Here is a 144179-nt window from a genome sequence, read left to right on the forward strand (position 1 = left end):
TTGGCACCTGCAATAATTTAATTTGATAAATAAGTTAAATAAACAAAGGTTTCATTAGCATAGTGAGGAATGATAGGGTTGCTCTATCGATTAACAGAATGAAAGTTCTGTCCAAAATAACAATATGATTTATTAAGACTAAACACAGAATAGTAAAAGAAACACAGGAAATATAATACATCAAATTGGCTCAAATTTGGAGATTCATACAAACACTGTAAAGGTGAAGTTGTCCCTAAACTAGATCGGGAGGATTAAGACAAGGTGGTATGTGGAGCCAATTCCTTGCCACTCAAATCTCAAGAGAGACACACAGCTAACCCAACAGTAATTGCTGCTTCTCAAGACAGAACAAAGTTAGAAAAAGACGAACAGGCGCGCTCTGCTGAGCTCTGATTATCACCTAGGAAAATCCCTGTCTGCCGGTGCTGCGGACATACATTACCAAACTGTCTTCTTGACTGCCAGGACACGATCTGGCGTACCGGAGCCGTTGGCTGGTTGCTTCGACGTCCTCGACCGAAAGGCGACTCGCCGACTCCTCACAAGAGCACCCGTACAGGCCGAACACAGAACATTTCCGCCCCCACGACAGTGGCCGAGGTTAAACGTTCCAATCAGCAACTCGAAAACCGGCGGAAATTCCACTCCATTGCCGGAGCACTACCATTCCACCAATGGAGATTCTTGGCGCCAATTTCTGTGCTGATTTTGCTACGTCACGGCGCTATGCCCTGAGCAAACCAATCACCGTTACTATTTTGCAGAAAGTGCGGGAATTTTCCCGCCACAACTGCCAGGGTACACAAGTCATTCCCACGCCTCGCTGGTAGCCCGCCAGAAAGTGTTTTCGCTAAGTTTCTCCGAAGTAACGGAACCTCTAGCCCAGCCGCTACTTCACACCCCAGCGGGCGTGTCTCTTGACAATGTCGGCGTCTGCAAAGCATTCACTCGACTGCCTCACACACGTCGGCTTAACCCGTCTGTCACCGGACCACCCGGGTGACGAGAGAAAAAAATGGTTCAAATGGCTCTGAGCACTATGGGACTCAACTGCTGTGGTCATTAGTCCCCTAGAACTTAGAACTACTTAAACCTAACTAACCTAAGGACATCACACACATCCATGCCCGAGGCAGGATTCGAACCTGCGACCGTAGCAGTCGCACGGTTCCGGACTGCGCGCCTAGAACCGCGAGACCACCGCGGCCGGCGTGACGAGAGACGCTGCGTGGGAAGTCCGCGTGTGAAGGAATAGCAGCCCTCCACCGCATGCAAATAGAGAGGAGAGTCGTAAGATAGAAATATGAGAGGGGGCTCATGCCACCTCTCAAGTTGAGGTATTCGTGGCGGGCCGCATCAAACCAGTCAGAAGACTGATGACCGAAAAAAAAAGTGTGGAAGAGGCGGGGATCAACTCTTCATGGCAAGAACACTCCAGTTCTCGGATGGGTCAAGGAAGACACTGTAAAAGAAACTGGAGAAAAATTCTCTGTATTTTGGATTGCGGACAACAGCACAATGGCGATAAGTAAGGAACTGCCGAAAGTCAAGGATACTTTTCTCGTCATCAGCAAGCAACAAATCCACTTCACAGAGTTCGTTTTCGGCTGCGGGAAGTATCGCGCGTTCGGAAAGAGGCCCAGTTGAGTAGGTATCTGATGAGGAGTCGTACCGGTAATTAGAGACAACATCTGTCACCCCAAGAACCAGACATCTCTCGCCGATCTGCACACCAAGCTGTACTTGTGTGTTTCCACAACATCGCAATCGACACACAACGAGGTACCTGCGAGGTGAATCCTGTGAAGGCGTGACCGGCATTCTTGCTTCCCATTGACAGTAAGATACCGTGCAGACTGGACGTCAGTATCAATGTAAGGGAGTACACAATGATCGCCAAACGGGAGGCCAGCCTACCACATTCGGTGACCTATGCTGCTGAAGGTGACCGTGGATCGCCTTCGTGGATGTCAATTGCGCTGGTAGTATCACAGTATGTACGTAGCTCAGTTCTAGGAAAAAGTGGCGGAAGTAAAAGAAGCGCGGCGGGACTTCCGAAAGCTGGATTGGTGCTGAGAGAGAGAGAGAGTATGGTGCAAGGGCTTCCAGCAATAGGCTAGTAAGGCACGTAAGACTATGGCGCCACAACGTCGTGTGAGAGACAATGAAAAGAGCTATCGCTCTGTCAGGCACATGACGCAGACCTCAACCGCCCCTGCACCGCGCGAGAGTGAGGGTCTCTTACCTTATCTTGAACAGCAAGCCGTGGCGAACAAACGAAACCCAATGCAGACAGCATGCGGCGTGCCATGGATGACAGAACAGGAAGTGTCTGAGACACGTGGGGGATACGTGACACCAAATATACATCTACGTATTGTGTCCGTTGCAGAACATCGAGTGCTCGTAAACGGTGATCTAATAACCGAGCTCTTAGTTGGGCAACTAGACGTGGGCAGTAGAGGGCAATTGTCCACAGCAGATCTCTTGCGAAATCAAAGAGTCCTAAGCATCGGAGAGTATCACCTGCACGCAAAGGAGTAGCACTGTTCGCACGAAGTCCCGCACCTACAGCCACGGCACTAGATTTGCGGACGTTAAGGCCGCTACGAGAATCTTCGCTGTAGATGGTAACCCATGCCAGTGACCCCTAACTTCACCACCGCTACGAAGAAAGATGACGAGATCGTCTGCATAAGCAGTGCAGCTGAATACATGGTCACAGAGAGACATCACATAGAGGCGTTGACGGAGGCCGCATAGCGACGGTTTCATGCCGAATGCATACAACAGTGCAGAGAGGGGACATCCTTGACGCACTGATCGACGGATCGAGATGGGAGGAGTAAGGAGGCCATTGTAGAGTACACGAGACGTAGATCCACCAAGGAGACGCATTACGACGTCGATGGTAGTATCAGGGTAACCCATATTATTGAGCACCCTTCTAGGCCTGGCATACGACGAGTGCGAGCATCAGCGATTATGTCCCGATAGCGGCAGAGGACACTGCGGATGTTATTGGCACCTCCCAAAGAAGTTTAGTCGGGGGAAACCACGTACTGGGCTGTCCGTTTAAGCCGCACAGCCAACAGCCGGTAAAGATCTTTGTATCGCTGTTGCGTAATGTCAAGGAGCGGTAATCGCATATCCGTGAGGTACGCCGAAGCTTGTGGATAGTAATGAGGAAACTATAGAGGAAACTGTCTAGAGTCGGCACGAAAGGTGACATAAGGTCCTGACAAATTTCCATCCGCACTCGCGTCAGAAGGGACGAAGTGTCCGATAAAACACCAGTGGGAGGCCGTCAGGGCCACGCGACCTGTTCGTAGAACTCGCCTGGAGAGCGATACAACGTAACACGATGTGCATGGAGGGCAGACCCGATATCCTGTTGGGTATCAAAACGTTTCCCATCATTGTTAATCATATTCCTCCAATTGTGGTCTCTTTCGCTATGACATCATATATAGATGGACGCTCTTGCAATGACCATAGCTCCTGCAAGGTGGCGTTGAGAGAGGGATGTAATCTGTGCCTTGGCACGATTCGCCATCGCCCGGCGCTCTGGCGAATACTGTATCAGAGCAGATACCCGAAGAATGGTGAAACAGAATTCCTGAGTGCGTCGCGCCACGCTGCAACCTTCCTTGCGTAACCAATGAAGCCCTTGCGGAGGGCAGGCTTTGCATAGAGGACTCACCATGACAGGGCAGACTGACAGGCATCACTGCGTCGACGACAAGCTGCCCACGTGGTCTCGATGGGATGCCGGCAGTCGGCTGAAGTAAGGTGTATCGTGTTCAGTTTCCATGGTCCACGGCCGCACCACACCCTTTGGCAGCAGTGATTGATGGCGCAGGTATATGCGTCATGGTCAGAGGACACAATGGGCCAGACTTCAGCAGCCTGCACCCCACTGACATTATCGCAGGAGATTTAAACACGATCGAGTCGGCTGGAAGAAAGGCTAGTGAAATGTGTAAACCCCGGACGATCGCCATGAACATGCTCCCAAGAATCCACTACGCTGACGTGCTGGAGAACTGCTGCTAGCACCGCGCACGGAGAGTGACGTGGCAGTTGGTCTTTGGGTGCCTCGGTGCAGTTGACATCGCCTCCCACGATAAAGGCATCCTACCGACCCAGGAAGAGAGGCGTGACTGTCTCTGAGAAGAAGGTGGAGACTCGAAACAGATGACTCATAAACACTGACGACCCTGACGCCACTGAACGTGAGAGCCATACCTCTGGCAGAGGCGGCTCCTTTATAGGTTTGCAAGTTCGTGAACTGTACAGCAGAGGCGAATGTCTGCATCCCTGTCTTACATCTTTTTAATCCGAACGCTTTATATTGTCCCCTGATGGTTGTGCATATTGCACATTACCTATCATTCCCTGTAGGTTACTCCCATTTTACTCAGAATCCCTGTCTAAAACCCTTTTTAATCGCATCACTTCGTTCTTGATCGTCCGCTCTTATTGTTCCCTCTTGGCTCTTTTACATATAGTATATTTCCTGCGTCACCCTATAGCTTACCCCCATTATCCTCAGAGCTTCGAACATCTTGCACCATTCTACATTGTCGAAAGTTTTTTCCAGGTCGTCAGATACAATGAACGTCTTTTAATTTTTCTTCAGTCTCTTCCATTATCAGGTGGAACAACAGGACTACCTCGCTATCTCCTTTACCTTTCACAAAGCCAAACTGATCGTCATAGAACAGATTCTCAATTTTATTTTCCATAAAGTCACAGTTCTTATCAACAAATTTGCCGGCTTAGCAACATGAGTTGCCAAGTTTTATATAAGTACGCCAGCCAAAATAATTAGCCATCCTAAGAGCCATTACACTAATACCTTACAAATTTCTTCAGGTAAGCCGTGTACTGCTGAAGTTTTTCACTGATTAGTAGATGCCGTAGAACTACCAGATTGTGGGTGGGAAGGAATGGTGTGAGGGGGCGGGAGGAGGGGGTAAGAAACACCAGTCTTCTACTGTGGTATGGGTGACTGCGTAGAGAGTGAAGGAGGGAGGAAGAGATGGCCATACAGAGAGGAGGAGGAGAAAATGGGCACACGGTGAGTTGGAAGGAGGACATTGATGCAGTGCATGGCAGGAGATGGACACAGTGACGCGAGGGAAGGGTGGAAAGGACGTAGAAAGCGAAGAGGAGGTGAAGGATAGAGAGAGGGGCTGGAGGAAATGGACAGAGGAAGGAAAGAGGGGAAAGTGGGGATGGTCTGAAAGAGGAAGAGATAAGCAGAGAGTTGAGGAGGAGGAAATAAACAGAGAAAGGGGAAATATGGCCGATAGAGAAAGAGGGGAGGAGGAAGTTAACAGAGAGGGGGAAGAGGAGATGGACAGAGACAAGGGGAGAAGGAGATGAACAGAGGGCTGGGAGAGGAGGAGGTAAAGAGATTGAGGAGGAGGTAAAAGGAGACAAGAAGACTGGCATAGGTAGAAGGAGCAAATTGACAGAAGAGGGAAGGACAAGATGGATAGAGAGAAGGGGGAGGAGCAGATGGGCAGAGAGAGTGGGAGTAGCAGATGAGCAGATGGACAGAGAGAGGAACTTTTTTTTGGGAGAAACGTGTTTGTTCGGCTTGTAAAATGTTTCTCGTCAGAGTCTGAAATAACCACGCGCTGCTGGATGCCCGGACAGTGTCACCAGCACACCCAGTGTATTTTTAGTGCTCTTTACTTTACCAAGCCAAGCGATTTTGCACACGTGCAAAAAATATGGGTCGTGATTGGAAATCAGACGGTAACGTTAGAAGACTTACCGCGAGCGCATATAATTTTTGACGGCAAGCCATTCTATTGAGGCAGGTGATTTGCCCGTCTCGTGGAGCTAGGCTGTCCGTCGTAAGACGTTTATGCCACTCACGTAGAGAGAGCGCACGCGTGTCAGTTGGTAATGTGTGTTTTCCTAGGTGCTCTATGTGGAGCATATTTTGGGGGAGTAGGTTTTTGTTTAGGTAGAACTATGGAGGGCGTTTGTTCAGGGATGCCGATCTGGAGAGTTGGTCCTAGGAGTGCGTGGAGAGAGGATCGAAGTAGTACCTGTCGCACGGGGCGTGACGAACGTGGGGGAGTGCATCGTTCGAGTACGTTGAGGGGCGTGCTAGTGGCACAAGTCCATATTAGCGGCGGCGAGCACTGGGCTACTCACGATACGCAGCTGTGTATACTAAGCATCTTTGCAGACCAGCAAGTTGGGAATCTTCCAGGTGTTTTGTCACCTTTCACTCGATGTTCTTCGATATGCAGTGGAAGAATTTTTGTTAAGGCATGTACCATATTCTTACAATTTAGTGGTTCGCACTTATTGTTGTTCAATACAGAAACAATCTGATAGCGTTAATACTGATACTAAAAAAAGGGAAGGCGTCGTGCAAAAAGTTCCATCCGTTCATGCCAGCTTGGTAAACATCATTAGTACTTAAATGATTTTGATATATACAGGTATTTCAACTCCATATATACTTTTTTGTTTATATGATTAAATGTCAAATTACATCCACTATTTACTCAGTAAAGTCGTTGTCATAACGAGTAACCTGTCATTTCCTAAAAATTAGTATAGCTTGATCACTTAACAAACTGTAGTCTTTTCTTGTGGAATATTTCATGTTATTTACTGTTTTATCACAAATTTGCCAAGTTTATTAATTCGCATTTATATAGTCTATTGTGCACAGATTACAGTAGTATTTCTCAGCGTGGTTCTGTGTAGAGTGTCATAGGTAATTATTACCATACCACTGGGCATCTTGTAACATCTAGTGGTCGTTTGCTGCAGAGCAACGTGTTCAACAGTGTGAACTAAAACGTGTGCTCCAAAACACTTGTGCCTTCAGTATCATTGTACTCAGCCACACGTCGCTACCTGATTTACAGAACTGAAAAGTCTCTGAAATCCACGTTATGGGATGAGGTTTGGAAGTCCAAAAGCTGGAGTGCTGCTTATGATTTCGCCGTTCTTCACTTCCGACAGATTGGAAGGTCAGTAGCATGCGAACAGGCTACTAGCTTCGCCGTTTCCGAGATGCTCATTCCTAGATGCTGGGCCGCAACAGTCTACCCTTTATCAAAGTCGCTTATGTGGATAAATTTCCTCATTTTATAGCTGTATCGTCGGTATAACGATGTGCAATTCGCCTCTGCTCCGTTTATTTATAAGAGGTGATCAAAAAGTTTCAGTTTGGTGATCACGAACATTGCAATGAGCATTGAGGCAACCATCCCGTCTTCAGATCAGGTTGAAGCCACCCGTTTAGTGAAACACCGTGCCCTACTACGTGAAGAAGTCCGTAACTACCTGTTACACATCCTCGTTCGACAGGAACCGTCGACCCTGCTAGGCCTTTTCTTAAGGAACTGAAGGAGTGATAATCGCATGGGGAAAGATCATAGTTATAGGCAGGTGTCGAGCGTCTTCAATTTGAGTTGGTTTAACTCCTAGTTATGAAATTTGCGCTATGGAGGCATGCGTTATCGTGAAACAGCAGCACCCCTTGAAGCACGATTCCACGACCATGATTATCGACAGATATCTTGGCTCATACATATTATTCAGTTTCCGATGGGTGTCTACCGTTGTTTGTCCTTCAGCAGCCAAGAAAATAATAACAGAACGTTATTCCTGTTTGGACACATTTGATAATAAACATAAACTTTCTGCAATTGCCGCAAACGAAGTGGAGCTAATGGCATATATGCTGCAACAACGTCCTCAACCGGAAGCTTTTTGATCGCCCCTTATATGTCCCTTACTATTTCACGTGCCCGCAGTACTGCCAGGATAGCTTTTAGAGTTGTCCTTATGAGTGGTCATATTGCTTTGGATCAACATGAGATTTGATCTCATCTGGAGGTTTAATAACAACGCCCCGGACGCCATCTCTGGGGGCAATAACATTTTGGTTAAATATTCCTCCTCTCATGCTGTACCCGTTTCCCTTCTAACCAATAGTACGAGCCCACAAATAGCAGCAGGAGGAATTTTTTCAGTAACTCTTCTCCAGTACAAGTGCAGGAAAAAATTCCTTTCTAAGCAATAGCGTTGGACCATCAACGATTGCCCGAGGTGTACATCTACATCTACATCTACATTTACACTCCGCAAGCCACCCAACGGTGTGTGGCGGAGGGCACTTTACGTGCCACTGTCATTACCTCCCTTTCCTGTTCCAGTCGCGTATGGTTCGCGGAAAGAACGACTACCGGAAAGCCTCCGTGCGCGCTCAAATCTCTCTAATTTTACATTCGTGATCTCCTCGGGAGGTTTAAGTAGGGGGAAGCAATATATTCGATACCTCATCCAGAAACGCACCCTCGCGAAACCTGGCGAGCAAGCTACACTGCGATGCAGAGCGCTTCTCTTGTAGAGTCTGCCACTTGAATTTGCTAAACATCTCCGTAACGCTATCACGCTTACCAAATAACCCTGTGACGAAACGCGCCGCTCTTCTTTGGATCTTCTCTATCTCATCTGTCAACCTGACCTGGTACGGATCCCACACTGATGAGCAATACTCAAGTATAGGTCGAACGAGTATTTTGTGAGCCACCTCCTTTGTTGATGGACTTCATTTTCTAAGGACTCTCCCAATTAATCTCAACCTGGCACCCGCCTTACCAACAATTAATTTTATATGATCATTCCACTTCAAATCGTTCCGCACGCATACTCCCAGATATTTTACAGAAGTAACTGCTACCAGTGTTTGTTCCGCTATCATATAATCATTCAATAAAGGATCCTTCTTTCTATGTATTCGCAGTACATTACATCTGTCTATGTTAAGGGTCAGTTGCCCCTCCCTGCACCAAGTGTCTATCCGCTGCAGATCTTCCTGCATTTCGCTGCAATTTTCTAATGCTGCAACTTCTCTGTATACTACAGCATCATCCGCGAAAAGCCGCCTGGAACTTCTGACGCTATCTACTAAGTCATTTATATATATTGTGAAAAGCAATGGCCCCATAACACTCCCCTGTGGCACGCCAGAGGTTACTTTAACGTCTGTAGACGTTTCTCCATTGAGAACAACATGCTGTGTTCTGTTTGCTAAAAACTCTTCAATCCAGCCACACAGCTGGTCTGATATTCCGTAGGCTCTTACTTTGTTTATCAGGCGACAGTGCGGAAATGTATCGAACACCTTCCGGAAGTCAAGGAAATTGCATCTACCTAGGAGCCTGTATCTAATATTTTCTGGGTCTCATGAACAAATAAAGCGAGTTGGGTCTCACGCGATCGCTGTTTCCGGAATCCATGTTGATTCCTACAGAGTAGATTCTGGGTTTCCAGAAATTACATGATACGCGAGCAAAAAACATGTTCTAAAATTCTACAACAGATCTATGTCAGAGATATAGGTCTATAGTTTAGCGCATCTGCTCGACGAGCCTTCTTGAAGACTGAGACTACCTGTGCTCTTTCCCAATCATTTGGAACCTTCCGGTCCTGTAGAGACTCTTTTTCGCGTACTCTGTGTAGAATCGAATTGGTATCCCGTCAGGTCCAGTGGACTCTCCTCTGTTGAGTGATTTCAGTTGCTTTTCTATTCCTTGGACAGTTATTTCGATGTCAGCCATTTTTTTCGTTTGTGCGAGGATTTAGAGAAGGAACTGCAGTGCGGTCTTCCTCTGTGAAACAGCTTTGGAAAAAGGTGTTTAGTATTTCAGCTTTACGCGTGTCATCCTCTGTTTCAATGCCATCATCATTCCAGAGTGTCTGGATATGCTGTTTCGAGCCACTTACTGATTTAACGTAAGACCAGAACTTCCTAGGATTTTCTGTCAAGTCCGTACATAGAATTTTACTTTCGAATTCACTGAACGCTTCACGCATAGCCCTGCTTACGATAACTTTGACATCGTTTAACTTCTGTTTGTCTGAGAGGTTTTGGCTGCGTTTAAACTTGCAGTGAATCTCTCTTTGCTTTCGCAGTAGTTTCCTAACTTTGTTGTTGGACCACGGTGGCTTTTTCCCGTCCCTCACAGTTTTACTCGGCACGTACCTGTCTAAAACGCATTTTACGATTGCCTTGAACTTTTTCCATAAACATAGCAGCCAATAACGCCCTTCTTCGGCATTAGCATGGGAAAACTGCTCTTACTATTCAATAATGATGGCCACCAATTGTAGCCCAAGATTTTTTTACTAATAATCCCACTTCTCCACCGAGCGAGGTGGCGCAGTGGTTAGCACACTGGACTCGCATTCGGGAGGACGACGGTTCAATCCCGTCTCCGGCCATCCTGATTTAGGTTTTCCGTGATTTCCCTAAATCGTCTCAGGCAAATGCCGGGATGGTTCCTTTGAAAGGGCACGGCCGATTTCCTTCCCAATCCTTCCCTAACCCGAGCTTGCGCTCCGTCTCTAATGACCTCGTTGTCGACGGGACGTTAAACACTAACCACCACCACCACCCACTTCTCCAGCACGAGCGTGGGAAAACTCCCATAGGCGACACTCGTCTCTAATAGTGCCCAATCTACAGTGGACACAACCAAATTCTGAAAAAGATCCCAACAGAGGGGTCGAAACGTCGATTCTGTGAAGAAATATGACGTGGCCTAACAACTCAGTGGATTTTAGCTTCAGTTACCAACAATCGCGCTTCTCGTACACCATTTGCGACAGGGACAGGAAAGTGCAGAAGTGACAGTGGAGGGCAAACATCCACAACAAGTATACCATAAGGTAACTTGTGGAGTATAGACGCAGATGCAGACATGGGCGAAGTGTTTCCTTCCTAAAGATCCGAACATTCATATCTTGCCAAAGGTCCCACCACTGAAGATGTTTATTCCTCTAGTTGTGAATATGCATTTTGGGGAAGAAATTTTAAATAATAATAATGCCTAAAATCTCGACAATGGGCAGGCACAGCGCGCTGGTATCGCGTCGGCGACTCATTGCCACCGGTTTTTTTGGGCGAGGACCGGGCAGCCACTGTGCTGCGTGGGAAGCGCCGAGGCAGCCCTGAAACAATATAGCACAGGCGGGCAAGCGGGCAGGCGAGCGGCAGACAGGGCCCAGCCGGCCGGCCCCATGAGAAACTGGCCGCAGCTGGCGCTGGCGCGGGCCGAGTGGCGACACTCCAACTTGATGCCCGGCCGCCGCCATAAATTACGAACACGAATTATTCGTGGTGGCTGCCGACCCTGGCAGCCAACAAGGCTCGTATTTTAAACGGCCGAATTCCAGCTTCGAATTTGTATAAAGGCCCGGCATTGTTTGTCCGGACAGCGCCGTCGTGTAGTCGGCCGCCGGCGCGCGGCTACACCCGCAGTGGGACAGCGCGCAAAGTGCGCGGCGAGCGCGCTGCCGGCGATTCAGCGGCGGCTGGCGGGGCGTACGCGAGAGGAAGGTTGGGAGGAGCGTGCACACAGGGCGGGAAGTCGAAAATACTTGATCGGCACAAGCCGGCGCGTCTAAGGCGTGCTGGAAGACATGGACAGAAAATCAAGCTATTTTAGTAGAGCACAATATAGGTCTTTTAATGGCATCCGTCCATCCTTGAAGGATGATGGTGTAACATGCTTGGTTCAGAGTCTGCAGCGTCTGCTGTGGCTAAAACGTCCCACTCGATAGCGGCAGTCCCTACTGCAGTTTGGGCAGGTGAAATTTGAGGGACTTCGAACAGAAGCCGCTCTGTCTCTTCGCTTTGTCCTCTTCCTGATTTGTTCCTGTGTGCGTTCGTCCTATGAGAGCTTGACGCCGTTGCGCACAGTTACTCGCCACTTGACACGGTCATCTGCAATGCTTTCCCAGCGACTTGGATTGATTCTGGTCTTGGTCTTGATCAGGTCTAGACGTTCTTGAAACGAAGATACGGTCGTCCCACTGGCCTCACACCCTTGGTCTACTTGTACACAAATAAGAACAAATGAAAAATCGAGACGGTAAACGGTTAAGCAATTGCAGTCTAGAATTTGAGAACCGATAACGGTATTAATCTTGCTTTAGGCCCTACTATTGAGTAAATTTGTACGGAATGGTCAGTGTCCCGAAAGGTGTGTACAATATGAACGTCAACAAAAGCAAAACAGGACTAATGGAATGTAGTCGAATTAAATCAGGTGTTGCTGCGGGAATTAATTAGGAAATTAGGAAACGAAACACGTAAATTAGTAAAAGAGTTTTTGCTATTTGGGCAGTAAAATAGCTCATGACGGCAGAAATAGAGAGGATATAAAATGTAGACTCGCAATGGCAACAGAAGCGTTTCCGAAGAAAAGAAATTTGCTAACATCGAATATAGTTTTATTGTATGTATGTGTTGTATGTTAACCGGGGACCTAGAAACGACGGAGAGGCTCCGTCCCCGCCACAGCCGCAGTGGTCCACAGCCCCACGACGACTACCGCAGTCCACTTCACCCCTCCGCCGCCCTACTCCGAACCCAGGGTTATAGTGCCGTTCGCCCCCCCCCCCCCCCCCCCCCAAGGAACGTCTCACACCAGACGAGTGTAACCCCTATGTTTGCGTGGTAGAGTAATGGTGGTGTACGCGTACGTAGAGAACTTGTTTGCGCAGCAATCGCCGACGTAGTGGAACTGAGGCGGAATAAGGGGGACCAGCCATCATTCGCCGAGGGAGATGGAAAACCGCCTAAAAACCATCCACAGACTGGCCGGTTCACCGGACCTCGACACAAATCCGCCGGGCGGATTCGTGCCGGGGGACCAGGCGCTCCTTCCCGCCCGGAAAGCCGTGCTTTAGACCGCACGGCCAACCGGGCGGGCGAATATAGTTTGAAGTGTTAGTACGTCGTTTATGAAATTATTTGTATGGGGTGTAACCATGTATGTAGTCGAAACATGGACGATAAACAGTTTAGACAACAACAAGATAGAAGCTTTTGAAAAGTGGTACTACATAAGAATGCTGAAGATTAGATGGATAGATCACATAAGTAATAAGGGGGTGCTGAACAGAATTGGGGAGAAAAGAAAGTTGTGGCACAACCTGATTAGTTCAAATGGTTCAAATGGCTCTAAGCACAATGGGACTTAACATCTGAGGTCATCAGTCCCCTAGACTTAGAACTACTTAAACCTAACTTAACCTAAGGACATCACACACATCTGTGCCCGAGGCAGGATTCGAACCTGCTACCGTAGCAGCAGCGCGGTTCCGGACTGAAGCGCCTAGAACCGCTCGGCCACAGCGACCGGCCAACCTGATTGGAGGAAGTGATTAGTTCCTAAGACACATTCTGAGACATCAAAGGTTCACCAGTTCAGCATTGAAGAAAAAAATCGTAGAGGGAGACCAAGAGATAAATACAGTAAGCCGATTCAGAAGAATGCAAGTTGCAGCTGTTATTCGGAGAGGCTTGCACATGAATAGAGTAGCACGGAGAGCTGCATCAAGCCGGCCAGAGTGGCCGAGCGGTTCTAGGCGCTACAGTCTGGAACCGCGCGACCGCTACGGTCGCAGGTTCGAATCCTGCCTCGGACATGGGTGTGTGTGATGTCCTTAGGTTAGTTAGGTTTAAGTAGTTCTAAGTTCTAGGGGACTGATGACCACAGCAGTTAAGTCCCATAGGAAAATTTTGGCGAAGGAAGAGGGTGAGGTTCCAGGCCGCAAGAAGGGAGGGATTAGGACGGGAGAGGAGGTAGCGGTAGGAGGAGGGGGTGGAGGAGGAGGAGGGGGCAGGGACAGGCGGGGAGACATCCATGGCATCATGGGCTGGGGAAGGGGGACGAGGCGGAGCCTTTTTGGGAGTAGAGGAGGCACGGGTGCCACTGGGGCGCTTGAACCAAGCTGCATCAAACCAGTCTTTGGACTGAAGACCATAACAACTACAAAACTGAGTACATTGTTTTCTCGCCGTGAATCATTACTTCGGTGTAAACACGGAATTCCAAACACACATATGAACGCCTGTAAAATTTTCTAGTTCCTCGTTACACATCTTAAATATGTTTTTTGCTGTCCACAAAAATGATATAGTTAACGAATCGTCTGGTGCCCAGATACAGGCAATACTCCTGACTTGGATGTAAGCAATGACAAACATACACTAAATTTTATTTATTTAGTTTTCAGCTTTCTTTCTCCACTGAAAAATCCTGCCCATTATAAACAGCCCAGCCACATTAATGTGACCACCGCCTGTGTATGACTTCGACGTGTAATAAGACGGCAGGAAGCAGTACTATCAAGTGGAGGATATGCAAAATATCCCGCGGGCTCGGGAAACTGTGCAGTCAGTGTCGTAATGCGGAAACGGAACGATTTATTTGGTGTCCAAAGGAGGATGAACATCGGCGTTTAGAACAAAGATGGAAGATTTTCTGAAATGGCTAAGTGTGTAAACTGTCGCGAGCCACTGTAGATGAAGTATACCGTGCATGGCAAAATGCTATACAAAATCGACTCGGAGGCAACTGTGGTGCACGTCGAGCGGTAGATGACAGAGGTGAATGACGGCTGGCGGTGGTGTGTATGGGTGGGCTGACGTTGGTGTGTAAGGGTGAATACACATGCAACTGTCGAGCATATGGCTGCCCAGATAAACCAAGGGACTACCAATGGTGCCTCCTCAACGACTGCTCAGCCAACGTTGCAGTATATGGGCCTCCGTAGCAGGCGCCTGATTTATGCAACCATGCTGACTGCTGTTGAGCGGCGATGAAGGCTGCAATTTGCTTGCCAATACCACAACTGGACGTCCACTGAGAGGCGACAGGTAGCTTTCTCATACGCATGAAGTTTTACAGTCCATGTGACAGATGGCCGTAGCCGTGTACGTCCCTGCAAGGTTCCAGTCCGGAGGAGGGAGCGTTATGGTCAGACGAGGATTTTATTGGCATTCCCTGGGTGATCTCATCATTATGGAAGGCACAGTGAATCAACACATGTATGCATCTATCCTTGGACACTTCTGCATGCTATTTGTTTTTCCTCTAGACGACGGTGTCTACACTACTGGCCATTAAAATTGCTACACCACGAAGATGACGTGCTACAGACGCGAAATTTAACCGACAGGAGGAAGATGCTGTGACATGCAAATGATTAGCTTTTCAGAGCATTCACACAAGGTTGGCGCCGGTGGCGACACCGACAACGTGCTGACATGAGGAAAGTTTCCAATCGATTTCTCATACACCAACAGGAGTTGACCGGCGTTGCCTGGTGAAACGTTGTCGTGAAGCCTCGTGTAAGGAGGAAACATGCGTACCATCACGTTTCCGACTTTGATAAAGGTCGGATTGTAGCCTATCGAGATGGCGGTTTATCGTATCGCGACATTGCTGCTCGCGTTGGTCGAGATCCAGTGACTGTTAGCAGAATATGGAATCGGTGGGTTCAGGAGGGTAATACGGAACGCCGTACTGGATGCCAACGGCCTCGTATCACTAGCAGTCGAGATAACAGGCATCTTATCCGCATGGCTGTAACGGATCGTGCAACAACGTCTCGATCCCTGAGTGAACAGATGAGGACATTTGCAAGACAACAACCATCTGCACGAACAGTTCGACGACGTTTGCAGCAGCATGGACTATCAGCTCGGACACCGTGGCTGCGGTTACCCTTGACGCTGCATCACAGACAGGAGCGCCTGCAATGGTGTACTCAACGACGAACCTGGGTGCACGAATGGCAAAAATTTAGTTTTTCTGTTGAATCCAGGTTCTGTTTACAGCATCATGATGGTCACATCCGTGTTTGGCGACGTCGCGATGAATGCACATTGGAAGCGTGTATTCGTCATCGCCATATTGGTGTATCACACGGCGTGATGATATGGGGTGCCGTTGGTTACACGTCTCGGTCACCTCTTGTTCGCATTGAAGGCACTTTAAACAGTGGACTTTACATTTCAGATGTGTTACGACCCTTGGCCCTACCCTTCATTCGATCCCTGCGAAAGCCTACATTTCAGCAGGATAATGCACGACTTCATGTTGCAGGTCCAGTACGGGCTTTTCTGGATACGGAAAATGTTCGACTGCTGCCCTGGCCAGCACATTCTCCAGATGTGTCACCAATTGAAATCGTCTGGTCAATGGTGGCCGAGCAACTGGCTCGTCACAATACGCCAGTCACTACTCTTGATGAACTGTGGTATCGCGTTGACGTTGCATGGGCAGCTGTACTTGTACACGCCATCCAAGCTCTGTTTGACTCAATGCCCAGACGTATCAAGGCCGTTATTCCGGCCAGAGGTGGTTGTTCTAGGTACTGATTTCTCCGGATCTATGCATCCAAATTGCCTGAAAATGTAATCACATGTCAGTTCTAGTATAAAATATTTGTCCAGTAAATACCAGTTTATCATCTGCATTTCTTCTTGGTGTAGCAATTTTAATGGCCAGTAGTGTAACACCAGGGCAATACAACGTGTCAACCACCTCACACTGTACGTGCGTGGTTCGAAGAGCATCAGGCACCCTGGCCCTAAACTCGCCGGATTTTAACCCAATCAAGATTTTTTGGGACCATCTCACTCGGGCTGGTCGCCTCATGGATACTCAACCGGGAAACCTAGAGTAGCTGGCTACGGCAGTGCAGTCGACATGGACCCACATCCCTGTTGATATCTTCAAAAACCTCATTGACTCCCTTCGTGCACATCCGCGCTGTAAAAGGTGCTAATTCGGGATTCTGACAGGTAGTCACATTAATGTTACAGTATTGTATACAGTCGAGATTCTGTCAGCCGATTGCCGGGCAAACTGGTTGTGGGGCAGAGGCCTTCCTGGTTGGCAGAAGACACGGATAAGAACAATAAAAACATCCCAAAAACCTTGGTCGGAATTTATTTGTGGGGCAATATTCCCCATTTTTGTTTTCTTTTTTAAAATCCCGATTAGGAATGTTGGATACAGGCATTATTTTCGTTTGAATTCTGGGACTAAATGTCTCAAACAAAAAATATGGAACCTAGCGTATGTGATGTGTATCTGCTTACGTGCCCACAGAGTAAAATCGATGACTTGCTCCACATGCCAAGTGTACTTACATCGATGAAGTGTTTGTGCTACGGACCAGAATGTAAATAGAACAACTATTCAAGAGACACCGTCTTTGAGAGTTGTTCAGGGATTTGTTTCATTAAATATGTCAAGGAAGTATTTAACCCGTGTATTGGTTCAAAATATTAATTCTTGTTACACCATTAATGTACACGTAACTCAGTTTATTTTTGATTCACTTCTGTTGTTTATATTTTCAGTGATCAAAGACGTATGCAAGAAAGTTGCACCTACATCGTGACGTATGGAGATGACGAATGACGTTGCAGTTTCTGATTCTCTTCCTTTAATGGTACGAAATACGTCGTTAAAATTATTGATGAAACTAAGTGACTGATGGATCGCTGTAACATTAAGTTTCTGGAAATAGAATACGTGTTCAACAGTTTATGATGTGATGCTCGGACGGGACGGGGATTCAGTGATGAGAGACACCATTCACACTCGGAAAATCGCACATGCTGTTTATATTTAAGCAATTGGACGATATTTTATTGCTTGTTAACCAAAAGGGATTAGCCGTACTATGCCCTTGTACTGCCAATACCTATATATTCTTCCTTCCAAAATACTTTTTGTGTAAAGAATCTTTCAAACCATAATAATGTTTCTCTGAATATGTGAAGCACTCTATGAAAGTATTTTGTAAGTTTTACTTTTAAACATCACAACCCGACCTTCAGTTGTCTGCATTTACTTTACCAACAGATAATTTATTAATGACCTATACTACAATTTTTTGTACCTCTCTCACGAACCGAACCACTGATCTGTCCAACAAACTACGTTACAAATTTCCTTAGACACGACTCAACTTTTTGGGCTCACTTAACATCACATTCCACACCAAAAATTAATTCTTAGTGCCATTTACTGTAACTTTTCAAGCCTCTCGTACATCTTGCCATCAATCAGGTCAACAAACGCCATTCCCTTATCAGTTGCCCCGTAACTGTCTCCGTCTCCCTGTTCCTCTGGTTTTACATTAATTTTAATTTCTCTGGGAATACTACATAGTGAGACTGGTAGGTAGTGGCAGAAAATATGGAATACGGTTGCAACACAGATGAGAACTTACTCATGTAATATTCAGCATTCTTCTACAGCATCGCATTTCGAAAGCTTCTATTCTATTCTATTCTATTCTTGTCTGATCTATTCATCGTCCACTTCACTTTCGCAAAGGCTACTCGCCAGACAGGGAAGCCTAACACTATGCGTGTTAATAGTTTTCTCGTTTTCAGAAACGCTTTTCTTGATATTGACTCTCTACTCCGACCATCATCAGTTACTGTACCACCCAAATAACAATAATTCTCTACTGCTATCAATGTCTCATTATCTAATCTAATCCATAAGAATAGGCCGATATTATTCGACTACATTCCGTTGCACTCTTTCACTTTTGTTGATATTCGTCTCATAACTTATTTTCAAGACACTATCCATTCCATACAACTAATCTCGCAAGATCTTTGCCGCCCCTGGGAAAATTACAATGCCAGCTGCAAACCTCATACTTTTTATTTTCCTCCCCTTGAACTTTATTTCCCTTTCCAAATTTCCCCTTGGTTTCCTTTAGTGTTTCTCAAAAGACAGACTGAATAGCATCATATGTGATGTATTTAGTAAAAAGACGCCGAATTACCACAGACACTTGTGAATCTGTAAAAATCAGCATCTTCGAACTTGCCAACAGGCATGATGCCGTAGTGAAGGGCAGGAGCTGTGAATGAGGATCCGAGGAACCAACTCAGTATACGCTCAGGGAGAATACGAATCTAAGTAGTCCCTATACCTAGCAGAGAAGCAGTAAATCATTGTATCAGGTGGGAGAAAGACAAGACATCTAATAACGACGTGCATCGGGAAGTGACGATGAGTTGCTATGAGGAACTGGGACTACTTCCTGAGTCCCTGAAGGTCAGCTCCAACCACTTCCTAAAGTGCTGTAAGGGGGAAGATGATTGAAAATGCCAGAATGAAGGACATGGACAACGACAACACAGTTCCTGTAATTCCTGAGCAATGCTTAAGTGATCCAAGGACTAACAAACCGAAGCAACTGTTATAACAGGCGAAACCCTCAAATATTTAGCTTGTAGCTACAGACACAATTTGTAGTTTATTGTAGCATACAGTTGTGTTTACGAAATCTGTGTTGTACCAATAGGACACAGCGCAAGAGCAAGTAATGTGTTCTGAGTACCGGATGTGCATAGAACTACATGCCACAGTGCTTGATAAGCATATAAATCTCTTTTCTTAATACGTAATTTCATAAATAACTTTTCTTAATTCGTAATTTCACATTTTTCCCTGTTATTATTTCCTGTTTCACTTTCTATTTCGCTACTAGGAGAACAGCAGTATACTGAAAGATTCTAATACACTTTAAAATTTATGTAAATGTATCGATTTTACAATCAATGTACGATAGGTTTAGGATGTAGATAACTGAACAAAGAAAGTGAGTGATCAGAAGTAACGGGAAGGGTTGCTGCATTTCAAGAAGTGACATGTATAGTTACGAACGGATGTTGTGGATGACGCCGCGTGTTAATTACTTTCTTCCCCATAACTTATACCTATTTTGCTAAGAATTTCTAACATCTTGAACCACTTTACATTGTCGAATGCTTTTTCTAGGTCAAAAAATCCTATGAACTTATCTTGAGCTCCCTTAATTCTTGGTTCCATTATCAAGTGCAACGACAGAACTTCCTCTCTGGTGTCTTAACCGTTCCTGAAGCATAGCTGATCTTCAACTGAGACTTCCTTTTCCGTTCTTGTGCATATTATTGTTGTCAGGAACTTGGCTGCTTGAGCTATTAAGATGATTGTGCGATGGTTTTCGCAGTTATCTGCCCTTTCTGTCTCCGGAATTGTGTGCATTATATTTTTCCGAAAGTGCGATGGCATGTCTCCAGTTTCATAAATTCCAAACTTGAGTAGTCGTTTGATTGTCACTTCCCCCAATGATTTTAGAAATTCAAAATGACTGCTATCTGCCCCTTCTGTCTTACTTAATCGCAAGTCTACTAAAGCTCGTTTCAACTCTATTATTGGGTGCCCTATGTCTTCGATATTGACTCCCATTACTTATTTTCTGTCGTCGACAAGTATAAATATTTACCGAGCGAGGTGGCGCAGTGGTTAGCACACTGGACTCGCATTGGGGAGGACGACGGTTCAATCCCGCGTCCGGCCATCCTGATTTAGGTTTTCCGTGATTTCCCTAAATCGGTCCAGGCCAATGCTGGGATGGTTCCTTTGAAAGGGCACGGCCGACTTCCTTTCCCATCCTTCCCTAATCCGATGAGACCGATGGCCTCGCTGTTTGGTCTCTTCCCCAACCAACCCCAAGTATAAATATTTGTTCTGTTGGCAACGTTTTCTTCGCAGTTACATTTCTTGACCAATATTTGTCAGTCCAACTTCTACAAGTACGCTTTTTAGACAGCTCATTTTTATGCAATTGAACTTTCTACCGTGGTACTCGTTATCGTGTTGTCTACAGCCTCAGATGTCTTCAAACGCACATCATTAGTCCTCCGTACTTAAATATTTAACTGCTTCCTGTATTGATTCTCCCTGACGATTCGCTTGTCCCTTTGAGTCCCAACAACAACAACAAAATATTATTTTTGAAGTTATTCACAAAATTAACCTTTATTTCACACGAGCAGGAAGCAACGAACTAAAGAAAAAACTGGCAAAAAACAAACAATGGACTGTTGTACGGAGGTGTTTTCATTCTGGAACATAATTTAAATTTTTTTTCGTGGAATTAAGACTTTTTGTCATAGTAGGCAACCAATATAGGAAGAAAAAGGCAAAAAATAAAAATCAGTTGTTTTAACCACGAGGCGTTCAGTTTTCATCCACTCATCACTCATGTGGTATATTTAGAAGCAGTTTCACATTTTTGGCAGACGCAATTCCTAATCTAGAAACTTACTTGAACTTATAACGGGTAAAATAAATTAGAATTCTAAATAAAAAAACGGGCATAAAATTCAAGAAATTTATATCAAAGATACGTACTGCCCCAGTGCCCAGTACTTTCGCTGTTAATGGTCTCCACACTATGATCACAAGAAAGATCACAATCTCCTACAATCACCCAGCATAATCTTCGTACCGATAATTGATTTGAGCGCCGTAAAAGCTACACTCTACAGTGTACTACATTCATAGAAGTACAGTACTTAGGTGTACCGCTAAATATCATTGGCTGTCAAGAGCTTTGATGGTTTCATGAGAAAGACACTGGTACTTCAGAGCAGTGCAATTGTCCTTCGAGGCAGAAAACACTATTGTTCAAAGGTTTAAACTTCAGATTACTCTTCATCATTACTAAAATGCGGTCTGAATCTATATCTGCTCCTCGGTAGGCTTTACAATGCAGTGTGTGATTTCTGAATCTCTGCCTTATCATGATGTAATCAAGCTGGAATCATCCTGCGCCTCCAGACCTCTCCCAAGTGTAACTCCTCCTTTTGTGATTTTTGAACAGTATGTTCGTTTTTACCAACTAAAGATCACTGCCGAACTTTATTACTCTATCTCCTCTCATTCCTACTACGAAACTCATATTCCGCCGTAACATCATCTAACTTCTTTCCCTTACTATCGCGAGTATAGACACGCTTATGAGCAGTCAGTTGCACTCAGATATATACACTACTGGCCAATAAAATTGCTACACCACGAAGATGACGTGCTACAGACGCGAAATTTAACCGACAGGAATAAGATGTTGTGATATGCAAATGATTAGCTTTTCAGAGCATTCACACAAGGTTGGCGCCGGTGGCGACACCTACAACGTGCTGACATGAGGAAAGTTTCCAACCGATTTCTCATACACAAACAGCAGTTGACCGGCGTTGCCTGGTGAAACGTTGTTGTGATGCCTCGTGTAAGGAGAATAAATGCGTACCATCACATTTCCGACTTTGATAAAGTCGGATTTTAGCCTATCGCGATTGCGGTTTATCGTATCGCGACATTGCTGTTCGCGTTGGTCGAGATCCAGTGACTGTTAGCAGAATATGGAATCGGTGGGTTCAGGAGGGTAATACGGAACGCCGTACTGGATACCAACGGCCTCGTATCACTAGCAGTCGAGATGACAGGCATCTTATCCGCATGGCTGTAACGGATCGTCAGCCACGTCGCGATCCCTGAGTCATCAGATGGGGACGTTTGCAAGACAACAACCATCTGCACGAACAGTTCGACGACGTTTGCAGCAGCATGGACTATCAGCTCGGAGACCATGGCTGTGGTTACCCTTGACGCTGCATCACAGACAGGAGCGCCTGCGATGGTGTACTCAACGACGAACCTGGGTGCACGAATGGCAAAACGTCATTTTTTCGGGTGAATCCAGGTTCTGTTTACAGCATCATGATGGTCGCATTCGTGTTTGGCGACATCGCGGTGAACGCACATTGGAAGCGTGTATTCGTCATCGCCATACTGGCGTATCACTCAGCGTGATGGTATGCAGTGCCATTGGTTACACGTCTCGGTCACCTCTTGTTCGCATTGAAGGCACTTTGAACAGTGGACGTTACATTTCAGATGTGTTACGACCCGTGGCCCTACCCATCATTCGATCCCTGCGAAAGCCTACATTTCAGCAGGATAATGCACGACCGCATGTTGCATGTCCTGTACGGGCCTTTCTCGATACAGAAAATGTTCGACTGCTGCCCTGAGCAGCACATTCTCCAGATCTGTCACCAATTGAAATCGTCTGGTCAATGGTGGCCGAGCAACTGGCTCGTCACAATACGCCAGTCACTACTCTTGATGAAATGTGGTATCGTATTGAAGCTGCATGGGCAGCTGTACCTGTAAACGCCATCCAAGCTCTGTTTGACTCAATGCCCAGACGTATCAAGGCCGTTATTACGGCCAGAGGTGGTTGTTCTGGGTACTGATTTATCAGGCTCTGTGCACCCAAACTGCGTGAAAATGTAATCACATGTCAGTTCTAGTATAATATATTTGTCCAATGAATACGCGTTTATCATCTGCATTTCTTCTTGGTGTATCAATTGTAATGACCAGTGGTGTAGTTAACATGGCAAGACATCACAAGTTGAATGCTGGATCAGAATCCGTGGATGATGCGTGTGTCATAGCGTGTCGAAGATCACACAAGAATAGAATTCTTAGATCAAGAGCATCCATGATGGACCTTCAATATTTCGACGCAATACATCTTCAGACGGAAACTTCTGCACTGGACGACCAGAAGTGTGAAACGAAGGGGCACCTCCGCTGGCCGTATGGGGCAAGGGACTACCTATTGTGAGTCGGAAATTTGAATGTGTGTCGTCCCCTCGAAACTGGTAACGATGGTATTTGTTCTTAATAAATGGTTCAAATGGCTCTGAGCACTATGGGACTTAACATCTGAGGTCATCAGTCCCCTAGAGCTTAGAATTACTTAAACCTAACTAACCTAAGGACATCACACACATCCATGTCAAAGGCAGGATTCGAACCTGCGACCGTAGCGGTCGCGTGGTTCCAGACTGAAGCGCCTAGAACCACTCGGCCACACCGGCCGGCTGTTCTTAGTAAATGACATTATTAATAGAGGCTGGATGGTGTTTTTTCTGTAGGAATTAATTTGTAAATCTATCACTATCCTGCAATATAGAAAGGCAGCAACTGATTCCTCGAGACGCTGCAGAGGGGCCTAGGTTAACGGCGAAGGCACAGGAGGCCGAGACAGACGCCGTGGCCGGCCGTCGCCTGTAAAGGAAGAAGGCGCACCGCGCTAGACAGGCGCCGCTCTCATTTCCGTGGCGGCTTCTGCGCACGCGTAATGAGATCACGTGTTCCGAGAGCATTGCGTCTGCGCCAGCGCTGCCGTATACATATATACGCGATACGGGCGGAGGGAAATTTACTGCGCTCGCTGCTCGGAAACAGCTTGCGAGCACGAGGTGGCCACGAGACGTGGCTTTATGGCGCGCCGATGGCGACGGCGACCGCGACTCTCATTGACTGCCTAGGCCTACCGCAGTCGTCAGTGGTCTCCCAAGAGTCCAGTGAAATGGTGATTCTTAGAGGAAAGTTTTGTAGAACTTTCTTGACAAGTTTTCTATATGTTTTCGAGGGTGATGAACCCGAATTTTCAAAGGCGCACCTAAATTCCGGCCAGAAATAGGTCGAAAATTAAAAAAAAGACAAAAAACGATACTTTTTCGTTTTTCCGCTTACAACTCGGAAACGACGTAAATTTCGGCAAAGTTGACTTTTTCTGAAAATAAAGAGAAAAACATTTCCCACAAAACAGAATGCCTGTCTTTTATTGTCGGGCCAGCCGTATAGAGCGTAGCGCATGTTGAGATTAGTGTAATTTCAGGTGCCTCCATTAAAACCCAACTCCTTGTCTTTCAATAGGCTATGATATTTCCGCAATGAAATTATCACGCTGCAGCGGAATGTTCGCTGATATGAAACTTCCTGGCAGATTAAAACTGTGTGCCGGGCCGAGACTCGAAATCGGGATCTTTTCTTTTCGCGGGCAAGTGCTCTATCATATGAGCCATCCAAGCACGACTCACGACCCCTCCTCACACATTTAATTTTTAACGTCCACTAAGCCATATCTTTTTTCCTATTTCAATCAAAGATCATCTTAAATTTAGAAACCGTATATAATGCTAAGTGGCTTCAAGTCCTTAGCACACATTTCAGTACATCAACTAACCCTTTTTACTTCTTTCAAAACATTCATGGAGTGCAGAAACTGCTGGTCAAATTTACAAATGTGTCATAACATACTCGAGGCTCCCAAATTAGTTCTTAGTAACTTTTTCCACAATTTGCTTTGCGAGATACCTAACGATTTATCTGAAGGCGCCTCATAGCAGATGATAACTCTGCGCCTGCTGGACGTGCGCTCTGTTTAGTGACTGGCATATATTCTCCAGTATTCAGTTTTTCCTCAGTCTCCTTTAAGTTTGGTTTGTTCATTTGCTGCTGTCGCCAGTATGATAAATGAGCAGCAGTGAAACTACTTAAGCAAAGATATGCCTGGATAACTACGATGGATAGATAGTGCAATGTGTTATCAGGGGCATCGCGTAGAAAGTGTCCAGTGAAGCTTGCCATTACCCCTATTCTGTATCGTCCGTACCATTTGATTCTGTAGATTAGCCACACTAGGGCCGTCGTTTTCGGTTCGGTAGCCAAAGCTGATATTCTGTATGCTACTGAGGCCTTCATTTAATTATCATTTCATTCTAAGAAAGCTGCATGGTCATCGATGGTATCTGTTCTTTCGGACATCTTCAAAGAGTCAAGGCTAACCGGCCATTGACCTTTCTCTTCTGTGCTGGATGCACACGCATTGCCCGTACTCTTACGGGACTCGGTAAGATTGTCTGCCACGAGTAATGAGCGTAATGGTCAGGGGCACTACGAATGTAGTGTGTGGACATTAAGTTGGGAATGTGTGTCTCACGGGAAGCGTGCAAGGGATAAATCCCTGCAGTCGCACTATTCTCTGTGCCCTCGGTGGCTCAGATGGATAGAGCGTCTGCTTCTGTAAGCATGAGATCCCCGGTTCGAGTCCCGATCGGGGCACACATTTTCAACTGTCCCCGTTGATATATATCAACGCCTGTCGACAGCTTAGGGTCTTAATTTAATTATAACTTCATTCTAAGAAAGCTGCATTGTCATCGATGGTATCTGTTCTTTTGCATGTCCGAAAGAACAGATACCATCTTCATATAAATCTAAGTGAATTCATAAATGTTAAAATGCGTGCATTTCAGCTGTGAATCATGGAAATAAGACATGGTGTGCTTGGTACTGTTAAGGAGAAGGCAAGAGCAACGAAGGCCGGCAAGCAGCTCGAGGAAATGCAGCACCATGCGATTTGCCAAGAAATCTGCAGGACGAGACGAAATCTTTTGAAATGACCGAGAAGAACTTTGTGGCAAGGTGTGGACTGAGCAGGAAGGAGGCCGGTAATTTTGTTGAGCAACTGTGGCCATACATGAGAGCCCACCAAAAAGTTACAGCCACCCCTTTTTACCTGAATGTACTAACTTTTCATTTTCTTCCACCGCTCCCATTGGTATCTTATATGATCAATACTATTCACTGTAAAAATACTTTTCGAAAATAATGATGGGAATAGCGTATGTGGTAGCTGTGTCGGCTGGCCGCATAGTCTATGGAGCGCTTTGAGCCCTGCAGTGTTCTGTGCCACGTGAGCAGTCGGTGGGTGTGCATGCCCGCAACTGTGGTCACTTATTGACTGGCGCGAGCGCGAAGAGAGAGATAGCAACATGGCACGGGCTCACCTCGGTAGCTCGGGAGCTGTACCTACTCGCTACCGAACGGCTTACGGAATTGGAAGGAGTCTCGGTTGTGGTAATTCTACAGCTCGGTGCGCCCACCTACCGAACCGCTCGGCAAAACACCGAACGATACAGAATAGGGCTGCTGGAAAGTGGAAACCCAAGTTGGTCTATTTTATTCACTATGCTTCAGTACACATTTACTCTTCCGTTTCTGTTGCGGCGTGTTGATCCGCTGTCCTGATTGCAGAGGAGACAGAAGCAGGCAGCGCTGGAAGGAGAATTTGTACGGCTCTGGGAATTAAGCGTCTCGCAGCTACAGTGGTGAATCACGCGCCCTGCGAGAGTAGTTCGGCTACCCGAGGCTCTGCACGTGAGCAGTGGCTGGTGTTAAACGGCGCAGTGGCAGGCGGGCTTTCCTCTGCTCTTACAACCGCTACCCTTCAATCGTTTTCGACCACTTCTATCTCCTGATGGACCATGTTAATGAGTAATCTTACCCAGACGCATGGATAACATCACAGCCTGCATCCTGTGACGTCTGATTCAAAAACTAACATGTTTACGGAGGTGACAGTATAACTTTTGGTTTGGTCACCACGTTGGTGTGGGCGTGGAGGGGCCCCATCCTTGTATAAAGGCGGGCAGTCGTGGGTGTCGGGGCGAGGCGAGGTGAGTCGAGGCTAGGTGGTCAGCCCGTCCCACCCCACCTCGTGCCAGGCGGCATGAGCGATGTCCCGGCTGCCCGCTGGCTGCGCCGCCGCCGCCGCCGGCTTGTAAATGAGCGCCCCGCTAATGAACGGCCCGCTGCGGCGGCCGCAGCTGCCGTCGTTACGGCGCAGGCGTCATCGCCGAGCCGCCGGCCGCTACTGCCCGGCTACTGCGCTTCGTTTACATACGTTGCGGAATCAGGAAGTCAAATGCAGAGAGGGATGACTCCAGAAATTCCTCTTCTCAGTAAAGTGTTCTCTCACGCGCGTGACCGGACTATGCAACACACCGATTTAGACGAGCTCGGGGATACTAGTCGCGAGGCAACTCGAAGGTCTGCTCCTGTGTTTAGGTTTCTACGTTTCCACTACCGAAAGGAAAGCCAATGTCAAAGATCATCTGTCGGAGCCAGCGGAATCATTCGAATACTTCATAGCCAAGTAATTTTTATTTGTACATACGGAAACCTTAAGCTAACACCACGACGGAAATGAAAAGTGAAACACCGTAAATAAGTTGTCAAATATTTATCGAACTTTGTGGGGACGCACATGACATGTTGTTGTTGTTGTGGTCTTCAGTTCTGAGACTGGTTTGATGCAGCTCTCCATGCTACTCTATCCTGTGCAAGCTTCTTCATCTCCCAGTACCTACTGCAACCTACATCCTTCTGAATCTGTTTAGCGTATTTATCTCTTGGTCTCCCTCTACGATTTTTACCCCCCACGCTGCACTCCAATACTAAATTGGTGATCCATTGATGCCTCAGAATATGTCCTACCAAGCAGTCCCTTCTTCTAGTCAAGTTGTGCCAAAAATTTCTCTTCTCCCCAATTCTATTCAATACCTCCTCATTAGTTATGTGATCCCCCCATCTAATCTTCAGCATTCTTCTGTAGTACCACATTTCGAAAGCTTCTATTCTCTTCTTCTCTAAACTATTTATCGTCCATGTTTCACTTCCATACATGTTTACGCTCCATACAAATACTTTCAGAAACGACTTCCTGACACTTAAGTCTATACTCGATGTTAACAAATTTCTTCTCTTCTTCAAAAACGCTTTCCTTGCCATTGCCAGTCTACATTTTATATCCTCCCTACTTCGACCATCATGAGTGACTTTGCTCCTCAAATAGCAAAACTCCTTTACTACTTTAAGTGTCTCATTTCCTAATCAAATTCCCGCAGCACCACCCGATTTAATTCGACTACATTCCATTATCCTCGTTTTGCTTTTGTTGATGTTCATCTTATATCCTCCTTTCAAGACACTGTCCATTCCGTTCAACTGCTCTTCCAAGTCCTTTTCTGTCTCTGACAGAATTACGTCATCGGCGTACCTCGACGTTTTTATTTCTGCTCCATGGACTTTAATACCTACTCTGAATTTTTCTTTTGTTTCCTTTACTGCTTGCTCAATATACAGATTGAATAACATCGGGGACAGGCTACAACCCTGTCTCAATCCCTTCCCAACAGTTCAGATACATTACTAGATATGCGCGAGGCTGCTTTTTACCTTATACAATAATACTCAGGCTCCGGACTCGCGACCAGAGCAGACTCCAGACAAGCGCAGACAACCTCAGACTAGCGACTAGCGACAACTAACTGCTACAGTTACACAGTTCGTACTGCAGTCAACACTGCTCTCTGGTCAGCGATTCTCATATTGCAGACAGCGCATACCTCTTACAAGCTGTGACTTATTAAACTGATAGTTCGGTAATTTTCACATCTGTCAGCACCTGCTTTCTTTGGGATTGGAATTAATATATTCTTCTTGAAGTCTGAGGGTGTTTCGCCTGTCTCATACATCTTGCTCACCAGATGGTAGAGTTTTGTCAGGGCTGGCTCTCCCATGGCTATCAGTAGTTCTAATGGATTGTTGTCTACTCCCGGGGCCTTGTGTCGACTTAGGTCTTTCAGTGCTCTGTCAAACTCTTCACGCAGTATCATATCTCCCATTTCATGTTCTTCTACCTCCTCTTCCATTTCCATAATATTGTCCTCAGGAACATCACCCTTGTATAGACCCTCTATATACTCCTTCCACCTTTCTGCTTTCCCTTCTTTGCTTATAACTGGGTTATAAGAGCTCCATCTGAGTTCTTGATATTCATGCGAGTGGTTCTTTTTTCTCCAAAGGTCTCCTTAATTTTCCAGTAGGCAGTATCTATCTTACCCCTAGTGATACATGCTTCTACATCCTTACATTTGTTCTCTAGCCAACCCTGCTTAGCCATTTTGCACTTCGCACATGAGATAGTAAGTATTATATGACGAAAATGTATGACTTTCATCATCATTAAAATGAGTTGAGAAACTCACAAACTCGAATAGAAGTAGCGTGGAAGCGAACGGCCTCCGAATGTTAGCTAGAGGAATTTCCTGCCATGCCAGGTGGTGTATAATGGATTGACACCACCCCACTGACGTCTCACAGTTGGAATCGGAAACGCAAGTTTCCGGCAGACGCCAATAGCGGTAGTGCAGGATCCAGCGGACCCAATGGAGCACGTCCACTGAGCCACCCACAATGCACCACGTCTCCAGTGTCTCAATACCACGAGCGCTGTCTGCTGCAGCAATCTAGGATGGTCGGCGGCAGCACCACAGCCGACTCGCACTTGGAGCCACTTCACTACCTGACGATACACAGATGCCAGCTAGTCACATTCCCAAGACACTCGTTCTTGTTTAGTTCAGAGAGCATCATCTTTGTTGCTATTGTGTTTGCTGCGCTTTATTTCTTGCTGCATTATCCATAATGAGTCCTCGTATGCATGAAGAAATACAAGATAAGTAATCTTCTGTTTACTGTGTTAACTTTTTCGCTGATAGTTTCTGCTCCTGTCTAGCTTTCGTACGATGACGGTTGCCGCACCACTCTGTAGCCCATCGCTCGTTACTACTGTGTGTGAAGCAGTACATAACACCAGAATATTTCTGGCTGGGGGAGATTGTTGAGGTATACACCTTCACAGTGCATACCAGATATGGTGTGTGGGTGACAAACTGGGGGACTGGGTGGACCAGTCAAGAGTCAGTACGTTCCCCAAAGTGTCTATGCTCTGAACTGTAGTGTGTGATCTTGTATTATCCTCCTGAGATGTTCCATTTGGTACCTTGCTGATGAAGGAATAATATTTACCATTTTTTTCGCATACCACTGAGCATTCAACGTACTCTCAACAATTACCAAATCAGTTCTACTGCCGTATCCACTACCTCCCATCACCACAATTCCACAACTTAGACGGATATGGGTCTCGAGGGCACCGACTTACTGTAACTTTTCATCAGTCATCCACAGACACATTGGTGCCAATCTGACCATCATAAGTAAAACTGAGACTCCTTCGTGAATACCACAGAATGATTCAATGTCCCAGGTAACACTGACTCTGCACAACGCAAGTCTGTCTTATCTGAGGTATGGCGTCAGTGATAAACGACGCATAACAACTCGCGATCTGAACCCAAGTTCAAGAAACATGTTAACGATGCTTCGTGGTGACACTTCGTCTGTAAGCGCTGTCAGAATTTCAGCGAATGTTATCCGTCCCTTCTTCTGAACTAGTCTACTCTTCTTGTCACACTGTTGTCCTGAGTCAATCTCGTCATCATTCGTTTTGAAGTAATTGCACTCAAGGAATTGTCTATGTGATCTGTCGGTATGATGCTCCCAAATTCCTTACGGCTTTCTGAAAGATAGACCGGCCGGTGTGGCCGAGCGGTTCTAGGCGCTTCAGTCTGGAACCGCGAGACCGCTTCGGTCGCAGGTTCGAATCCTGCCTCGGGCATTTTTGTGTGTGAAGTCCTTAGGTTAGTTAGGTTTAACTAGTTCTAAGTTCTATGGGACTGATGACCTCAGATGTTAAGTCTCATAGTGCTCAGAGCCATTTGAACCAATCTGAAAGATAACAAGCAGCATATTTGCGTCCGCTGGGTATGCTACACTGTCCAGTCAGACTGATGTGACCACATGTGAAAGGCCCGAATAATCACCTTTTGCTTTGCGGACCACTACAAGACACGCAGGATGAGTGTCACTGCGTCACTGGAAGGTAGAGACAGGAACGTGGAACCATGCTGACTCCATTGCTGTGGCCAGTTACACTAGGTTTTTCGGTTGAGGATCATTGGCACTAAACAGACCAATCAAGATGATCCCATGGATTCTTTACTAAGTGTAAACCTAGGCAGTTTGCCGTCAAGAGGAGCACGCTAAATTCATGCTGGTGCTAGTAATCTTCGTCTACCTAAGCGTTCATAAATATTATTTGACAACCAAAATAAACCAGAAGAACATAAACCATGACCAACCATTAAAGAAAGCTAACGACGCATGTAGACTGTGAGCGGTATGATGCATTGCATTGTCCTACTGGTAGATGCCATTGTGTAGATCAAAAACAAACTGCATGCAGGCTTTGACACGGTCCCCCAAGAATAATGCATACTCGTGTTGTTCTATTATGCCTCCAAAATGACGAGATCACCCAGGGAATGTCGCGAAGAAAGTTTTTGGAGGAACTTGTTCTGAAATAGTGGCTTGTTTCTCCACTAGGCAGTGCCACAAGTTCCTCCAAAAAATCGTAACACAACACACACACAAATGTCATACTAACTAATGTAAATCCACCCGATGATGGAGGTTTAAACCTTTGAAACGCGTCGTGGAAATAAATAAAAACGGGTGCATGTTTATTCGCACGTACACACCTCCACAACCGTCATTCACCCCTTGGTGCACCAGAGCTGCTTTGGCGCCGTTTTTGGATAGCACCATTTTTAAATGTACGGTATGTATTTTAACCACGCGAACAGTTCACAGACTTAGGCATTTCGGAAATACTTCCACTCTTGGTCTGAAGGCCAATGATCATGCGCTTTAGGACGTAAGATAAATCGCTTCGTTTCCGCATTGCGACAAAGACTGCACTGTTTCTCGCGTCTCCCTTTCCACCCCACCCCCTACCCCCTAACCAACCTCCCCCCAGACGTGCTTAACACACTCTTCACTGACAGTGCTTCAACCTGCTGTCTGTGAGTGGTTATTGGATTTTGACGTCGAAGATAGGAGCTGGTCACATTAAAGTGACTCGACAGCGTGTGTTGCGATATGCGTCTGAAAATTTCAAGTAACGTTAAACACACCCATAAGCCATGATTTGCTAACACATTCTTCGTCTGTAGAAATCGCTTTTTTGTCTGTAATGAAAATAAGCTGGCATAAGGATGAAATTTTCCAGAGGCATGAGAATACTGGGGTACCAGTTTGGTAGTGTTTAGTCAAGGTGTTCATGACGTAACAATTTTCCATTTCCATTAGTTTAGTTTTCCAGAAATTGAAGATTTAATAATTCAGATTCGTTCAGGAGAACAGCCTGTGGCTAAGGGAGCTATTCTAACAGGACGGTGCCACTCGCCCCTGATACAACTGACAAACTCCATCCCAGTCACGTAGGCGGCTGTTTCCACTACCCAAACAAAATAGTTATATTTGGATAGCTGGGCGTCGAACGCACTACGGCCAACAGAACGTCAACGTGTCGGTGCAACATTTTACATTTTCTTAAGCAATGAACGCTGAGAAATAAACTTGTGTCCAAAATTAAAGCAACAAACCACTATTTCCCCGTACTGTGACTAATTCACGATATAGTCATTCAAACTGTCAGCTGGTGTTCGTACGATTGTTTCCTGCACGGAAGATGGCATTCTCGTCAACCGACAACCACGCCACCGATGACGTCAGGGCACCTATCAAACGGGTTGGTGTTTTCCGGGTAGTCCAACATCCACAATCGCAGACGGTGCAGTATGGATGGCACAGAGAAGACACCTACCAGGCTCTCTGCGTTGGAGGGTCATGAGAAGAATGGAATTAGGACAGTCAGAAACTGATGTGGCCCGATGTCTTAATTTGATTTTTTTTTTCGCATTCAGCCACAGTTTATAGAGATCTAAACTGTATCCCGAAGACCAGGGCGGGGCAGACCACGTGTAACATCAGAAAGGGAGAAACGTTCTTTGGCTGTAAGGGCACGACGGTACCGCCTTAATATTGCACGATAACTGACATCCGACCTAGCAGCATCCAATGGACGTGTTGTATCGAGGCAAACTGTGTACAAAAGGCTTCGGCAGAGCGGCATTTATTGTCGGACACCTGCTGTATGTGTACCTCTGACTTGTCTTCACAAAAGGCAGCGTCTAGAGTGGAGCAGTCAACATGCCACCTGGACAGTCGAAAAGTGGGTCAATGTTCTTTTCATAGATAAATCCCGATTTGGTATGGACAGTGATTCTCAACGGATTCGCACCTGGAGGAAACGTGGAACACGATTTCGGGACCCAACCATTGCGGAAAGAGACTGGTATCGAGTATGATCGCTAATGGCGTGGGCAGGGATTGTGCTGATCACTCGAACACCTATTCATGAAACTGTACGGCAAAATCGGGAATGTTTAATTGATGTCAGGTACCGTGATGAGATCTTGGGGCCTCATCCGCAGTTGCTGGGAGGTGCTGTACGCCCAGACTTCGTATTGCTGGACGATAACGCTCGACCTCATAGAGCACGCTTGGTTGATGTTTTCTTGAAAACGGAAGATACAGCACGCATGGCGTGCCCTGCTCGCTCTCCTGATATGAATCTCATAGAGCACGTCTGGGATACACTAAGGAGACGGATTGCATCAAGTCAACATCCACCAACCAGTCTTCAAGACTTGGAGCAGCACTGCGGGAAGAACGGGCGTTGTTGCCTCAACATGATGACAGGTGGCATGAGCCCCCTCTCATATTTCTATCTTACGATTTTCCTCTCTAATTGCATGCGGTGAAAAGTCGCTATTCCTTCACACGCGGACTTCCCACACAGCGTCTCTCGTCACCTGGGTGGTCCGGTGACAGGCGGGCTCTGCTGATCTTGAAAGGGTTAAGCCGACGGGTGTGAGGGAGTCGAGTGAATGCTTTCCAGACGCCGACATTGTCAAAAGACACGCCTGCAGGGGCCTGAAGTAGCGGCTGGGCTAGAGGTTCCGTTACTTCGCAGAAACTTAGCGAAAACATTTTCTGGCGGGCTACCAGCGAGGCGTGGGAATGACTTGTGTACCCAGGCAGTTGTGGCGGGAAAATTCCCGCGCTTTCTGCAAAATAGTAACTGTGATTGGCTCCGTGACGTTGCAAAATCAGCACAGAAATTGGCGCCAAGAATCTCCATGGTGGAATGGTAGTGCTCCGGCAATAGAGTGGAATTTTCCGCCGGTTTTCGAGTTGCTGATTGGAACATTTAACCACGGCCACTGTCGTGGGGGCGGGAATGTTCTGTGGTCGGCCTGTACGGGTGCTCTAGAGGAGTCGGCTCTCGCCTTTCAGTCGGAGTACGTTACAAGACTGAGCTCTCGCTGCTCTGGTCAGCCTGCCTTCCGTTGGCTGTCTAATATACTTTTATTTAATTGTAACTGTTTGACGAAGTTGCTGAAGTTTCGACTTCAACGTAACTTTCCGAGTACAGTTGGCAATTGAGCGTTCTGCGTACAAGCGGCCTATGTTGTCTGTCTTGAGCAGTTTTGGCTGAAGTTGACTGTATCGGAGTTACTGTGTGACTTCGCTTGTTAAAATCAATCACTGTACCGTCAGTGATTGTGTGGCGATCCTTCTTCGTCTCCCTCAGAGACGCATTTGTATTGCTAGGAAGTCTTTAGTCTGGAACAACCAGACCAGGATAATTAGTTTCGGGCTATACTCGCGACATTATCATCACCACGACGGGACGTCGAAGCAACCAGCCATCGCCTCCGGTACGCGAGATCGTGTTCTTGTAGTTAAGAAGACAGTTTGGTAATGTATATCCGCAGCACCGGCAGATAGGGATTTTGCTCGGGGATAATCAGAGCTAAGCAGAGCGCGCCTGTTCGTCTTTTTCTAACTTTGTTCTGTCTTGGGTGTTCATTGTCTGAATTCTCACTACTGTAGCAGCAATTAATGTTGGGTTGGCTGTGTGTTTCTCTTAAGATTTGAGTTGCAAGGAATTGGCTCCACATACCACTTCGTCATAAATGTCACAATCTAGTTTAGGGACAACTTCACCTTCACAGCATTTATTTGAGTATCCAGTTTGAGCCAATTTGATGTATTGTAAAATGTTTTATGTGTTTTGTTTATTATTTTGATTTTAGTCATAATAAATCATGTTGTTATTTTGGACAGAACTTTCATTCTGTTAATCGGTAGAGCAACCCTTTCATTTCTCACTACGTTAATGAAACTTTCCTTTATTTAACTTATTTATCAAATTAAATTATTGCAGGTGCCAAACTCTTTTCTACTCTACTTGCAGGGTCGATTAGAGTCAGTTCGCGACTCTTTTTTAATCCATGTGCAACAGCAAAAGTCAGAGTTAGAATAGGGGGGCTTAGGGCATCCTTTATATATGAAGATTCCCGAAGAATTTAGTGTTAAATACACTGCTAGCCCCGGCACCTCGCAATGAGACTGATGACATCATTCACAGCATGTCCCGTCGTTTGTCAGGCCTGTACTGCTGCCAGAGGTGGTCACACTCCATACTGAGCGCATTAACCACTTGTCGGAATGTGTATGTAAATCCGTTTTGAGTTAAAAAAATAAAGAACATTTTTGTCTACCGTTATGCATATTGCAGTTGGTTACGTTCTGTATTCTATACGTTGTTTCTACTTTGCTGTCACTTCATAAAAAAATACAGTTTTGTGGCAAAATGAGCGCGAATTTGCAAAATTTCGGTTTGTTGCTTTAATTTTGGACACAAGTGTAAAACAATACTTAATCAGGAAAACGCAGAATATTTTAAAAAGTACTTATCCATCTCCCTCTTCACCATATAAAGTATACGAAATAACCGATTGAAAAAGGCGGTGTCGGAACATGATGATACGTGCCTAAACATTAACAATGAGGTATATTCTCCTTTCTTATGTGCTCGACAAACGAAACAAATTAAAGAACTTGAGCTTTGATAAAAGCAACAAACTTCTTTCGTTAAACTGATCGCTTTTTTTAAAAGTCACACAAGAATGTTCATTTTAAACAATCAAGTGATACGAGTATATACACTGAAGCGACAAAGAAACTGGTGCAGGCATGCTTATTCATACAGAGTTACGTAAACATGTAGAATATGGCGCTGCGGTCGGAAACGCCTATACAGGGTGGTCCATTGATACTGACCGGGCCAAATATCTCACGAAATAAGCATAACTACAAAGAACGAAACTCGTCTGGCTTCAAGGGGGAAACCAGATGGCGCTAAGGTTGGCCCGCTAAATGGCGCTGCCATAGGTCAACTGCGTTTTTTAAAAATAGGAATCCCCATTATTACTACATATTCGTGTAGTACGTAAAGAAATATGAATGTTTTAGTTGGACCACTTTTTCGCTTTCGGATAGATGGCTCTGTAGTTGTCACAAGCGTATAGGTACGTGGTATCACGTAACATTCCGCCAGTGCAGACGGTATTTGTTTCGTGATACATTACCCGTGTTAAAATGGACCTTTTAGCAATTCCGGAAACGGTCTATATCGTGTTGATGTATGGCAATTGTGATCAAAATGTCCAACGGGCGTGTGCTATGTATGCTGCTCGGTATCCTGGACGACATCATCCAAGTGTTCGGGCTGTTCGTCGGATAGTTACGTTATTTAAGGAAACAGGAAGTGTTCAGCCACATGTGAAATGTCAACTACGACCTACAACAAATGATGATGCCCAAGTAGGTGTTTTAGCTGCTGTCGCGGCAAATCCGCACATCAGTAGCAGACAAATTGTGCGAGAATCAGGAATTTCAAAAACGTCGGTGCTGAGAATTCTGCATCAACATCTATTGCACCCGTACCATATTTCTGTCCACCAGGAATTGCATGGGGACGGCTTTGAACGTTGTGTACAGTTCTGCCACTGGGCACAAGAGAAATTACGGGACGATGGCAGATTTTTTGCACGCGTTCTATTTAGCGACGAAGTGTCATTCACCAACAGCGGTAACGTAAACCGGCATAATATGCACTATTGGGCAACGGAAAATCCACGATGGCTGCGACAAGTGGAACATCAGCGACCTTGGCGGGTGCGGCATTATGGTCCCCATTTTATCGATGGCAATCTAAATGGTGCAATGTATGCTGGTTTCGTACATAATGTTCTACCGATGTTACTACAAGATGTTTCACTGCTTGACAGAATGGCGATGTACTTCCAACATCATGGATGTCCGGCACATAGCTCGCGTGCGGTTGAAGCGGTATTGAATAGTATATTTCGTGGCAGGTGGATTGGTCGTCGAAGCACCATACCATGGGCCACACGTTCACAGGATCTGACGTCCCCGAATTCCTTTCTGTCGGGAAAGTTGAAGGATATTTGCTATCGTGATCCACCGACAACGCCTGATAACATGCCTCAGCGCATTGTCAATGCATGTGCGAACATTACGGAAGGCGAACTATTCGCTTCTGAGAGGAATGTCGCTACACGTATTGCCAAATGTATTGAGGTTGACGGACATCATTTTGAGCATTTATTGCATTAATGTGGTATTTACAGGTAATCACGCTGTAACAGCATGCGTTCTCAGAAATGATAAATTCACAAAGGCACATGCATCACATTGGAACAACCGAAATAAAATGTTCAAACGTACCTACGTTCTGTATTTTAATTTAAAAATCCTACCTGTTACCAACTGTTCGTCTAAAATTGTGAACCATATGTTTGTGACTATTTCAGCGCCATCTATCATAAAGCGAAAAAAGTGGTCCAACTAAAACATTCATATTTCTTTACGTACTACACGAGTATGTAATAAAAAATGGGGGTTCCTATTTTAAAGAAACGCAGTTGATATCCGTTTGACCTATGGCAGCGCCATCTAGCGGTCCAACCATAGCGCCATCTGGTTTCCCCCCTTGAAGCTAGTTAAGTTTCGTCTTTCTAGTTTTTTCGTTTGAGGCTTAGTTTTTATGATTTATGACTAATTCACATAGGCAAGGCCTTCGATGGGATTTCACGCTTCATCACGTCCGCTACTAGATGTAAAATCTTCACAAGAAGCAATGTATTTTACTTTAATACCAACGGCGATGATGATTTATGGCAAGCGCAAGGTGCACTATAACGGGAGGAAAAAATGTGTTGAAATCCTGCACTCGGACCTGTTATCTTCCGCTAGTGTGGGTTCCGAGCAGCAACCTTTTTTACTCTGTACGCATAGCATGAAAGGTGTTGCAAATTTTGTATCTTGATTTTTTAATTAAATAAATTTTATTGTGAACATGAGTATAAATGATCACCACACATACCTTCAAACTATCACGACACATGCTTGATCCTAGGTGCAGACTGTATGTTTCTTGTGCATTTTGTGTTTTTTTCTCATAAAGTATCCTTCCTCAGGAAATGTTAAGATGGGAAAGCCGACTTCCTTAAGCGTTATGCATATGAATCTAGTATCTCTCTCTGTCTCTTTATGTCGTTTTCGATGATTCTTTCTGTGGTCGTTAGCTTTCTCAGAATGGCTGCTGATTTTCATTACTGAAACAAGGAAACCAGTGAAATTCTGTATGCTAAGAACAAGAGATAAAAGCTATTTCGCTGCACGGAGATATTTCGCACCATATACGCGTTGACACACAAATTTTATTTAATTTTACGAAGACACTTCTCTTGGCTGCTAAATTCGACAGATAGCATGCATATGATAATATAGTGTGTAATATTTGGTATGGCGACTTATGTCGTTGAAGACTATGAACGTTTATGTAAAAATATTGTAACAAGTGCTTTTTAATGTACTTGCATGAAAGCTGATTTTGACCTTTACTCTGGTCTTGTACTTCATGTCCAATGCCCCTGTCGCAAAGGCTTTGCTCAAGTATACCTGCAATGAATCGAAATCAGATATTCTTCTATGTCTGAGAAACCGTTATGTCACAGCCCTGGAGCAAATAAATAATACTTCCTTATATCGGAGTGTCCTACGGATCCAGTATGATACCAAACACATCCTGCGTCATGACATTCCACTGCAACTGTTTTCTAAATGGACGCTTCCTGCTCTGAACCCTTTCATTGGAACTACTTTCGAGTCCCCGTGGTGAACCTCGTTGGAACTGATTGGTCGCAGATGCTGCCCTCTCCTTGTAAGCCACCAAATTTGTAATTGGGGCAATACATGTCGAATTAATGAAGGGAGAATATTGTTTAACGTCCAGCCGAAACGAGATCATTAGAGACGAAGGGCACATTTTGTTTCGGAAGGGTGGGGAAGGAAGCAGGCCGTGTCCTTAAGCCACGTGGTATCCAAATATGAAGAACTGGTAAGGATCTGAAGTATCGTCGTCCAATATGCGAGTCCAGTGCCTTGACCATTGCGCTTACTCGTTTGGTGAACGCCGCAAGTTAGATTGTCTATAGAAGTCATTTCACCTGTCCCTCGGACAGCACGTCAAGGCCGATGTTGTTGACTGTATATTCGGTAAGTCGTATGATATTTCCAAACAGTGTTGGCATTTAAACAGTGCGCAATGAAAATACTGATAAAAAAGGAAGCTACTGTGTTAACTTTTACCACAAGGAGCCAACAGGCCTGTGAGAAAGTATTAAAGGTACCCAGATCAAATTAATTTCGTAAATGAGGGCAACACTGAATTGAAGTTCCAGTATCCAGTATAACATCGTAATTCACAACCAACTGTTTCATCTCAATCTGAACATATAGCTTACTATGGTAAGTAAATTACTCTGTCAACAGTTATGTAGTACTGTTACAGCTAAATTATTATAAAAAACTTGGCTTAAACACATATTTGAGAAACTATTGTCCACGTTAAACTGTAGGTGCTTCTGAGACTAAATGGTTGTCAATTCAAAAGGCGGTGTAAGGCAATGGTGTACCTTCTGCAGTGGACTCATACGTATTTTACTGTCATAGGTGAGTATGTGCCATTTTATTTTGTGTTTAGATTTATCTTCTGCTGTATCCTGAGTGTCAAATGTTTCTGTATTGTTGTATATGTATAGCATGTTCATCCCATGTCTGCTTTCATAGGTCACTATCAGGTATCTCTATCATGTGGCTGTAACAGTCCATTAAAACAGGCTGCATAAACTGAAGTTTTAGACGTACATACACTCAGTGGCGTCTCAAATATATTCTGTACAATCGACGTTAAGTGACATGGGGGGTGGGGGGGGGTGGAAAGAGAGTAGGAGGGGAAGGTGTACATCCAGGCAGTCTCGAACCCCTGTGGTCCACCAACAAGCTACGAGCGTCCAATGACGATACTCACGTGTCCGTTACGTGTGGTGAAATAATGTGTTTGTGAGTTGTGGGTGTATGAGGGGGTTTGGCTTCTGTAGACGTGTTTATGGAAGTCTTCTTGTGTCTGTTGTTCTTGACACATAATGCACACTTATCGTACACATGTAGCGTTCAACACCTGGGAGGTCGTGCGCCAACCAACGCAAGCCTCGTTTACGAGGTCTTTGTTTGGCTGAGTGCTCTCAATTCATAGCTGATTTCTTCTGCAACCTGATCATCTCTGAAATAACGTCACTAAATTACTTGCCATTGGCCGCAGACTGCCATACATGTGCGACATTATTTAATTATTTAATAATTTTTAAAACATTTTAACCCTGTCTTGACGGCTCTTTAATAATGTCACAAAGGAACCACCCAAGGAGTGGAAAGACGTAAGTGTATAAAACTGCTGTTAATAAATATATTATAATATGCGCATGACACTTCGTAATCACCGTGTGATCGTAACTGACCAATAATAACGAAAACAGCAAGTCATTTAAATGAAATGCACTCTTAGTGGTGCATTGATGTCACTGAACGAAAATAGAAATTTGAATTTTTTTCCTTCACTTGACAGGAAGTGGATTTTTTCATTGCGCGACCTAAGCTACAACGGCTGGTTTTCACCCGTTGATTTCAGTGTGGTATTCAGGAAATGGTGGTGAATAATGAAGTCTTTCTAAAGACTGCAGCTAGCCTTTACATTAAATTGCTGTGAATTACGTTTAATTGTAGTGGAAGTGCAGAATGGTAAATGTAGTAGTTGCTTATCCAGTGATGGATTTGGACACTAGAAGGAACTTGTTAGAGAAGTTATGTATTTATCTTCCTCAGCTCTGTAAAGCAGTATCCTGATAATCCAAACAAATGTTCCATTTTGATGTCTTTCATGCAAAAGTAACATTAACATATATGAATCTCACATAAAAGAAGGGATTTGAGGTCATTCATATGACACTCTCTTTGTCTATTGAAAAAGCACAGATATTATGTTGGTGTATATATTAAAAATCTGAATAAATGTCACAATAAAAATGAAATGTGTTTCAAATTTGGATGTATTTTGCTTGTGCAGTCATATTTTGAAACTAGTAACTATTTGGGAAAACTCTACTAAAATATGTGAACATAAAAATTTATGGAATTCTTATTAGGTATTTAATAATATATGTTATTTTTCATGAGCTGGTACTTCATGATAAATGTGGAAAGATAAAGTTAGTACAGTAACTGAATAACAGAGAAATACACAAATAGTAAATTGGAATGTAATAAATTTTTTTATACTTTTTAGCTGATTCTATCTGTTAACCTTTAATTTTAAGATTTTTCTATCCTCTGGAGTAGTTAGCTCTATACATTCCCCCAATTTCAATGTGTAGATATGCTGACCTCGAAAAAAAACTTATATGAGCATTAAGTCCTTCTCCTCTAAAAGGAACTTCTGCTAAGTGATGCAGTTATGTAAACGTATGTGACTCTGCTTAATCCCTCACATGTGATAAGAGGAAACTGAAGTAATCATTCCAAAATATATTTGTATGGCAAGTGAGCTATTTTACAGTAGTTTTAATGTTCTTGTTCTGTGGATGTTGGACTCATTGCTTGATAAAATTGTTTACAATATTATTTTCACTTAGAAGACTTAGTTGTTTCTGAGAATATTGCTTACACTTTTCATTGGTTGTGAATACCTTTTTTCCCATATCTCTCGCACCTCTGGAACCAAATCCTTGACAGTAGTTTTTGACAGTATTTCGACAAATGGTTGAGAATTTTTATTTTGGCATGTGAAATTAAGTCATGTTACGACAGAAATGCACTAAAATCAGATCAGTTAACCAACACTTAAAGAAAAGGCATAATTACTACCTGTAGGATATTCTACAAAATGATTGGAGACATTTATTCCAGGTATACAAATATAGTGTTACTATCAGATGTCAGAAAGACATTCAGAAAGAAATGTCACATACTTTTCTCTCTGTGTGGTGGGCTGTGAAGATGGTGGCTGAGATTATGTTCTCCACTACGGGTTGTAATATAACCCTGGGTTCGGTGTGGGCAGTGGTGATTTGGGTGGACTGCTGTGACCTGTTGTGGGGTTATGAACCACTGAGGGCTACGACGGGTCGAAGCCTCTCCGTCGTTTCTAGGTCCCCGGTTCAATGCAAAATACACACACAGGTTGTAATGGCCTTGAGTGGTTATTAACAAGGTGACAGGTTCATGGAGCCAGTGATTATCTGACAGTAAGTCATAGAAAAAGCACTTACAAAGATTTGTTTACTCCATGCAAAATGTATGGCAATAGTAGCATTGCCGGGCAGCAGTCAGCATCTCTAGATGTAGGCTGGTCCCAGTCAGGAAAAGGTTCGTAGCACAGCAGGTGGCCTCATGTAACGGCAAGCCCACGGTATGACACTGTTGTGCAGCTGCCAGCTAAGGCGAAGTTACGTTGTCACCACACTGGCAATGTAGCGCAGTGTCAGCACTCCAATACGAAAGACTCAACAGAAGTCGGTAAGTTGTCTGGTGCAGATGCAAGTCTTATTGTGGGAAGCACTCGAGTGCACAGAGTTGAGTCACTGTCCCTAACATAGGGTGCAGTGTCAGTGGCATGCAGGGGCAAATCTAGAGCAGTAGTGCGTGCCTGCACAAGGCAGGTGGCGGTTCGGCAGCTAATCTGGCCCGGAGAGAATCATGGACTCCCATGTACGCACCCTGAAGTCAATAGGAGTGAATCAGCTTGTGCGTCACCCCCCCCCCCCCCCCATCTTCCGCTCCCACCCTTCCTCCCTGGGTGCCATCAATTCGACTCCTGGCGGCATCAGGAACAACCAGTGGTTCTTTAGCTAGCAATGGTGATGTGCAGTAGTACCCGCTATACGACTCATCTCAGGTCGCTAGTTGGCCTGGAATACCTCTCGCAGCTGGATGCAAATGGTGACAGACATTGCATAGCTGAAATAAGAAGTATTTATGGTGATACTACTCACCATTGTTTTGTCAAGCCGTAACTCATTACGTAGTACAAGGATATGGCCTAGAGTCAGGTCTGGATGTGTGGTAATCCATCTCCCTGTTGTTACCGTCTTCAGCGTTGCAGCCCCAGCAGCGTTGTCGAAGTTAGATATGTGGCAACTTGTCAAAGTGTGCGGCATAGTCAGTGATTCCCGTTGAGTGAGCGGAGTCCGCCCGTAAACTTTTGAGGAACTATGCCCTGCTAGCTTCTGTCTGTCTCCATTCTCTGAGGTTCCTTGCATCAGCCTGAGGCGACAATTTCTGCAATTTGGTGACGGATTTTATCTGCCAATAGAAAGAAGCAGTGGTGCACCATGGCTCCCCTCTTTGCAAAGCCTGGTCCACTGGATTGGTTTCAACCACAGTATACATTGGCTGTAAACTTAGTTACGAACTGCTTACTAATTACGACCCACTCGGTCAATATTTGGTATACAGGGAATTCAAGTGAATGGACAGTTCTCCACCTTAAATATGCGCGAGTTGCGCAACAAGAATCAAGACCAATATCATAAAAGAGACTGACACGTGTAATGCCACGACTCTGGTGGTGATCACTGTGACACTGCTGCATATGCTAAAACATTTGGTCTGCAGTAATACGTCCTACATGTGTTGCTATTAACTCATCAAGAAAATTAAAAAGGATGGGTTCTCAGATACCATTGAATCTGGTAATGTTTTTGGCTGGGAATACATCTAGATGTTTGTGTGGTAAGCACAACAAAAGATATGTTAATACTTGCAATTGCACCTCCTGTTATTGTAGCTGGAAAATGAAAGTTGGTCCTAAGATGTCACAAGTAGGGCCATTTATTAACATGTCGCTGCCTTGCACCTTCTACCATCCTGCACCCTTAGGTAGACGCCGCTCATAACATACCGTGATGACTGCTGCTAGATTGTAAATGGATTGTATCCAGTGCATTCCCGTACGTTGTAAGTAGGGCTGCAATGCAAAGATGTCCTGTTGGCATGCTTCCGCTTTTGCCCCACTTAAGAATAACTGTGCCCTGCATGCTCCTGTAGCTAATGGATCACTTAACTCGGATATTGCACAAAACATTCACTTCCACATTCTCCAAAATGTTACTATAATTACGTTACGTCCATCCTATACGATTATTTATTGCCAAACAAGGCTCTTCTCGGGTATACTGCTCAGATAACAAGACAAACAATCCGCAATTCCCTACACGGATAATAACCGATAAAAGGTACATTAAACAAAATACAACTGACACCAATGTCATCACTTAGAAATCGTCAAAATGCTGAAAAACGTATACCGGGTGATCAAAAAGTCAGTATAAATTGGAAAACTGAATAAATGACGGAATAATGTAGATAGAGAGGTACAAATTGACACACATGCTTGAAATGACATGGGGTTTTAATAGAACCAAAAAAATACAACAGTTCAAAAAATAACCAACAGATGGCGCTTCATCTGATCAGAATAGCAATAATTAGCATAACAAAGTAAGACAAAGCAAAGCTGATGTTCTTTACAGGAAATTCTCAATATGTCCACCATCATTCCTCAACAATAGCTGTAGTCGAGGAATAATGTTGTGAACAGCACTGTAAAGCATATCCGGAGTTATGGTGAGGCATTGGCGTCTGATGTTGTCTTTTAGCATCCCTAGAGATGTCGGTCGATCACGATACACTTGCGACTTTAGGTAACCCCAAAGCCAATAGTCGCACGGACTGAGGTCTGGGGAGCTGGGAGGCCAAGCATGACGAAAGTGGCGGCTGAGCACACGATCATCACCAAACGACGCGCACAAGAGATCTTTCACGCGTCTAGCAATGTGGGGTGGTGCGCCATCCTGCATAAACATCGTACGTTCCAGCAGGTGTTTATCAGCCAGGCTGGGGATGATGCGATTCTGTAACATATCGACGTACCTCTCACCCGTCACGGTAGTGGTTTTGCTGTCCAGCGCCATCTGTCGGACATTTTGTAAAGTTTTTTTCGGTTCTAATAAAACCCCATCTAGTTCCAAGTATGTGTGTCAATTTTTACCTCTCTATCGACATTATTCCGTGGTTTATTAAGTTTTTAAATTTATACTCATTTTTTGATCACCTGGTAAATTCCTTACTGACTAAGACAAAAATTGCTTAAAGGCACTAACTCATGAAGTTCCTATGTTCCTACCACTGCAAGATAAAATCACTTAGACACCAAAGGTATCCATTAAACATTTCATCTGTGGGTTAGGAAACCATACTCCTATAATCAGTCGTAACAAATGAACACCTGAAACACAGTAAAGAACCCTGAAATAGACATCTTAATCAAGACCTGTATACATGAAAAATGAAAGGTATGCAAGCAGTACCCTACACAATGACTGCACGTAATATTTCTCCTTTGGCAGAGACCATAGTGTACAAATAACACGCGGTTATTTTATCCCCTAAGATATATTTAGAGTATTTCGAAATTACACTTCGAGAGGATGTAGAAGGTACCTTGAAGGACACAATGAGAACAGGAAACTATGTCTGGAAAATGTCATCCAAGGACGTTGCAGAGCGTCGAAGTTGTAAGCGCCAGCACCTGTGTAGGTATGAGAAAACAGGGTGACTCCGTGGTGATGTTACAAACTTTCAGGGCTAATGGACAAGGATAAATGTATCAACTTGATGTGAAGGGCCTTGGTCTGGAAACGAACGTGTCGAAAGTTACAAGTGAAATTCATTCTGATACCTCTGACAATGGAAGAAATATAAAGGTACTGTTACTGCTAGGGTAGGCAACTTTCAGAGGTGGTAGTATTGATTAAAACAAGAAAAAAAAGTCCGTTACACATAGGTTCTAAAATGCATACCTGAGGAGCTAAGAGCAATTGTTCATCTTCGCTGCTGTGAAACACTTCTCCAATATTGAACAAGTCTTGCTCTTAATGCTCTTAAAGCATTTTAGAGCCCATATTAACTGGACTTTTTTTGTTGTCTTGGTCCTTACAACATATCTGAAAGTTGCCAACCCTATAATCTTAGCAACAACATTACCAGTACTTTCTACTGTCAAAGGTATCCGAAACATTTTCGCTTATAACCTCCAACTCGTTCATTTCCAGACCAGGCACCCTTACCTCAAATTGATACATTCATCCTTGTCCATCATCCCTGAAAGTTTGTATCGTCATCACAGAATCATCCTGTAAATATATGGGCGCCGTCTCCTATAACTTCGACGCTCTATGACGTCATTGGATGACGTTACCAGATTTGGGTTTCTGTCCTCATTTTGTTCCTCGTGGCACCGTCTACACCCCCTCGAAGTTTATTGGTGTAGCATTAAAACAGCCTGTTTGTAAGAAACTCTGTTACTATCATCTCACATTCCTTACTACCGTGACATCATAAAAACACATAAACTAAAGCATTTCAGGTTACTGCTTCACCTTTCTCAATCTCAGCGCTTACGAAATCGTGTGTGCAGTTTGCGCAAGTGCGTCTGATTTCCTCTTTCTTTTCACATCTCCTTCCTATTCCTGAGAAGTGACAGCTACTTGATACTGGATGAAAAAAGTTTCATTTTACATTTAATGGTATAGGGGCTCGTTAGCATCACCCACTGCCTTACACAATGTTCTCGTAACTTAGCATTGCAATGACCCAATCTTTCTTGATGCTCTAATACCCTGACATTAGGTTATATCCATCTCCCTTTTTTGCTGCCTTTGGCTTGATTACCTGAAATGTCGACAGCATTTTTCGAGCATAAACCACATCAGTGACAGGCCTATGCTCTCGTGGTATATTGAATAATAAGCTGCCACCACGTGCAGCAAGAAAGTATCCCATCGTCTGAAGGCTATCCATGTAGTAGCTTAACATCTTACCATCGTCAAATGTATTCATTCTGTCCTTTTGTTAGCCTTCGCATGTAATGGGCGTGTTCTTAGTTCGTGAATAAGTAACAAGCGACATAACTACGCCATTAATTGTAACGTAAAGTTGGTGCTCTGATCTGTGAGTACAGTCTCCAGAACACCAAACTTGAGCAACCCTTTTTTTATCATCGTACGTGCTACCGCTACCGCATCAGCTTCTTGGTTCGGAATAGTGATCAAAATACTCTATAATAGTCAGAACATTGAGGTTTCCTACTGGTGTGTGTCTAAATACCCCGAAATATTCATTCCAGTCGTGTCGAACTGCTTACTAGCCATTGGCACCTTCTATAATGCCACACAATGATGACTTAAACCTGCATTTTGTTCACATGGCACACACTTTTTCACATAGTGTTCTGTGTTATTCACATGTTCTCTTCCAATAACACTGAGCTACTCCTCTGGTCTGTGGTTTTACGTTCTTGATGACCGGATAAAATGTGATCGTGCACTTCCTTTAACATTTCTTCCCATAGCGTAGCAGACACTAGTAAGTAAGGTCCAAGTCTTGTCTTACACAATACCACATCATGAACGGCAAACTGTGGCTGTGTTTTGAATAGCTTGCACTCCCTGCCACTGTGCAAGGCCATGGCCTAGTATCTGCACTACACCAATTTTCTTGCTAAGATTATCTCCATTGCCATGTTTCTTACTGGGCTTGTGAATTACTCTGAAGTCAAATCATTAAATTTTTCCCCATGTAATTAGCAATAGCAGTACATCAAACCTTATATTAAACTTAACGTCTCTTTTTTTCAGTACAAAAAATTTTGTAGCTTTGTTCAATTGCCATCGTGTGTAATAAACTCAGTGTTCCTTACTCTGCACTTGCCAACTTAAAACAGCTACTGCATAGAGGCTAGCATCACATGAAAAATTGAATTCCGTTTTGTAACCTGGGAATACCAACAGGAGACTAGTTGTTAATTATCCTTTTTAATTTTTCAAATGCACTTTCACACTCTCATGTCCACCAGAACACAACTTTTATAACAAATGTGTGAGTGGTTGTGATACATCTGTAAATTCTATTGTGAATATCCTATAACAACTGGTCAGTTACACAAACGACTGTAATTCCTGGCTCATCTCAGTATATTTCATATTGGATATGTGCTTGTAAACTTACGTGTACTGAGATTTCTGTAACTGTAGCAGAATCGGTAAGTCTTCATCCTGTCTGAAGATTTCTTTGACACCATCACAACAGGTGTACCTCACAGTCAAGCATTTTCCTCTATGACACTATCAATTAACCGCTGGTCAATGAATTCTTCCATTACCTGTTGTAGGTGATGACGCACTCCATATGGCTTACGGTACACTTCTGACTGATTCCCAGCAGGAATTCTATGCTACCTTACTGCAGTTACTGGCAGAAGGCCGTAAGGATTAAGTAGGCTCTCAAATTGTAACAGTGATTCCTCCATTACTACTTTTTCTGCTCCTTCTAAATGTTCCAGTTTCGTAAATACATGTCTGTTGGTGATTTGCTCATGGCTAGGTTTCAAATCAGTCATATCTAGATCAGTCTTGTCTAGACTGGCAATCAATAGTCCCTTCAACACACTTACTTAATGAGCGCCAAAATTATCTGCACCAGTGGGTACCACTAATTCTCCCTCCATTTTCTGTATGCATACTATACTTCTGCACACAAAACATTACATCTAATTCATCATTTTCTTTTAGTATTTTTACCACACACAATACTTTTACGAGTAGTTCTGTTACAACATTCGCCCAAAGTAATTTTGCTGTACCTTGTAGCACTTTATCACACAAATTGAACCTTAGTGACCTTGTATGTTGTTTAACCAGTTTGTCCTGCGTAAGAGATGAGATTATGGCAGCACATGCTTGGTAACAATCTGCCCCAGATGGAACAACGTTCCCCTAAGTTCTACCATGCACTGCCCAAGGTCAACTTTAGTATGATGCTTATACAGGAATTCTAACCCTAGAATTGTTCAGTACTCTACACCTAAATGAGGCAAAACTTCCATTCTTTCCTGAAATCGCTTTGCACCAAACTGAAGACGTAACATAATTGAGCCTAGTGATCATACATCATTATCCCCACTCCACATAACCTATAAAGCTAGAGTTTCCCCCCTCTCTTCACCAAGCCCTCCAGACTGGCCACAGACGTGTGAGAAACCATGTCTAATAAAAATGTAAGTTTCCTGTTGTCTACAACGCCCAATCAAGCTACAATCCACCTCTGAATTCTCATCTGTAGCATGAAACGGCATTGGGAGCACTGTTCACTGGTTTTGGAGCTAATGAACTGGCCAACAAAAAATAATTTTTGAACGTTTGGAGCACTTCATGAGGCAATTCCTACTAGTTTTGGGTTGAGAAAAACAAATATGACAATGAAAAATTTTTCTTAGCTCTAGTTTCTATGATGTACACAAGGTGGAAGTATTACATATTAACGGATTGAGAAAAAAGGATACATTTTAATTACATACATGCCAACAACAATGAAAGTGCATTTGGTTTTTTAAACTGGTAATTACATGCTAAGAGTTCTAAATTGCTGGAAAAATACTTCGCAGATGGTCGTGTCTGAAGAGAATCATGTGGTGGTCTATTGACTTCAACGTCTTGTAGCCTGCCTCTTGTAATGGAGTTCCGCAGAATCCCTACACGAAGACCAACAGTAATCCGCAAGTATTACTTCATTCCAACGGCCCTGAACAGAACAGAAATGTTCAGATGGAATCTCTCACCATGTTCATCAGTAACAGCTCCACAACTAGGAGGGAAAAAGTCTAGGTGGGAGTGGAGAAAATGGATCTTAACGGACATGATGCATCCAAGGTTACGGTATTTTTGCAGGAGCACTGTCACCAAATGCTTGCAGTTGTCATCTCTTTTGTTGCCTAAAAATCCGTGAACGACGCCCTTGAAGGCTTCCCAAGCTTCCTTTTCTTTCCCCTCCCAGACTTGGTCAAATTCACGATCCTTTACAAGTTCTCTTATTTGTGGTCCGACAAAAATGCCTTCCTTAACTTTTGCATCACTTAATTTCGAAAATTTCACTCCTGTGTACTTAAAGGCCCGTCTTTCTCGGTTATAACTTTGTCAAAGTTTTTCATCAAACCCAGCTTGATACGCAGGGGTGGAAGAAGAACGTCTTTTGGGTCCACAAGAGGCTTGGCAACGGCATTTTTCTCGCTAGGCTGAAGATTTCTTGCATGCCAGTCTTCTTTAATATAATGCAATTTCCTATCTCTACTCTCCCACATACATAAGAAGCAGCAATGCTTTGTGTAACCCAGTTGCATTCCTAAGAGTATGGCAATGACTTTTAGATTACCACAGATTTTCCATTTGTGTTCATGATATTTAATTGAGTCCAAGAGAGCTGTCATATTTGCATATGTCTCCTTCATGTGAACAGCGTGACCAACAGGAATAGATGAAAGAAGGAAGGTTCCCGTTGTGAAGTAACACAGCTTTCAAACTAACCTTGGAGGAGTCAATCAGTAGCCTCCATTCAGTTGGATCATGGTTCAAATTCAAAGATTTCATCAAACCATTAATGTCGCAGCAAACAACAAGATTGTTTTTCTTCTCAAAAAAAAGGGAAGCAGTTCCATATGACGTTTTCTGTACTGTGAGATTCTCACATCACTTTGGAGAAGATTCCATTGTTGTAGTCTGCATTCTTCTTTGACAGGCCAAGGTCTCTAACGAGATCACTCAATTCCACTTGACTCAGTCTGTGCGGTTTATCATCTTTTCCCTCAAAATCAAGTTCATGGGATGTGGAAGGCTTGTTTGGTTATTCTTGTTCAAACACACACTTTTCGGGTGGAGTAGGAACTGGTAAACTCTCCGAATGTGGAATGGGTCGAATACCAGATGGAATATTCGGGTACTGAACTGTTCTTCTTTTCTTCATAGACAATCCTGCCTTTATAGGTCGAATCAGGCAGAAATAGCAGTCATCTGTATGGTTTGTAGGCTCCCGCCAATTCAAGGCACAGCGAAAGCAATGGACCGTTTCTTCTTTTTAGCCATTCTCGCAGTGTAACTGAACATGCGTTGCAACATATATGTGGAGCCCAAGACTTATCCTGGTCCCCTTCTTTCATACCGAAATAATACTGATAGGCCGTCTTTACAAGAGACGTCAGATTGCGTTTCTGTGAGGAAAATGTTATTTCACCACAAATATAACAAAAGTTATTCACCATATTTACACATTTTCGTGGCATTTTTACAAATTTTACACTAAAAAAGCACTCGTGAACCAGAAATTACGCATTAATTTGAGTAGAAACTACATGTAATTCACTGTCACAGCAACAGTATCTATATTTATGACTTACAAACAGCTGAAGAGCAATTGTGTTTTGTTATTTGACAGGTGTGCCAACTCCCAAAAAAAGAAATTCCTCAAATTTAAAATCTTCACTCTAAAAAATGAAATGTCACTTTATCTTCAAAACAAGAGCTAATATGTCATTTTAATGGTGATATTTGAATTTAGCAGATGGAAATACATGTAAATTTACTATTTTGAAGCCCTAAACATATACATTGTTGCCCAGTGTTATTTATCTTCTGGCTTTCTACATTACACCCCTTACTTCTGCAGTCTCCAAGTCCCCCCCCCCCTTTTTTTTTCTGCTGTAGTTGGCGACACTTAGAACGTGTCTGTTTTGGTGAAGAGCATTTGGGGTAGCTCTACCGAACTTCTGTCCCAGAATATCCTATGGCACAAAACCACCATTGAGTTATACTGTTGTAGAATGTTACACAAATGGAAAGTTTGCACATAAATGATTGACTGTGGCCTCCTGGCTGACGCATTCATCAGTCATTTAGAAAAGAAATATTTTCTAGGGGAAAATAAACCTGGTGAAAAAATTGGTTAATTGTGTATTACAGAAGATATGTGGATGACACCCTACTCCTATTTGGTGGCATAAAAGCTGAACTTGATGAGTTTCTTACACTGACAGTTCACTTCACAATAAAATAAAGTTCACAACTGAACATGAGACAGATCAATCCATAAATTTCTTAGACCACTTAATTGTTAACGAATAACAAGAAAATAATTTTTATACTTGCAGGAAACCAACCTACACTGACATCAGAATACTTGAATCTTCACACCATTCGAACACACAAAAGTGTGGTGCATTTAGATCTACGTTGAACAGAGCACATACATTACGTTTGAAACCCAAAGCATTAACAGAAAAAAGTGATATGATCAGAGCAATTGCAGGAAATAATGGGTATTCAGAAAAATCAATTGACGAGCTATCCAACAAAATACTGTAAGAGAAGCACTACCAGAATAACAACTGATACAATACATTTCTTTACAGACATTACCTATTTAGGCACAGAATCACAAAAATTACTAACTCATTTAGAAAGACCAATATTACAATATCATTCTCCGCAAACCACAAACTTGGACACCACTTACCTCACACAGTAAACACAAACACCCCAACAACACAACATAGTGGAGTATGTCAATAGCAATGTAATAGCTGTCTTGCGTTTCACATAGGCAATACAAGAAGAACTTTCCAAACAGTACAGTGAACAAACTGATGCCTTTAGACTTAACCACTTCGACAATTGCACACTAGCCAACCACATGTAACTTAACAGACACAGACTAAGTGACATCTGCAACTGCCTAAATGTACTCGATACAGGAAACCACGACAAAAAACTTGATCAGTTCGAAATAACGTTACACAAAGTAAAATCCTCAGGAAGCATGTTGAATGAACAATTTAGCAGTCAGTTTTTTCATTAATTGTAGAAGTTTATTTTTTCCAAAGGAAACGAATATTTAAGAGTGCAACCATTTGGTTAGATAATCCTCAGTTGACATATTTACAAATATTTGTTTTGTGAGTGATATCCTATGTAACTAATAATACGAGTATAGTGGTTTTCTATCTCCTTTAAAATAATAACACATGTGTATTTGTAGAAATGCAGCATCTATTCATTTGAAATTAGTTTACTTGTTTTGACTTGTGTTTACAAAATATGCTGTTGAACGAAAAGTGTAAATATGTACATCAACATGTTTACTCATACTATGCTTCAAAAACCACGTATCAGCCACTGGAAACAATAAGTTATTTTTCTAACTGTATTAGTTTTGTAAACTTACATTCAGAAAGTGCCCACTTTGTAATATACAATTGTACCAGGACCAGAATTAATCTAAGTCTGGAGTAATCGGTGTAGACTGTCAAAATGCCTGAAGATGATCCCCCAGACCTTTAATAACGAATCTACAGGCGAAATGAACTATTTCGCAGGAGTTATGAAATCGCAGGAATGATATGGGCTTATTTCATTTCCTCTTCTTACCCTAAAGTGGTAAAGGGTACGTCAGTTTGCAGGAGTACTTTGAAGATGAGACAAGTGACTTGTAGTGAGGTTCGGTGAAATGAGCCATTAGAACCGTGGTCCCGTGTGCTTTCGCAAAACTGTAGGGAGGAGAGGAGCAGGTATAGCTGCCTCGCAATGTCGGGGGTGAAAGTCGCATTGCAGAACGGAGAGGAGGCGGAGAGGCTATCGGGCTGTTGGTAGCAATGTCTGCAGGATGGCCGAGGTAAAACTTTTATTCCAGAGGATGGAACCCTCAGAGCAGGTGGCAGGCGCTAGTAGCATGTTAAAAGAAATACATCAGCAGATAAACGTCTTCCTCCTTTCCTAAACTAACTTTTACTTTTAAGCACTGCTCCACTGTCTAGCAGTTGCCCTGTACTCCCATCCGTTAGCTTTCACCATCATGGCAGACTTCTCTTCCTCACCATTGTAATTACTCCCGCTCTTGGCTGTCCACGCTTCCTCCTTCTCGAAGGCGACCACTACAGGGTTGGTTTTGGCCATCATTCTCGCTCCATTTGCCGGACATGGTCACACCATTTGGACAGCTCTAGTCTCAGTTCTTTGCACGACTAGTTGTTCCATATCCACCATCTCCCTAATTTCCTCATTTCTTCTCCGCTTTGTTCTGGATAGTTTGGCTCCCTCCTTATTACACTATCTCTACTCCTTCGGCTTTACTTCTCTGCCGCTCCTCCAGGGACCATCCTTCAGCAACGAATGTTGGTATACTTTCCGCTACTATTTGCAAAATCCTCATCTTTGTCTTCTTTTATATTGCCCAGATCACCAGACCTCTACTTACCATTTTAGTTACTCCTCTTGGCCGGCCGTTGTGGCAGAGCGCTTCTAGGCGCTTCAGTCTGGACTCGTGCGACCGCTACGGTCGCAGGTTCGAATCTTGCCTAGGGCATGGATGTGTGTGATGTCCTTAGGCTAGTTAGGTTTAAGTAGTCCTATGTTCCAGGGGACTGATGACCTCAGATGTTGAGTCCCATAGTGCTGAGAGCCATTTGAACTTTTTTTTTTATCTTCAAGTTACCCGTCTTGCCTGACGGATCCTGCATATCAATTTTCAGGAGTGTTGTGAGTATGACAAAAGCAGTTCTCAGCAAGACCCGGTGAACTGAGTCAAACGGAGCCGTGAGACTTTCGGCTTTCACAGAACTATGGGGAGAAGAAAAGGTGGTATGTGAGGGGTGAAAGTCGCTTTGCTGAACAATGAACAGGCAGAGAGGCTAGAGACACTTTGTAGCAAGGGCTGCAGGATGGCCGAGATAAGAGCTTTTGTGCCAAAGGATGGAATTCTGTTAGCAGATGCTAGATGCTGGGAGCGTCTTTCCAAAATCTTAAAAAATTGCTCTGTCCTACTTAAAGTTCATAAGTTGCAACGAAGTTGGCGACAGTGTTTTAACAATGTATGAGTACTGACTGTTGTGACAAAAGTGACGTCAGGAGGATGTGACAGCGTGAAGTTTTCTAGAGAATAGGAGAGGAAATTCAGCCTACTGGCTTGTTGACATTTCGCCTTTTGTTGGCGGAATATTTTCTCAGTGAAATAATTACGCCATTCGGTTCTAGGCGCTCAGTCCGGCACCGCGCGACTGCTACGGTCGCAGGTTCGAATCCTGCCTCGGGCATGGATGTGTGTGATGTCCTTAGGCTAGTTAGGTTTAAGTAGTTCTATGTTCTAGGGGACTGATGACCGCAGATGTTAAGTCCCATAGTGCTCAGAGCCATTTGAACCATTTGATTTACGCCATTGGGGTGAGCAGATCGGTGCTCTGCAGATTCAGTCCTCTCCTGGCGGACTCGTCTGGGGTTCGGTATTCGAGTCCTCAGCTGCGCTATCATAGCGCTGCACTTCGTACCAAAGATGTGTGATGTCTTCAATCTTGCAATATTACGAGGGTTGCCCACTACCTAATGCACCGCATTTTGTTCCTTCAACAATTCCTTATTGAACATAATGAAAATTACACACACGAAAGAATGGTGTTTTATCTACATACCTTATTTTTCTACTTAATCTCCACCCGTTCTCTGGCCTTCCTCCAGTGCGAAACAAGGGCGTGTATGCCCCGTCGGTACCAGTCCTTGTCCTGGCGTCGGAGCCAGTGCTTCACTGAGTGAATCACCTCCTCATCGTCCTCAAAATGTCTTCCACAAATGGCATCCTTTAATATCATCGCGAATGACAACAGCAGCTCGCTGCAACGTGTCACGTGTGACAGCCGTGGGTGGTCTGCTGCAAATCGTGGAGCTCCGCCGAACAGCCTTGTGGTGACCTCACCCTCCGTGCCCAGCAACAAAGCGTACTTCTATCGACAGTAGATGCTCCACAGACTTCACACAAGCGTTTGTGAATATTTGCTGAAGTTTCTTCCTGGCAACTATTTATTTACAGCTCGTACAAAATAGATGCGTGTTTAAGAGTTTTAATGACCTTCAAAGTGTAAGTAGACTGTTTAGGTTTTTATGTTGATAACGCCACGTAGAGCTCTGTATGAAAATCACTGACTGCGCTGTGTGCAGTCTGTGGCTGGTTGGACTCATTATTGGAATATTCGATATTGTAGTGTTTGGCAGTTGGATGTGAACAGCGCGTAGCGTTGTACAGTTGGAGGTGAGCCGCCAGTAGTGGTGTATCGAGAAAAAGGAAATTTGTAAAGATAGATATCATGAATTGATATATTTTTATCGCTTGAGCCTTGTCCCGCAGTTACACAGGGTCAGCCATCGTTAATCGGATTTGGCATGTTAATGGTTAAGGGGTGGCCGGATGCCCTTCCTGCCGCCACCCCGTACACCCTGGGACGGAGTTAGTGTACCCCAACTGTCTGCGTCTAGTGTAAGCCATGGAATACTGCGAATGTGTTCAGATGTCTGCGAGCCGTGTAACTGAGGCGGAACATGGGGACCAGCCCGGTACAGAGCGAGGTGGCGCAGTAGTTAGCACACTGGACTCGCATTCGGGAGGACGACGGTTCAATCCCGTCTCCGGCCATCCTGATTTAGGTTTTCCGTGATTTCCCTAAATCGTTTCAGGCAAATGCCGGGATGGTTCCTTTGAAAGGGCACGGCCGATTTCCTTCCCAATCCTTCCCTAACCCGAGCCTGCGCTCCAATGACCTCGTTGTCGACGGGACGTTAAACACTAACCACCACCACCAGCCCGGTATTCACCTAGCAGGATGTGGAAAACCGCCTAAAAACCTCATCCAGGCTGGCCAGCACATCGGCCCTCGTCGTTAATCCGCTGGGCAGATTCTATCCGGGGCCGGCGCGCCTACCCGAGTCCAGGAAGCAGCGCGTTAGCGCTCTCGGCTACCCTGGTTGGTACCTTCATATATATGATGACTTTAGAACGTTATTAAGGTAAATACATTGTTTGTTCTCCATCAAAACCTTTCATTTGCTAACTATGCCTATCAGTAGTTAGTGCCTTCAGTACTTAGAATCTTTTACAGTATTTAGCTGGCAGTACTGACGCTCGCTGTACGAGGCAGTAGTTCGAGTAACAAAATTTTTTTTGTGAGATAAGTGATTCATGAAAGGTATAGTTTATTGTTAGTCAGGGCCATTCTTTTGTAGGGATTATTGAAAGTCAGACTGCGTTGCGCTAAAAATATTGTGTGTCAGTTTAGTGATGATGAGAATAAGAAAAGAGAAAACTGTTCGAGTACGTTTAGTTTTGCTCAGCTGTTTGAAAATCAAATAACGTAAAAGTTTACTAGCACGGTCATTCATCGGCCATCCTGATTTAGGTTTTCCGTGACTTCCCTAAATCGCTCCAGGCAAATGCCGGGATGGTTCCTTTCAAAGGGCACGGCCGACTTCCTTCCCCGTCCTTCCCTAATCCGATGAGACCGATGACCTCGCTGTCTGGTCTCCTTCCCCAAACCAACCAACCAACCACAGTCATTCATAATTTTTCCAATGGGACGTTACAATGTACAGACAAACAAATCATCACAAGTCTAGTAAAATTGGAAGATTTATTCAAGAGAAAAAGATTCGCTAATTGCGGAAGTCAGTAAAGCACTGGTCCGCCTCTAGCCCTTACGGAAGAAGTTATTCTGTTGGGTTTTGATAGAGTAGTTGGATCTCCCGAGGGATGTCGTGCCAAATTCTGTCCAATTGGCGCGTTAGATCATCAAAATCCTGTGATGGTTGGAGAGCCCTGCCCACGATGCTCCAAATGTTCTCAATTACGGATAGATACGTCGATCTTGTTGGCCAAGGCTGGATTTGGCAAGCACGAAAACAAACAGTAAAAACTCTCGCAGTGTGCGGGTGGGCTTTATGTTGCTGAAACGCAAGCCCAGGATGGCTTGCAATGAAGGGCAACAAAACAGGGCATGGAATGTGGTCGACGTACCACTGTGCTTTAAAGGCGCCGCAAATGACAACCAAAGGGGTTGTGACCCCAGACCGCCACTCTTGGTTGTTAGTCAGTATGGCGGGTGACGTTCAGATGGTATCCTACAGGCATCTGGGGCGTCTCCAGATGTGTCGTCGGCCTTCCTCCGACCTCTGAACAGGCTTACGCAGACGCTTATAGAGGAACTTAAACGTGAACTTCACACCTCGACGTAGTTCAGCACTTTTCACATTAACAAACATAGCAACAGATGAAAGAAGTCACAAGTAACAAATAAGGCTTTACCCTTTATCAAACTTCTGAAGATGACAGCTTAATCTGTTGAAACTTAGAAAGTGAAATTAAAAAGTTTTGTGTAGTTGACAACTGGTTTCCATTTTGGTGATAAGAATGCCTTAGGACTGACAGCGAATCGAACCCTAGTCCATTGGGTCCGTGTTTTGAACAGCATCATGCCAAAAATATGCTAAAAATTCCTTTACGATTCTTTTTAGGGTAGAAGATTTTTATTGGCTTCAGACTGTAGATGACATATCGATAAAGTTACCACATACCTTCTTTTTTTAACGTATATTCGTGAGTAGATTATAAGCGAATGTGCGTTATCAACTAGGTGATTTGAGACGACATTCCAATTGGAGATACAATTTCGAAGATTTCTTCCTTCAAGAGATTCCTGCAAAAGACTTCCACCAACGAAGGAAGACTTTCGCAAATGAAGCCACAAAACAGAAAGAAATCGCCTAGTGACTGTGCTTGTACGGCTCACACTTCCCTCCTCGCCTACCATTTCTGCCGCGGCCAGTGTTTTCACATGCCTGAGCGGTCGTTCGTGAAATTCATGAGGCGCATGCCTCGGCCCGTGGTCTTACCTGAGCCCTGGAATTCCAGTCACTCGGCAGGAATGTCCCTGCCTGAGACACAAGGAGGGGTCCGCTCGTGGGACAGTTTTAACTGAGGGAAGGAACGCGTTTCTTTGCTGCGTCGGCAGGGGAGAGCCTTCCCTTACACGCTCGTTACTACTTCGTCCAGTGATCATCAGACTGTAGCTGTAGACACAACGACCAAGTCTGAAGAAACAATTAAGTACATTTATAACTTTATTTATAACAACACTAATGCACTGTTTCCCACTTTTTTTGGCACTGGCGCGCTCGTATTTAGTTCTCCTAGTAACAAATTGAATTGATTACTTGTTTCTAAGAGTATTCACTGGCCTGTGTTCCAGAATGCGACTTGTAACTGAAAGGCTAATAGTCGAGTATAAACAAACAATATAACAGTAGAATAAATCACACTGCTTACGAAGGTACGGACGCGACGTTCACGGGCAATATCACGTTTAAAACATGGGTAAATATGTTGTTATGTATAGATTCCTGCGATGTTATGGACAATATAACCTAATACCAACTACGTGAAAATTTCTGAGTTTTTGTCCCTTGGAGCTTACTAACAAGGCCTGTAAGAAAACTATGAGAGAAACTGTAATTTTTCCGGAACAATTAATCAAGCATCAGAATTAAAGTGGCTAGTGTTTTATTCCAACGGAAAGAGTATTCATACACATTTCATTGTGACCAAACGATCCGGAAGAGTGTGAGGAGATATGCCAAATGAATGTGGCGGTCAGTGTTCCATTTCTTTTTTTTACTATGCATGTAATTTTTGTCAAGTCGTGTAACAGCGCTCCACGTGTAAAATTAGTATACTGGAGTGTATGGCATTCAGGTATCTCCTCCTCCTTTTTCTCGATTATAGGCGTGACACTGATGCCACCTCTCCTTAGGCCGTAATTTAGCTTTGACGACTAATAAATAGCAGTAGGAAAATAATATGAAAATTTTGGCTTAGTAAAAAGGAGACACGAGACAAGATAAGTTTGATGACTACGGTAAAAAATTTTGCGCGCCCTAGTGCAAAACTGGTAGCTTATTTAGCCCGTCATCGTGGCCGCAGTTCCAGCACTAAGAAGAGTGTTTTCGCGATATCCAACGAAAATATCAAACACAGACAATGAAAATGTGGCGGCATCAGAAATCTCAGGAACTTGAAACAATCAGTGCCTTCTCTGCGCGATAGCAATGGAGATACTATCGAAGACAGTGCTGCCAAAGCAGAGTTACTAAACACAGCCTTCCTAAATGCCGTCACAAAAAAAAACCGAAGTAAATAATCCAGAATTCGAATGAAGAACAGCTGCCAACATGAGTAACGTAGAAGTAAATATCGTCGGAGTAGTGAAGCAACTTAGACAACTTAATAAAAGCAAGTCTTCATGTCCAGGCTATATACGAATTACGTTCCTTTCAGAGTATGCTGATACATTAGCTCCGTACTTACAATCATATACAACCGTTTAACAATCATATACAACCGTTCGCTTGACGAAAGATCCGTACCCAAAGACTGGAAAGTTGCACAGGTCACACCAATATTCAAGTAAGGTAGTAGGAGTAATCCACTTAATTACAGGTCCATATCATTGATGTCGATATGCAGCAGGATTTTGGAACATATATTGTGTTCGAACATTATGAATTACCTTTAAGAAAACGATCAATTGACACATAGTCAACAAGGATTTAGAAAACATCGTTCTTGTGAAACACAACTAGCTCCTTATTCGCATGAATTGTTGAGATTTATTGACAAAGGATTCCAGATGAGATATCGTCTCAGTTATGTGACTGGATTTGTGATTCCCTGTTAGAGAGGTCACAGTTCGTAGTAATTGAGGGAAAGTCATCGAGTAAAACAGAAGTGACTTCTGGCGTTCCCCAAGGTAGTGTTATAAGCCTTTGCTTCTCCTTATCTATATAAACGATTTGGGAGACAACCTGAGCAGCCGTCTTAGTTTGTTTGCAGATGGCGCTGTCCTTTATGGACTAATAAAGTCATCAGAAGAACAAAACATATTGCAAAACCATTAAAAAGATATCTGAATGGTGCGAAAATTTGCAGTTTACCTTACCTTAATAACGAAAAGTGTGAGGTCATCCACATGAGTGCTAAAAGGAATCTGTTAAACGTTGGTTACACACTAAATCAGTCAAATCTAAAGGCCGTAAATTCAACTGAATACCTAGGAATTTCAATTATGAACAACTTAAATTGGAAGGAACACAAAGAAAATGTTATGGGGAATACTAACCAAAGACTGCATTTTATTGGCAGGACACTTAGAAAATGTAGCAGATCTACTAAGGAGACTGCCTACATTACGGTTGTCCGTTCTCTTTTAGAATACTGCTGCGCGGTGTGGGATCCTTACCAGATAGGATTGACAGATTTGTACATCGAAAAAGTTCAAGGAAGGGCAGCACGTTTTGTATTACCGTATCGCGAAATATGGGAGAGAGCGTCACTGAAGTGGTACAGGATTTGGGGTGGACATCATTAAGAGATAGTCGTTTTTCGTTGCGACGAATCTTCTCACGAAATTCCAATCACCAACTTTCTCCTGCGAATGCGAAAATATTTTGTTGACACCTACCTACATAAAGAGAAACGATCGCCACGATAAAATAAGGGAAATCATAGCTTATACGGAGAGATATAGGCGTTCGTGATTTCTGCGCGCTATACGAGATTGGAATAATAGAGAATTGTGAAGGTAGTTTGTTGAACCCTCTGCCAGGCACTTAAACGTGATTTTCAGACTATCCATGTATATGTAGTTGTAGATGTAGAAGACTGTATGATGTTAAATACGTACGGATCTTTTACGCTGAATATAAGAAGTGTTTGTTCCAGCCTGTTGTTCATTCATGATATGAAAGGAACCTGACAATTCTACTATCCTCGTAAATGTGCGAGTGTTGTCCTGACTCTTTTAAGTACATTAATATATAAATTGCAAATACAAATCAAAAGAAACACTAACAATAATCGTAATACCGCTACAGATGCAACTAGAAAAATTTCTCGGCAATGAATGAAACAAAGGGGAGAAACATACAAAATAATGTATGGACAGCTCACTCACCTAACTATCACATGAAATATTACTGTGCACATTCCTCATCTGTCACTCACTGCATACTTCTTCATCAATAGTAGCATACAAAAGAAAGCCCTGTACATATTCCTCACTTTATATGTGACGTTCACACAGAGAAAATTACACATGACAAATAACTCATTCCTATATAACATCCTAACGCAAGAGCAGTAATAACAAATGGAATATAAGAAAAGTTGCATTGTCAGACAAGAGAACTATTAACTAATACAGGAACTAAACACTGAATATTTCGTACTGGACATTGTAATGCTAGAAAATGAGCTACATCCAACATTTTCACACTGAGTTCTGTTCCTTCTTCAGTCAGCACAGTGTGAATCTTCACCCAAATTTCTTACAGTTGGGTTCCACCTATCTTACGTGTAGCACTAGATGAACTGAAACACGAAGCAGTACTACAGTATGTGCTGACAACATTTTGCCTTAAACCTGCCAACTAACGGACACATCGGAAATCCAGTGTTCTCAGTAACAGCACAACACTCTCTCACACCCATCTGACAACAGACACAAACATATCGTACTCTTCAGAAAGGACAAGGCCTCCTCAGAAACTTTAGACCTTGCTGCTACTATACTATCAAAGTTACGTCCCTTATTTCCAAACAATTGTAGTCCAGCTCACACATTGTATTCTCTTGACTGTTTCACATACATTGTTATAATAGCAATGGAAAACAGAAGAAACACAAACAATAATCATAACACTACTAGTACAACTTCTCACCGACCAACACGCTTTCCATCATTCATTCAAAGCAATATTGTAATCTCCGATACAGCAATGTTATTTACTTATATATATGAATTTAGAAGTTTCGTTTAACCTTTAAACGGTAACGCGATGAATTTCGCGGAAACAACATTTTAGGCGGAGTATCGAAGAATCTGACATTTCCCCCTTCTCGAGAGTAAACAATGTGATACAGAGGTTAACAACTAAATAATAGTGTCATGTTTTGTATTTTTCGATAATGATTGCGTCTAACGATTTGCAGTAAAATGTGTTGAATTTTTCTTCAGTCTAATGGAAGGAAAATCAACAGTTCTGTTTACATTACATCTAACAAAACTATGTGTGGGACTAGACTGTTGTACTGGAATATAACTTGTTCTTGGAAATAGTTCCAGCGCAAAACCTGTAATTTAGAAAACAAAATCATTCAACCAACAACGTAAGTAGGTTGTCACATCTTCCACTTTTGTAGTCCTGTCTTCTTTAGCTGCGTGTAATATTACAGTATACTGTTGATTTTTACTTGTTGGCAGTCTAACTGCAAATGAACGAACACAATTTTCGTATCATATGCGTTTCACCTTTATTCTCTGCAAGACATATTCAGTAGCATATAATATGCTTTACATTTTGGGATCTTTATAGGTTATAAACAATTCTGTTTAAAACCTATATATACATTGTCCCAAAATGTAGTTAGACGGTCAACAAGTAAAAAAGGTTGTCACATATTTTCGACAAATGACTGCTATCGATAATGATAAGCTCTTATTGTTTCGCAAGACTAAACGGCAGTGGAACTCAAGGAGTACTTTCGGCCTTTACTATATTCTAAAGGAATACAAATCTTTCAGCACTGAACTAAAAAACTTTACGTGTGACTGTTGGCGTCAAATACCTGCAGTCTCTAATCGTCAGTGTCCTGTTACGGTGCTGAAGGCTGTCTTCACTGTTCAAACAAAGTGAGTGATTATTTTCCCCAGTACAGTCGCGTGTAGATAAATCAACAGCATAATATATCGGATATTAGAACTGATGTGTATGTTGTTAGTCGATAAACTTTCAGCAATGTTCAGCTGAAGAGCAATCTTAATCTTGAATTACTTAATTGTCAGACAATTTTGTTTTCTTCGTTTGTAATATACTCTGTAGCGTCTAAATATAATATTCAACCGAGGTACATTTGTCTTTTCAGCATAACCATGAAAAACAAATGCCACAAATAGCAAAAAGGAACGACAGACTTTCAGAAAATAGCTTCAGTCTATGCCGTAGTTAGCACCAACATTGCCGACGATTTTTCCCTGTCCCTAACTATAAAGGTGTACTCTAGTCTACTTCCCACTTACGCTGTTGGACGCCCGCACCTCGTGCAGTGTTTGTCTCCAACACATTTCAGTCGCACAGTGGAGACCAGGAGACTATGAAACACCAACGGAGCGGCTTATGATCTGATCTGATTTCAACGTATGCCTGGTTAGTGTGAAGCACATTTTGTTGTGTTTTGCGTGTACCCATCTTACACTCGCTTCCTCTCCATAACTGTACTTTTATTTTTTGCTCTTTCATTATCTTGCTGAAACAAGTAATTTTTTTTCTTTGTTCTCTCCGTAGCTCCTTGCTTTACTCTCAGTTCCGAACTTGCTCAGCACCAGCAAAGTTGCAAAAGACTAGGAGGTAAACCAAGCCATGCTGATCTCAGGTGCAAGTAAGATGCACTTTTGCGTTGCTACTATTTCTTCCGAGTACTTAGTTTTAAAATATTTACTATCTTTTTTCAGATTTTCCTATCTTTCCTCGTGCTGTGCTTCGAGCGGTACTGTGTGCGGCGAAACATAACAGGAATCACAACAGGAACGTCACAACACACACTCAGGTTTCAAATGGCTCTGAGCACTATGGGACTTAACATCTGAGGTCATCAGTCGCCTAGAACTTAGAACTACTTAAACCTAACTAACCTAAGGACATCACACACACCCATACCCGAGACAGGATTCGAACCTGCGACCGTAGCGGTCGCGTGGTTCCAGACTGAAGTGCCTAGAACCGCTCGGCCACAACGGTCGGCACACTCAGGGACTTACACAAATGGAACAAGTAAATCAGCTAACAGACTACATCTCCAGGACAGGACGAGAACGACAGGCTATGTTAATTCAGATGAAGACTCGAATATTACGGACTCTAACACCTACATAGGGAACATAACGCACGAAGAAAAATATCGAGACACCCAAATAAAGGAAAAATGAAACACAAATCAAACGAGAGAGAGACACATGTTATCATACAATCGTGGCCGATTATTGAACCAAGCTTCGCGTTAAACCTGTTACTATAATGACATAAATTTTTAATACATACTGTGACTTACAATAAGAGTAAACACGCGAAGAAGCTACATAAAATAAACAACACATATCAACAGTAAAGATTTATCACATAGTATACAGAGATGATGTAGAATGTATAACTTAATATGGCCGGTTATTGTACCAGGTGCCACAGTAAACCTGTAAAATACTAACCTAGAATTAAGTAGAGTAGCATACGAACGTGCCTTAATAAGTAAACTTGGTAGGCACTGCACAAGGGTGTTTCGAGACCTCCTCCCTAGACAGCTACTATTCAGTCTGCACTGAGGAGCCAAAACATTACGACCATCTGCTTAATAGCTTGTTTGTCCGTATTTGGTACGAAATACTTCACTGGTTCTGCAAATCAGAGATCCGATAGTTTGTTGGTAGGTTTGTGGAGGTATGTGGCGTTAGATGTCTGCGCACAGATCATGCAGTCCGCGTAAATAATGGGCCGCTGATTTGCGTACTCGGTGATGGCGCCCGATAGCGACCCAGATGCGTTATATAGAATTCACATCAGTTGAATCTGGTCAGCGAGACATCAACGTGAGTTCACTATAATGCTCCCCACTGTAGCACGGTTCTGGCTGCGAGAGACATGATTTACTGTTGAAAGATGGCATCGCCGCCGAGGGAGACATCAGGCATGAAGGGATGCAGGTGTTTCGCAGCTGTCAGCGTGTCTTCGATTACTACCACGCGCCCCACGCAAGTCCAGGAGAATGTCTCTCATACCATAATACTGCTCCCACCAACCTGCGTCCGTGGTGTGTTGCACGTTTCGAGCCGCCGTTCACCTCGATGACGGTGTTTGTTGAGACGACCATCGACCAAGTGTATCTAAAATGAGATTCACCCGAAGAGCCGACAGGTTTCCATTGATCGGCGGTCGAATCCCGATGGTGCCGTACCCCCTGCAGTCGTAATTGACGATGTCGTTGAGTCAACATGTGAACGTGTAGGGATGGTCTGTTGCAGAGCTTCATGTTCAACAGTGAACGATGAACGGTGTGCTCCTGATCACTTGTGCGTGTGCCGGCATTTTTTTTTTTTCATGCTGCATCTGGACTACTAGGACCCGCTGTCTAATGAATTTTGTGTGGCTCCTAGCGTTCCACGAACTTGTCAGTCCAATTAGCCGGGACCAGAGGCTCTCAATCTGAGGCCGCGAGCCCCGCTGCCCACGCAGCACCACGTGGAGGTGGGGCCTCGTGGAGATCTTCTGTCCTCTTTCTTTGTGTAAATAGTAGTTCTACTGTACCTGTAAAACTGTTATACATCATATTGGAAATGATAAAACAAATTTTGATTTAAGAAGGCCGATAAAAGAGGATAGGATGCACTGATAAGCCAAAAAACTATAACCACTGTTCACTGCAACGTAGGATGCCGCCTGGTGGCGGGTACGTGACGCGATAACAGAAGTGCCTCGGCGGAGCAGACACGGACGGGGTGTCAATCTAGCGAAGGATAGGCTGTAAATGGGGAAGTCCAATGTGATAAGCGACTTTAAGAAAGGACACATTATTATTACGCAGAGCCTGTGAACGAGTATCTCGAAAACGACGAAGCTGGTCGAATGTTCACGTACCACTGTCGGGAGCATCTACGGCATGGCCGCCCAGAAATTCTGCACGCGTGCGGTGCTCCTGCACATGTGCAACTTCCGGGTCACAGCGTGCACGCCGCAGCCGTCAGCGTTCATGTAGTGCATGTTTCTATGCACAGATGTCGCTTTATCCACTTGCTGGGATACTCTGTACCGGCGCATTCTAGTGCTCTTTCCACAGCTTGCAAGCCAACCATGGGAAGGTATTTCGCGTATTAAACATTTAAAATACTGTCACAGTCTACTCACTGAGACGTCTACTTTTATGTTAACAGTTTAACCCAGTAAGGCAAATAATACAGTTAACAACCGTGGGTTTTTATTAAGGCAGCTTGACTGACGCACGTAAATACGAGTAATGTTTTTGATCTAGTATTTAAGAAAGAAAGCACTTAGCGACTTCCATCTCCGGCGGTAATCCGGAAGGATACCGCCCTTCGATTGGCCTTTCGGTTCTAATCGAAGTGTTAAGTATATTGCAGGTGCCAGCCACCCTGCAGCGGTCCAGCCAGCAGCCAGCAGCCAGCAGCCAGCAGCCAGCAGCGGTCCCAGCCAGCAGCGGTTCCTGCCTGCAGCCAGCAGCCAGCAGCGGTTCCTGCCAGCATCCAGCAGCTAACCCAGCCAGCAGCCAGCAGCGGTTCCTGCGAACAGCCAGCGTCCAGCAGAGGTCCCAGCCAGCGTCCAGCAGCCAGCAGCGTCCAACAGCCAGCAGCGTCCAGCAGCGTCCAGCAGCGCCCAGCAGCCAGCAACGTCCAGCAGCAGCAACAGCAGCAGCAGCAATAGCGTCCCCACCGGCCGGCCAGCCAGGTCGCCTCCCCCGCCAGCAGCAGCAGAGTGGGGCTTCGGCCCCAGTCTCCTTCATAGTTTCTCCATCCCTTTTACTCTGTCTTTCTCATCGCCTTGTCCATCCCTCGTTTGCTTCTTTGTCCTGTCCTGTGTTTTTCCCCTTCTCGTAATGTCGACCCCCACCACCACCACTAGTGCTACCAACACTGCCATCATATACACATCCCCTTCCGCCGCCGCCACCACTATCACGTGGTGTGCCGCATCACTCCCCCCTCAGTCCATCCCCCCACTCCTCACTCTCCCATCTCCCTCACTATTTGTCACCCCATCCTTGGCTCCTCCCTCCCGCGCCTCCTCTGATCCCTTCCCTCCACTCCCACCCTCTCCTCCTTCCGTTTCTGCGGCCCCCTCTAGGGTGGTCACCCGGCGGGCTACGGCCCACACTCTACTCTCCCCTACGCCTTCATCATCATCGTCTTCACCGTCGCCTTCGCCATCGCCCTCACCATCTCCGGCACCGACTCCGGCACTGGGACCTGCCACTCCCCACCACATTCCAGTCGCTCCCATCCCCCACACCTCCTCTGCCGCCGTCAAGCGCCCCAGTGGCACCCCTGCCTCCTCTACTCCCAAAAAGGCTCCGCCTCGTCCCCCTTCCCCAGCCCATGATGCCATGGATGTCTCCCCGCCTGTCCCTGTCATCTCCTCCTCCTCCTCCCCCCTCCTCCTACCGCTACCTCCTCTCCCGTCCTGATCCCTCCCTTCTTGAGGCCCGGAATCTCACCCTCTTCCTTCGCCAGAATTTTCCTGGTGCCTTCATCTCCCTCCTCACTCCTCGCCGTGATTCGGTGCTCATCTCCTCCCCCAGCCCTGCCCTCCACACAGATCTCCTTTACCGCATCCCTGTCACCCGCTTTGGCCCTAATGCCTCCCTCACCCCTGCTCCTTCCCCACCTCCCTCCCACCAACCCCAACCCCCGTGTCGCCCGGCGACCCTCACCACCATGATCACTTGGCTTAGTCCAGCGATCACGGAGGAGGAGGTGTTGGCAGAGCTCAAGGCGCATCCCCATCTGGAGGTGCATGCGGTTCGCCGCATCCTTAACTCAGCCGGCCCCACCCGCCCTATGCGGGTCTTTTCCGAACACGCCCCCTCCATCGACCGTCTCCTGAAGGAGTGTGCCTTTGTCTTTCACCAACGCTACCAAGTTGACCCCTCCCGTTCCCCTCCTCAATCCCTCCGCTGCCAAAGGTGCTTGCGGTATAGTGCACACCCAACATCTGAGTGCTGCGAGGCCCCCACCTGCACGCACTGTAGGAAAGCCCACTTTTTACGGCAGTGCCCCAATCTCCAGTCCCTCCCTCCTGTAATATCTGTAACCTCCCTCATCCTACTTACTCCCAGATATGTAAGGCCCAACCCCCTCCTACCACTCCTGAACTCACCGTTCCTGTCCTCCCTCTGGACGCCCCCACCCCTCCCGGCCATTCCCTTCGCCCACCCAATACCGCTGAGGACATCATCAGATTCCTCACCATCGTCCTTCAGAATGTTCATCCTTTTCAGCGCCCCCACACCCTCCAACAGATATCCCTCGCCGCCCGTTCCGTTTTCCAACTAAAAATGTACGCCACCTACTCCAACAACCAGGCCCATTTCACCTTCTCCCGTCTTGACACCCTCGTCTAAATCCCTGTCATGGTGCGACAGCACCATATCCTTTTCAACAATATCCGCTCCCTTCCCGCCAACAAGAACCTCTTCCTGCACACCCTTGCCACCCACCGCGTGGATGCCTTCCTCCTCAATGAAACCTTCCTCCAATCCCACCACACTGTCCACACTTCGCCCTACCTCCTTCACCACTCCGATAAACCCCTCCCGATTGCGCGTGGCGGAGTTGCCATTGGTCACCACCGCCAGATCCCCGTTCGGCTCCAACCTCTCCTTCCCGACCCCACCGAACACCTGATCCTTAGTCTCTTCTTCCCCGGCCTTACCGTTACCTGCGCCACCATCTATGTCCGCCCTAACGCCCCTATTCCCTTCGACTTCCTCTCCCACATTGACCATACCTTCTCCTCCTACGTGATCACCACCGACCTCAACATCCATAGTCGTTCCGCCACCCAGTTACGGCGGTGGCATCGGTTCCTCTCCTCCCTTCAAGGCGACCTCATCCCCATTCCCCAGCACACCCGTCCCGAATCCAACTCCACTCCCTATGTTATCCTCTCCTCCCCCAACCTCCTTGGCCGCATAATGGTGGATGTCCTGGAGCCTATTGGTAGCGACCATCTCCCTGTCCTCCTCACCATTTCAGACAGTCGTCGCCCCCGCCCCGACCCTCGTAATGACCCTCCCCCTAAGTACGACCATGACTATTCCCGTGCCAACTGGAATGCCTACCGAGATATCCTCTCCACCTAGGTCGATAGCCACCCCTTCACCTACCACCACCCTGACGATGTAACCCATGCCGCTTCCTTTCTCCAGCAGACCTTGTCTGAGGCCGTGGAGGCCCACATTCCTACTGTCGCCATCCACCCCCACCATCCTACCTTACCCCCACAGGCCGTCCTCCTCCTCCGTGAATCCCGCCGTCTCTACCGTGCCTTCCTCCACACGCGTGACCCGGACACACTACAACGCCACCGGCAACTCCAGCGACACATTCGTGATAGGTAGGAGACGAGGTACTGGCAGAAGTAAAGCTGTGAGTACCGGGCGTGAGTCGTGCTTCGGTAGCTCAGTTGGTAGAGCACTTGCACGCCAAAGGCAAAGGTCCCGAGTTCGAGTCTCGGTCGGGCACACAGTTTTAATCTGCCAGGAAGTTTCATATCAGCGCACACTCCGCTGCAGAGTGAAAATCTCATTCTGGACACATTCGTAATTTTCTCGCGGCTAAGAAACGCCGGGACTGGCGACAGACATGCACCCGTTTAAATGCTACCCTACCTATCAACTCGTCCAAGTTCTGGTTAGCCTTCCGTCGCCTTACCGGAACTAAGCCCTCCCCCTACTATCCTCTTCTCCATGATGATCACCCCTTCCCTGACACCCTTAGTAAGGCCAATCACTTGGCCTCCTACCTCTCCGATGTGTTTTCCATCCCCGATGATCCCCAGTTCGATTACTCCCTCTTCCCAGATGTCCGCGATCGAACTGACACCTCTGTGCCTCCCCTCGCACCTGGTTTCCAGTACTTGGAGAATATTGCACACACGGAACTCAATGCCTGTATCACTACACAGGATCTCATTGCTACACTCTGCACAAAACGCAACACCGCTCCTGGTCACGATCGTGTCACCTACCGTCACCTTCGTGAAGCTCCTGCCTTTCCTCTCCACTCTGGCCAGGCTCTACAATGTAGTCCTGTCCATCGGTTACTACCCTGACCTGTCGAAAACCTCCCATATCCTGATGTTCCTTAAACCTGGCAAACCGCCGTCCGCCGTCTCCTCCTACCGTCCCATCAGCCTTACCTCTGTCTTCAGCAAGGTCCTGGAATCTATCCTCACCCGACGCATCCATCAGCATCTCCACTAGCACTGCCTCCTTCCCGTTACCCAGTGTGGCTTTCGGCCGTCCTTCTCTTCCGACGACCTTCTCCTTCACCTCACTCATCTCCTTTCCGACCAGCTTAATTCCCGCTGCTCCACAATCTTCCTCTCCCGGGACCTCGAACGTGCTTATGACCGTGTATGGCATTCCAGTCTCCTCTTCAAGCTCCAAATCTTCGCCCTTCCGATTAACTACGTCCGTCTGATCGGCTACTTTCTCTCCCACCGTCCTTCCTACGTCACCACCCATAACACAGATTCCTACACCATTTTCCACTCCGCCGGTGTGCCCCAAGGCTCTGTCCTCTCCCCTCTTCTGTACCTTTTGTATACGGCGGACATGCCGCCGCCGTCACCCCCCGCCACCTTCTCCAGTTTGCCGATGACACCACCTCCCTTGCCCTTGACCCCACCCTGAAGCGCTCCCAACACCTTCTCCAATCCCATCTTGACCGGTTCACCGCTTGGTGCAACCAGTGGTTGCTCAAGGTCAATCCCTCCAAAACCCAGGCGATCATTGTAGGCAAAACCACCTCTTCCTTCCGCCTCCTTGATTTCTATCTAACCATCTATGGCCGTTCTATCGCCCTTACTCTCACCCTTAAGCACCTTGGCGTCACCCTCGACCGTTGCCTCTCCTGGACTCCCCATCTCCTGACAATCCAAGCCAAGGCACACTCCCGACTCTGTCTCCTCAAGCTCCCGTACGTGGGGTCTGGACCCGTCCACCATCCTCCACACCTGTAAATCCCTCATTCGCCCTATCCTTTGTTACGCCCATCCGGCCTGGATCTCCGCCCCCCCCCTACCTTTTATAAATCCCTCCAAATCCTTGAATGCAATGCTCTCCACCTCGCCTATCGCATACGTCTCCCCTCCCCCACGCGGATCCTGTACTATCTCATCCCCTTCCCCCATCTCCTCCTTTTCCTTGAAAGGATACGGATCCTGTACACCTCCTGCAAACTCGATCCTCCTCACCCACTTGTCTCACCCATCCTCTCCCACCCCCGCCCTCTGCCGCACCTGTATTCCCACCCGGTCTCCATCTCTCCACCCTCCTTACCCTCTACCAAGGTGGCTTCCGCCAGCTCCCCCTCCCTGATGATGTCCTCCTCCATCTATCTCTCCTCTCAACTTTGATCCTCCCCCCCCACTTCCTGTGTCCTTTCCTTTAGGCACCCTCCCTCCCTTCTCTTTCCTTTTCTCCCATCCCCCTTCCTCCGCCCCTCTTCCCCCGGGCTTCCTCTCCCCCTTCCTCCCTCCCCCTCTCTCCCCTGCCCATGGCATCTCTGCTCTCCCCTCTCCCTCTCCCACTCCCCTTCCTCCTCATCCTCTCTTGGCAGGTCCCCGGAGTCGCACACGCTCAGTGAACATTCGCGCGCCGGAGATCATCGCCATCAGTGTCTCGTGTGTGTGCCTTCGTTTGTATTTAGTGTTCTTTCGCCGTCACGCCACCACTGTTCACGTGTGCCGTCGCCGTCATCCATGTTATGTGCGCCGTGTTAACTAGTGTTAGTGATATTTCTCGTCCAGCTTGAACGGCTCCATGTTTTTTGTTTTTTAGTGTCTACATTTTTTGCCCGCCGTTTTGATTGTATTCTCTGTGCCACCTATATGTAATACTTATTGTACAACTCAAGGATGAAGAGCGGCGTACTATGCTGCTGACAGCCCGCCTTTGTATAAGGTGATCAAAATCACAATAAAGAAAAAAATAAAAAAATTAGCGACTTCCAACGAACTTTATTCATGATTTCAAATAACATTAAACTAATGCAATGTTTCCTATAACTAATTCTAGGTGCCCTCAGTTACACCCACATAATTTCTGTCTCACTGACCTCTGAACAGAATGATAACCGCAGACCTCTCGATGATCACCTGTTATTACAATACCTTTATTGCTACATCTTTCATCAGCTCCGTCTGAAATCTGCATAATAACCGACAAGATGAATGTTACGTTTTATCGACTTCAGCTGAGCGTAGCCCTTCACACATTAAAAAAAAATGTAAGTATACATTGGAACAATCGGTTTAATGACCAACTTTCCTGATATTAATGTAACATGGAGCAGAATGAGGCACTAATGGACAGTTAGTAAACAATAATTTTTAATTATGGAATGAATAAATCCAAACACGTTTATCACTGGGCATGAGAAATGATAATCGAGTTGATGTGTCTCATCCATTTTCTTAAGGACATTTAATTTTACTTGCCGTTCTTCACTCTTAAGTATACTACACTCTTCTTTGTGATATGTATTGTAGTGTCTTTCAATTGAAAACTTACACTGGCCGCCTATTATTCGGCGGCATAGCAAACACTGTGAGTTTTTACCAACGGCTACAAAAAAGAATTGCAGTTCCCAGTCATTTTTAAACGACTGAGAACATCGATCTCCAGTCCTTTGCTTTTTCACAGTACCTGCCATTTCTCAGTACTTCTCTGTTAAGGTTACGGTTACCAGGGGTAAACGAGACTGGGTATGTTGCGCCCTTGCTTGTACCGCATGAACAGGGAAGTGGAGCTGCCGCCGTTCATTTAGGACATGTATCTAATAACAGATGTCGCTGTCGCTCGCTGTCGCACACGTGCGCACATGTGCAGCACTTCCGCACGTCTGCACACTGTGCAGCGTTTGGCCAGCCCTGATCTACGGAAACAGGTAGAAGGACAGTGAAACTGGCGATAAATGGTTGGAAGTCCACGACTCTTCACAGAACATGTGGTTCGGACGCTTGTCTGCTCTGTAAAATAGAACAGATGGTTATCTGTGATATCTCTCGTTTCAGCCAAATAACCATTAGGCTGAGTATCGCGCAAAGGGAAACACAACTGGAAACTTTTGCTAACGGATTACCAGTTACGGCAAGCGTATGATAAGGGTGGAAAACCTCTCAAAAGCTTCGTCGAAACTTAGAGATTGTAACTATGTATTTTAATTTGCTTATGGGTCAGTGTTGGCCATTGTTACAACCAAGAATAAAGTACATGTTGACAGGATTTATGTCAGTGCTGGCAGGTCGCTACAACTGAACTGATCACTCGTCGTTCAAAAAAATTTTATACTGATGCAGTTTGGGTGCAGCTCGTCTTCAGAACGTCTCAAGTTTACATCATGGTGACAGGTCTCCTCCACGACTTTGCGTCGCTTCTTAACACAATAGATTTTTTTTTCTTTCTTTCCGTGCTTTAGGTAGAGCGGGATATTCCAGTAATGTCTCTTTGCAGAGAAAGAGACTTTTCGACTTTGCGTCGCTTCTTAACACAAAACATTTTTTTTTTTTTTACCTTCCGTGCTTTAGGTAGAGCGGGATCTTCCAGTAAAGTCTCATTGCAGAGAAAGAGACTTTTCGGCTAAATTACAGGTGATTTGGTAGTTGGGGAGAGAGTCCCAATTGCGACGATTGTGGAGCTATTTCCAGTTCTGGCATTTGCCTTCTAAACAAGGTAACCCTCCCTTGGTCAGAACCGGCGGATGGGAGCTGTTTTCGAGTCAATTCTGTTACGATTTTCCTCAGAAGTAAATGGAAACCTAGTGTTTGTGTGTTTATTGATGCGTACACTCAATGAAGTCGATGATACGCTCGATATATGTAGTTGGTTGACAGTATATCAATATAAGGGAGCAATTTTAGATGTAATTGAAAAGGAATATGTACGAGAGGGTGAAGGTAGCAAGATCATCGATCTAGAAGCTAGTATGATGTTCATGATGACTATAATGAAACTCAGAGAAGAAGCAGGGGACTGGTAATACAGCAGAGAATGGAAATAAGGAAACGGGAAATGGCGAAGAGCACATTGTGAAATGTCTCAGCCTGACGTACGATGAGGTTTAAGCTGTCCCTGGAGGCTCTATATTTACTGCGCAATAATATTGTGTCCGTATACTGCGTGGAAGTGCGAGGCCAAGAATAATAGAACATTACTGCGCAGTATTTAGAGTTGCTTCCCTTGCGAAACAGAAGCATAAATTATACAGAACGGACGAAATACGCCTGTAAACATTTCAGTAGACCAACATAGATTCGTAAAGCACAACAATAACTAATTACAAATTAAAGAATTGAGCTGTGTAATTTATCATACGCATATGCAGTTTTCGTTGTACTTCTCTTCAGTAACAACTGTTGCAACCGGAACAGAAAACTTATTTAGTGATTACTGTCTTAAAACTTACATGACCTTACGTCTGTCATGAGGCAACTGTCACAAAAAGAAATGCCAATTCTAAAAACTGATATAAGTAAAATAAACATTACCGCTTAGTGTCACGACATCGTAATTTTCAATTGCCTCTGCCGTTGCGAACAAGGTAGTATCTGCTGGTTCCTAAAGTCAGGAATTTCATTTCTCGAAATACCGCACAGTAGTTTAGTATACATGCTCCAGCATGCTCCCTAATATTTTGTCTTTTACATTTTTCATTTCTTTCGAAAAATTCGCTCGCAGCGAACTGAATCTCTTTTGGCCTCAGCAGGAAGTATTCCCGTTTATTGCACAATCCTACCCTCACTAGGTACAATATATTGAGCGAACGTCAAAATTTTTAAATCTCTCAGGGATTTCTCACTATATTGTGCAAACTGTCAATACCGTACTCAGATGCACATACTCAGTAATGCGCAATAAATATTGAGCGCGTGAGAACCCTTTTACTCCTATCATAGCGGAATTCTGACAGCCTCACGTTCACCATTTTAGAAGTAGACGAGTAAGGTGCGAGCAGGGGATTGGCCGAGGACAAACCAGTCCACTGCATTAACAGCAACGCCATCCCCGTCGATCTGACAGTCTACCGAACATATGTATAAGACACTTCGGTTTGGGCTGCGTTATCGCGGCAATGTTCTTTCCAGAGAAGGTAGATCTCGATGCCGGTGCTGCCACACACGTACAAACACGGGCATCTGAACCACGGTGTAGCTGGCGATGTAAGAGATAAATGTGAGTGATTCAGATGTGGATTACAAGCATTAGGCGGCAGACAGATATCAGCAGGTAGCGCCGGCCAGGTGCTTCCGCGGCGCCGCCACCGCCTTCGCCGCCCCCACCGCCCCCGCCGGCGGCGTCGCGTTCCCGTGGAGCGTCACCTCGCGGCCGGTCCGCGCGCCGCATTCCTCGCGTCCCCCGGGGAGACAAATGGCCGGCCACGCGCAAGTTATGTCGCGCGCCCGGGCGTTTGTCACGCCGACTGCAGCCCTTTGTCACGTCATAAGGGGTGGGGGCGGAGCGGAGGCGGTGCGGGCGCAGGGCGGGGGCAGCGGCCCGGCTGATCCCGCGCCAGATAGCCGCCGGCTGGGAAGCGCCGCTCGGACCGGTCGCCACCGCAGCCGCCGCCTCCGCCGCCTCCACCGCCACCGCCGGAGAAGGCGCCGCCGCGGACACGCGCGCCCGGCTAAACACGTGTAAGAGTGCGTGTAGCCGCGCGACGGCTAAATTAAAAACGGCCGCCCGGCCGGCGCCAGGCGCACCCGGGGCTGGCTTCACACCTGGCCTGACGACTCCCGCAGAATTACCGGCGCGCCTACTTCCAAATTAGCACCACTTCTTCGTGGTTAAGACATCTGGAGATACCGTAATGACCGTACAACAGTTTCCTAGACTGCTGTAAAGATGGAGTAGCAATATGGCAGATGGACAGCTGGAAAGCAATGGAAAGAATTACCAAAGGCTGTCCTCAAGGATCGATCTGCCGGCCCATCTTCTGGGACATAAGATAGAACTCCTCCTTCAATTTCTAGAAGAGATGACAGGTCAGACGGGAATGTCGCCTACACAGATGACCTATCAGTTGTAGTCATTGCAAACAGCACAGCCCAGCTACAAGACAAAGCCGGTGGATTACTACAAACAATTAAACAACAGTGTATTTAACACTAAATTCTTCTAGAATCTTCATATGGAAATGATGTTCTAAGCCCCCCCCGCCCTCTTTTCTAACTCCGACTTTTGCTGTTGCACATGGATTAAGAAGAAACGCGAACTGACTGTAATCAACCCTGCAAGTGGAGTAGGAAAGAGTTTGGCACCTGCAATAATTTAATTTGATAGACGTTAATTTGATAAAGGAATGTTTCATTAACGTAGTGAGAAATGAAAGGGTTGCTTTACCGATCCACAGAATGAAAGTTCTGTCCAAAATAACAATTTGATTTATTATGACTAAACTCAAAATAATTAACAAACACATGAAAAATTTACAATACGTCAAATTGGATACTCAAATAAATGCTGTGAAGGTGAAGTTGTCCCTAAACTAGATTGTGACATTTATGACCAAGTGGTATGTGGAGCCAATTCCTTGCAACTCAGATCTTAAGAGAAACACCCAGCCAACCCAACATTAATTGCTGCTACAGTAGTGAGAACTCAGACAATGAACACTCAAGACAGAACCACGCTAGAAAAGACGGGAACAGGCGCGCTCTGCTGGGTTCTGATTGTCACATAGCAAACTACCCTAATGTGCCGGTGTTGCGGGCATACATTACCAAGCCGTCTTCTTAACTCCAAGGACACGATCTGGCATACTGGAGGCGATGGCTGGTTGCTTCGATGTCCTGTCGTGGTGATGATAATGTCGCGAGTATAACCCAAAACAAATTATCCTGATCTGGTTGTTCCAGACTAAAGACTTCCTAGCAACACAAATGCGTCTCTGAGGGAGACGAAGAAGGCTCGCTACACAATCACTGACGGTACAGTGATTGATTTTAACAAGCGAAGTCACACAGTAACTCCGATACAGTCAACTTTAGCCAAAACTGATCAAGACAGACAACATAGGCCACTTGTACGCAGAACGCTCAATTGCCAAGTGTACTCGGAAAGTTATGTTGAAGTCGAAACTTCAGCAACTTCGTCAAACAGTTACAATTAAATGAAAGTATATTAGACAGGCAACAGAAGGCAGGCTGTCCAGAGCAGCGAGAGCTCAGACTTGTAACCTACTCCGACCGAAAGGTAAGAGCCGACTCTCCCAAGAGCACTCGTACAAGCCGAACACAGAACATTCCCGCCCCCACGACAGTGGCCATGGTTAAAACGTGCCAATGAGCAACTCGAAAACCGGCTAAAAATTCCACTCTATTGCCGAAGCACTACTATTCCACCAATGGAGATATTTGGCGCTAATTTCTGCGCCGATTTTGCTACGTCACGGAGCTATGCCCTGAGCAAGCCAATCACAATTATGGTTCTGCAGAAAACGCGGGAATTTGCCCTCCAAGACTGCCTGGGAGCACAAGTCATTCCCACGCCTCGCTGGTAGCCCGTCAGAAAGAGTTTTCACTAAGTTTCTGCGAAGTAACGGAATCTCTAGCCCCAGCCGCTCCTTCAGGCCCCTGTGGGCGTGTCGGCCCCGCTCTTATGACAAAGTCGGCGTCTGGAAAGCATCCACTCGACTCCCTCACATCCGTCGGCATAACCGTTTCAAGATCAGCAGAACCAGCCTTTCAACGGAGCACCCGGGTGACGAGGGACGCTGCGTGGGAAGTCCGCGTGTGAAGCAATAGCAACTTTTCACCACATGCAATTAGAGAGGAAGATATTCATATCTTCTGAGTTCCCAATACTAGCCTTGTAATGACAATACTCGGCCATACTTCCCCAAATCGAATTAGTCAGAGTAAGATATAAATATGAGAGGGGGCAAGTCACTGTGTGCATCTAAAGGCACGCCACCTCTCAAATGTTGTCACAACAACAAACTCATAATAGACGAAAACGAAACAACGTACACATTACTGAAAGGGTCACTCCAAAGGAACCATTCAGTTAAAATAGGGGACACAAACATCAAAGGCGCACATGTTACACAGTGTCTTGACTACAAACGGATGAGAAATTGAATTTCCACTAACACATTAGGCTAACATTGAAAAAGCAGAAAAATTACTACATAAACTGGTGAGGCTAAATTCAGAAAAGTACAGACTACCTCTACCAGTCATACGGACATACCACTGTGTGATTTGCGGATCAGTACTCAGTTTCGCAGCTAGCACGCGGGCACATACACCGAACCCGGTCACCAACAAAGTATCTCTCAGCCGAGAGCAGAGAAGCGAGCTACTTGGGTTATCTGGAGCATTCGTCATCACATCCGTGGATGCACTGTGTGTGTGGTGCTCTGAATATGCCCCATAGATATGACGATAATATAAAAAGCTGCAAGGTACTGTTTAAAGATTAGATAAGGTGCACACAATAACTGTTGTGCCGATACAGACCACACGTCACCTTAAAAGATGGCGTTTGGATAGGTGGCGAGATGAATGGAATGATGGACGCACGACATCCCCGCTGTCATAAGGGGACGTTTAAGAATGTAACATATCGGTCCAAGCGGCTGCATGGTACATTTCTTGGCTGGACAAGGACCTTATCCCTTGCACTTAAATCCCGTGAGACTGAGACAGATACATACATCTACATGCGAGAATGAAGGTTCCCCTGAACAATATACGCAGCAATGAGAGGCGAAGAACAACTGGCACAACTAAATGCATAGACAAACAATATTTCAAAAACAACACATGAAGAGTACCTGCGGACGTGACATAGCAGACATTCCTACGTATATGCAACGTAACGAAAATCTCCAGGGGGTGGGCAGCGACATCCACAGTGACAGCGAAAACAGTGACACTGAAGAGGAAGAGGAGGAAGAGGCAGACGATATCAACAGTACATAAATGCTTAACCCCGTCTGACACCTTTTGGTACACTGAAGAAATGAAACGTGCCAGTACTTGTCTTCGCCGCTGCGAGGTGATTAATGTATAGACCTCTCCATAACGAGATTTTCACTCTGCAGCGGAGTGTGCGCTGATATGAAACTTCCTGGCAGATTAAAACAGTGTGGCCGACCGAGACTCGAACTCGGGACCTTTGACTTTCGCGGGCAAGTGCTCTACCATATGAGCTACCGAAGCACGACTCACGCCCGCTCCTCACAGCTTTACTTCTGCCAGTATCTCGTCTCCTACCTTCCAAACTTTTACAGAAGCTCTCCTGCGAAACTTGCAGAACTAGCACTCCTGAAAGAAAGGATACTGCGTATTTAGCGCAAAAAGTTACGCAATGAGACACACGATTTATAAAACGTTAGATTGGATTGGCTTAAGGCACTGTCTTTGCACCATTTCTTTACCAGCAGCCAATATGGAGCAGCTGCCAAGATACTGAATTAATATTGAAAAGGGTAGTCCCCACCAGCAATCTGCATTCCGTTTAGGAACTTGAGTATTTTTAGAAGTTTCCTCTAAGTAGTACACTACATCATGCCAGATGACTCTTCGATGTCTAAGTAAACAAATTACGTACAAATCGAGCCATTGCTAGTCAACGACTGTAGCCTCAGCAGCCGTAAGGGTTGCGCTTCAGTAGTTGTCCTCGCTCATGCAGTCTGTATCGGCAGTGATTCGATATACAAGGTGATTCCGTGATGATGATACAAACTTTCAGGAATGATGGAGAAGGGTAAATGTATCGTAGTCCGGAAACGACCAGACGCAGGGTATAAGCGAAAATCCGCTCAAGTTCCGCCTTAGCCTCGCGCAGCGTTCAAACTAAGGTCACCAACGTTCGCATCCTTGCCATGACGTGAAGAACTCAGGTTGAGTACTCTCCAGTATCCTCTGATAATTTGCCCTGCTGACGGATTAGTAACAGCGCTCTTAACTTGATGTCAGAGAGACCGAAAATCCTAAGCCTAACGTGCAGTAATAATGAATTCCATTTACCCGCACAAATTTCACAAGCTGCTGTATTTACAACAGTTGTTCAAAATGGCATTCCCCAGCGTGAATGCAGGCATGGCAAAGTCGCACAAAGCTCTGTCGTACCTGTTCTAACATCCGCGGCGTCGTTTGCATAGTATCGGCCGCGGTCGCCGAGCGGTTCTAGGCGCTTCAGTCCGGAACCGTGCAACTACTACGGTCGCAGGTTCGAATCCTGCCACGGGCATGGATGTGTGTGATGTCCTTAGGTTAGTTAGGTTTAAGTAGTTCTAAGTTCTAGGGGACTGATGACCTCAGATGTTAAGTCCCATAGTGCTCAGAGCCATTTGTTTGCATAGTATCGCAGGCAGCGAGAATTCTTTCCAGGAGATCCTCGTTAGCCTTGTTTCTTACACAGGACTTCTCACACGACCTCATAAGACGAAATCAAATGTGGTGATATCATGCGAAGGTGCTTGGTGCGTAACAGTACTATCTCTGCCTATTCACTTTTCAGGGAATGTCTGATCCAGGTAAACAGCGACTGCATCATGTTGGAACCACATCCGTTGACGAATAACAAGTGGGATATGCTGCAGTCAGTCGAGTACATTTTTCCACCGTCAGAGGAATCAGAGCGGTATTCGCTTGTAAGTTTCGACTCTATCGCTTCTGGAACAGGCTCTCTTGCCTCAAATTGATACACTTACCCTTTTCCACCATCCTTAGCTCGTGTACAGAGGTCGACGCAACGGTGGGAGCCGCGCAGTTCGTGCCCAACTTAGCCAGTAATGTGACCTGCATACCAGTACTGCCACCTGTTTCTATAAATGTACAAATACACGCAATACATCATACATATGAGAAGGCTCTCGTCAAGATGTTCTTTCATGTCAGCTAGCATGTTGCCAACGGATGTCATTTGAAGAGTGTTTGAAGGCAATATTACAACACAAGCGCACAAGCATTTGTTTGGTGTGTTAAATTCTGTTGGTTCCTTCTTCTTAACCGTGTTGTTGCATAAGTAGACTGACAAACTGCCTATTGGCTTCTGTCTCGGGTTCTTCGGCCGACGTTCATGTAATGATTTTTCTGACGTTTCGCCAGCACGAGTGGCTGGCATTGTCAAAGCTTCACCCTCCATTGCCGGTGTTCACCACCGGCAATGGAGGGTGAAGCTTTGACAATGCCAGCCACTCGTGCTGGCGAAACGTCAGAAAAATCATTACATGAACGTCGGCCGAAGAACCCGAGACAGAAGCCAATAGGCAGTTTGTCAACAAGTGGCCACGAAAGCCTTAACAATTTTGCATAAGTAGACTCTTCATGACGTCGTTCGTTAAGTAGTCTGTTAACCACACTGTGGTTTCGGCTGTTTAAATTTATTTATTTCTGATCATTGGTTGTTGCTTGGGTTGTTGGTGTGTGCATCCACCTCATATAATAAGGTAGAAAGACGAGCTCGTATTTGAACATACTTACACTTTTAGAATTCATGAAGTACGGTACATAGTGCGTTACGGGCAAGTTGATCGCATGTCGAACATCGTAGTGAAGTACTGATGTTATGAAAATCCTCTTGTTGATCAACTAAGTTTGTTATATGTTCAGACGTTTAAGTTCGTATGTTAAAAAACTTTTTGTAAAATGATATGCAGCTGTTAAGTTTTACAACATATTTTACTCTTGCCGTTTTATATGTTTGCTTTTAAAAAATGTAAATTGTTAGATTCTGAGAGTTCACCTCATGCATATTCCTTGTAACATCAGAAATTATTATACTATAATTTATTAAATTTGTTGCTAGAGAAAGAGATAATGTTGCTACAGTATTGGTATTATTTTCATAAGCGACTGGACAGGTGAATACAGTTATTCTAAATGCTTTTCTAGCACCTTCTGCTTATTGTTTTAATAAGAACTGAATGATAATTGTTCTTATAATACATTGTAAGATAGAAGTAGAAAGACTAGCAACCTCCATTGCCAAAACTCGTGTCTTTCCTGTCTCACAAATAGTGTTGAAACCTATATACCACTTTTCACATTCATCAATATTTCCAGAGCTATCGCTACTATACTAAATGACAACTTGGTAGAACACAAAACCAACTAATCCATACATATTATAAAAATTGATGTATACATGTGTGTGTGTTCCACATCTCCTCCTAAATCAAGGACCGATTTCAATCATACTTGGCACACATATCTCTTATACTCAGGCAGCAATAGCTGTGGGAGTAAGAACCATCATAGTTGAGGAATTATGACGTCAAGAATAATGAGATGCCCGAAAACCGCTGCATCACCCATCATGTTTAAATTTATTACTTCTTTGTTACTAACTCTATTCGCAATGTATTTCGAAGAGAGTACCCACATATGCCGCTGAATATATCTACACAAATGTATTGCTGTACGACACATGGTTCAAAAGATATGACGTCTTTTTTGTGTTCGTTTCTAATAGGAAATTGGCAATGCGAGCTTTGTCAACTAGGTAGAACATAAATGATGGAAATTTACATATTTCATGGGAGTATTTCGTCTATCTGAAGCATGTTGGTCGCAGAAAGCACGAAATTTTCTGTAGTGCACCAAGTGAAAGAAAACAACAGCATTAGATAAACTGTACTTTCTCCATGCCTCGCAGCAGAGCAGCTGGGCGTATGTCATCTTGTGAAAGTGGTATTCTTCCCCTTGTAGAGATTCACCGAGTATTGTTTACACGAACCAGGTAGTCTCTCACACGCCAGCCTGTTCTCTAAACTGTTGGCCAAACAAAAAATCGAAGAGGAATTTTCGTTTGCCAATTATCTATAGTTTCTGCAACCGACAGTTGCGTGTGTGTCGGAAAATCTCTATGCACAAATTTTCTATCTGCTGAAGTCAGAAAAAATTTAGTACAGAATCCACATTCCACGCCAAAGCAGTGCCGAATCAGTGTTTAGTGCCAACTAAGATTTTCCTCTTTCTGAGTATCGGCATTACGTTGACAAACTGGCTCAAGTTGTGGGTATGGCAGTCAGTTTGTGTCCAAATATGAATTTTAGTATTGTTGTTCTATTGTGAAAACTGATTATATAGAGTCGGTTGATGGTTTCGATGCAGTAAATACAGTTGTCTTCAACTAGTCACTTTAAAAGATATTTGAACGACTAGCTACGGCCCATTTCCATAGTTATGACAGTCATTGCAGGTGCTCTGTCTCCAACTGCGACAGAACGCGGGAATCGAAAGAAGTAGCGTCCATTTCAGCGGCCGACAATCCGGCTTTATGTACTCCATGGGTTCCCAAAATCTTTTTAAGCCACGTGTCGGGACTGTTCCTTTGAAGAGAACAAGGCCGATTTCATTATCCATGCTTCCCTTATCCTAGAATGTCCTCCGTCTTCAATCATCTCGTTGTCAATAGGACGTTAAAAACTAATTTTCATTCCTTTCAGCAGTGGTAGAGACATCACCTTGAGACATCACCTTGTACCCAATCTTCCGTCCAATATAAATTAATTGCACTCATGGGACGAGACTGTTTCTTTGAAAACTATCCATTTTGTGATTATTCTATTGGACCCCAATGTATGTGAAATAAAATGTGGTTGTTGAGAAAAATGGGCAATGGAATTATTTCCTTTTTTTGTCGTCAGTGTTCCTTTCATCCTGATTGGATCCATTACCGAAGTGCAATAACCCATCCATGATCATTTTAATTCTGCATCCAGATCCCCTTCATATCAGTACAACCGTTAGTTACACTGTGGAAGGAAAGTAATGAGGTCCACCTATCTAGGAATCATGCAGTTATTATTTCGTTTGCATATCTATTTTGTTATCCTTCTTCAAGCCAGTGATGGAGAACGAGTTCGTTATTTGCCAAGATGGGTATCGGAGACTGTCCAAAAACCACCCTCTGGTTGTCGCTACTCCAGTCTTAAATGAAATTGTTATATTCGAAACGAGTCTGCCTCGTCTCTCTGTTTCGCAAACCATCTTTGAACCATCAGTCGGTTAATGCAACAGTGCAGAGTGCCATGGAACGAAATGGTAGGTTAACGTAGATTGACGAATGCTAAGAATATCTGTCTAAAATGAACGGTTTAAATTGTTAGAGTGAAAGAACTAGTTCGGATACAACTTCGAGCAATAAGAACCTTTCATAATGTATCAGACACTAAGACATGGCGACCTGACACTTTACGCTACTAAATATCGACTGGAAAGGAAGAAACATTCTGTTTTCCACTGAATACTCAAAATGTGCATGTCTACAATATTCATTACCCTTGTAGGCCAAAAGCCGAGTCTTAAGATAAAATAACAAGTAGAACATTCAAAAATTATGCATTTATTAACAAATAAGATATTTTTCTACCAAGTTGTAACGCAGTAACCCATCAACAATACGAAGAAACATCCAGAAACGAAGAAAAGAAAAAAATGAGAACATGTCGCATTTTAACTTAGCGGGTAATGTCGTGAAAATCGGAGAACAATTACTAGACGAGCCAACTAGCACAGGTAAAGCTGTCATCGACCTGAAGTTTGGATCGAAGACGACAGCGTTTTAGTATATCATCTACATCGTACTCCGAAAGCCACTTAACTATGATTGGCAAAGGGTACTTCTGTACCATTAACTGATCTTCCCCCCTCCTCCCTTTCCTTGTTTCACTCGCGAATGGCGTATGGGAAGAAAAATTGTCAGTAAGCCTCTGTCTTACCTCTAATTTGTCTAATTTTCTTGTCGCGCTCTGTCCAGTTCCTGTAATACACTTTGTCACTTCTAGTGCTATCTTGTGCCATCTTGCAAACTGGATAGGACAACTTGTCCAGTATAAGTAAGCTGCTCCCTGTCTGGAACTTTTCAACTGCATTTTTGAGCGCCTGCCTATCCCTTTGTTCAGGGCAGGCAGGCACTGATGTGTGGCGGCTGATGTGGGATGCTCCAGGTAGCCTGGAGACACCATAACTTAACTATGATTGGCAAAGGATACTTCTGTGCCATTAACTGATCTTCCCCCCTCCTCCCTTTCCTTGTTTCACTCGCGAATGGCGTATGCGAAGAAAAATTGTCAGTAAGCCTCTGTCTTGGCTCTAATTTGTCTAATTTTCTTGTCGCGCTCTGTCCAGTTCCTGTAACACACTTTGTCACTTCTAGTGCTATCTTGTGCCATCTTGCAAACTGGATAGGACAACTTGTCCAGTATAAGTAAGCTGCTCCCTGTCTGGAACTTTTCAACTGCATTTTTGAGCGCCTGCCTATCCCTTTGTTCAGGGCAGGCAGGCACTGATGTGTGGCGGCTGATGTGGGATGATCCAGGTAGCCTGGAGACACCATAACGGACGGAAATATGTCTCGCACAACCCAGCACTGCAGCAGGCAGACCTGTGCAGTTTGTAGGGTACTAAAGAATAAAGTGTTTTTATATAACAAGTCGCGTTTCGTCTAATCACTGAGCTGAAATAAGGGGAGGGCGGTGAGTCCTCTCGCACTACACGCTCAAAAGCTAAATGTACCAATGCAGGACCAGTGGTCATTTCACGAGATGGATGTGGGAGGAAGTACTATGTTGTCCGACGCTTCCCGGAAAGTGATCTCTCGAAATTTCGATAGTAAACCTCTCCGTGAGGCTGAACGCCTCTCCTATACCGTCTACCACTGGAGTTTGTGAGCATTCCTGTAACGCTCTCGCGCCGACTAAACGATCCCGTCACCAAACGTCCGCTCTTCGTTGAATCTTCTCTATCTCTTCTATCAGTTCTACCTGATAAAGATCCCCCTTGTAAGTCACTTTCTTCGTAGATGAGCTACATTTCCTTAAGATCCTTCCTATGAATCTGTCCGGCATCTGCTTTTCCTACTGATTGTTTTATGTGGTCAGTCCGCTCTGGGTATTATGGGTAGGTACAATTTCCAGCAATTTGTCAACAGTAGTGTAGTTCTAAGGTAGTGGATTTCCTTTCCTTCGTAGCACAGGTTACTTCCATATTTGAATTAATTTGTGTAGTGAGTTACCGTACAAACTACAGTGTAAAGAAGACTATGAACCACAGTTCGACTCGATATTTTTCATATCAACAAATCACTGTGAGAGAAAAAAGAATCATTAAATTTCACTAAAAAAAACCTTGGAGGAGTTGGAGTCGAATTGCATTCTAGCCTCTCACTAAACCACTACTCCAACACATTAGTAAAATAAATCATTAGATGCATAAGAACAAAATCTGATAGAACACTACTCTGAAATTCATATCAGCTCATGACGAGGACTTTTGTACTCGTAGACCAACTGCTGATACCAGGATAATGTGTTTTTTCTTTAGTAGAAATAACAGATGAATGTTACACTGCAGGCTAAACCACCTGAAACATTCTGGACAGTCGTGTCACAAAAGTAACGTTGAATTGTATATGTGTTAAACGTACGCCAGAAGAAGTCGCAGCAGCTTATAAGCGTGTCGGCTGGTACCTGTGATACAGGCTGAACTGCCGAATTTGTCCCACTTGTCCCACCAACAGTGAGACGGCTGCTGTTTGCCGGTAAGGCTTCCCTAGCCACATTGCGCATGCACATGGATCACTTTCCTCTTATGGCGCCTCCTATCCTTCCTACAGCGGACATCTCGTGGCGTGGCTTATTATTATTATTATTATTAGTAGTAGTAGTAGTAGTAGTAGTAGTAGTAGGTTTATTCATCTATGGATCGATGTTACAAGAATGCTGCGCATGTCATGGTATTAGATTTTATCAAGAAAAAAATAAAAACGAAATTCATATGGAAAACATTTACGTACTTACAGGTCTAGTTTTACAGGAAAGAGAATCGACAGTGGCTTTGTAGAAGAAAGCATCGCGACATTTGCTTGAAGTAATTTTCGGAAACCACGTAGAAAACCAATCTGGATGGTGAGAAGGCGATTTAAACCTCCATCCTCCCGAATACTAGGGCAATCCGTTTAAAATAGCGCAAACTCATTTTGTTTATCCTTAGAGTACAATATTGTTTTGAAAATAAGACACTTAATAATGCAATCTTCCAATGCTGCAGTGTCCATTCGTTTATCCCTACTAATCACTGCTCACACTGTACATACATAACCCAGATCAAAAGACTAAAACCAAATAAAGATGTTACTTTATCCGTGGTAGATCTTGTTGTACTTCGTATTGATATACGGGGGGGTGTCCACAAAGTAAGTTCCGATCGGCCAAGAAATTGAAACCGCAGTGAAAATACGATGAAGCTTTGCACTCTAGTATACCTGCCGAACGCGTCAGTTACATTTCGCAATTCTGAACGCATCGTGAGCACGTAAAGATGCCTAGAAAATAGGGTCTCTTGCCAAATATGAGTACCAGCCGAGAGATTTCGCCTGCTTTCACGCAACTGCATGAGCAACAGACGATATTAGGCCTGGATAGTGAACTGATACTACAGGAGGATGCTGTCACTTACGGTTCGAATAGCATAGTATTAGAGTACAGCTTCCGCCAAGTTGTCTCAAACTGTGTTATGCCGATAGAGAAGATGAGAAAAAAATTAAATCCTGGTGCTAAGATAAAGTAGTAGGCGAGCAAGACGAGGAAAAGGTGAGGGAAGATGTGAAGAATGTAACTGAAGATGAAGAATGTAGGTAAAGAAAAGATACAGAAGCTGCTGAACATATGGTATAAAGAGAGGGAGGAATTAAGAAACACCTTATTAGCTAACGCAGAGGTATTTTCGCCGACAACCGGCAAACAAAAACTTTGAGTATGCATTCAGGATGAGGGAGCGCAGGAAATTCTTTGTACCACCGCATTCCATCCTACACGTGTACAGGTACAAAGTATTCCTGGTAATACGGAAAATTTTAGATTATGGCATAATGGGGCTTACCACGTCTCCGTACGACAGCGCACTAGCAGAAGTATCGTAGGATGCTCATAATAAAATTTAAAGCAGATCCTACAAACAGTCAAGGAACGTGATGCAACAGAGAACATCAATAAGTCATGTTACTGAACTTCTTAGTTCAAATTTTTTGGACATATTGTGAAGGCGGAAGGGGTATTTCTAAACTCAGCTAGACAGCTATGAAACAACCTAGAGGGTTCCTTAAATAATAAGAAAAAAACCACTCCGTCTACAGGGCACAAGTGGCCCATCAGGACCATCCGACCGCCGCGGCACCCGCAGCGGAGGACGCGGAGAGGAGCGGCGTGTCGTCAGCACACCGCTCTCCCGGCCGTTATGATGGTATTCTTGACCGAAAGCGCTACTATTCGGTCCAGTAGCTCCTCAATTGGCATCAAGAGGCTGAGTGCACCACCTTAGAGGGTTCCTCGAATAATAAATTTCTGTAAAAGATTCATCAATGCCTCGACATTAGCATCGCCGTCACTCTACAGTTTAGTGGCAGGAAGACTTCATAGTCTCGAGATACTGAAGCGGAACAAGGGTTACAGTTCTTAGAAACAGCTTCGATAAGAGGATCAGTACTGTCGCACCCAAATGAGCAGGAAAAATTCTGTGTGGCCCAGACAGTGCCTACAAGGGATGGCAGTCACGATATTCCATCAATACGAAGGCAAGAGTATACAGCCCACAACACATCACTGTTTTGGAGCCACGACTTATCGAAATGCTAAAATAACTACATTGTCACCGAGTTAGACGCGACGGCTTTCATTACGCGTTTCAAAAATTTAGGTTTTTGTTGTTCAGAAAGAAGACTAGAACCCTCACAGTCTATAAAGCATGTGAATTCTTATTAACTGCAAAACTTACCCACGTAAGACTAGCGAGATGGGTACTCTACCTGCGGGAATTTGATTTTACCATGATGCATGTACCAGCCATGACGAATATAACTGTGGATGCGTTATCATGATCGCCTATTGCCTCTGTCACAGGTGTGAACGAGGAGCTGGAAGGAAACCACTTCAGTCTGTTTTACGTACGCGAAGTGGCTTTCGAAAACTGTGTAACGGCTAGCATGGACGATGAAGGAACAAAGCACGACAGGGACCCTATGCTTCTAGCACTGAGAAGAAAATGCAAATATCATACACAAGCAGCTATTAGACAGTTTTATCTTTAATGTAAGGGAATTCTGTTCCACTGCAGCAGTGCAGGAGGTACAATGTGGCGCTTGTGTCTACCCGAGGAATTCATCAACAAACTTATGTGGTATACACATCTGAGTTACGTCCACTTTGGACCCAGAGAGTATTTCTTAAACTTGAGGACACACTGCTATTTCAGGAGTATGGGAAGGGAGAATTAGAAGAGTCTTGGCGATCTGTAAGTATTGTCAGAAGGGAAAACATTCCACAATAATCATGCAGGCACCATTGTACCCCATCGTGCCTAGGAACTCAGACAGATAGCGGCAACAGATTTGACAGGATCCCTCCCATTTACTCGAAAAGGGTTTTGTTACGTAATTCTGTTTGTGAAGTTGACTTCAAACTTTCGTGACAGTCACACCACTGAAGAAGGGTATGGCCTTGATAGTTCAAAATGGCTCTGAGTACTATGGGACTTAACCTCTGAGGTTATCAGTCCCCCAGAACTTAGAACTACTTAAACCTAACTAACCTAAGGACATCACACACACATCCATGCCGAGGCAGGATTCGAACCTGCGACCGTAGCAGTCGCGTCGTTCCAGACAGCAGCGCCTAGAACCGCTTGGCCACTCCGGCCGGCGCCTTGATAGTGTCTAGAGCGCAGTACAGGGACATGTTGACAAGATAATTTCTGACCACGGTTCTGTTCCCATGAGAAACGTGGAAGGTTACCTTGAAGGGGCGCCTTATACACATCTCTTCACAGCAGCCAGCGTCGAATCCTTCAGATGAGTGATGAAAGACTTAGGGAACTTATGTGGGATCTACTGTATTAAACACCACGTCACTTGGGATATTTTCCTAAGGAATTTCCAAGAGGAAAGGAACGTGGTGCTCCATGGTATTGCAATACTGGCCCCAACGGTAATATTCAGCGGAAAGACCTCATTAGAGAAGTAGCTGACTTCCTACCAAGAGCACGGTAACAACATAGAAAGATAGCGGAGCACGCGCTCCGAAATTTAGAGGAAGCCACAAGGAAACGGAAAGAGCACTACTACAAGAAGGCACGTGTGCGTTTATCCCATATTGGGCAGAAAATCCATGTGAAGTCTTTCACGCTCTTGAATAAATAAAAACGGATTTTCCGTTTACTTCTCTCTGATCGGCCAGTGCGTGTTTAACAGATTTCCCACCTGAACACAATAAAGCTGCAGAGTGCATTAAGACTAAGAAATCTACCGGCATTTATCCCTTTTGTCACATCAAGCATTTGGTTGAACAGAGAACGTGGATATGATTTAATTTCAGTTAGTATTACACAGTTTATGTTAAATTCTTGTCGTGGGATCGTAATAGTTAATTGTGAGTTCATAGGTTCAGAAGTTTGGAGTGTGGTGTAGAATTTCCATACTTTCTTCTTAATACTGCTGCATTGTTAAAGATCAGAGAATGTGCGGCAGACTTACCACGGAATTTTTGGAATAAATCTAAGTTACACGGGCACATTGAGGTTTAACCCTTACATTTCGTCGTTATTGTCATGTGGTCGGTATAACAAAATTTCGTCATCTTGTTCCTAGTTCAAAGAGTGCATGTTGCCTGTATTCAAAGTATTGGTCGTCTTTTTCTCTCATATGTGCAGTTTTTAATGTTCTATTGTATTGCTTTAATTGGTCACACTTGTGTAGTGAGTTTGTCCTGATTGTGTTTCGCTGGTGTTCGTATTGTGTGCACGCCACGAATGCATGTCTGCCACGATCTGAGGTGATGAGCATGGCCGGCCGCGCTGGTCTAGCGGTTCTAGGCGCTCAGTCCGGAACCGCGCGACTGCTGCGGTCGCAGGTTCGAATCCCGCCTCGGGCATGGATGTGTGTGATGTCCTTAGGTTAGTTAGGTTCAAGTAGTTCTAAGTTCTAGGGGACTCATGACCACAGATGTTAAGTCCCATAGTGCTCAGAGCCATGTGATGAGCATGGTCCACACATTAGTGCAGCACAGGGACATTTTTCACAGAGTGTTTCTGGTCAGCGCCCCATGTTGCAGTACATGAGAGAGGCGATTGGTTTCTTTTTGTGGAGTACTGATGTTAGTAGCACATACAGTTAATTTGAATGGAGACTCCTCTTGCAGTATCAAAGATTCTTATAGACCATTAAGTTAGTAGACTGTTTTGTCTGGCGCCACTAGCTCAAGGGTAGTATCGACTATCACTCGTGTGGCCTCATTTGCCAATATCTGTGAGGAAGAATTGGTATCTGTGGGTGGTGTCCTCAGGTCTTTGCTTGCTGATATATATATACGGGTTCGCTGGCCCGAGAGGTTGAGGCACGAGGTTTGGGGATTGGCGGTGGCGTCGTGACAAGAGGCGGTCACGAGGTCCGAGAGTCCGAAGCCACGAGCTGCGCAAGGAGGGCCTGCGCAGAGCGAAGATACCGGAGTCTTCACCGGGGACAGCGGCGACTGCAACCAGCAGGCCGACATCTCGTCAATTGGTTGGCAACATTCGTATTGGACGACCGCTAGTAGCCCGTCTGCCCTCTTCTACTTGGCTTTCATCAGCACCACTTAGTAACCGCCGCGACGCACCGTGGGTACATGAAACTGCTTGCTGATAAAGGACAGTAACATCTATAATCCTCGTTGTGATTTGTGTCATTGTCTACGTGACCTAATTATTTTCTGGTTTGTACCCGACCCTCAGAGTTTTACTCGGTCGGCTCTTTGGTCGTAAATATAGGCCGTAGCATTGTACTATGACACTAGTGTCTTTAAAAATTTGTTCCGCTTTTATATTGCCTTTCCTTCCGGTTTAACCCGATCATTAATGTCCTAATAATCAGCTCCTGGTCGTAAATACAGCCGGAACAATCGTACTAAAGCAAAGGTTGCCGTTAAACAAAACAGGGGTCTAATGGTTAGATTTAGATGTAACCGGTTCAGTTCTTTGAGTGTAATTGCATTAGTTATAATATGAACAATTTGTTGTACGAAGCTGTGCGTTGCTGCCTTTGAAAGACCGGGTCATTATTGGTGTATTTTTAACTGGATTTTTTGGTTCCACAGAGTGAGTTTGAGAGGTGGCATGAGCCCCCTCTCATATTTCTATCTTACGATTCTCCTCTCTAGTTGCATGCGGTGGAGGTTCCGTTGCTATTCCTTCACACGCGGACTTCCCATGCAGCGTCTCTCGCCACCCGGGTGGTCCAGTGACAGGCGGGCTCTTCTGACTTTGAAAGGGTAGGCCGACAGGTGTGGGGGGTCGAGTGAATACTTTCCGGACGCCGACATTGTCTGGAGACGCGCCCGCGGGAGCCGGAAGTGGCGGCTGGGCTGGAGGTTCCGTTGCTTCGCAGAAGCTTAGCGAAAACACTTTCTGGCGGGCTACCAGCGAGGCGTGGGAATGACTTATGTACCCAGGCAGCTGTGGCGGGAAAATTCCCGCGCTTTCTGCAAAATAGGAACCGTGATTGGCTTGCTCAGGGCATAGCTCCGTGACGGAGCAAAATCAGCACAGAAATTGGCGCCAAGAATCTCCATTGGTGGAATGGTAGTGCTCCGGCTATGGAGTGGAATTTCCGCCGGTTTTCGAGTTGCTGATTGGAACGTAACCACGGCCACTGTCGTGGTGGCGGGGATGTTGTGTGTTCGGCCTACACGGGTGCTCTGGGAGTCGGCAGTCGCCTTTCGGTCGAGGACGTCGAAGCAACCAGCCCTCGCCTGCGGTACGCCAGATCGTGTTCTGGGAGATAAGAAGACCATTTGGTAATGTACGTCTGCAGCACCGGCAGATAGGGGGATTTTTCTAGGTGACAATCAGAGCTCAAGCAGAGCGCGCCTGTTCATCCTTTTCTAACTTTGTTCTGTTTCGAGTAGCAGCAATTACTGTTGGGTTAGCTGTGTGTCTCTCTTGAGATTTGAGTGGAAAGGAATTGGCTCCACATACCACTTCGTCTTAAACCTCACGATCTAAGTTAGGGACAACTTCACCTTTATAGTGTTTGTATGAATCTCCAACTTTAGCCAATTTGATGTTTTATAAATATTTCCTGTATTTCTTTTACTATTCTGTGTTTAATCTTAATAAATCATATTGTTATTTTGGACAGAACTTTCATTCTGTTAATCGACAGAGCAACCCTATCATTCCTCACTATGCTAATGAAACCTTGGTTTATTTAACTTATTTATCAAATTAAATTATTGCAGGTGCCAAACTCTCTTCTACTCCACTAGCAGGGTTGATTAGAGTCAGTTCGCGTATTTCTTTTATCCTTGTGCAACAGCAAAAGTCGGAGTTAGAATAGGGAGGGCTTAGAGCATGATTTACATATGTGGATTCTAGTAGAACTTAGTGATAAATACACTGCTAGCCCCGGCACCTCGCAAGTTCTCTTGTAATAAATGTTCACAAGTAATGTTCCAAGACGTTGATTCAGAGGGATCTTAATAACTGACAATCGGCTTAACTTGGAAAATATTAACAGCTAACTGTCATCAGGTTGTCAAAAGAGATGGGTTGGGACCCAGTCACACCTTGGTTGCCGATTGAAATGAAAAGGTTGCTTGCTTTTAAATAAGCCTTATAATTGTCATACTTTTTTTCTAATCTTTTTAACCTTTAAGCACAGGTGAGCATCTTAACCGCGAAACTCTCGACATACAGCTTTCAAATTAAAAGTTACGTTATCTGTTTTGAGTAACTGAATCATTCTTGTCATCAGTGGTGCTTATATAGTTTTCATGTGTTGCAGAAGGCCATTTAATAAGACAGACTGGGTCCAGCGGGGTAGTAAACAGCGCTGTTCCACCCGATAACGGGCGGGCTGCAGGTCTGATCGTCTTTTAATTATTGTCATATTGTTTGATGTTTTGATTTCTCTTGTAAAAGCTTGTTTATTTTACAAATTTGTTCATTTCGTAAACAAAAAAAAGAACAAAATTAATCGTTATGTATTGTAAAATAAACAGGTTGTGTGATAAGGAAGTTATATTGGTGGGTCCTCCCTTCCACTTTTTCCTTAATTCCAGTGAGTACCACGTCTCATCGGTAACAGAGCGTGTATTTCGGCCCGTTGGCGGGAGGTTGTCACGAGTTTCATTTCGCACAACCTGCTTCAGTTTAAAATTTTTACTTTATTCTTTTGGGACATTGTCTAATTAGTCTCTTTTGTCCACAGCCGCACCATGGATCCACGTCAGTGTCCCGGTGTTTCTCACCTAAAACGGGATCATCTCGAGCGTTAGGCAACAAAATGTTCACGATATGATGGTGCAGCTGGTAGCCATGCTACGGGCAGCACTGTCAACACCACTCTCCGTCTACATCTGCACGGTTGGCGATGTGAGCCAAAATTTACAGACTGTCACGGTGGGATTGAGTCAGTTACAAGAAAATCTCTTTCTCCAAAATAATCAACCAACCGTGAGGCAGGTGCAGCGCATTCATGCACAATTAGGCCACCTGAGCAATAGAGTAAAGGATCTTCTATAACCGAACGCTGAGTAGTTAGCACCTGCCACTCAGTTAAATAATCTTTTGATTTGCATACCCAAACTGCAGCTTTAGAATGAGAAAGTGGGGCTCATACAAATAATATAGCATGTGTATCTGACAATCCAATAGCCGAATGCGGATACGTCGCCCGAGGTCCAAGTGATCGGTCTGGGAATAATTTGCTTGCCTCCCTAATCCGATGATGCGTCTCATAAATAGTATTCGGTAGTTGTCAGTTGGAACCTTACAAAATACACTCCTGGAAATGGAAAAAAGAACACATTGACACCGGTGTGTCAGACCTACCATACTTGCTCCGGACACTGCGAGAGGGCTGTACAAGCAATGATCACACGCACGGCACAGCGGACACACCAGGAACCGCGGTGTTGGCCGTCGAATGGCGCTAGCTGCGCAGCATTTGTGCACCGCCGCCGTCAGTGTCAGCCAGTTTGCCGTGGCATACGGAGCTCCAGCGCAGTCTTTAACACTGGTAGCATGCCGCGACAGCGTGGACGTGAACCGTATGTGCAGTTGACGGACTTTGAGCGAGGGCGTATAGTGGGCATGCGGGAGGCCGGGTGGACGTACCGCCGAATTGCTCAACACGTGGGGCGTGAGGTCTCCACAGTACATCGATGTTGTCGCCAGTGGTCGGCGGAAGGTGCACGTGCCCGTCGACCTGGGACCGGACCGCAGCGACGCACGGATGCACGCCAAGACCGTAGGATCCTACGCAGTGCCGTAGGGGACCGCACCGCCACTTCCCAGCAAATTAGGGACACTGTTGCTCCTGGGGTATCGGCGAGGACCATTCGCAACCGTCTCCATGAAGCTGGGCTACGGTCCCGCACACCGTTAGGCCGTCTTCCGCTCACGCCCCAACATCGTGCAGCCCGCCTCCAGTGGTGTCGCGACAGGCGTGAATGGAGGGACGAATGGAGACGTGTCGTCTTCAGCGATGAGAGTCGCTTCTGCCTTGGTGCCAATGATGGTCGTATGCGTGTTTGGCGCCGTGCAGGTGAGCGCCACAATCAGGACTGCATACGACCGAGGCACACAGGGCCAACACCCGGCATCATGGTGTGGGGAGCGATCTCCTACACTGGCCGTACACCACTGGTGATCGTCGAGGGGACACTGAATAGTGCACGGTACATCCAAACCGTCATCGAACCCATCGTTCTACCATTCCTAGACCGGCAAGGGACAAGGGAACTTGCTGTTCCAACAGGACAATGCACGTCCGCATGTATCCCGTGCCACCCAACGTGCTCTAGAAGGTGTAAGTCAACTACCCTGGCCAGCAAGATCTCCGGATCTGTCCCCCATTGAGCATGTTTGGGACTGGATGAAGCGTCGTCTCACGCGGTCTGCACGTCCAGCACGAACGCTGGTCCAACTGAGGCGCCAGGTGGAAATGGCATGGCAAGCCGTTCCACAGGACTACATCCAGCATCTCTACGATCGTCTCCATGGGAGAATAGCAGCCTGCATTGCTGCGAAAGGTGGATATACACTGTACTAGTGCCGACATTGTGCATGCTCTGTTGCCTGTGTCTATGTGCCTGTGGTTCTGTCAGTGTGATCATGTGATGTATCGGACCCCAGGAATGTGTCAATAAAGTTTCCCCTTCCTGGGACAATGAATTCACGGTGTTCTTATTTCAATTTCCAGGAGTGTATGTAACAGGTATTGTGGTTGCTAGTTAAGTTTGAGTCGCATGCTGACGCATTAAGAATCCTCCATCATGTAGTACTTATGGCACTCTACCCCGTTAGCACGCGGTAGCTTAAGTAATCTGCTTTCCGAAACCTTACTGCAGGGTAAGACGATCGGGCAACTGAGGCAATCGATCGTGGAGGGTAAGCATAGAGCTAGAGTGTAGATATTATTGGCGCATGCATGACTCCCACGAATCGTTGTTTGAATATGTAGAGCGGGTTCGTGAGGCAGGCTGGGCACTATGTATGGTGGTTCCCGAGACGAATTTAGTTGCTAATGTCTTGGAAGGTATTCGGCATAAAGATAGGTCTCGGATCGCACCCCTTCCTCGTCCAGTCACTCTTCATGAGTTAGAGAATTTTGTCTGTTATGAAATTGTCTTTTGCCGACAACCAACCAGCGAAACGAGTTGGGAGGGGGGGGGGGGGAGGAGACATCAAGAATTTTCTAACTACGGTCCAGAAGGTAGCATGATCGGTAAAGCGCGCGGTTCAATGAAATCAGGGGCTTTTTTTAAGATACGGCGCACGTGACCATTTAGTACGAGGATGACCGGTTCCAAGGACGCCTCGTACTGAGTAACGACGCCAGGCGGGGGCGCGGTCGCATCCTCGGAGACAAGGGTGGTGTAGTTGTATACAGGCAGCCACCACGCGTACCTTATAATTTGTTTGTACGTCTATATGGCATGAACCGTGGTGTGGGTTACTAGATTCAGGCAGCTCTGTGTCACTCGTTAGTTACGAGTGGTTTACTGAATATACACACTTACGTAGATTATTTCTAGTACGTCCCTCGACTGACAGATGTCGGGTAGCCAACGGCAAAGGGTTACCTATGTACATCGAAGTGCGGGCGAAATCTTTCCGAGTGTCAATTTTCATGACCTGTCAATTTTTTAGTAGTTCAGTGACTGGCTCCTGACTTAATTCTAGGGCATGATTTCATCCGTAAAACCAGTATGGTGTTAGATTTTGGTACCCGTACATTTTATTTCAAATTTTCCCCAACGATCGAATAGCCTTTTGTTCATGTGCTCATGTGGGGATGGGACGTGACGCCAATAGTAACACTTGCCTGCTTGGGGTGGACCACCTCTCTAGTCAACAACGGAAACAGTTATGTGAACTTTTGGGAGACTTTCCTGACGTACTCTGTGACAAGTTGGGAGTCACAGACGTCATTAGATACCATATTCGTGTCATGGATGACGTGTCAGTTCGCCAGCCTTTATATCGCTTGTCACCACCTAAGATAAAGATACTGCGGCACAAAATTGAGGGCTTATTAAAAGACGGAGTCATAAGGCCGTCCACCTCCCCCTATGCTTCCACCATTTTCTTAGTACCTAAAGGTCAGGATCAGGATTTCCGACCTGTGGTTGATGACAGGCTTCTCCATAAAAAGATTATCTTGGAATCAGTGCCACTGCCTGATCTCCACAACTGTTTCACCTGGTTTTGTGGAGCACCTTGGTTTACCGTGTTGGATCTTAATCAAGCTTATTACCAGATACTCTTCACGGAGGAATCGAAGCATCTAACCGCCCTCGCCAGGGATTGGAATTTGAGTTCAACTGGGTTCCGTTTAGTTTGTCAAGCGGTGCAGCAATTTTATCCCATTTATTGGATAAAATTTTAGGTAATTTAATGCTTAATTGTGTCTGCAATTATTTGGAGGATGTGGTCATATTTAGTGCCTCCTTTGAAGAGCCTTTAGAGCACATCCGGAAGGTACTATCCAGGCTCAGGGATACGGGGCCTGACTGTGAAACCCTCAAAGATAACCTTAGCTAAGCGCCAAGTGTCATTTTTGGGTCACTTGGTGTCTGGTGGCGAATTAGCATTAATCAGGAACGCACTCAAGCGTTGAGGAATTTTCCGCATCCAAGAAATAAGAGGGAGGTTGCCCGATTTGAAGGAATGGCTAATTATTTCCGCAGATTTGTCTCAGACTTCGCACAACTTGCAGCTCCATTAAATTTGTTAATGAGAAATAATGCGAAATTCGTTTGGGCTGAAAGTCAGCAGGCAGCCTTTGAAGGAATTAAAACTGCGATTGCCAACCCACCTGTTTTAGCAGTACCTGACTTTAAGAAAAGATTTGTGGTCCAGACTGATGCTTGCAATATAGGTGTGGCTGCAGTTCTTTTACAGGAAGATCGAGATACCAGCTATCCGTTAACATTTGCTACCCGACGTCTGGGGAGCAGCTCAGTTATACGGTACATGAGTTTGAAGCATTAGCTGTGTTATTTGTGCTGGAAAAATTTCGGTTCTATCTCCAACATCGTGAATTTTACCTAGAGACGGATAATCAGGCCCTTAGTTGGGTCCCAGCTCGTAGCAGGATGTTCCGACCGCACGAGCTTGATGAGGAAACGCCGGACAGTCACCTAGCATGTACGATCCTTACCGAGGTATCCCAACTGTTTAATAATTTGAAAACTGAGCAAGACACATTGTGGGGGCGAGGGGGGGGGGGGGGCTCAGGAAGTAAATACTAGACGGACGGGAATCCAGTGACTATTTTCTGAAGAACGGCATTCGGTGTAACTGCAGGAGTAGGTCTGGGGAAGCTAGAATTTGTCTCCCACGAACCTTAGTATTCTGGTCTTGCGGTACTCCCATGACTCTCCAGTAGGATGGCATTTAAGTCTTTATAAAATCTTAGAGAAGATCAAGGAGCAGCTGACCTGGCCAACTCTTTATAAAGGCATTAGAGGTTTAGTCAAAAAATGCCGAGACTGTAAGAAGGGAAAACCAAGTAACTCCCTGGCGAGGGGATTGCTGCAGTCAGAACGTGAAGAACAGATTGTCTGTTGAGTATGTGGGCCCACTTACCCGGAGGCAATTCTTATATTCCTGTAGTGGTGAACGCTTTCTGCAGGTCAGTTTGGTTGATACCTAGCCGGGGTTTGACTGCTCTTATCACCATCTCTCATCTTACTAATACATTTCGGTGGTTCGGGCCACCACGGGCGTTGGTTACGGATAACGCTCCTGGCAAAGTCGTTTAGACAATTCTGTTCTGGCAAAGGTACAAAACATATTACCACATCACATTATTTTCATGGTTTCTTTGCCGAAAGGCCGCATTTCCTCGGTCCATATTCCATTGTCAAAATTTTAAGCCCGGTCAATCTTGGTCAGGTACCCGGGAAAGGGAAAACTCATATGGGTTCATCTCAGTCAGATTAAACATTCCAGCGGAGGGAGGGGTTCTTATCCCCGGGGGAGGCTTCTTCAGATTTAAGAGGGGAGATTGAGCGACGGCCCCATTAACTTAGTAGACTGTTCTGTCTGGCGCCATTAGCTCAAGGGTAGCATCGACTATCCCTCGTGTGGCCCCATTGCCAATATCTATGAGGAAGAATTGGTATCTGTGGGTTGTGTCCTTAGACGGTCTTTGCTTGCCGATATATATACGGGTTCTCTTGCCCAAGAGGTTGAGGCACGCAGTTTGGGGATGGCGTGCGCAGAGCGAAGATACTGGAGTACTACACCGGGGTCAGCGTCGGCTACAAGCAGCAGGTTGACGTCCCGTCGATTGGTTGGCAACATTCGTGTCGGACGACCGCTCGTGGCCTGTGTGCCGTCTTCTAATTGGCTGTCATCAGCACCACTCAGCAACCGCCGCGACGCACCGTGGGTACATGGAACTGCTTGCTGATAAAGGGGAGTAACATTCTGTAAGCCTCGTGATGATTTGTGGCATTGTCTACCTGACCTCCTAATTATTTTCTGGTTTGTACCCGACCCTCAGAGTTTTACTCGGTCGGCTCTTTGGTCGTAAATATAGGCCGTAGTATTGTACTAAGGCACTAGTTGTCGTTTAAAAATTTGTTCCGCTTTTATATTGCCTTTCCTTCCGGTTTAAGCTGTTGATTAATGTTCTAATGAATCAGCTCCTGGTCATAAATACAACCGGAACAATTGTACAAAGGCAAAGGTTGCCGTTAAACAAAACAGGGGTCTAGTGGTTAGATTTAGATGTTAATCGGGTCAATTCTTTGAGTGTAACTGCATTAGTTATAATATGAACAATCTGTTGTACTAAGCTGTGCGTTGCTGTCTTTGAAAGACAAAGTCATTATTGGTCTATTTTTAACTGGATTTTTTGGTTCCACAGAGTGAGTTCTCTTGTAATAAATGATCACAAGTAATGTTTTAAGACATTTCTTGAGAGCGAACTTAAAACTAACAATAGGTTTAACTTGGAAAATATTAACAGCCAACATTCATCAGGGCTTTAGTCAAAATAAGATTGTCAAAAGGGACGGGTTGGAACTCAGTCACACCTTGGTTGCCGATTGAAATGAAAAGGTTGCTTGCTTTCAAATAAGCCTTATAATTGGTATATTGTTTCCTAATCTGTTTAACCTTAAAGCACAGGTGCGAATCTTAACCGCGAAACTCTCGACTTACAGCTTTCAAATTAAAAGTTACGTTTTCTGTTTTGAGTAACTGAGTCACTCTTGTCATCAGTGGTGCTTATATAGTTTTGATGTGTTGCAGAAGGGCATTTAACAAGGGAAACTGTGTCCAGCGGGGTAGTAAACACCACTGTTTCATCCGGTAACGGGCGGGGTGCAGGTCCGGTCGTGTTGCAATTATTGTAATAATATTGTTTGATGTTTTGATTTCTCTTGCAAAAGCTTATTTATTTTACAAATTTTTTCATTTGGCAAAAAAAAAAGAAAAAATCGAAAAAACAAAATTATTGGTTATACATTATTAAATAAACAGGTTTTGTGGAAAGAAATTTACATTGGTGGGTCCTCCATTTCACGTTTTCCTTAATCTCAGTGAGTACCACGTCTCACACATACTGTGCATAGCATTAGTCTTTCTTCTTCTTATTATTATTATTATATCTATTTCCAGGAAAAACCTGAGACTGTAAAATAAAATTTTTCAACTGAGAGACTGTTTTATAACATTAATGCACAAATATGAGTTTCAGGAAGCAAGAGGCATATGAAGGAAAATTAATGAGAAGTTGGATGCCTTATTGCGACAAATATAATGAATAGGAGATCTGTCAACAAATCGAGCATTTTATCACCAGGTGAATTCAGCCCTACGAAAGGTATGTGACAAGGGTCTTACAGTTATGATTTTGATACATATTAATTCTACGGTGTGATTAGGATTACATGTAGTCTATCGACGAAAGGTTATGTAAATTTGTGTGTGTTGTCATATTCTGCTGTCATGTGTGTGTGTGTGTGTGTGTGTGTGTGTGTGTGTGTGTGTGTGTGAACCATTCACAGATTATTCAGCTGATATCTGACTGCGTACATCACCACAGTGAACATTAAACTAGGTTTGAACAGCCTTGTGAAGTATATGTGAATTTTACATATATTGGGATCTTCTGTGTTGGCTGTTTAATCGCACGTTAGGATAAGCAGAAGGTATATTAGGGGTGATGGAAATAGTTAAGTTTAGTACATAAGAGGTAATAGTATATGTGTGAGAGAAGTATTTTTTTCCACTGTGTGGACGTGCACTGCAGCACGATGAATAATGGGATTGGATAGTTTCGCACAAGCACACCAATCCACCAATGACCAAATTTCATACTTCACACACAAGAAGCCATAATTTATAATTGTGGACCATAGTTGTCCTGTTCTAAATAGTTTATAATCTCTTACATGCAAGAAAATTTTACTGGATCCGGGTTGTTTCTTTGTATTTGTAATATTTATTGTTTTCTTTAAGTTTTAAAATATTGTAAAAGATAAAGACATGTTGTAAGTCAGTCCCTGATGGTGTGTATGAGGTATGTATAAACATGGACCCTGCATACGACTTCACGGATACAGCAGACTTAACCAGCCTGGTGCAGATGGGGAGACACTTCAGCGGCTGACCAGTGGGGACATGAGGCGACTCAACTGATGTCAGGCTGTTGTTCCCCCACTTTCTGGCTGTATAACAGCAGCTACCACGGCAGGGCAACTCACTAGGTGCGTGGGGTTGCTTACTACATACAGTTCGGAGAAGGCATTGTCATGAGATATTTAAGGATATATGTATCAGTTTTACTGTTACAGATGGATGATACAAATTATTTGTGCAGTAGGTGGACTATGTGTGGAACGAGGAAGATGTTGTTCATACATTCATCTCAAAGGCTTTATCCTCCACCACATTGTCTCATGCGTTAATGCTACTATTTAAAATTTAAAAAAAATGTAATTATTGGCAACTTACGCAATCAGTAATACAGTTTTATGAAATAGTGATGTTAAGAATAATGATCTTTCGAAAGTAGTTCAGTTTCAAGACCTAAACACTACTCAACCCTTTTTTATCGCTTAAAAAATTTCATTTTACTCCCCACGGTCTAATTACCGTCAGGTGTGTAGTGAGTTAAGAAGGAAGGGTCGCAATGGCCGAGGAGCTGCTCGTAATCCACACGTATTGGTAGTTAACGCTAAGTGGCACTTGAGGTGGTGTAAAGACGGACGCCACTAGACAGTGGATGATTGGAAACGAGTGATTTGGAGACATGGATTACGCTATACCCTGTGGTTCAAAATGGTTCAAATGGCTCTGAGCACTGTGGGATTAAACTTCTGAGGTCATCAGTCCCCTAGAACTACTTAAACCTAACTAACCTAAGGACAGCACACAACACCCAGTCATCACGAGGCAGAGAAAATCCCTGATTCCGCCGGGAATCGAACCCGGGAACCCGGGCGTGGGAAGCGAGAACGCTACCGCACGACCACGAGCTGCGGACCACTGACTACCCTAGCATGTCTCCAATCAGCCCTAGATTCTCACCACACACTGTTGATGTAGTGTCTTCCTCATTAGCCTCGTTACTCTCGTCATCTCGCCGATTCCGGTAAGAATTCGATATGGTGTGCATCTGCATTGAAGGGATCTTTGGCCGTCATTGCCTTAATTACTTACATGTGTTGTGTCTCTGCAATTTTGGTGACCATTGTGTCTGGATTGTGTAGTGGTCATCCCATCTGCCTAATTAGCAGGAGATTAAGGGTTCGAATCCCGATGCGGCACAAATTTTCAACGTCCCTGATTGGTATAAAGCAATGCCCACTGGCGGCTGATGTCTTCAGTTGTGCCTATTGTACTGACGTTTGCTGTGCCACAAAAAAATTCCATATGGACCCATAATGCGAGTTAAGAACTTGGTCTATCCACTGACATCTGCCTATTTTCTGCAGGTCTTGTAGTTTTCAAGCAGTCGTCTTCTGAAACAGCGGGGGTGGTTACGAGTTGCCCTGTCCTGGGCAGCTGACGGCTCATTGGCGTCCTGCTACTAAACAGAACGACGCGTGACGCTCGTGAGTCGCTCTCCAGTGGACGCCGCGCCGTGGGTCGTGGCACGCTGGAGACTGCGCTGCGGCAGGCGGCTACCACGGCGGCGGCTGAGGCTGCAGTGCTTCGTGCCTGCGACCGGTAAATCTCGCGCGCCGCTCATTAAGGACGCGCCGTCATTAGCGCCGATACTGGCCGCCCCACCCCCGCCCTGCCGCCGGCCTGCTGCTGCATTATTCACGACGACGCCCGCGTGCTTCCACGCGACATCTCCTCGCTGTCTCCGAGGGTTGACGCTTTGTCCTCACAGTCATCTGCCGCCCCGAAAATAGAGCAAAATCGCCTCGAGCAGTACGAGACCAGTGCAGAAGCTAACATGATGTATCCTTCTAGCTTAGGCCGTTGTTATACGATTCGCAGGACACGAAAGGGAAGCACGCAGGTATACTGCACATGACATTCACTGAGGTGATATAAGTCATGGGGCAGAGATAAACACATATACCGATGGCGGTAGCATCGCATACAGAAGGTATAATAGGGCAGAAAATTTGGCCAGCTGTCAAAACAAAGCAAAGTAGAAATTTCCCAGGAAATGTAATGAGTCTAATTTTAAATACCGAAAGAATCATGAGGATTTAGTTCTTTGTGTTATATCCTAGCCAGTAATGCCAACCGAGCCCGCTGCCAAAAAGGTTGGCAGCATCAAAGTCCGGACGCCGTCCGCATACGCAGCGCCAGCGATACAGGAAATCGCCGCAAGTCTGCGCGCGCCACCGCTGGCTTCTGGCTTCTTAAGCGCTGGAGTCGCGAGCGCTAGGACAGTTCTGGATTCGCCGCTCAGTTGTATACTCGCCACCGAATTGTGTACCTGCTAGTCAGTTGTGTGTTCATCGCAGCAGAGTTGTTGTTTGTCGTCAGCCGACGCTGACCAAGCCGCTCCGACTCGAACTAGTCAGATTTCTGTAGACCATGTTCACCACTGTGTTCTGTATCGTCGTTAATAAAGATAAGTACCGACTTTCATTTAATCCGAGTGTTTGGGTTTTCATCTTTCTGTTCACTGTTCCAGCGGACCGGTCGGCCCGCTATTAAAAGTGTGGCGGTGACTTCGTAGGCCGTTTCTACAGCGAAGTGTTGTCGCTACGAAGGCCGCCACAAAACTGGCGACGAGGACTTCCGAACTCGTGTGCAGGGCTGGTTCAACTTGATTCTTGAGATAGAATTTTGGGGGCTGGTTTAATTTGTGTTCACTATGTCTGCCGAATTACAACAGTTGATCTTGTTACAGAGTCAGCAAATACGAAGTCTGGTGGACGCAATCGCCAAACAAGCGGCTAATCCACCACCACACAAGGAACAAGCACAGGCAGCACCGCCTTTTCGTGCTTTTGAGGCATCACGAGAAGAATGGCAAGAATATTTCGCGCAGTTGCAGGCGCACATGTCAGTCTACAAAATCACAGGTAATGAGCGGCAGCTTTATTTAATTTCCACTGCAGGCGTGGAAGTCTATAGACTACTTTGTAAGTTGTTCCCGGAATCCAAGCCAGAAGCTTTAGACTATGACGTTGTTGTTACCAAGCTTGCTGAGTATTTCGAGTCGCGAGTTCATGTGGCAGCGGCCAGATTCAAGTTCTTCAGATTAAAGAAACTGCCACATCAATCTAATAAACAGTGGTTAACAGATTTACGGGGCCTCACCCGTCAGTGCCGAATTAATTGTGTGTGTGGAGCTTCCTACAGTGATGTCATGTTACGAGACGCTATTACTCAAAACATTGCAGATTCTCGTATTCGTGCTGCTATCTTAAAGTTGCCTGACCCGTCATTAGAGACTGTGATGAACATTATTGAAGCCCAAGATACTTTTGACTATGCTGAGTGTGAGTTAGATCAGCCATGTATTTCTCAAATTGCCTGTGCTAAGCAAGTTATGTCACGCCCGCGGCCCCACCGGCAGAGTCAGACTGTAAACACTAGCCGGCCGCGTCTTGTTAAACACATTCGTCAGCCGCGTGTGCAACATGATAGAGTTAAGTCTTGCCCTAAGTGTGTTCTTGCTCAACCTCGTGAACGTTGCCCGTTAAGAAACGCGGTTTGTCACTTTTGTCAAAGGAAAGGACACATCCAGACTGTTTGTTTGCGTAAACGCAAGAACAATTCTAGTGCTGCCCAGCCCACGGATATTCATGTTCTTCAAAGCCAGCCCGCCCAGAAGGTCGCGTTTAAAGACTCTTCCACGGTTCGTGTGGGTAATAAACTTGTTCGCAATAAGCCACCCACCCGGCCCTCTGCTATGCGGCCCGAGCGTAATTCAAACGCTGTAAAAAGTAATGTACAGACTGCAAGTGAAGCGGGAGTTGTTGTTCCACCCGCCCAACCCACGAGTTGTCGTAAGCAGCGAACACGCGCTAAACGCGCTGATTTTGTGTCTTCCGCCTCCACTGCACCGATCCAGAGACAGTGTATTAAACTGTTTGTGAAGCTACGCATCCAGGATAAGACCTTCAATTTTCAATTAGACACTGGTGCGTCTGTGACTCTCATAAATAGTGCTACGTATGCTGCTATCGGCCGCCCTAAACTTTCAGCGGGAAAACATTCTTTGGCTACTTATAGTGGCGAACACATTCCTGTGTTAGGTGTATGTAGCGTGCCAGCCACATTCCGGGGCAACACAAAAATAGTTTCATTCACAGTGCTCCGCGCTACAGACAGTGTAAACATTTTCGGATTAAACTGTTTTGACTTGTTTGGCCTGTCTATCCAAGACAATGTGTTGCACCTTAATTCTGTTGTTGTTCCTCAAGACAGCATAACCGATTTGTGTAACCGATACAGTGACATATTTACAGACGAACTCGGTTGTGCTGCGAACTTTGCCGCTCATATTACGTTAAAAGATAATGCTCAGCCTCGATTTTTTCGTGCTCGTCCAGTGCCTCACGCCCTCCGGGCACCTGTAGAAGATGAACTTCGTCGTTGGCAAAACAACGGTGTTATTCAACCCGTTTCAGCGAGCCAGTGGGCTTCTCCCTTAGTTATTATAAAGAAACCGTCTGGCAAGTTACGTTTGTGTGCTGATTTTAAGTCGACAGTTAATCCTCAGACTGTCATTGATTCTTTTCCTTTACCTAGACCGGACGAGCTGATGGATAAGTTAGGGGAAGCTCGTTTCTTTTCCAAAATTGATCTCCGTGAAGCATATTTGCAATTGCCCCTCGACGAGCAATCACAACAGTATTTTGTCATAAACACGTCGTTGGGGTTGTTCCGTATTCTGCGTTTGCCTTTTGGTTGTGCGTCAGCTCCAGCTGTTTTTCAGTGTTTTTTGTCCCAACTTTTGGCTAATGTGCCATCGTGTTGCAACTATTTAGACGATATTGTTGTGTCCGGTCGGACGCCTGTTGAACATTTCCGTAATTTGGAGTGTTTGTTTACAGTGTTGTCTCAGGCAGGCCTACGTTGCAACATCGGTAAATGTTCATTTTTCCTTACGGAGTTGGAGTATCTGGGACATGTTATTAATGCTCAAGGCATTCATCCCTCCCAGTCACATTTAGCAGCTATTCGTGATTTGCCCGCCCCTCGCAATCTGCATGAATTGCAAGCAGTTCTTGGCAAATTGACATATTATATTAGGTTTATACCTAATGCATCACAGATTGCTGCACCGTTGCATCGTCTCCGCCGTAAGAATGTTCCGTTTGTGTGGTCAGCTGATTGCCAATCAGCCGTTCAGCAGCTTAAAGAGGCTTTATTGAATGATCGTTGTCTGGTCCATTACGACCCTAACAAGCCTCTGGTGTTAGCTTGTGATGCCTCTTCTTTCGGCCTCGGTGCTGTGTTGTCTCACCGAGTCGGTAACACCGAACGTCCTATTGCGTTCGCCTCTAAATTGCTAAACAAAGCTCAGTGTAATTATAGCCAATTGGACAAGGAAGCGTTGGCTATTGTGTTCGGTGTCACAAAATTCCATCACTACCTCTATGGTAGACCATTCTATTTAGTAACAGATCACAAGCCCCTAACGTCACTGTTTCATCCGTTTAAACCAGTTCCTCAGCGGACAGCTCAGAGACTACAACGTTGGGCTCTTTTGTTATCACAATACCAGTATGAGATACTGTATCGCCCTACAGCTCAGCATGCAAACGCTGACGCGCTTTCTAGATTGCCGATTGCTGCGGATGATGTCTTCGATTCCTCTGACGACTCTTGCCATCAGATTGACGCCGATGAGCATCAATCCCTCCGGGATTTTCCGATTGATTATCGTCAGGTGGCACGTGAGACAGCTACGGATCCTCATCTGAGTTTACTATTGCGTTTTGTTCAACGTGGTTGGCCGTCCAAGGCAAAGGACATATCGGATCCTGTGGTTCGTCGCTATTATCCGCAACGTCATCTGTTGTCTGTTTCGCACGGAGTTTTGCTGTTACGCACCGAGAATGACCAGCTTCGTGTAGTGGTTCCCCAAGTGCTCCAAGCCAAGGTCCTCGACTTGTTGCATCAAGGTCATTGGGGAGTGGTCCGCACCAAGCAGCTTGCCCGCCGTCATTGTACATGGATCGGCATTGATAAGCAGATTACGCAGATGTCTACAGATTGTTCGACGTGTGCCGAACACCAAGATGCTCCGCCTCAACGCTATTTTGAGTGGGCACGCCCTGCCGGTCCCTGGCAGCGAGTACATATTGATTTCGCTGGTCCATATTGGAATTCTCGTTGGCTCATCGTGATAGATGCATTTAGTAATTTTCCGTTTGTTGTGCCCATGCAGTCTACAACGTCTGCACAAACTATCCAGGCGTTGACTTCAATTTTTTGTATTGAGGGTCTTCCAGAAGTTTTAGTGTCTGACAATGGTCCACAATTTACCTCTGCTGAATTTGAAAGTTTTTGTTCTGCCAATGGCATTCGCCATGTTCTTACTCCGCCGTTCCACCCTCAATCGAATGGTGCAGCGGAACGTTTTGTACGTACATTCAAGGATCATATGGACCGCCTTCGTGCTACGCACTCTCGTCAGCAGGCCCTCATCACGTTCCTGTCGTCGTACCGGACCACGCCACGCGACGGCCCTTCGCCTGCGGAGCTTCTCCACGGCCGTCGTCATCGCACCCTACTACGGTTGTTGCACCCCCCGGATCGACCCGCCGCTTCTGAGCATCGCACGCGTTTTCAGCGCAACGACGCCGTTGTTTTCAGAGTTTATCACGGTCACCGTCGTTGGGAACGTGGTACCGTGACAAGTGTCCAGGGTCGCGGTTTTTATACTGTTCAAGGTGCTACTGGGGTGCACAGGAGGCATCAGAACCAGTTGCGCCGCGCTGGCCGCCCGGATTCTGCCGCTCGTTCTTTGTCCACAGATTTGGTCCGCGGCGGGTTCCAGCCGCGCCTTCCGACTTCGCTGCCGCCCCCAGGGCAGCAGCAGCAGCCGTCGCCGCTACGACAGCCCGTCCCGTTGATGCCTCCCGCGCAGCTTCATACGGGAGCGCCCCGGGTGGTCGCTCCGGCGCCTGCGGTCCCTCTTCAATCGCCACCGCCTTCGGAGCTGATGGACGTCGACCCCTCAGCCGGGCCGCCTTCCCAAGCGGTGGCTGTGCAGCCTGTACTGCAGCCGCTTTCCTTGGGCACCCCCAAGGAGTCTGACACCGCAGCGCCTTGTCCGGCGCCCACTCAGCAGCCGTCGACGCAGCGTCAGGAGACGCTGCCTCTCTTCGTGGGTCCCGACGCCCCGTCGCGTCCGGTACCAGAAGCTGCGCCCGTGGTCACAGGCGTGCACCCTGACCTCGGTTTTCAGTCGGTGTTTCCCGAGGCCCCGCGCAGCCAATGCTGGGGTGCGGAACGGGGACTGCCACCGACAACAGTCTCCGCCCCGGTCTCTTCTGCTACGTCTGCGGTCAGACCCCTCCCCCGCCGTCGACGCTCGCCACGTCATTATTCAACGACGGTGCGGCGATTTGGGGGGGGGGGGGAGGAGTGTTATATCCTAGCCAGTAATGCCAACCGAGCCCGCTGCCAAAAAGGTTGGCAGCATCAAAGTCCGGACGCCGTCCGCATACGCAGCGCCAGCGATACAGGAAATCGCCGCAAGTCTGCGCGCGCCACCGCTGGCTTCTGGCTTCTTAAGCGCTGGAGTCGCGAGCGCTAGGACAGTTCTGGATTCGCCGCTCAGTTGTATTCTCGCCACCGAATTGTGTACTTGCTACTCAGTTGTGTGTTCATCGCAGCAGAGTTGTTGTTTGTCGTCAGCCGACGCTGACCTAGCCGCTCCGACTCGAACTAGACAGATTTCTGTAGACCATGTTCACCACTGTGTTCTGTATCGTCGTTAATAAAGATAACTACCGACTTTCATTTAATCCGAGTGTTTGGGTTTTCATCTTTCTGTTCACTGTTCCAGCGGACCGGTCGGCCCGCTATTAAAAGTGTAGCGGTGACTTCGTAGGCCGTTTCTACAGCGAAGTGTTGTCGCTACAAAGGCCGCCACAAAACTTTGCAACTTGTTCATACTGCTGACGGCATTCCGCAGCAAGAGCAAGCAGTGATATTTTACCCGAGACCTTTGTAAGGGTGACGGTCAGCCGCTACCCTGAGCTAATGGTTAGCAAATCTTGACAGATATCTTGTGTCGTTGTCTGCCTTGTCATTAGACCAAGGTACCTCTTTGTGTGGCTTTCAAAACGCTATAACCTCGTTTGTTAGTACTGTCAGTTCCCCCTTACTTTTGAATTACATTTTCCAAAAAATGGTTCAAATGGCTGTGAGTACAATGGGGCTTACCTTCTGAGGTCATCAGTCCCCTAGAACTTAGAACCACTTAAGCCTAACTAACTTAAGGACATCACACACATCCATGCCCGAGGCAGGATTTGAACCTGCGACCGTAGCGGTCGCGCGGTTCCAGGCTGTAGCGCCTAAAACCGCTCGGCCACCCTGGTCAGTTACATGTTCCAGGAGGACGAAATTACTAGTCACAAATTTCCTTGCATCCTCTCTGATTTCATAGTGAGGGTTCATGAATCCTCCAACAACTTGCTCACTTATGTTTGGAAATACTCCTCTCAGTCTTCCTCACTGGCTAGTGTCCGGATGGATTCTGTATTCCAAACATCCCGTGCGGCCATTTAGTTTTATATTTTTCGTAGTTTCCCTAAACAGCTTGTGGGAAACGCAGGGTAGGATATTTGATAAGGACACGGCCTCTTACCTACCAACACTTCCCCAATCCGAGCCTGTCCCCCTTCTCTATTGACCTCGGTGTCTGCGGGAATGTAAAAGCTAATATTCCTTGCACCCAGACTCGGGCAGCGGTATTCATGTAAGGAAAATCGATTCCTTTTGCTGCCTCTAAGGATGACAGAATGTATGTGACGGACGTTCTGGACGACAAAAGCTGGTGTATAGGCCTCAACAAGAAGGAAAAATCCGAATTTTTTCCAGCTATCCGATCTCTCCAGAACCAAATTACTGTCGCCTACTAGGTCTTAATAAACTATTCCAACGACCACATCTGTTCTGTCACAAGGTAAATTTCATCTTCGTAGACTTTAGAAGACACTCGGTAACTTACCACAAAGTCGACTAATACTGATCCATTGATTACAGGCAGTATCGTCTCAAATATGCGATTAGTTCGAAGAATTTTCGGCCGACATAACGCTGTACGTTATACTGGACGGTTATTGTTTAACAGAACGAATAATGTGACGTATACACCAAGGACACAAACTAGGACCATTAATATTATCAGTATATGTAAATTTTTATGAAATAGGGTCTGTAACACTATTAGGCTGTTAATTGCCTTCCGCGCAATAAGCACCGCAGAAATCCGAAGGGTATTGATTCTAACAAACTGAACAGGAAGCACATTCAGTGAATTCAGGAAAAATGGTAATGATTAATTTTGAAGAAGATACTGGGACGTAGGGGTGAGTGAAGAACATTGAGCAAATTACCCAAAATGCGTAGCGAAAGAGTGCATCGCACCAATATTAGCCACACACTGTCCGAATCCATTACCGTATGCAGCGAAAGGTATATTTCTGTATGTGTTCGGCCATAAGTTCCTTTATATATTGTGATCCTTACAAAAATTGTTGTACGGTCTACACGAAAGTAGTTCTTCTCAGCCCAATCGACAGCTTCGCTAGAACTACATTATCTTTCTTCGAAAATAATCATGTTTTAGTTTCGTTAAAACTCTGGTACACTTTCGTAATAGGAACCTCATACTGTACCAGCAGCACCTGTTCGAACTTCGACAGCGCTTATTGCCAAGGCTGCTTGATAAGGACTTCTAATACTGGAAAAGTAGTCTAGATAAGGCCTCATTAGAGTCATACTTTCCCACAAGCTTAAGAACAAACTACATCGTCAATTAAACTTATGTACTACCATTTTCGTGTGCTTGTTCGATTCATACCGCGTTCTAGTATTTATAACATAAAAATAAACTCTTCCCATATTCTCTTTTCGTTTTGGTCTTCTTGTAACAGGCTTCAATATACAATAGCACTGAACAATAAGTTGTACTTTAAATAATACTGGCTACAGAAATATTTAAATAGTCTCTGTTTATTGTAATAAATCTCTTCAAATCCTTGCGTACTGCTAATTTTATCGTCCGCTCGATACGACTGCTCCTGAACAAGAAAGAGAGTAGTGTTTTCGTTTATTTTTAGCATTCGTCGACTACATCCGGATGTTACTCCGCTGCAGAGATGCTTTCTCAAGTGAGCGCCTATTTACAAAGGATACGAAGGAAAAATAATAAATAAATATACAACGCTACTTTTAAAACCACGAAACAATACGGATTGCAGTAGTAATGCTATGTCGATCTTGGTCCAGTTTGGACTTAAATGTGGTGTTGAGGTATGCGATAGCACTGACGTCACTATCCAATATGGAGGCCAACCGAACTTGAAAGGTGCAAGTATTAGCGCAGTTGCCTACATCCGAGTAACAATGGAGTCATCAATGATCTTGAATACATGATGTCATCAAGATGGTGCTGACATTAATTTTAAAAATGGAAGGTGGTTGTGACGGAAGATTTAAAAATTGCAAAATAGTGCTGGCAGGCAATTTTTAAATGAAACAGCCAATCACAGTATTTAAAAATACGAGACGGCAGTGGCGGTGAAGCCAAAGCCCAGACTGTTCAAAAATACCAAATTGTACAACATTCACTAGCTGCTGATTCTTCATCTGGATAAAGTGCCAAAACTATTCGACTGTCATTAAAAATTTTATATGAACACGCACATACGCACACACAGACTTGTTGTACATAACTTACAGGTAAAACAGCACTTGTGATGTTCGAAGTTCGTTTATAGATATCATTCAAAAAAGCGGACCCGTAACGATATAAAAAACTGAATGGATCACCATTAAAAAACTGAATGAATCAATTAAAAAATGGAAAACGCATTTTTTTTAAATAAACAGGTCACCTTAAGAAAGTAATGGGTCATTGACCCAGGCCAATTGAAAAAATATTTGAAGTTACGTATATTAGTGTCATCCTCAGAAGTTTACTGAACAATCTGGATTTACATAGAGTAATGTAGTACCGCTACCAGGTTAAGAGTAAAATTTCTGAGAAAGTCCAGTGGAACGCTGCATTAGCTACCTGCGAGCGGTGTGCGTGGTTTGTCGACATTTGCGATAGCCTCACGGGGTGTAATTTGTTGGTGCAGAGTAGAGATGGGCGAAGTCGTTCATCCTAGGGAACTAGTTCACCGGTGATCGCTCTTTTTTGGGAACTGTTCGTTTTTACTCGTTCACCGTTCATTGTGCTTGGTATATGGTTCTTATGAAAAACTGAAAATTGGTAGCATAGGTGACTGAAGAGGGAAGGCGCCAAGAGGGGGCACTTGCTTCCTCCCTGGAATACAGAGTTTTTATTGGTAACAGAATTCTCACACACTTGTAATTTTCGTAATTCTGCAAAACATCTCGTTTAGCCAACTGTAGCGTTATGTGGCTGATCACAGGGAAATAATATAAGGTGGCGCACGAGAAACCGGCCCCGAGTACAGACTACTCGCCAATTACGCGCGATTTGTTGACCGCTACTAGCAGAATAGATAAACATGTAATAAACTAATGCAAACAACTTCGAAACAATTGATGACGATTGGTAAGAGACAATGAGCAGTTTGGTACTCGGGACCGACTTTCGTGCGCCACCCTGAACCACTGAAATAATATTGTAGAAGTTATCGTATTCTCTTTACAAAATGTGACACCATACACTCCATTACGAAGCGCGGGCTTCATTCGGTTGTAAGTCGGTCTGCCTTCCATAACAATGAACATGCTCCTTTACCTTGGATCAAAAAAAGACGGAAAATGGCCACTCGTGTGTGCCGTGCCGATGTCCTTTGCATGTCTAATAGCAAAAAACCTTGCCCTTTTACAAGTATTTCTTCTGCTGTTTATCGAAATAGTGAAGTAAGCTGATACACCGTTTTGTTACCTGAAAAGATGTATGTATTACATACCACGTAATTTTTATGTAATTCACGTAATTATAAAATGCATTTTAACAGAACCAGAAGTTCAGAGTTCAAAAAAAGTTTGAAACACATCTAGAATGGGAGTGCGCAGCGAATGAAACGAACAACAACAACTCGATACTGAACTAACTATGAGCGGTCGGCAGTGGAACTGCGACGAGTGGCCACGCGAAGAACGACGAGTCCAGCCGAGCGAGACCGAGACCGAGACAAACGGGAACGGGACCGAGGCTGGAACGAGACCGGCCGACATGCCGTTCGGGAACGAGAGTGACCGTTTCCCGTTCCCGGGAACTGTAAGTAGAAAGCCGCGACCGAAGTGAACTGTGAAAGACCGTTCCTTAGCATTCGTTCCTCGCTCGTTCCGTTCATCTTGGTGAACCGTTCCTTTGGACTCGCCAGTTCGCGAACGACCCATCTCTAGTGCAGAAGCAGGTAAGGCGATGTCTCCATCGTAGTAGCTGTGTCATGTGAAGAGATTACATTGAGGCGCCAGCCACTGCTGTGAATTTCAAGTCACCACAGGGGTACCTGCTTCCCGCACTAAGTCTGCCCCCTCCATGGATTCCACAGCGACAGTGGGCCAGCCGGTGCACTCCAGCTGCAGCCGGACTCCTACCAGCAGCGGTCAGCAGCCCGGGCACAGCAGCCGCCTTCCGACAACAGGGGGTGCGGGTGCGTTCCTCGATGCTCGCCTCCGCCGCCTGAGTGCGGTCATTCTTCAAAGAGGTGCTGGCTGTGCAAGATTCCAGTACGTACCACTGACGTCACTGCTGTGGCACACGCAACTTAGCTTTGGGCCAAGAGCCAAATGCAAAGCGAAGCAGAGCAATGTTGGAATTAAAGTGCCTTATCAGCCTGCGATTAAGTCTCACTCGTCATTTATCCAGCTGCCTAACAATGTGGTGGATCCACGCCACCCTTGGGGTCGGCTATAGTAACGTCACGTTCATAAGTATTTGAATGATCTGAATTCGCGTAAACTAGTATCACGTTCAAATGTTTGCAATGTGATATTGCGTAAATTAACGTCATATTCTAGAGTGTCAGTACAACCTCAATTCCGAGTCGTGGTCAAAATGAACCAGTCTGAATTCCGTGTAAATTGGCGTCACGATAGAAAGCTTCCAAAACGACAAAAACAACCACAAAGCAGCACAAAGTCAGAGGTCTTACCAGGAGAGGCCAAAAACGAAACGATTATATTAGGAGGCAACCAAATATTTATAATATTCACGGAAAGATTGAAGGAAAAAAATATGGAAATATTATTTCCAAGGAATGACTATAGAGAGAATCCCTACGTCAGACAAAGGTTTATCCTCAGAGGGAAGAAGGGTAGCAGAAAGACACAGAACGAAGTGGCAGTGAAAAGTGGAGACGGAACAGGCACAAGTGCCTAAACCACGAAGCCCAGAAGAGGAATACAGACTTAATAACTCTTAAATTAATATCCGGTAGTAATACGTTTCACTTTTTCAGAAAGTGCTTTCTGGTCATGTCAGTCTGTCTGCATTTTACATTATACTTCGTCCTTCGTCATTTTCCTGCCCAAATAGCGAAACTCATCGCCTACTTTTAAACTCTCATTTTCTAATCTGATTCCCTCAGTATAGCGTGATTTAGGCTAATTAGACTACATTATTATTGCTTAATTGATTATATCTTAAAGTCTCTTTTCAAGACAATTTCCATTCCATTCATCAGTTCTTTTATGTTATTTCCCACCTCTGACAACCTTAAATGCCATCGGCATACCTTAAAATTTTTGTTGCTTCTCACTTAACTTTAAACCCACCTCTGACAACCTTAAATGTCATCGGCATACCTTAAAATTTTTGTTGCTTCTCCCTTAACTTTTAATTCCTTTCCAAGTTTCTCCATGGCATCCATTACTCATTGAACTATGTAGGAGGGATTGAACAACATTGGAGATTGGTCTCACACCATTTTCAACCACTGCTTTCCTTTCACAACCTTGGGCTCTTATTACTGCATCCTTGTTTTTGTAGAAGTTGAAAATAACCTTTCACTTCTTGTATTTTATCCCTGCTACCTTCCAAATTTCATACAGTCACAGTTATATCAGTCAATATTACGTCCCGACAGAGACTAGTGACGACCATTTAGTTCCCGAAGGTTAATGGGTACTCGTATAGTTTTTAGGAACTTGTACGGGGCGGGGCAATAGAAATGGCCCAGAGAACAGTGTTTGAGGGTACAGTAGTAACCTATTTATAGCAGATGTTGAAACTGATCAACATTCATCTCTTGGCACTTCTGGGCCCTGGTCAGCAAGATGCTGAAAGCGGATCGAAGCCGGACTGCTGGAGTTGTTGCAGTTTCATCTGAAATGGTCTGCTGTAGTTCTTTAAGTCTATGAGGTCTGTTCCTATAGACCTTACACCTGAGCCGGCCAGTGTGGCCGAGCGGTTTTGGGCGCTACAGTCTGGAACCGCGCGACCGCTACGGTCGCAGGTTCGAATCCTGCCTCGGGCATGGATGTGTGTGATGTCCTTAGGTTAGGTTTAATTAGTTCTAAATTCTAGGCGACTGATGACCTCAGAAGTTAAGTCGCATGGTGCTCAGAGCCATTTGAACCTTACACCTGAGGGCTCCCCATACGAAGTAGTCGCACATTCACAGGTCAGGTGACCTAGGTAGGCATCTAGAGCCGCGGCTAGACCGAAATCTGCTAACAATTCTGTCAGGTGTAAATGTGCTCCAAGTCTCGGCCGGCTGTATGAGCAATGCTCCGTAGTGTTAGACGTAGGCCGGCCGAAGTGGCCGTGCGGTTAAAGGCGCTGCAGTCTGGAACCGCGAGACCGCTACGGTCGCAGGTTCGAATCCTGCCTCGGGCATGGGTGTTTGTGATGTCCTTAGGTTAGTTAGGTTTAACTAGTTCTAAGTTCTAGGGGACTAATGACCACAGCAGTTGAGTCCCATAGTGCTCAGAGCCATTTGAACCATTTTTTTGTTAGACGTAACTGTAGGTATTTTCCTTCCCTGTTAATGCTGCCACAAATAGTTTCAAAATATTGGCAATGCCGAAACTAGGGTCTGGAGACAGGAGATGGAACCAATAATGCGACGTGCAGCCACTGCACACCAAACTCCAACCGCCTCGTCCTGTGGCGTTGTTTCGTGAAAGAACGGATTCTCGGCTGCCCAGAGTCTGTGATTCTGTGAATTGACATAACCACCCATGTGAAACCAGGTTTCATCAGTCATAAAGAATATATCCATATCCAAGCCAATCATTGTTACCCCAGTGAACAGCTATTCACAAAACTAGAGGCATTGGCGAACTTCTGCTGGTTTTAGTGCATGAACAACAGACAATCGGTAGGGATGGATGCTTGTGCTGATACAGGTGGAGTATTCGTCCGCATGATCGACGTGGTATGGCAGTCTCTTGCGACAGGAGTCGGGCTGATTTGGTAGAACTATGAAACACTTTCTGGTGAAATGCAGTCACATTTTCCGGTGTGCGGTCACGTTTCGGAATGTTCTCTGACATGTTCAAAGCATATCCTGTCTGAGAGCCTCTTCGGGCTAAGCATTACACGGCACTCTTTGCTGACACTTTGACACCATTGAACTTCTCAGCTGACGACTGACTTCACTGTTCCTACGACTCCGTTGTCATGTAACTTTCCACAACGAACACCCGCTGCTCCACTGCGATTACCAATGTCCCCTCCTTTGCACTGCTCCACTTTCACTGATACAGCCCGCGCTATGCTCTGAACCGGTGTGGACCACGTGGTGTGCGCTTCACGGGGTGAGGTTACATGCCTACATTCACTTTCAGTCGATTCCACTCATCCGGGCCACTTTAATTTCCATCACGCTGTACAATTCCATTAAGCTACAGAGACCAAAACAAAGTGTAGGATCTACGAGGTAGTACGTCAACCAGAGCACTCTGAGGCACAACCAAAAACCTACGTACAAAGCTTCACAACCGCTCAAATTACTCGGGGATTCCCGTCAGAAGCTGAATCGATCAGTTCCATTTCGTCTATAGCTGGATGTTCTGGTGTTGGTGGCTACTCTGAATACTGACAGACGTTTGTGTTCAGGTAGATCCACAGTTTAAATGGTAACAGAAATGTGTGGACTCACGCAAGGCTGGAGTAATATCCAGTGTGACGTCCGGTAGCGAGAAAGGCGCTGTTTGGAGAGTAGGTGAGAGAGCCGTCGCGGACTTAATCCCGGGCGCCGGCGGACGCGCGACACGGCGGGACAAGCAGGAAGAAGCAGAGGCCCGTCCCGCGGCAAGACTGATGGCGGCGATTCGTATCGTATCGGCCGTCAGGAGGGCGGCGGCGCGCCGCGCGACGCATTCCCCAAATAATTGCCGGCGGCCGACCACCCGGGCGTCCGCACCTCGCGGCCGCCTGCACCTGCCCGCGGCCGGCCCGCGCTCGGCGAATCCCAGCCACCGTCGTGCAGAAGCACCGCCGTACGCGCGGCTTCGTCAGCACTTGCTGGTAAGCACACCGGACAAAAATATGCTCATTCCCAGGTGACGCGACGGTAACACCGTGTAACGGTGCCTCTAGCTTCGGCAACTGCCTCAAATCCGCAAGTTTCTTCAGGTATGCCAAATCCAGCTGGCGCCGTCTGTGAAATTCGCTTCGTGGTCAGCTGACACTCGTGTCTGAGTTTTCATTTTTCTCCCGCATTTTCATTATTGCACGGCATTTCAGGTATGAAGATGCCTACGACGGTTTAGCAGACCAATCCTGCCATCAAACATGCTGCCACATACATCGAAACCCCAAAGAAACTGGTATAGGCATCCATATTCAAATACAGAGATACACTAACAAGGGGAAGCCACGACGTATGGAACGTGGATTTACTGTAAACTTTGTACACTAGTAGTACTCCACGAGGACAACAAAATGTGTAAGCACTAGCGCGTACTTCTCAAGCGTTACTGAGAAAATTGCTAGATAATTTCGGTCGTCAAATATATACCTGTGCGTGGCCATTTTTACCATGAAGCGGCGGCAGCCGAGTGGTTAGCGTTCAAGCCCCATAATCGCTGGATGGAGTCCCGTTCGTCAGTTTTTTTTTTTATTTTCAACACAGTCACTTTCTTTATTATTTATATTACAATTGATATAATGGGAAAAATACGTGTAATCGGATGAACTTTTATTAAATTTGCAATGTTATTTGGCAGTCTAAAAATTTTTACTATCACAAAGAACGCAATATTCATAACTATCGACTAGTAAACGACCAAACGCATAAAATGATACTGAAAATGTATACTTGTCCGTGTCTTCAAAATTGTTCGTATTTAATAGAAAGAGAACGAGAAATTGCTTCTCGTGAAGATGCTATTAAAATACAGTCGATACTGCATGACCAATTATCAGCGCCGATATTTAAGGAAATGCTGCGTTATGCACGGTTTGCTTCCAAATTATTGTCTGAAAGAGAGGTTTGTTTTTGCACGGAAAACCTCAAAAGACCTTGCATATGCGGAAACATAGCATTTATTCAATGCAGCTGGTGCCGTTTAACTTCATGTTTTCCATTTTTTTACGAAAAATACCATCCTGCAACTTGTACTCGTAATGTCGAAAGCGACGATTAATTGAACATCTTTCGAAAGCCATCTGTGCCGGTCAAAACTTGGAGGTAACAAGTCGTTTTGGGCTCCTTCCAGGTATAAGGGATTTCTCAGATCACGGACAAGTATACATTTTCAGTATCACTTTATGCGTTTGGTCCTTTACTAGTCGATAGTTATAAAATATTATTTGCGATAATAAAAAGTTGTACATTGCCAAATAACATCGTAAATTTAATAAAGGTGCATCTGATTACACGTATTTTTCCTATTATATCAATTGTAATATAAATAGTAAATAAAATTACTGTGTTAGAAATAAAAAAAACTGAGGAACGGGACTCGATCTGACGATTACCCGGCTTGAACGCTAACGACTCGGCTGCCGCCGCTTCATGGTAAAAATGGCCACGCACAAGTATATATTTGACGACCAAAAATATCTTGCTATTTTCTCAATAACGCTTGAGAAGTATGCGATACTGTTTACACATTTTCTTGTCCTCAAGAAGTACTACGAGTGTACCAAGTTTATAGTAAATCCGCGTTCCTAACGTCGTGGCCTCCCCTTGTAAGTGACCGAAAGTACCCGGACACCTGGCTGAAAATGACTTGCAAGTTCGTGGCGCCCTCCATCGGTAATTCTGGAATTCAATATGGTGTTGGCCCCTTTTTTATCCTTGATAATAACTTCCACTCTCGCAGGGATAATCAGGTGCTGGAAAGTTTCTTGGGGAATGGCAGTCCATTCTTCAGGGAGTGATGCACTGAGGAGAGGTATCGATCTCGGTCGGTGAGGCCTGGCACGACGTAGGCGTTCGGAAACATTCCAAACGCGTTCTATGATTGAGGTCAGGTCTCTGTGCAGGCCAGTCCACTGCAGGGGTGTTATTGTTGTGTAATCACTCCACCACAGGCCGTGCATTATGAACACGTGTTGAAAAATGCAACTGCCATCCCCGAATTGCTCTTCAAAAGTGGGAAGCAAGAAGGTGCTTAAAACATCAATATAGGTCTGTGCTGTGGTCGTGCCACTCGAAACATCAAGGGGTGCTAGCCCCCTCCATGAAAAACATGACCACACCATAACATCACCGCCTCCGAATTTTACTATTGTCACTACAGACGCTGGCAGATGACGTTCACCGGGCATTCGCCGTACCCACACGCTGCCATCGGATCGCCACATTGTGTACCGAGGTTCGTCACTCCACACAACGTTTTTCCACTGTTCAATCGAACAATGTTTACGCTTCTTACATCAAGCGAGGCGTCGTTTGGCATTTACCGGCGTGATGTGTGGCTTATGAGCAGCCACTCGATGACGAAATCCAAGTTTTCTCACCTCTCGCCTGTCATAGTACTTGCAGTGAATCCTGATGCAGTTTGGAATTCCTGTGTTATGGTCTGCATAAATGTCTGCATGTTACACGTTACGACCCTCTGTCAGTCAACAGACGAGGTCAGCCTGTACGCTTTTGTGCTGCACGTGTCCCTTCACGTTTCCACTTCACTATCACATCGGAAACAGTGGACCTAGGGATGCTTAGGAGTGTGGAAATCTCGCGTACATGACGTATGACGCAAGTGGTACCCAATCACCTGACCACATTCGAAGTCTGTGAGTTCCGTGAAGCACCCCATTCTGATCTCTCACCATATCTAATGACTACTGGCGTCACTGATACGGAGTATCCGACAGCAGGTGGCAGCACAATGCATCTAATATAAAAAACGTATGTTTTTCGGGGTGTCTGGATGCATTTGATCACATAGTGTATGTAAACAGGCAGAATTCGGTGCTTTGTCGGTATGACTACATAACACAAAAAGTGTCTGGCGCAGTTGGTAGATCGGTTACTGCTGCTACAATGCCAGGCTATCAAGATTTAAGTGAGTTTGAACGTGGTGTCATAGTCGGCGCTCGAGCGATAGGACACAGCATTTTCGAGATAGCGACGAGTTGGGGATTTTCCCGTACGAGTATTTTACGAGTGTACCGTGAACGCCAGGAATCCGGTAAAAGATCAAATCTCCAACATTGCTGCTACCGGAAAAAGATCCTGCAAGAACTGGACCAACGACAACTCAAGAGAATCGTTCAGCGTGACGGAAGTGCAACCCTTCCGCAAACTGCTGCAGATCTCAATGCCGGGTCATTAACAAGTGTCAGCGTGCGAAGCATTCAACGAAACATCATCGATATGGGCTTTCGGAGACGAAGGTCTACTCGTGTACCCTTGATGACTGTACGACTCAAAGCTTTACACCTCGCCCGGGTCTGTCAACACCGACGTTGGACTGTTGATGACTCGACACTGGTAAACTTGCCTGATATCGTGTAGGGCCCCCGCGAACACGCAGAAGTGCCGCAATACGACGTGGCATGGACTCGACTGCTGTCTAGAGTAGTGCTGGAAGGAATCGACGCCATGAATCCTGCGGGGGTGTCAATAAATCTGTAAGAGGAGGAGAGGGTGGCGATATTTTCTGAACAACTCGTTGCAAAGCATTTCAGATATGCTCAATAATGTTCATGTCTGGGCAGTATGGTTTCCAGTGGAAGTGTTTAAATCATAAGAGTGTTCCTGAAGCCACTTTGTAGCAATTCTGGACGGGTGGGATGTCGCATTGTCCTGCTGGCATTGCCCAAGTCCGTCAGAATGCACAATGGACATGGATAGATGCAGGTGATAAGAGAGGGTGCTTACGTACGTGTCACCTGTCAACGTCGTTTCTGCACGTATCAGGCGTCGCATACCACTCCAACTGCACACACCCCACACCAATACAGAATCTTCACCAGCTTCAACAGTACCCTGGTGACATGCTGGGTCCACGGATTCATGACGTTGTCTCCATACCCGTTCACTTCAATCCTCTCGATACAATCTGAAACGAGACTCGTCCAGAAGTGCTACACGATATTAGGCAGCTGTACCAATTTCTTCGGTTCTTCAGCGTATATAATACAGGATGGGGGGAGTGGCTGGGCCTGGACGATTTTCATTTTCCCGCCTCCGACATTTCTGCTCAAAATGTAAGACAGCAGCTGAAGTAGTTGCGCGCCAGTGCATACGATCTGATGCTGCGCATCAATTACTTGGGTCAGTGTTTAGACTCATTAGGTTATTCTTGAATTGTCCATTACAGCCCTTCAGAGGAGTACGACGGTGCCTTCTATCTGTGCTCACTTCACTACATAAAATTCTTTGAGGAAGTGTGTTGTTTCTCACTCGCTGTTCATGCCTAATCCAGTTGAGTTGGTGGCCAATACTCATTTGCCTTCTCAACTGTTTGATGCGAAGAAATTCCATTTGATGTTCATAATGTATCTAAGCTTCTTTTTGTTGAAGGTTTCTATTTGCTTAACATCACTGCGATATAGTGTCCGGTTTTCGCAACCATAGAGCTGGATAGGATCAAAAACTGCTCGACACACTATCAGTTTGCTGCATAGTGTCAGATCGTTATTCAGGATGACCCTATGTAGGAGACGTCCAAAAGCAACACGTGTCGCATGCACCTTGTTCTCTACGTCCTTTTTCGGCGAGCAATTAGTAGTTAATATACCTTCTAGGCAGATCACCTGGACGGCAAAGCATACTCAGCAACGTCCTCCGATGCTGCTCATAAGGTTGGTAAGGAGTTCTTGTGATGTGTCGTTCCATTCCTCCACCAGCGAGGTTGGCAATCGGTGGATGGTCGACGGTGCACAAGCACGTGCTGCGATGTGTCCATGTGTCCACCCCCCCACCCCCCCCCCCCCCCCCCGACGCATATCACATGATGTGCTTTATGGGATTTAAGTCGTGGTGAAAGGCAGGGCAGTCCATTCGCCGGATATCCTCATTCGAAGTGCTCCTCCACCTGCGCTGTTCGATGCGGTCTCACATTGTCGTCCGTTAAAATGCAGGCAGGGCCGATTGCACCAGTGGAAAGACGCATATGTGGAAGAAGTGCTGAGTTGCGAAAAGGTTGAAACGTTGAGCAGTGAGGGTACAGTGTTCAAAGGTTTGGAGCTCAGTGCGTCTGCGCATCGTAAGCCTCCCCACACTGTAACACCTGTACCACCAAAACGATCGTGTTCGTCAGTGCTCCATGTACTCAGATATGGCGAGAGGTGTGAACGCGTAAAGCATCCAGGAACACTGTCCTCACAGGCGTCTTGTAATCAAACTGCGTGCCTATGGAATATCGCCTCAGTTGTGCGACAGGATTCGTGATTTTCTGTCAGAAAGGTCCCAGTTCGTAGTAATAGACGGAAAGTCATCGAGTAAAATAGAGGTAATATCCGGCGTTCCTCAAGAAAGTGTTACAGACCCTCTATTGTTCCTGATCTATATTAACGACATAGGAGACAATCTGAGTAGCCGTCTTGGATTGTTTGCAGATGATGCTGTCATTTACCGTCTTGTAAAGTCATCAGATGATCAAAACGACTTGCAAAATGATTTAGATAAGAAATCTGTATGGTGCGAAAAGTGGCAATTTACCCTGAATAAAGAAAAGTGCGAAGTTATTCACATGAGTACTAAAAGAAATCAGCTAAATTTCGATTACGCAATAAGTCACACAAATCTGAGGGCTGTAAATTCAACTAAATACTTAGGGAATACAATTACAAATAACCTAAATTGGAACGATGACATGGATAATATTGTGGGTAGAGCAAACCAAAGACTGCGATTCATTGGCAGAACACTTAGAAGGTGAAACAGGTCTACCAAAGAGACTGCTTGCACTACGCTTGTCCGCCTTATTCTGGAGTACTGCTGTGCGGTGTGGGATCCGCATCAGGTGGGACTCACGGATGACATCGAAAAATTACAAAGAAGGGCAGCTCATTTTGTATTATCGCGAAATAGTGGAGACAGTGTCACAGACATGATACGTGAATGGGAGTGGCAATCATTAAAACAAAGGCGTTTTTCGTTGCGACGGGATCTTATGAAATTTCAATCACCAGTTCTCTCATCCGATTGCGAAAACATTCTGTTGGCACCCACCTACATAGGGATAAATGATCATCGCGAAAAAATAAGAGAAATCAGGGCTCGCACGGAAAAATTTAAGAGCTCGTTTTTCCCGCGTGCCGTTCGAGAGTGGAACGGTTGAGAGACAGCATGAAGGTGGTTCATTGAACCCTCTGCCAAGCACTTTATTATGAATAGCAGAGTAATCACGTAGATGTAGGTGATTGGTTTCGTTGTCGAGATGTTATGGTGTTCGGAGGCATAATGGTTCAGAGCCGTAGTGATTCTCAGTCTAATATTGAATCACACCATAATTCTAAGCAGTATGTCAAATCAGCTGGTAGTGAGTACTTTGCAAAACTGGATCTAAAACAAGCATATTCGCAAATTCTTTTCGGGAAAGGCACATAAAAGCAAACAGTTTTGTTACCAACTTGAGGACAGAACAGAAGGACTCTTACATTCAACTAAGTAGTTTTGGTCGTGGTTCCGCACGAACAACTGACAACAAAACGAAAGCGAGACATGTATTTTGAAATGGACATATAGCATTTACTAAACTTAAATATTACAACATAATGGCTGTTGATTTTCATCTCTGGACCTTCGGCCGACGTTTATTTAATGATTTTTTTCTAAAGTTCCATATGAACGAGTGTCCGGCGTTGCCGAAATTCGACTTCCACAGCTGGTGGCGGTGAAGCGAACAGTCAGTAAATCAGCAGATGACGATGGAAGTCTTATCAATTCTCTAATGTTATTGAAATGGTAGAGAGCAAGAATCTGAGAGTGGTAATGTGCTGAGCATAAAGAAAATAGTCGTTTTAACATATTTATTTGGCACAGAGACCAAATGTAAAATCAACAAAATGAGTAATGCTATTGACAAGGTTTCACATAAACAGTTACGAACCGTTAAGCTAACGTGAACACAAAAAAATTAGAGCTTCTGTAACAGTACAGAGAATTCCTTTTTTGTAATAAAAGGAGCAGCTCTTTGGACACCCCAGAGACACTTAGTGGATCTAAAAATAATTGGTGACTTGCAAATCAATATTACAAAGACCACAAACTGCAACCACCTTAAGCATTAAGGAAAACTTTTAAGAGAGAAATGGCTCTGAGCACTATGGGACTCAACTGCTGTGGTCATTAGTCCCCTAGAACTTAGAACTACTTAAACCTAACTAACCTAAGGACATCACACACATCCATGCCCGAGGCAGGATTCGAACCTGCGACCGTAGCAGTCGCACGGTTCCGGACTGCGCGCCTAGAACCGCGAGACCACCGCGGCCGGCTTTTAAGAGAGAGAAATATGCATTTTGTGTACGAGCTTTAAAATAAAACTTGAGCATTAGCAAACCGAGAGCCATAAGACTTATCCACAAGAGCCGCCAAGAAGGAATCCAAAGTAGATAAACGGGCAGAAACGCACGGATTAACCAACGTACCTAAAAGGCGTGAGCTTGGTTCACGCCCCAAACGGTTGCTCGATTCAGTAGAGATTCTAGAACATACACACATAAAATACTTCAAATTTACATAATAAATAATGACAAATAGCACACGGGCCTCCGACCATGAGAGGGAAAACGAGGGCAGACAAATGAGTCCCTTTGACATACCAAGACGACAAAGAAACCGTATGTAGGTAACGAAATTAATAGACTTTCAGCAAGCAAAGGTATCGATAGGAGCGCGCGTTTGGCCCAATTACAGTTAGCTTGAAAATGTCTACTGAATAATATAGAACATCGTTATAATATACTTCTTTTTCTTTAAGTACATTTTGGTGATCCTTCTGATAGAGATTTTAAGATACGAGGGTAATCCCAAAAGTAAGGAATCCTACCTTTTTATAAGCACAGAACTCTGTGTGGCAGTTGGTCACACTGTTATGAAGAGTGCTTCAGGCGCTGTGTGTAAACATGCACACGCCTTGCTCAGGCACTCAGACTTGGCTTGGCAGCCGTTGAGAAAGGATATTACCGCCAAGTGCGAATTGCGCGCAGTTATTCGGTTTTTGAACGCAAAGGGCACTGCGCCGATTGCAATTTATCACCAATTGACGGAAATGTATGGTGAGTCTTGCATGGATGTCAAAAATGTTCGTAAGCAGTGTAGAGAGTTTGCAGCTGGTCGGACCGAAATCACGACGAACAAAGGAGCGGGAGACCGTCAATTTCTGAGGAGACAGAGTTGAAGGTTGAGCAAAGCATGCATGACGATCGGCGGATCACCCTGGATGATCTCTGCACGTTGGTTCCTGAGGTTTCACGAAGCACCACTCACAGCATTTTAACGGAGACATTGACCTACCGGAAGGTGTGAGCAAAATGGGTGCCACGCACGCTGACTGAAGACCACATGCGGCAACGAGTTGATGCTTCCCGCGCATTTCTTCACGCCTTGCAGCCGAACAGGACAACTTTCTGGACTGGTTAAAAGAACATTTGGCCGAAAAGCGATCAGCTCCGACGACGACGTGAAAGAAGAGGTTGATAGCTTTCTGAACAACATGGCGGCGAGCTGGTATGACATGGACACACAAAAACTGCCACAGCGTCTACAAAAATGCATCGAGAGAAATGGTGATTATGTCGAAAAATAGCTAAATGTTAAAGCTGTAAACTGATGGAAACCATTGTAGAAATAAACAGATCTATGTGCTTATAAAAAAAAATAGGAGGCCTTACTTTTGGGATTACCCTCGCAATAATTTACATTAAAAAAGTAATGAAAATGTAATAGCAATCTTTAGATTAACATTGCTGCATCCCTAAGATATGGTTTAATAATGTGCTGCACGGAATAGCCAAGACAAAATCGCAAGTCTGCTGCTAGTTGCGGAGTTCGCGTGGATTTTTTTTTCTTTGTTATGTACTGGCTTTCGGGCGATGCTAATTCGGCAGGCTCAGTAGTAATGTCAATTATGACGATATGAACGTAAGGAAAACACAACAGCCGTCCCCGAGCGGAGAAAATCTCCGAAACGTCCGGGAATCGAAACCGGGCCCCTTTCCTTAGCAAGCCGCCGCGCTCACCGCAGAGCTACGGAGGAGGATAATTTTTGTTGTTGGGAGGGTTAAGATAGTGTCAGCCTGTAACAGATATGCTGCTGTTGCTTGTTTATGGCGCTCCGACACCATGGTCAGCGGCGCCCTTACAACTACCCGGGGACAGAGAGATACGTCGCTCTGGGAGAGTTTACGTCACCCTCAATTAAAAAACAAAATGAATTCAAATACACGGTTCATTCTGTCCGTATCATTGACGCAGAATTTGCTATACTACGATAAGGAATCGGCCTTCTCTTCTTATACATTCATCGTAAAATAATTAATGGAAGACCGGCATGACCAGACGAGAGTATGAATCAAATTCGACACGAATATAATCGAACGCGTTAAACAATGCGCAACGTCAGTCTTGTCTCTTAGTTCTAGTTTTGATACCGAGAATTTTTTTAAAGAAAAATGCCTTATCTGAGTGTTCATAACTGTTCCTGTAAAACACATATTGAAGGTTAAGAATAAAACTATAATAGTATCATACTAAGCTAAGGGAAATATTGTGGTAATAGTTCCAAGTCAATCATCTTTCTTTTAATTGTGAACAAAAATCCACAGCACAAGGCGATACGGTGGTGAGATACTGGATTCGAGGGCAGCTGTTCAAGTCCCAGCCCGACTATCCGGATTTAGATTTTTCTTGAGTCCTCTAATTTAGTTAAGGCGAATTCCGGGATGTTTCAACTGAAAGAGCACTGTCGATTTGCTTCCCCATTCTCCACCAATCCGATACTGTGTTTCCGCCTCTCATGATATAGTCGTCGACTGGACTTTAAACCCTGATCTTCCCTTCTTCCTTTCTAAACTGGGTTTGTAAAATAAATGTCGGTAAGTAATGTTGTCCTGTAACGATGCTGACTGTAACACTAACATTTTTTCGGTTTCAGTTATGCGAGTGTGACGTACTTATTGACTGCCACCTGTCATTCGAATGATTAACGTGGCGCTGATTTATTAAAACGTTGTCTTTACCTACAGATTATTGTAGCAACTTGCTTATAGAAACGAAAATAGTGCAATGAGTGATAATTAGTAATTCGTTTAACAGTTAGTACGAGGGCTATTCCGAAAGTAAGGTCCGATAGGTCGCGAAATGGAAACCACGGTAAAAATCAAAAATGTTTTATTTGCAACAGTTAGATACACCTTGCAGCTACTTATCTCCATAGTCGCCGACCCGACTTAGACGTGTATCGTAGCGTTGTACCAACTTTCCCATACCCTCGCTATAGAAGGCAGCCGCCAGTGCTCTCCGCCAATTCTCTACGCTGGCCTACGGCTCGTTGTCTTGTGCCGAAATGTTGTCTTCATAACCAGCGGTTCATGTGACCAGAGCTGAAACTCAGAGGGAGACAATTACGGGCTGTATTGTGGGTACTCTCACATTTCCATTTGAAAACGATGCAGGAGCATCTTCATTGCCCCTGCAGAATGCGGCTGAGAATTGTCTTGAAGACGAAACAGCACGACAGTTATGTAATGTTAGCTGCATAGCTTCAGGGGAAATTTCTCACCAGGCCCCCGTACTTGGCGGCAGACACTATTTTCTAGACATCTTTACGCACTCACTGCGAGCTCAGAAATGAGAAGAGCGACGTGATGCTAACTGGGGTTATACTAGAGACACTACCCAACACATCTGTGCAAAGCTTTATCGGATTTTCATAGTCGTTTCCATTTCGTGACCGATCGGACCTTACTTTCGGAATAGCCCTCGTATATTCAGAAACTGTTCTATTGTAAGGTGGCAACGGCCTTGGACCTTACATGAGTCCAATTAACGTGACACTTTAGGTTTTGTTGGAGTAATACTCTAAATTACGGTGTAGGAAACCTATGTGGAAACGCATGGGCACGCGAGAATTCCGCGATTTTGTAATTATAAGATTTTGCGGAAAGGCAGTACGCGAGACAGAGCTCGGCTACGTCCCCACCTAGCCGGCGAAGGTCACAGCCTAACGGTGTGAACGGTGAACTGGGGGATTTCTGTAATCCGTTTAGAGAGGTCACAGCGGTCGCCAACCTCTGAAGGACGTGCGGCTGTAGGTGTTCAAGTGTTTACCAAAACAGAGCAGTGGATAGCTGGACGGGCTTTCCTGTGCCTGCTCTCGCCTATGTCCCACTAATTTTACGCCTTCGAGTAACTCAAGTGGGACAGGCCAGGAGTTCCGAATAACAAACTTGCAATGCAAGAATCTGTGTTCGCTACGACGGGGAACCTTGCCGGGAAAATCTCGAGTGGTCTCTTGGGAGAACTTCCAGTAAACGTGTTATTGCCCAAAGCTGTGGTTCTTCCCAGCCGGCGAGGGCGGAGTTTACTTGTGAAAATTTTGTAGAAATAAAAGAATTGTGGAAAAGAGTTCTATTCCCAGGCCGTACATCGGTCGGCACTGGCAAACTGGGTATTTTGAGAGCTTCTACTGATGTGATTCGCTCGGTAAAAGTTGAGGTGAGAAAAGAAAGGTGAAGAGCGATCTTGCTGGACTCTCGGTAGAGGTCTTCCGTTCTGGGCTCTCGCTCTGAGAGGACGTTAGCCGCGCCAGCTCAATGCTGACGGAAACATTGTCGCAATTAGAGAAATTTACGGACAGGAGTCTGGTGTTCGAATACTGTAGGATTGTACTTTCCAAGAAGCCACACGCCGACCGCACGGCCGCGCTGTCGCCGTCGGAGACCGCCGCTACAACAGGAATATTACGGTGAGGTCGCTCCCGCTTCGGCCTGTGTTAGGAGTAACGTTAAATAGTTGGATCAATTGAAATAGCTGTTTCCACAGAGGTTTCACAGTACTTTGGAGTGTAGTGGTTCTTCGTATATATGTTATAAGAGATCGCGTTTTGGACCGATTTTAACACAATTACTGCCAATGCCAGTTAGGAGGATAATTTGTAAATCTTTCATTGTGTTTTATTCAGCATTGATCTGAAAGGTTATAATAAAATTATTGTGATTCAGTAGAGCCTTTACTTTCAGTAGTTGATCCTGAATTCACCCTTTTGCTTTATTTTATTTTTGTGTATGTGTTTGATGTCATTGAACACCCTAAGTGTTCGTGATCGTTCACGTTTGGAAGTAAAAATAGGTGTGATTTATCGTCAACACTACTAACGCAGATTAATTAGGAGTGACAGGGCCACATTTAAATCTAGCGTTACCCATTTTTGCGTACAGTTCCACTCCCAATTTCTCTATAACTTGTTTGTCAGGGGCGAACACACGCAAAAATCGGACAAGCAACGGGTGGAGTGTTACACTATAAACGAGAAAACTACTATTACAAGTATCTAGATGTGATAAATCTGAACTTGTGATGTGGGACGTTAGGAAGGAACTGTTTACTGAGTAAATAGATCTTCCCTAAAGCACAATTCACATTAGACGTGCGACAGATGCTGCTGAGTCCACAGACCTGTCACGACAAACGGACGCATCTAAGATTTATAAAGCATAGTTGAAGTAAATTTGGATTTGATTAGAATCTTAGTATTCTATACACATTTAACATACTGAGGACCAATTCTCAAATACTTTTTGGAGAAGGTACAATGAGAGGAACTCCTGCTTTAATAGAGGAGAACGAAACAACGCTAACAGTTCCATAGATATCAGTCCGCTGACTAAATCTTGTGATGTGTCTGGTAACAGTGAAGACTGCAGCATTATGAAGTATTCCAGATTCTGTATTAACTGAAGAACAAGGGGCCTCCCGGAAACATCGATCTTACAACGAGAATCTTTATGATATGAAGCGAAAAATGTGAAAAAGAAGGAACTTCGACTGGAGACGTAATCCACTATTCACAGATTTTTTTTTAAACACTCGAATGTGTGGACAGAAGTATGCTGCGTAGGATCACAATGGAAGCAGGATATCTTAAACGTGTCGATCTGAAGTATCTATATTCTTCAAGTACTACTATAAATGCTAGAAGAGTGCTGTCTTCTGAAATGCATACAAACCAGGAAGTTTGACGAGGACAATGGGAGCAGAAACACTGAAAGTGGGAAAGTGTGCAATATGAGAGGAAATTGACTCAGTTCACTTGATATCCTGCACTTGATGGAGTAAAGATTACATTTCTTTACTAACAGGCATTGAAGTGCGTTTTATTTACATTGTCAAATTCTCCTGATACGAATTGAACGAATGATATTTTTAAGTACTGCGTTTAGAGCACATGAAACGGGAATACCCACAAGAACACTTGCGCGAGACGTAACGCTATGGTCACTGTTCATTCAGAAAGCGTTTTTTTCTCAAACCGTGTGAAATGTTTAGTCTTGAAGCTTAGAAAAAGAAAAAGCACTATGTCCTCTCTCATAAGGGTGAATACTGTTTGAATTTGATAAATAATTATTCTTTTGCTTGTGTCGTGAAGAGACGATATCTGTGAATTGATAGCTGCTTTAAACCTTACGTGCGTTCTATCGTCTTCTTGGACGTGGAATTACGTAGCGCGAGTGTTTGATACAAGACAGCGGCTCGGTCGCAGAACAAAGGAGAGGTTTCCTTATAGTCATGTAGAACCATTACGTGTCCCAGAGGTATTTTAACGCCGGAACGCTGTGCATTCTACAGCCACTGAAAGGCGCATTTCTACTACCTGTGGGAATCTCTTCCCCGCTTTAGTCAATTTACTAGAGGTTCCCTTAATTCATACAGTAAATCTGAACGACTTTAAAGAGATGCCACATTAAAGGCTTTCGTATTCTTCCTTAAGAGAAAAAGTTCTAAGAAGGTCATCGAATGAGGAATAAGGAGAGGTCGACAGGCAGAGAGACAGTGAAAGAAAGAAAGAGAGAGAGAGAGACAGAGAGAGAGAGAGAGAGAGAGAGAGAGAGAGATTCCGTGCGGTTAAAGGCGCTGCAGTCTGGAACCGCAAGACCGCTACGGTTGCAGGTTCGAATCCTACCTCGGGCATGGATGTTTGTGCTGTCCGTAGGTTAGTTAGGTTTAACTAGTTCTAAGTTCTAGGGGACTAATGACCTCAGTAGTTGAGTCCCATAGTGCTCAGAGCCATTTGAACCATTTTTTTGAGAGAGAGATTGATTTACGAAGATATTTGGTGATTTGGGGGGGAGGGGCGGGGGATGGCGTGAGGGGGACATTGATGATGTTATATAGGAGAACATCTCAGCTGTGGGATGTTCAAGAAAGCAATGTTATTCAAAATATAGGAGGGACATCACCACAATATTACCAGCTGAAAGTTTATCCACGTTGATAGAGTAAGCAACGTAGTGAGGAAGTTTAATACAAGGGTAAATGAATGAAAGGAAGGAAGGGAAGGTGATACGAAGAAACATACACTAAAAGGTCGTTGTAGTGAATTATCAACCTTTCAGTCCTCCAATTTCTTCTCGATCTTACCACTCTCAGCTCTTATACTTGTTATTAGCTTTATCACTGAACAGTCAAATGTGGTCAGTTTCCCCGTACCCGTAATTCTTAAGTTATTCGCTGAAGCAATCTGGTATGAGCGCATTCTTAAGTACCAGATGGACGTCACTGACCAATGGCGTCAGCATGTCATCACGTAACGGTGGGACTGTCATGCGCAACACGCAGGAAGTGAGCAATTAGAAAGAAGGTATGGATCATCTTGATTCACCGCTTAGTATAATGGTATGGATGAAAAGTCAGCAGTATATTCACACCTGGAATGACACAACACAAATATTTTCCCTGATGGGGGCTGTTGCAACAGTAGCCTGAATGTCATATTTCGCTTCCCAGTGTGATGCGAATCGGTGTCCATTAAAGTTTGGTAGTGGCACCAAAACGTTTTCCTCAAACCAGAGGGTGGTAGAGTTGCAGCAGGTTCCAAGGTTAGGCACTTAGCTTCTTCACATCACCTTCCCTTACTTCCTTTCATTCATTTACTCTTGTATTAAACTTCCTCCCTACGTTGCTTACTCTATCAACGTGGATAAACTTTCCATTCCCCCCACGAAACTGTTCGTGTCAACACACTCTGTACGTTTTCTCCTCTGTATTTCCTTCCTTGTCACCCTTGGTGTAGTTTGTATCGTTTCTTGGACGCTGTCCTATAGACCTGAAGGTTCTTTCTTTCTTTCTGAGTTTTACTAATGCTGCGGCTGCGCCGTGCAGCAACTCAGAGAACAACTAAGCTATGTTCCTGGATTATTACTGTTACGAAGCAGTTTGACGTTGTAGTGATGCGAGCCATCCCGGTGATATTGAGCCGAAACACTTGGGGAATCTCTAGGAGATAAACGTTACACGATAGGAAAAGATATGAGAGAAGTTGCACGGTCGAAAGAATGCTACTGGTGAAAAATGTTCCATTTTTGTATTTCATGTATACGCTGCGTAATGAGGCGTCCTTTTCGTAGTAATCGAGCGAGGTGTCGCAGCGGTTAGCTAACTGGACTCGCGTTCGGGAGGACGACGGTTCAAATCTGTGTCTGACAATCCAGGTTTATCTTTTCTATGATTTCCCTAAATCGCTCCTCGCAAATGTCGTGCTCGTTATCTAATGACCTCAGCGTCAGTGGGACATTACATCGCAACCTTCCGTCTTTTCTTCTTTTCACCTTGTTTGAGGAACATCGGTCGTGGCTACCAAGAGGATGGCGCCAAACCGACGCCACCTGCAGCGACGCTCGTGGTTGTAACGTCCTTCGGGCGCGACGTGGAATTTGGAAGAACGACGTATTCCTAAGAAGAAACAATATAATCATATCAACTCATGTTTGAAGTGCAGAAAAAACGGGACCTGAGAGACGCAGCCGTGGATGTTGCGAGGCTATTTTTGCTGTGATTAGCATTAGCCTTTAAAGTGTTGTGGAGAAAATACACCTTAACGTATTAAAGCAAACCGTACATTTGATTATTTACATTTAATAATTTAATGAGATGTATCGGATGCAGTGAACAATTCCAGGTGACGGAGTTCGCCGCAACAGAGGCAGCAAGGGGTCGGGTAAGCAAGAAGATGTTCAAGAAATGATGTTATTCAAATATGAGGCACATCACCACAATACTTATACTGCCATACACTACAAGTCTGTTGTACTGAATTATCAGCGTTTGCAATCTTCCTGTTTCTTCTCGATCTTACCAGTCTTATCTCAACAGCATAATAGTAACAGTCAATCGAACCCCTTCCGTCCCAGCCTGTCACAGTTGTCTTTTCCAAACCATTCTCTGCTGCAGCAAACCCACTCTTGCACGACCATCTTCACAGTATAGAGGAACAGACTCAAAGCGTAATTACCGACAGAGAGGTAAAGGCATATATTCTAAAACAACCAGATATCCATTATTTGAAAGCACTCTTTATCGTACTACAATTGGTTACCGACCTTTATTATCAGATCTTTCTGACATCCCTAAAGGCCTAGCCTATATTCTTCTACCACTATTCTATGGATACCTATACGCCGGCCGGGGTGGCCATCGGTTCTAGTCGCTACAGTCTGGAACCGCGCGACCACTACGGTCGCAGGTTCGAATCCTGCCTCGGGCATGGATGTATGTGATGTCCTTGGGTTAGTTAGGTTTAAGTAGTTCTAAGTTCTAGAGGATTGCTGACCTAAGAAGTTAAGTCCCATAGTGCTCAGAGCCATTTGAACCTTTTTTGATATCTATATTTCTTCTACTTATAACTCTTTGGTAGGTTAGATTTTATAAAGTAGTTGGTTTTAAAAGTACAGTTATAAATTGTAAAATCGTTTAAACGAGGTGGGGGTGTTCAGTGAAATATTTCAGGAAGGTAGGACGGTAAACAAGGTAGGATAGTGTGCGAAGACATTAAACAATGTCTTCTGCGCTACCAACTGAAGATGAAGACCTAGAAATGGAACATCGAACTCCTCCATCTTCGACACTACATGATCAAAAGTATCACGACACCTGTTAGTGGAAAATAATAACGGATGTGTTCACCTTCATCTTTGTGATGGATCTGAACTGTTCTGGGGACACTTTCATAAGGGTGTCCGCCTGTGGTGAAATAGCAGCCCATTCCTTCTCAAGGGCCGACGCCTGAGAAGGTAATGCTGTGGGAAACTGGGGCCTAGAGCGACGTCCACCCATTGTGAGGTGTTCCACTTAGATCGCGACTCTGGGCAGGCCAGTCTATTTCAGGAATGTAACTGTCCAGAAACGATTGCCTCATAATCGACTCCGAAATGTTTCTTTACTGTATGCGTTAAATAACGCTGCAGAATGTGTTCATGTTATCCCACATTTATCGATTTTTTCGACGTAATTAGGGGACCACACCCTAACCACGACAAGCCCCCTACCCCATGCCGTAATACACTTTTACTATTGGCATTACACATGACGGCAGATGAGGTGCACCATGCATTTGCCAAACACAAACCCTTCTATCGGTTTGCCACAGAGTGAATGATCACTTCGTATAACTATCTTCAGACGTTCACTGTTGAGTGACGTTGCCCTTTACACCGCCTCAAGCGTTCGTTAGCACTGACTGTCGAAATATATGACATACGAGAAGCTGTTGGACAATCGCAGCCCGTTCTTTTTATCTCTGTACCCTCCCTTATGGTGCTAGCTGGACTACTTGTAGTAGTTTGGAACTTGTGTATGATTCCTTCCGCCGATTTCACCATTCAAACCGAATTATTGCAACCATCCTCCGCAATGCTCGAGGGTCCGTGTCAGTCAGTTCAAGAGATCCACATAATCTTAGTTCAGCTGTGGCTGTTCCTTCGCGATTCCACTTCACAATCACATCATCAACATTCGACTTTCGCCACGGAAAACACCCCCACACCGTAGCACCACTTCATTGCTGGCATTACAGATGATGGCAGGTAACGATCCCCAATAATTTTTTAAAACCAAACCCTTCTGTTGGTTTGCCACAGGATCCCCAACGGATCTCTTATCATGTTACATCTAATGACTACTTGACGTTAGAGGCCACTGAGGTGTTCTCTCTGACCCATTCTGCTGTTACTGCTTTGCCACTGACAACGCAGTATTCCGCGTTTCCAATTATATTGGACAGTCCGCCTCTCGTGACATCTAGTGATCAATTGCACGTTACATAGGAGTGTCCGGATACTTTTGATCACATAGTATATATGAAATAAAGACCCTAACGCAACAAGCATAGTTACATTTCTCTGATTCTTAGAGAGAGAACAATCTTAGGAAAGAAGGCCATGCATTTTCCATTCCGTTAGCACATGTAGATTTTTATTATCTAATCTTAAACTATTTCTAAGCTTGCAGACAATATGGTACACTGGAAATGGTTGCGAAGTTCCTCTGCCAGCAGGAATAAGAAATGGATGCCCATACCGTGTCGCAAAAAAGCGTTCCTCATATAAACACTGCCACAATAGCGTTGAGTACGTACACAATGTGATCAAAAGTATCCGGACACCTGGCTGAAAATGACTTACAAGTTCATTGCGCCCTCCATGGGTAATGTTGGAATTCAACGTGGTGTTGGCCCACACTTAGCCTTGATGACAGTATCCACTGTGGCAGGTATACGTTCAGTCAGGTGCTGGAAGGTTTCTTGGGCAATGGCAGCCCATTCTTCACGGAATACTGAACTGAGGAGAGGCACCGATGTCGGTCGGTTAGGCCTGGCACGAAATCGGCGTTCCAAAACATCCCACAGGTGTTCTGTAGAATTCAGGTCAGGACTCTGTGCAGGCCAGTCCATTACAGGGATGTTATTGTCGTGTAACCAATCCGCCACAGGCCGTGCATTATGAACAGGTGCTCGATCGTGTTGAAAGGTACTATCGCCATCCCCGAATTGCTCTTCAACAGTGGGAAGCAAGAAAGCGCTTAAGACATCAATATAGGACTGTGCTGTGATAGCGCCCCGCAAAACAAGAAGGGGCGCAAACCCTCTACATGAAAAACACGACCACACCATAACACCACGGCCTCCAAATTTTACTATTGGCACTACACACGAAGGCAGATGACGTTCAGCGGGCATTCGCCATACTCACGACCTGTCATCAGATCGCCACATTGTGTACCGTGATTCGTCACTCCACACAACGTACTCCCATTGTTCAATTGTCCAATGTTTACGTTCCTTACACCAAGCGAGGCGTCGTTTGGCATTTACTGGCGTGATGTGTGGCTTATGAACAACCATGAAATCCAAGTTTTCTCACCTCTCTCCCATCTGTCCAAGTACTTGTAGAGGATCCTGATGCAGTTTGGAATTCCTGTGTGATGGTCTGGATAGATGTCTGCCTATTAAACATTACGACTCTCTTCAACTGTCTGCGGTTTCTGTTAGTCAACAGACGAGGTCGGGCTGTACTCTTTTGTGCTGTACGTATCCCTTCACGTTTCCACTTCACGATCACTTCGGAAACAGTGGAGCTAGGAACGTTTCAGAGTGTGGAAATGGCGCGTACAGACGTATGACACAAATGACACCTAATCACCTGACCACGTTCGAAGCCCGTGAGTTCCGCGGAGCGCCCCTTTCTGCTCTTTTACTATGTTTAATGACTGCTCGTGGTCTCGCGGTAGCGTTCTCGCTTCCCGAGCACGGGGTCCCGGGTTCGATTCCCGGCGGGGTCAGTGATTTTTCCTGCCTCGAGATGACTGGGTGTTGTTGTGTCGTCTTCATCATCATCATTCATCCCCATCACGGTCGGAGGAAGGCAATGGCAAACCACCTCCACTAGGACCTTGCCTAGTACGGCTGTGCGGGTCTCCCGCATCGTTCCCCTACGCTCCGTCACGGAGTATGGGACTTCATCATCATCAAGGACTATTAAGGTGGCTGATTTGGAGTACCTGACATTAGGTGGCAGCGCAATGCACCTACTATGAAAAACGTATGTTTTTGGGAGTGCTCGGATACTTTTGATCATATAGTGTATTAGGCTGAGTGAAATCACCATGTAGACATTAGTATTATTAGTTACGACATTATAGTTTACGATCATCATTGTTAACTAATCGTTAAACATTATCCAACTCTACATCTATACACAGTAAGCCACATTATGGTGCGTGGTGGAGAATACTTCTTGAGGACAATTATTTTCCTTTTGCCTTCTTCAATCTCGAATGGTATCTGAGAGAAAATGTCGATAACTCCAATTTGTTGATTTTTCCACCGTGGTAAATTCGTGACATGTTTTTGAGACACTGGCGCTTGTTAAATGTATCAGTCGAAACGTCACGTTTTACTTAGGATATTCTGTATCTCCTTTATTAATCCTATGGTTCCAGACTAATTGGAAAGCATCAAAAATCTGTTGTTCGACCCGTTTACTACCTATATCTTTCGTCAGTCGATTTCATTTGCTTAGGTTTATGCCAGAGAATCTCAACCTGGTATCTGCTTTGCATACAACTAGTTCTATGTGGTCGTTTCATTGCACTGTTGATCGGTCTGGACGCGTAGTCCTACATATTTTACAGTTGTCATTGTTTTCAGCGATTGATCGATAACCCTTCAGTAGAACGTAAACGGCCTTTCCCCGATTTATGTAATATGTGAAACGCGGTCTACGGTTAAAATTCTATTCTAATGTAAGAGACAACATTCACCTCCCACCGTAAATAAACAGATACCCTAAATAAAATAACTGAGCGGTACAGCAAAGGTGCATCAACACTCTTTACGAAGACCTCGTTGGTACTTGGTACTGTAGATATTTTTTCTCACAGAAATGTTTAAAAACTCCTGAGTATATTTGCTTTGTCGCCTTTCTAATTTACATGTTAATGATTTTAGGTTAGGCCTATGTGCAGATAAGTAAATACAGTTTACGTTTTTCCTGACGCGTTTCGCTGTAATTAATTGACGCATGTTCAGCAGCCTGAAATTTGTGCATATTTCTAGCTACGCACTTGACATTGAGTTTGTAGTAAGCCAGTTTTCTTATAAGCTAAAGGCAGTTCTAGACCTGGCGAAATGAGTAATGAGAAGTGTGAAAAATTATCATTTTATGATTTAGACTTTCTACTGGTAACTTTAATCACATCGCAAAGTTTTGCAACTCAATCAATGCAGAATTTAATGCTGCACATTTTATTACCCTTGGCTTTATCGATTAAACGCTTAGTTTCGGAGGAATTTGAAAAAAAAAAGAAAATGACGTCCGAAATTTTTATGGATGTTTTTTCGTCGGGACTGAAGCTCCACTCAGAAATCAGGGAAATTTCAAATGAATCACGTAAGTGGCCTACTTGAGTGATTAAAAAATGGTTCAAATGGCTCTGAGCACTATGGGACTTAACTTGAATGATTAAAACTCCTTGCAGAATTCTACTACTTTCTGAGAGGGATCTACATCTACATGATTGCTCTGCTGTTCACATTCAAGTACCTGGGAGAAGGGGGAGAGGTTTCAACGAACCACCTTCAAGCTATTTCTCTACCATTTCAGTATTGAACAGTGAGCGCGAAAACCGAACAATTAAGTCTTTGTGTGCGAGCTCTAATTGTTCTTATTTTATTATGATGACCATTCCTCCCCTGTGTAGATTGGCGCCAACAAAAGATTTTCACGGGCTGGAAGAAGGTTGGTCTCTGAAATTTAATGAGAAAATCCTGCCGCAGAGAAAAACGCCTTTGTTTTAATTACTGCCACCTATTTCGTGTATCCGTGGCTCTCTCCCCTTATGTCGCGATAATACAAAACGAGCTGCCATCCTTCAAACTTTTTCGATGTCCTCCGTCAATCCTATCTGATTACGATTCCACACCGCGCAGCAATACTCCAGAAGAGGATGTAGAAGCGTACTGTAGGAAGTCTTTTTAGTAGATCCGTTGCATTTTCTCAGTGTTCCGCCAAGAAACAGTGGTCTCTGGTTCATTTTACCCAGAACATGATCTATGTGATCGTTTCTGCTGAGGTTATACGTAATTGTAATCCCTGAGAATTTAGTTCAATTTATAGCCTTTATATTTGTGTGACTTAGCGTGTAACCGAAATTTAGCCATTTGCCTTTGGTACTCTGTAGATGACTTCACACTTTTCCTTATTTAGAGTCAATTGTCACTTTCCACACTGTACAGATAACTTGCCTAAATCGTTTTGCAGTTTGTTTTGACCGTCTGATGACTTTATACGACGGTAAATGACAACATGATCCGCAAACAATCCAATAGTGCCACTCAGATTGTCCCCCAAATCGATTATGTAGATCAGGAACTGCAGAAAGTCTATAACACTCCCTTGGGGGAGGCTGTTTTAATCGACGACTTTGCGTTATCTATTACGATCTGCGGCCTTTCTAACAGGTAATCACGAATCCAATCACACAACTGAGACGATACTCCACAGGTACGTAATTTAATTAGAAGTTACTTGTGAGATACGGTGCCAAAAGCCTTCTGGAAATTGAAAAATATGCAATCAATTTGACATCCCCAGTCAGTAGCACTCACCGCTTTTTGGAGTTAATTTTAGTGGTCTAATAGTATACACTACTGACCATTAAAATTTTTACACCAAGAAGAAATGCAGATGATAAACGGGTATTTACTGGACAAATATATTATACTAGAACTGACATGTGATTACATTTTCACGTAATTTGAGTGCATAAATCCTGAGAAATCAGTTCCCAGAACAACCACCTCTGCCCGTAATAATAGCGTTGATACGCCTGGGCATTGTGTCAAACAGAGCTTGGATGGCGTGTACAGGTACAGCTGCCCATGCAGCTTCAACACGATACCACAGGTCATCAAGAGTAGTGACTGGCGTATTGTGACGAGCCAGTTGCACGGCCACCATTGACTAGACGTTTGCAGTTGGTGAGAGATTTGGAGAATGTTCTGGCCAGGGCAGCAGTCGAACATTTTCTGTATCCAGAAAGGCCCGTACAGGACCTGCAACATGCGGTCGTGCATTATCCTGCTGAAATGTAGGGTTTCGCAGGGATCGAATGAAGGGTAGAGCCACGGGTCGTAACACATCTGAAATGTAACGTCCACTGCTCAAAGTTCCGTCAGTGCGAACGAGAGGTGACCGAGACGTGTAACCAATGGCACTCCATACCATCACGCCGGGTGATACGCCAGTATGGCGATGATGAATACACGCTTCCAATGTGCGTTCACCGCGATGTCGCCAAACACGGATGCGACCATCATGATGCAGTAAACAGAATCTGGATTCATCAGAAAAACTAACGTTTTGCCATTCGTGCACCCAGGTTCGTCGTTGAGTACTCCATCGCAGTCATTGGATCTCGGCCAACGCGAGCAGCAATGTCGCGATACGATAAAAGGCAATCGCGATAGGCTACAATCCGACCTTTATCAAAGTCGGAAACGTGACAGTACGTATTTCTCCTCCTTACACGAGGCATCACAACAACGTTTCAGCAGGCAACGCCGGTCAAGTGCTGTTTGTGGGTGAGAAATCGGTTGGAAGTTTTCCTCATGTCGGCAAGTTGTAGGTGTCGCCATCGGCGCCAACCTTGTGTGAATGCTCTGAAAAGCTAATCATTTGCATATCGCAGCATCATCTTCCTGTCGGTTAAGTTTCGCGTCTGTAGCACGTCATCTTCGTGGTGTAGCAATTTTAATGGCCAGTAGTGTATTTCAGACTGACAGTACAGTAAATACAACAGACCTGGTGCAGTGTACAAACCTGCGTGGTCGCGAAGAAACCTCGCTTCGCTCGTTAAACAATCTCGTCTCCCCTGCGATCCCGACGAGAGCTCTAAAGACGTGGAACAGGTAGTTTCCTCTCCTCCGGTAGGGAATCCGCCTGCGTGGCATTCCGATGGCGGCAGCAACTGCCGTACCTCGGCGGGAACAGCCTCATCCGTCTTGGTTAAATCTGTGCCGGCAGAACGGGCACGGCGGGCGCCGGGGCGGGGTGAGTCCACGCCGCGTTGGGGAAGGCCCGGCGAGAGGGTGCGCGCCCGACGGTACGGAGTGCGTCCGCGGCCTCGGCTTGTCGCGACGCGGGGGAAACGATTAACGATCGATGTCGCGGCGAGCGCAGTCGACTCTTATTAGGGTCGACCTCGGCCGCCTCATTAGGGGTGGCTCTGCCGCCATGGGAACCGCGGGCGTGCGCACATCGCTCACCCCAGCCGCAGCCACAATTCAATCGCTTTATGCGCTGTCACCGCCCGGGACCGCGGTGGGACACCTTCATTATCCCTCGCGACCGCTGGGACTGCGAAGACCCCGACGACGACGACGACCGTCTATTTCCTAGACCAGGGTCTGTGTGACGTAGGGGCAGGCGAGGTGTGGTGCAGTGAAAATCACCGGATCACGCCGAGATAGGACAAAGACCGGAACAATCGGGATCTCAGATCACTTGACCGGCTTACTTGTTTGTGTAACAAGTGTCAGTCTCAATTACTGTATCACTAATAAGGAACGAAAGAAGGTCGTAGCTCTTCAGAGTAGCTTCTACTGTTACACTTGCATGCGTACATAATTTTTGGCTGTGCTAACC

General features: G+C 45.0%; 1 protein-coding gene across 1 annotated transcript; it reads left to right on the top strand.

Moving 5' to 3' along the window:
• The first annotated feature begins 27087 nt into the window (after window positions 1–27087).
• LOC126204912 (uncharacterized) lies at window positions 27088–119642 on the top strand. The gene is made up of 4 exons (XM_049938868.1): window positions 27088–27319; window positions 104576–104845; window positions 109942–110474; window positions 119241–119642. The coding sequence occupies exons 1-4, from the start codon at window positions 27088–27090 to the stop codon at window positions 119640–119642; spliced, it is 1437 nt and encodes a 478-aa protein (XP_049794825.1).
• Window positions 119643–144179: the final 24537 nt, after the last annotated feature.

This window comes from Schistocerca nitens, chromosome 1 (genome assembly GCF_023898315.1).
Source record: "Schistocerca nitens isolate TAMUIC-IGC-003100 chromosome 1, iqSchNite1.1, whole genome shotgun sequence".
NCBI lineage: Eukaryota > Metazoa > Arthropoda > Insecta > Orthoptera > Acrididae > Schistocerca > Schistocerca nitens.

Bases quoted from the DNA above. Each gene is read 5' to 3' on its own strand.
- LOC126204912 (XM_049938868.1), top strand. From the start codon at position 27,088: ATGAGCGATGTCCCGGCTGCCCGCTGGCTGCGCCGCCGCCGCCGCCGG. The intron at 104,846-109,941 runs GTCTCCGAGGGT...CTTTGTCCACAG, and splicing joins CCACGCGACATCTCCTCGCT to ATTTGGTCCGCGGCGGGTTC. The intron at 110,475-119,240 runs GTCAGACCCCTC...GACTCACGCAAG, and splicing joins TCTCTTCTGCTACGTCTGCG to GCTGGAGTAATATCCAGTGT.